The sequence below is a fragment of the Schistocerca serialis genome, chromosome 7 (assembly GCF_023864345.2).
Source record: "Schistocerca serialis cubense isolate TAMUIC-IGC-003099 chromosome 7, iqSchSeri2.2, whole genome shotgun sequence".
NCBI lineage: Eukaryota > Metazoa > Arthropoda > Insecta > Orthoptera > Acrididae > Schistocerca > Schistocerca serialis.
The window spans coordinates 3,076,262-3,220,440 of NC_064644.1; positions in this window are offsets into that span (position 1 = coordinate 3,076,262).

Sequence of the window (144,179 nt, forward strand, 5' to 3'; positions counted from 1 at the left end):
TATGAATTACTATGTGTTCTACGACTTCTCCTTCTAAATCAAGTAACGTTTCTATGGAAACGACAGGACTTTTTTTTGGGATACGACAATCACATTTCCGATCCACTAATCCTTCTTTACTGCATCCCTCACTCCCAAACATTGACGAATTCACACGGAAAATGCGTCGCTATGAAATACTAAGTGTTCTAAGACATTTCTTTCTAAATCGAGTAACGTTTCTATGGAAACGACCGGATTTTCTTTTGGGATACGACAATCTCATTTCCGATCCACTAATCCTTCTTTACTGCATCCCTCACTCCCACACATTGACGAATTCACACGGAAATTGCGTCGCTATGAAATACGAGTACTATGTGTTCTAAGACATTTCCTTCTAAATCGAGTAACGTTTCTATGGAAACGACAGGATTTTTTTTTTGAGATACGACAATCACATTTCCGATCCACTAATCCTTCTTTACTGCATCCGTCACTCCCTTACATTGACGAATTCACATGGAAATTCCGTCGCTTTGAAATACTATGTGTTCTAAGACATTTCCTTCTAAATCGAGTAACGTTTCTATGGAAACGACAAAATTATCTTTTGGGATACGACAATCTCATTTCCGATCCACTAATCCTTCTTTACTGCATCCCTCACTCCCAAACATTTACGAATTCACACGGTAATTCCGTCGCTATGAAATACGAGTACTATGTGTTCTAAGATATTTCATTCTAAATCGAGTAACGTTTCTATGGAAACGACAGAATTTTCATTTGGGATACGACAAACACATTTCCGATCCACTAATCTTTCTTTACTGCATCCCTCACTCCCACACACTGACGAATTCACACGGAAATTGCGTCGATATGAATTACTATGGGTTCTATGACTTCTCCTTCTAAATCAAGTAACGTTTCTATGGAAACGACAGGTTTTGTTTTTTTTGGGATATGACAATCTCATTTCCGATCCACTAATCTTTCTTTACTGCATCCCTCACTCCCAAACATTGACGAATTCACACGGATATTGCGTCGCTATGAAATACTATGTGTTCTAAGACATTTCCTTCTAAATCGAGTAACGTTTCTATGGAAACGACAGGATTTTCTTTTGGGATACGACAATCTCATTTCCGATCCACTAATCCTTCTTTACTGCATCCCTCACTCCCACACATTGACGAATTCACACGGAAATTGCGTCGCTATGAAATACGAGTACTATGTGTTCTAAGACATTTCCTTCCAAATCGAGTAACGTTTCTATGGAAACGACAGGATTTTCTTTTGGGATACGACAATCACATTTCCAATCCACTAATCCTTCTTTACTGCATCCCTCACTCCCACACATTGAGGAATTCACACGGAAATTGCGTCGCTATGAATTACTATGGGTTCTATGACTTCTCCTACTAAATCAAGTAATGTTTCTATGGAAACGAAAGGACTTTTTTTTGGGATACGACAATCTCATTTCCAATCCATTAATCCTTTATTACTGCATCCCTCACTCCCAAACATTGACGAATTCACACGGCAATTGCGTCGCTATGAAATACTATGTGTTCTAAGACATTTCCTTCTAAATCGAGTAACGTTTCTGTGGAAACGACAGGATTTTCTTTTGGGATACGACAATCTCATTTCAGATCCACTAATCCTTCTTTACTGTATCCCTCACTCCCACACATTGACGAATTCACACGGAAATTGCGTCGCTATGAAATACGAGTACTATGTGTTCTAAGACATTTCCTTCTAAATCGAGTAACGTTAGTATGGAAACGACAGGATTTTCTTTTGGGATACGACAATCACATTTCCGTTCCACTAATCCTTCTTTACTGCATCCCTCACTCCCACACATTGACGAATTCACACGGAAATTGCGTCGCTATGAATTACTATGGGTTCTATGACTTCTCCTTCTAAATCCAGTAATGTTTCTATGGAAACGAAAGGACTTTTTTTTGGAATACGACAATCTCATTTCCAATCCATTAATCCCTCTTTACTGCATCCCTCACTCCCAAACATTGACGAATTCACACGGAAAATGCGTCGCTATGAAATACTATGTGTTCTAAGACATTTCCTTCTAAATCGAGTAACGTTTCAATGGAAACGACAGGATTTTCTTTTGGGATACGACAATCTCATTTCCGATCCACTAATCCTTCTTTACTGCATCCCTCACTCCCACACATTGACGAATTCACACGGATATTGCGTCGCTACGAAATACGAGTACTATGTGTTCTAAGACATTTCCTTCTAAATCGAGTAACGTTCCTATGGAAACGACAGGATTTTCTTTTGGGATACGACAATCACATTTCCGATCCACTAATCCTTCTTTACTGCATCCCTCACTCCCACACTTTGACGAATTCACACGGAAATTGCGTCGCTATGAATTACTATGGGTTCTATGACTTCTCCTTCTAAATCAAGTAACGTTTCTATGGAAACGACAGGACTTTTTTTTGGGATACGACAATCTCATTTCCGATCCACTAATCCTTCTTTACTGCATCCCTCACTCCCAAACATTGACGAATTCACACGGAAATTGCGTCGCTATGAAATACTATGTGTTCTAAGACATTTCCTTCTAAATCGAGTAACGTTTCTATGGAAACGACAGGATTTTCTTTTGGGATACGACAATCTCATTTCCGATCCACTAATCCTTCTTTACTGCATCCCTCACTCCCACACATTGACGAATTCACACGGAAATTCCGTCGCTATGAAATACGAGTACTATGTGTTCTAAGACATTTCCTTCTAAATCGAGTAACGTTTCTATGGAAACGACAGGATTTTCTTTTGGGATACGACAATCACATTTCCGATCCACTAATCCTTCTTAACTGCATCCCCCACTCCCAAACATTGGCGAATTCACACGGAAATTGCGTCGCTATGAAATACTATGTGTTCTAAGACATTTCCTTCTAAATCGAGTAACGTTTCTACGGAAACGACAGGATTTTCTTTTGGGATACGACAATCACATTTCCGATCCACTAATCCTTCTTTACTGCATCCCTCACTCCCACACATTGACGAATTCACACGGAAATAGCGTCGCTATGAATTACTATGGGTTCTATGACTTCTCCCTCTAAATCAGGTAACGTTTCTTTGGAATCGACAGGATTTTCTTTTGGGATACGACAATCACATTTCCGATCCACTAATTCTTCTTTACTGCATCCCTCACTCCAAACATTGACGAATTCACACGGAAATTCCGTCGCTATGAAATACGAGTACTATGTGTTCTAAGACATTTCCTTCTAAATCGAGTAACGTGTCTATGGAAACGACAGGATTTTCTTTTGGGATACGACTATCACATTTCCGATCCACTAATCCTTCTTTACTGCATCCCTCACTCCCAAACATTGACGAATTCACACGGAAATTGCGTCGCTATGAAATACTTTGTGTTCTAAGACATTTCTTTCTAAATCGAGTAACGTTTCTATGGAAACGACTGGATTTTCTTTTGGGATACGACAATCTCATTTCCGATCCACTAATCCTTCTTTACTGCATCCCTCACTCCCACACATTGACGAATTCACACGGAAAATGCGTCGCTATGAAATACGAGTACTATGCGTTCTAAGACATTTCCTTCTGAAACGAGTAACGTTCCTATGGATACGACAGGATTTTCTTTTGGGATACGACAATCACATTTCCGATCCACTAATCCTTCTTTACTGCATCCCTCACTCCCACACATTGACGAATTCACACGGAAATTGCGTCGCTATGAATTACTATGGGTTCTATGACTTCTCCTTCTAAATCAAGTAACGTTTCTATGGAAACGACAGGACTTTTTTTTGGGATACGACAATCTCATTTCCGATCCACTAATCCTTCTTTACTGCATCTCCCACTCCCAAACATTGACGAATTCACACGGAAATTGCGTCGCTGTGAAATACGAGTACTATGTGTTCTAAGGCATTTCCTTCTAAATCGAGTAACGTTTCTATGGAAACGAAAGGTTTTTTACTTTGGGATACGACAATCACATGTCCGATCCACTAATCCTTCCTTACTGCATCCCTCACTCCCACACATTGACGAATTCACACGGAAATTGCGTCGCTATGAATTACTATGGGTTCTATGACTTCTCCTTCTAAATCAAGTAACGTTTCTATGGAAACGACAGGACTTTTTTTTGGGATACGACAATCTCATTTCCGATCCACTAATCCTTCTTTACTGCATCCCTCACTCCCACACATTGACGAATTCACACGGATATTGCGTCGCTACGAAATACGAGTACTATGTGTTCTAAGACATTTCCTTCTAAATCGAGTAACGTTCCTATGGAAACGACAGGATTTTCTTTTGGGATACGACAATCACATTTCCGATCCACTAATCCTTCTTTACTGCATCCCTCACTCCCACACTTTGACGAATTCACACGGAAATTGCGTCGCTATGAATTACTATGGGTTCTATGACTTCTCCTTCTAAATCAAGTAACGTTTCTATGGAAACGACAGGACTTTTTTTTGGGATACGACAATCTCATTTCCGATCCACTAATCCTTCTTTACTGCATCCCTCACTCCCAAACATTGACGAATTCACACGGAAATTGCGTCGCTATGAAATACTATGTGTTCTAAGACATTTCCTTCTAAATCGAGTAACGTTTCTATGGAAACGACAGGATTTTCTTTTGGGATACGACAATCTCATTTCCGATCCACTAATCCTTCTTTACTGCATCCCTCACTCCCACACATTGACGAATTCACACGGAAATTCCGTCGCTATGAAATACGAGTACTATGTGTTCTAAGACATTTCCTTCTAAATCGAGTAACGTTTCTATGGAAACGACAGGATTTTCTTTTGGGATACGACAATCACATTTCCGATCCACTAATCCTTCTTAACTGCATCCCCCACTCCCAAACATTGGCGAATTCACACGGAAATTGCGTCGCTATGAAATACTATGTGTTCTAAGACATTTCCTTCTAAATCGAGTAACGTTTCTACGGAAACGACAGGATTTTCTTTTGGGATACGACAATCACATTTCCGATCCACTAATCCTTCTTTACTGCATCCCTCACTCCCACACATTGACGAATTCACACGGAAATAGCGTCGCTATGAATTACTATGGGTTCTATGACTTCTCCCTCTAAATCAGGTAACGTTTCTTTGGAATCGACAGGATTTTCTTTTGGGATACGACAATCACATTTCCGATCCACTAATTCTTCTTTACTGCATCCCTCACTCCAAACATTGACGAATTCACACGGAAATTCCGTCGCTATGAAATACGAGTACTATGTGTTCTAAGACATTTCCTTCTAAATCGAGTAACGTGTCTATGGAAACGACAGGATTTTCTTTTGGGATACGACTATCACATTTCCGATCCACTAATCCTTCTTTACTGCATCCCTCACTCCCAAACATTGACGAATTCACACGGAAATTGCGTCGCTATGAAATACTTTGTGTTCTAAGACATTTCTTTCTAAATCGAGTAACGTTTCTATGGAAACGACTGGATTTTCTTTTGGGATACGACAATCTCATTTCCGATCCACTAATCCTTCTTTACTGCATCCCTCACTCCCACACATTGACGAATTCACACGGAAAATGCGTCGCTATGAAATACGAGTACTATGCGTTCTAAGACATTTCCTTCTGAAACGAGTAACGTTCCTATGGATACGACAGGATTTTCTTTTGGGATACGACAATCACATTTCCGATCCACTAATCCTTCTTTACTGCATCCCTCACTCCCACACATTGACGAATTCACACGGAAATTGCGTCGCTATGAATTACTATGGGTTCTATGACTTCTCCTTCTAAATCAAGTAACGTTTCTATGGAAACGACAGGACTTTTTTTTGGGATACGACAATCTCATTTCCGATCCACTAATCCTTCTTTACTGCATCTCCCACTCCCAAACATTGACGAATTCACACGGAAATTGCGTCGCTGTGAAATACGAGTACTATGTGTTCTAAGGCATTTCCTTCTAAATCGAGTAACGTTTCTATGGAAACGAAAGGTTTTTTACTTTGGGATACGACAATCACATGTCCGATCCACTAATCCTTCTTTACTGCATCCCTCACTCCCACACATTGACGAATTCACACGGAAATTCCGTCGCTATGAATTACTATGGGTTCTATGACTTCTCCTTCTAAATCAAGTTACGTTTCTATGGAAACGACAGGACTTTCTTTTGGGATACGACAATCACATTTCCGATCCACTAATCCTTCTTTACTGCATCCCTCACTCCCAAACATTGACGAATTAACACTGAAATTGCGTCGCTATGAAATACGAGTACTATGTGTTCTAAGACATTTCCTTCTAAATCGAGTAACGTTTCTATGGAAACGACAGGATTTTTTTTTGAGATACGACAATCACATTTCCGATCCACTAATCCTTCTTTACTGCATCCCTCACTCCCACACATTGACGAATTCACATGGAAATTCCGTCGCTATGAAATTCTATGTGTTCTAAGACATTTCCTTCTAAATCGAGTAACGTTTCTATGGAAACGACCAAATTATCTTTTGGGATACGACAATCTCATTTCCGATCCACCAATCCTTCTTTACTGCATCCCTCACTCCCATCCATTTACGAATTCACACGGAAATTGCGTCGCTATGAAATACGAGTACTATGTGTTCTAAGACATTTCCTTCTAAATCGAGTAACGTTACTATGGAAACGACAGGATTTTCTTTTGGGATACGACAATCACATCTCCGATCCACTAATCCTTCTTTACTGCATCCCTCACTCCCACACATTGACGAATTCACACGGAAATTGCGTCGCTATGAATTACTATGGGTTCTATGACTTCTCCTTCTAAATCCAGTAATGTTTCTATGGAAACGAAAGGACTTTTTTTTGGAATACGACAATCTCATTTCCAATCCATTAATCCCTCTTTACTGCATCCCTCACTCCCAAACATTGACGAATTCACACGGAAATTGCGTCGCTATGAAATACTATGTGTTCTAAGACATTTCCTTCTAAATCGAGTAACGTTTCAATGGAAACGACAGGATTTTCTTTTGGGATACGACAATCTCATTTCCGATCCACTAATCCTCTTTACTGCACCCCGCACTCCCACACATTGACGAATTCACACGGATATTGCGTCGCTACGAAATACGAGTACTATGTGTTCTAAGACATTTCCTTCTAAATCGAGTAACGTTCCTATGGAAACGACAGGATTTTCTTTTGGGATACGACAATCACATTTCCGATCCACTAATCCTTCTTTACTGCATCCCTCACTCCCACACGTTGACGAATTCACACGGAAATTGCGTCGCTATGAATTACTATGGGTTCTATGACTTCTCCTTCTAAATCAAGTAACGTTTCTATGGAAACGACAGGACTTTTTTTTGGGATACGACAATCTCATTTCCGATCCACTAATCCTTCTTTACTGCATCCCTCATTCCCAAACATTGACGAATTCACACGGAAATTGCGTCGCTATGAAATACTATGTGTTCTAAGACATTTCCTTCTAAATCGAGTAACGTTTCTATGGAAACGACAGGATTTTCTTTTGGGATACGACAATCTCATTTCCGATCCACTAATCCTTCTTTACTGCATCCCTCACTCCCACACATTGACGAATTCACACGGAAATTCCGTCGCTATGAAATACTAGTACTATGTGTTCTAAGACATTTCCTTCTAAATCGAGTAACGTTTCTATGGAAACGACAGGATTTTCTTTTGGGATACGACAATCACATTTCCGATCCACTAATTCTTCTTAACTGCATCCCCCACTCCCAAACATTGGCGAATTCACACGGAAATTGCATCGCTATGAAATACTATGTGTTCTAAGACATTTCCTTCTAAATCGAGTAACGTTTCTACGGAAACGACAGGATTTTCTTTTGGGATACGACAATCACATTTCCGATCCACTAATCCTTCTTTACTGCATCCCTCACTCCCACACATTGACGAATTCACACGGAAATAGCGTCGCTATGAATTACTATGGGTTCTATGACTTCTCCCTCTAAATCAAGTAACGTTTCTTTGGAATCGACAGGATTTTCTTTTGGGATACGACAATCTCATTTCCGATCCACTAATCCTTCTTTACTGCATCCCTCACTCCCACACATTGACGAATTCACACGGAAAATGCGTCGCTATGAAATACGAGTACTATGTGTTCTAAGACATTTCCTTCTGAAACGAGTAACGTTCCTATGGATACGACAGGATTTTCTTTTGGGATACGACAATCACATTTCCGATCCACTAATCCTTCTTTACTGCATCCCTCACTCCCACACATTGACGAATTCACACGGAAATTGCGTCGCTATGAATTACTATGGGTTCTATGACTTCTCCTTCTAAATCAAGTAACGTTTCTATGGAAACGACAGGACTTTTTTTTGGGATACGACAATCTCATTTCCGATCCACTAATCCTTCTTTACTGCATCTCCCACTCCCAAACATTGACGAATTCACACGGAAATTGCGTCGCTGTGAAATACGAGTACTATGTGTTCTAAGGCATTTCCTTCTAAATCGAGTAACGTTTCTATGGAAACGAAAGGATTTTACTTTGGGATACGACAATCACATGTCCGATCCACTAATCCTTCTTTACTGCATCCCTCACTCCCACACATTGACGAATTCACACGGAAATTCCGTAGCTATGAATTACTATGGGTTCTATGACTTCTCCTTCTAAATCAAGTTACGTTTCTATGGAAACGACAGGACTTTCTTTTGGGATACGACAATCACATTTCCGATCCACTAATCCTTCTTTACTGCATCCCTCACTCCCAAACATTGACGAATTAACACTGAAATTGCGTCGCTATGAAATACGAGTACTATGTGTTCTAAGACATTTCCTTCTAAATCGAGTAACGTTTCTATGGAAACGACAGGATTTTTTTTTTGAGATACGACAATCACATTTCCGATCCACTAATCCTTCTTTACTGCATCCCTCACTCCCACACATTGACGAATTCACATGGAAATTCCGTCGCTATGAAATACTATGTGTTCTAAGACATTTCCTTCTAAATCGAGTAACGTTTCTATGGAAACGACAAAATTATCTTTTGGGATACGACAATCTCATTTCCGATCCACCAATCCTTCTTTACTGCATCCTTCACTCCCATCCATTTACGAATTCACACGGTAATTCCGTCGCTATGAAATACGAGTACTATGTGTTCTAAGATATTTCCTTCCAAATCGAGTAACGTTTCTATGGAAACGACAGGATTTTCTTTTGTGATACGACAAACACATTTCCGATCCACTAATCCTTATTTACTGCATCCCTCACTCCCACACATTGACGAATTCACACGGAAATTGCGTCGATATGAATTACTATGGGTCCTATGACTTCTCCTTCTAAATCAAGTAACGTTTCTATGGAAACGACAGGACATTTTTTTTGGGATACGACAATCTCATTTCCGATCCACTATCTTTCTTTACTGCATCCCTCACTCCCAAACATTGACGAATTCACACGGATATTGCGTCGCTATGAAATACTATGTGTTCTAAGACATTTCCTTCTAAATCGAGTAACGTCTCTATGGCAACGACAGGATTTTCTTTTGGGATACGACAATCACATTTCCGATCCACTAATCCTTCTTTACTGCATTCCTCACTCCCAAACATTGACGAATTCACACGGAAATTGCGTCGCTATGAAATACTATGTGTTCTAAGACAATTCTTTCTAAATCGAGTAACGTTTCTATGGAAACGACAGGATTTTCTTTTGGGATACGACAATCTCATTTCCGATCCACTAAACCTTCTTTACTGCATCCCTCACTCCCACACATTGACGAATTCACACGGAAATAGCGTCGCTATGAAATACGTGTACTATGTGTTCTAAGACATTTCCTTCTAAATCGAGTAACGTTTCTATGGAAACGACAGGATTTTCTTTTGGGATACGACAATCACATTTCCGATCCACTAATCCTTCTTTACTGCATCTCTCACTCCCACACATTGACGAATTCACACGGAAATTGCGTCGCTCTGAAGAACTATGTGTTCTAAGACATTTCCTTCTAAATCGAGTAACGTTTCTATGGAAACGACAGGATTTTCTTTTGGGATACGACAATCACATTTCCGATCCACTAATCCTTCGATACTGCATCCCTCACTCCCACACATTGACGAATTCACACGGAAATTGCGTCGCTATGAATTACTATGGGTTCTATGACTTCTCCTTCTAAATCAAGTAACGTTTCTATGGAAACGACAGGATTTTCTTTTGGGATACGACAATCTCATTTCCGATCCACTAATTCTTCTTTACTGCATCCCTCACTCCCAAACATTGACGAATTCACACGGAAATTCCGTCGCTATGAAATACGAGTACTATGTGTTCTAAGACATTTCCTTCTAAATCGAGTAACGTTTCTATGGAAACGACAGGATTTTCTTTTGGGATACGACTATCACATTTCCGATCCACTAATCCTTCTTTACTGCATCCCTCACTCCCAAACATTGACGAATTCACACGGAAATTGCGTCGCTATGAATTACTATGGGTTCTATGACTTCTCCTTCTAAATCAAGTAATGTTTCTATGGAAACGACAGGACTTTTTTTTGGGATACGACAATCTCATTTCCGATCCACTAATCCTGCTTTACTGCATCCCCCACTCCCAAACATTGACGAATTCACACGGAAATTGCGTCGCTATGAAATACGAGTACTATGTGTTCTAAGGCATTTCCTTCTAAATCGAGTAACGTTTATATGGAAACGACAGGATTTTCTTTTGGGATACGACAATCACATGTCCGATCCACTAATCCTTCTTTACTGCATCCCTCACTCCCACACTTTGACGAATTCACACGGAAATTCCGTCGCTATGAATTACTATGGGTTCTATGACTTCTCCTTCTAAATCAAGTAACGTTTCTATGGAAACGACAGGACTTTCTTTTGGGATACGACAATCACATTTCCGATGCACTAATCCTTCTTTACTGCATCCCTCACTCCCAAACATTGACGAATTCACACGGAAATTGCGTCGCTATGAAATACTATGTGTTCTAAGACATTTCTTTCTAAATCGAGTAACGTTTCTATGGAAACGACAGGATTTTCTTTTGGGATACGACAATCTCATTTCCGATCCACTAAACCTTCTTTACTGCATCCCTCACTCCCACACATTGACGAATTCACACTGAAATTGCGTCGCTATGAAATACTAGTACTATGTGTTCTAAGACATTTCCTTCTAAATCGAGTAACGTTTCTATGGAAACGACAGGATTTTTTTTGAGATACGACAATCACATTTCCGATCCACTAATCCTTCTTTACTGCATCCCTCACTCCCACACATTGACGAATTCACATGGAAATTCCGTCGCTATGAAATACTATGTGTTCTAAGACATTTCCTTCTAAATCGAGTAACGTTTCTATGGAAACGACAAAATTATCTTTTGGGATACGACAATCTCATTTCCGATCCACTAATCCTTCTTTACTGCATCCCTCACTCCCATCCATTTACGAATTCACACGGTAATTCCGTCGCTATGAAATACGAGTACTATGTGTTCTAAGATATTTCATTCTAAATCGAGTAACGTTTCTATGGAAACGACAGGATTTTCTTTTGGGATACGACAAACACATTTCCGATCCACTAATCCTTCTTTACTGCATCCCTCACTCCCACACATTGACGAATTCACACGGAAATTGCGTCGCTATGAAATACGAGTACTATGTGTTCTAAGACATTTCCTTCTAAATCGAGTAACGTTTCTATGGAAACGACAGGATTTTCTTTTGGGATACGACAATCACATTTCCGATCCATAAATCCTTCTTTACTGCATCCCTCACTCCCACACATTGACGAATTCACACGGAAATTGCGTCGATATGAATTACTATGGGTTCTATGACTTCTCCTTCTAAATCAAGTAACGTTTCTATGGAAACGACAGGACTTTTTTTTTGGGATACGACAATCTCATTTCCGATCCACTAATCTTTCTTTACTGCATCCCTCACTCCCAAACATTGACGAATTCACACGGATATTGCGTCGCTATGAAATACTATGTGTTCTAAGACATTTCCTTCTAAATCGAGTAACGTTTCTATGGAAACGACAGGATTTTCTTTTGGGATACGACAATCACATTTCCGATCCACTAATCCTTCTTTACTGCATTCCTCACTCCCAAACATTGACGAATTCACACGGAAATTGCGTCGCTATGAAATACTATGTGTTCTAAGACATTTCCTTCTAAATCGAGTAACGTTTCTATGGAAACGACAGGATTTTCTTTTGGGATACGACAATCACATTTCCGATCCACTAATCCTTCTTTACGGCATTCCTCACTCCCAAACATTGACGAATTTACACGGAAATTGCGTCGCTATGAAATACTATGTGTTCTAAGACATTTCCTTCTAAATCGAGTAACGTTTCTATGGAAACGACAGGATTTTCTTTTGGGATACGACAATCTCATTTCCGATCCACTAATCCTTCTTTACTGCATCCCTCACTCCCACACATTGACGAATTCACACGGAAATTGCGTCGCTATGAATTAATATGGGTTTTATGACTTCTCCTTCTAAATCAAGTAATGTTTCTATGGAAACGAAAGGACTTTTTTTTGGGATACGACAATCTCATTTCCAATCCATTAATCCTTCTTTACTGCATCCCTCACTCCCAAACATTGACGAATTCACACGGAAATTGAGTCGCTATGAAATACTATGTGTTCTAAGACATTTCCTTCTAAATCGAGTAACGTTTCTATGGAAACGACACGATTTTCTTTTGGGATACGACAATCTCATTTCCGATCCACTAATCCTTCTTTACTGCATCCCTCACTCCCACACATTGACGAATTCACACGGAAATTGCGTCGCTATGAAATACGAGTACTATGTGTTCTAAGACATTTCCTTCTAACTCGAGTAACGTTTCTATGGAAACGACAGGATTTTCTTTTGGGATACGACAATCACATTTCCGATCCACTAATCCTTCTTTACTGCATCCCTCACTCCCACACATTGACGAATTCACACGGAAATTGCGTCGCTATGAATTACTATGGGTTCTATGACTTCTCCTTCTAAATCAAGTAATGTTTCTATGGAAACGAAAGGACTTTTTTTTGGGATATGACAATCTCATTTCCAATCCATTAATCCTTCTTTACTGCATCCCTCACTCCCAAACATTGACGAATTCACACGGAAATTGCGTCGCTATGAAATACTATGTGTTCTAAGACATTTCCTTCTAAATCGAGTAACGTTTCTATGGAAACGACAGGATTATCTTTTGGGTTACGACAATCTCATTTCCGATCCACTAATCCTTCTTTACTGCATCCCTCACTCCCACACATTGACGAATTCACACGGAAATTGCGTCGCTATGAAATACGAGTGGTATGTGTTCTAAGACATTTCCTTCTAAATCGAGTAACGTTCCTATGGAAACGACAGGATTTTCTTTTGGGATACGACAATCACATTTCCGATCCACTAATCCTTCTTTACTGCATCCCTAACTCCCACACATTGACGAATTCACACGGAAATTGCGTCGCTATGAATTACTATGGGTTCTATGACTTCTCCTTCTAAATCAAGTAACGTTTCTATGGAAACGACAGGACTTTTTTTTGGGATACGACAATCTCATTTCCGATCCATAATCCTTCTTTACTACATCCCTCACTCCCAAACATTGACGAATTCACACGGAAATTGCGTCGCTATGAAATAATATGTGTTCTAAGACATTTCCTTCTAAATCGAGTAACGCTTCTATGGAAACGACAGGATTTTCTTTTGGGATACGACAATCTCATTTCCGATCCACTAATCCTTCTTTACTGCATCCCTCACTCCCACACATTGACGAATTCACACGGAAATTCCGTCGCTATGAAATACGAGTGCTATGTGTTCTAAGACATTTCCATCTAAATCGAGTAACGTTCCAATGGAAACGACAGGATTTTCTTTTGGGATACGACAATCACATTTCCGATCCACTAATCCTTCTTTACTGCATCCCTCACTCCCACACATTGACGAATTCACACGGAAATTGCGTCGCTATGAATTACTATGGGTTCTATGACTTCTCCTTCTAAGTCAAGTAGCGTTTCTATGGAAACGACAGGACTTTTTTTTGGGATACGACAATCTCATTTCCGATCCACTAATCCTACTTTACTACATCCCTCACTCCCAAACATTGACGAATTCACACGGAAATTGCGTCGCTATGAAATACTATGTGTTCTAAGACATTTCCTTCTAAATCGAGTAACGTTTCTATGGAAACGACAGGATTTTCTTTTGGGATACGACAATCTCATTTCCGATCCACTAATCCTTCTTTACTGCATCCCTCACTCCCACACATTGACGAATTCACACGGAAATTCCGTCGCTATGAAATACGAGTACTATGTGTTCTAAGACATTTCCTTCTAAATCAAGTAACGTTTCTATGGAAACGATAGGATTTTCTTTTGGGATACGACAATCACATTTCCCATCCACTAATCCTTCTTTACTGCATCCCCCACTTCCAAACATTGACGAGTTCACACGGAAATTTGCGTCGCTATGAATTACTATGGGTTCTATGACTTCTCCTTCTAAATCGAGTAACGTTTCTATGGAAACGACAGGATTTTCTTTTGGGATACGGCAATCTCATTTCCGATCCACTAATCCTTCTTTACTGCATCCCTCACTCACACACATTGACGAATTCACAAGGAAATTGCGTCGCTATGAAATACGAGTACTATGTGTTCTAAGGCATTTCCTTCTAAATCGAGTAACGTTTCTATGGAAACGACAGGATTTTATTTTGGGATACGACAATCACATGTCCGATCCACTAATCCTTCCTTACTGCATCCCTCACTCCCACAAATTGACGAATTCACACGGAAATTCCATAGCTATGAATTACTATGGGTTCTATGACTTCTCCTTCTAAATCAAGTAACGTTTCTATGGAAACGACAGGACTTTCTTTTGGGATACGACAATCACATTTCCGATCCACTAATCTTACTTTACTGCATCCCTCACTCCCAAACATTGACGAATTCACACGGAAATTGCGTCGCTATGAAATACGAGTACTATGTGTTCTAAGACTTTTCCTTCTAAATCGAGTAACGTTTCTATGGAAACGACAGGATTTTTTTTTGAGATACGACAATCACATTTCCGATCCACTAATAATTCTTTACTGCATCCCTCACTCCCACACATTGACGAATTCACTTGGAAATTCCGTCGCTATGAAATACTATGTGTTCTAAGACATTTCCTTCTAAATCGAGTAACGTGTCTATGGAAACGACAAAATTATCTTTTGGGATACGACAATCTCATTTCCAATCCACTAATCCTTCTATACTGCATCCCTCACTCCCAAACATTTACGAATTCACACGGTAATTCCGTCGCTATGAAATACGAGTACTATGTCTTCTAAGATATTTCATTCTAAATCGAGTAACGTTTCTATGGAAACGACAGGATTTTCTTTTGGGATACGACAAACACATTTCCGATCCACTAATCCTTCTTTACTGCATCCCTCACTCCCACACATTGAGGAATTCACACGGAAATTGCGTCGCTATGAAATACGAGTACTATGTGTTCTAAGACATTTCCTTCTAAATCGAGTAACGTTTCTATGGAAACGACAGAATTTCTTTTGGAATACGACAATCACATTTCCGATCCACTAATCCTTCTTTACTGCATCCCTCACTCCCACACATTGACGAATTCACACGGAAATTGCGTCAATATGAATTACTATGGGTTCTGTGACTTCTCCTTCTAAATCAAGTAACGTTTCTATGGAAAAGACAGGGCTTTTTTTGGGATACGACAATCTCATTTCCGATCCACTAATCTTTCTTTACTGCATCCCTCACTCCCAAACATTGATGAATTCACACGGATATTGCGTCGCTATGAAATACTATGTGTTCTAAGACATTTCCTTCTAAATCTAGTAACGTTTCTAAGGAAACGACAGGATTTTCTTTTGGGATACGACAATCTCATTTCCGATCCACTAATCCTTCTTTACTGCATCCCTCACTCCCAAACATTGACGAATTCACGTGGAAATTCCGTCGCTATGAAATACGAGTACTATGTGTTCTAAGACATTTCCTTCTAAATCGAGTAACGTTTCTATGGAAACGACTGGATTTTCTTTTGGGATACGACAATCACATTTCCGATCCACTAATCCTTATTTACTGCATCCCTCACTCCCACACATTGACGAAATCACACGGAAATTGCGTCGCTATGAAATAGGAGTACTATGTGTTCTAAGACATTTCCTTCTAAATCGAGTAACGTTTCTATGGAAACGACAGGATTTTCTTTTGGGATACGACAATCACATTTCCGATCCATAAATCCTTCTTTACTACATCCCTCACTCCCACACATTGACGAATTCACACGGAAATTGCGTCGATATGAATTACTATGGGTTCTATGACTTCTTCTTCTAAATCAAGTAACGTTTCTATGGAAACGACAGGACTTTTTTTTTGGGATACGACAATCTCATTTCCGATCCACTAATCTTTCTTTACTGCATCCCTCACTCCCAAACATTGACGAATTCACACGGATATTGCGTCGCTATGAAATACTATGTGTTCTAAGACATTTCCTTCTAAATCGAGTAACGTTTCTATGGAAACGACAGGTTTTTGTTTTGGGATACGACAATCACATTTCCGATCCACTAATCCTTCTTTACTGCATTCCTCACTCCCAAACATTGACGAATTCACACGGAAATTGCGTCGCTAAGAAATACTGTGTGTCCTAAGACAATTCTTTCTAAATCGAGTAACGTTTCTATGGAAACGACAGGATTTTCTTTTGGGATACGACAATCTCATTTCCGATCCACTAATCCTTCTTTACTGCATCCCTCACTCCCACACATTGACGAATTCACACGGAAATTGCGTCGCTATGAAATACGAGTACTATGTGTTCTAAGACATTTCCTTCTAAATCGAGTAACGTTTCTATGGAAACGACAGGATTTTTTTTTGGGATACGACAATCACGTTTCCGATCCACTAATCCTTCTTTACTGCATCCCTCACTCCCACACATTGACGAATTCACACGGAAATTGCGTCGCTATGAATTACTATGGGTTCTATGACTTCTCCTTCTAAATCAAGTAATGTTTCTATGGAAACGAAAGGACTTTTTTTTGGGATACGACAATCTCATTTCCAATCCATTAATCCTTCTTTACTGCATCCCTCACTCCCAAACATTGACGAATTCACACGGAAATTGCGTCGCTATGAAATACTATGTGTTCTAAGACATTTCCTTGTAAATCGAGTAACGTTTCTATGGAAACGACAGGATTTTCTTTTGGGATACGACAATCTCATTTCCGATCCACTAATCCTTCTTTACTGCATCCCTCACTCCCACACATTGACGAATTCACACGGAAATTGCGTCGCTATGAAATACGAGTACTATGTGTTCTAAGACATTTCCTTCTAAATCGAGTAACGTTTCTATGGAAACGACAGGATTTTCTTTTGGGATACGACAATCACATTTCCGATCCACTAATCCTTCTTTACTGCATCCCTCACTCCCACACATTGACGAATTCACACGGAAATTGCGTCGCTATGAAATACGAGTACTATGTGTTCTAAGACATTTCCTTCTAAATCGAGTAACGTTTCTATGGAAACGACAGGATTTTCTTTTGGGATACGACAATCACATTTCCGATCCATAAATCCTTCTTTACTGCATCCCTCACTCCCACACATTGACGAATTCACACGGAAATTGCGTCGATATGAGTTACTATGGGTTCTATGACTTCTTCTTCTAAATCAAGTAACGTTTCTATGGAAACGACAGGACTTTTTTTTTGGGATACGACAATCTCATTTCCAATCCACTAATCTTTGTTTACTGCATCCCTCACTCCCAAACATTGACGAATTCACACGGATATTGCGTCGCTATGAAATACTATGTGTTCTAAGACATTTCCTTCTAAATCGAGTAACGTTTCTATGGAAACGACAGGATTTTCTTTTGGGATACGACAATCACATTTCCGATCCACTAATCCATCTTTACTGCATTCCTTACTCCCAAACATTGACGAATTCACACGGAAATTGCGTCGCTATGAAATACGAGTACTATGTGTTCTAAGACATTTCCTTCTAAATCGAGTAACGTTTCTATGGAAACGACAGGATTTTCTTTTGGGATACGACAATCACATTTCCGATCCATAAATCCTTCTTTACTGCATCCCTCACTCCCACACATTGACGAATTCACACGGAAATAGCGTCGATATGAGTTACTATGGGTTCTATGACTTCTTCTTCTAAATCAAGTAACGTTTCTATGGAAACGACAGGACTTTTTTTTTGGGATACGACAATCTCATTTCCAATCCACTAATCTTTGTTTACTGCATCCCTCACTCCCAAACATTGACGAATTCACACGGATATTGCGTCGCTATGAAATACTATGTGTTCTAAGACATTTCCTTCTAAATCGAGTAACGTTTCTATGGAAACGACAGGATTTTCTTTTGGGATACGACAATCACATTTCCGATCCACTAATCCATCTTTACTGCATTCCTCACTCCCAAACATTGACGAATTCACACGGAAATTGCGTCGCTATGAATTACTATGGGTTCTATGACTTCTCCTTCTAAATCAAGTAATGTTTCTATGGAAACGAAAGGACTTTTTTTTGGGATATGACAATCTCATTTCCAATCCATTAATCCTTCTTTACTGCATCCCTCACTCCCAAACATTGACGAATTCACACGGAAATCGCGTCGCTATGAAATACTATGTGTTCTAAGACATTTCCTTGTAAATCGAGTAACGTTTCTATGGAAACGACAGGATTTTCTTTTGGGATACGACAATCTCATTTCCGATCCACTAATCCTTCTTTACTGCATCCCTTACTCCCACCCATTGACGAATTCACACGGAAATTGCGTCGCTATGAAATACGAGTACTATGTGTTCTAAGACATTTCCTTCTAAATCGAGTAACGTTTCTATGGAAACGACAGGATTTTCTTTTGGGATACGACAATCACATTTCCGATCCACTAATCCTTCTTTACTGCATCCCTCACTCCCACACATTGACGAATTCACACGGAAATTGCGTCGATATGAATTACTATGGGATCTGTGACTTCTCCTTCTAAATCAAGTAACGTTTCCATGGAAAAGACAGGACTTTTTTTTGGGATACGACAATCTCATTTCCGATCCACTAATCTTTCTTTACTGCATCCCTCACTCCCAAACATTGATGAATTCACACGGATATTGCGTCGCTATGAAATACTATGTGTTCTAAGACATTTCCTTCTAAATCGAGTAACGTTTCTAAGGAAACGACAGGTTTTCTTTTGGGATACTACAATCTCATTTCCGATCCACTAATCCTTCTTTACTGCATCCCTCACTCCCAAACATTGACGAATTCACATGGAAATTCCGTCGCTATGAAATACGAGTACTATGTGTTCTAAGACATTTCCTTCTAAATCGAGTAACGTTTCTATGGAAACGACAGGATTTTCTTTTGGGATACGACAATCACATTTCCGATCCACTAATCCTTCTTTACTGCATCCCTCACTCCCACACATTGACGAATTCACACGGAAATTGCGTCGCTATGAAATACGAGTACTATGTGTTCTAAGACATTTCCTTCTAAGTCGAGTAACGTTTCTATGGAAACGACAGGATTTTCTTTTGGGATACGACAATCTCATTTCCGATCCATAAATCCTTCTTTACTGCATCCCTCACTCCCACACATTGACGAATTCACACGGAAATTGCGTCGATATGAATTACTATGGGTTCTATGACTTCTTCTTCTAAATCAAGTAACGTTTCTATGGAAACGACAGGACTTTTTTTTTGGGATACGACAATCTCATTTCCGATCCACTAATCTTTCTTTACTGCATCCCTCACTCCCAAACATTGACGAATTCACACGGATATTGCGTCGCTATGAAATACTATGTGTTCTAAGACATTTCCTTCTAAATCGAGTAACGTTTCTATGGAAACGACAGGATTTTCTTTTGGGATACGACAATCACATTTCCGATCCACTAATCCTTCTTTACTGCATTCCTCACTCCCAAACATTGACGAATTCACACGGTAATTGCGTCGCTAAGAAATACTATGTGTCCTAAGACAATTCTTTCTAAATCGAGTAACGTTTCTATGGAAACGACAGGATTTTCTTTTGGGATACGACAATCTCATTTCCGATCCACTAATCCTTCTTTACTGCATCCCTCACTCCCACACATTGACGAATTCACACGGAAATTGCGTCGCTATGAAATACGAGTACTATGTGTTCTAAGACATTTCCTTCTAAATCGAGTAACGTTTCTATGGAAACGACAGGATTTTCTTTTGGGATACGACAATCACATTTCCGATCCACTAATCCTTCTTTACTGCATCCCTCACTCCCACACATTGACGAATTCACACGGAAATTGCGTCGCTATGAATTACTATGGGTTCTATGACTTCTCCTTCTAAATCAGGTAATGTTTCTATGGAAACGAAAGGACTTTTTTTTGGGATACGACAATCTCATTTCCAATCCATTAATCCTTCTTTACTGCATCCCTCACTCCCAAACATTGACGAATTCACACGGAAATTGCGTCGCTATGAAATACTATGTGTTCTAAGACATTTCCTTGTAAATCGAGTAACGTTTCTATGGAAACGACAGGATTTTATTTTGGGATACGACAATGTCATTTCCGATCCACTAATCCTTCTTTACTGCATCCCTCACTCCCACACATTGACGAATTCACACGGAAATTGCGTCGCTATGAAATACGAGTACTATGTGTTCTAAGACATTTCCTTCTAAATCGAGTAACGTTTCTATGGAAACGACAGGATTTTCTTTTGGGATACGACAATCTCATTTCCGATCCACTAATCCTTCTTTACTGCATCCCTCACTCCCACACATTGACGAATTCACACGGAAATTGCGTCGCTATGAATTACTAGGGGTTCTAAGACTTCTCCTTCTAAATCAGGTAATGTTTCTATGGAAACGAAAGGACTTTTTTTTGGGATACGACAATCTCATTTCCAATCCATTAATCCTTCTTTACTGCATCCCTCACTCCCAAACATTGACGAATTCACACGGAAATTGCGTCGCTATGAAGTACTAAGTGTTCTAAGACATTTCCTTCTAAATCGCGTAACGTTTCTATGGAAACGACAGAATTTTCTTTTGGGATACGACAATCTCATTTCCGATCCACTAATCCTTCTTTACTGCATCCCTCACTCCCACACATTGACGAATTCACACGGAAATTGCGTCGCTATGAAATACGAGTACTATGTGTTCTAAGACATTTCCTTCTAAATCGAGTATCGTTTCTATGGAAACGACAGGATTTTCTTTTGGGATACGACAATCACATTTCCGATCTACTAATCCTTCTTTACTGCATCCCTCACTCCCACACATTGACGATATTCACGGAAATTGCGTCGCTATGAATTACTATGGGTTCTATGACTTCTCCTTCTAAATCAAGTAATGTTTCTATGGAAACGAAAGGACTTTTTTTTTTGATACAACAATCTAATTTCCAATCCATTAATCCTTCTTTACTGCATCCCTCACTCCCAAACATTGACGAATTCACACGGAAATTGCGTCGCTATGAAATACTATGAGTTCCAAGACATTTCCATCTAAATCGAGTAACGTTTCTATGGAAACGACAGGATTTTCTTTTGGGATACGACAATCTCATTTCCGATCCACTAATCCTTCTTTACTGCATCCCTCACTCCCATACATTGACGAATTCACACGGAAATTCCGTCGCTATGAAATACGAGTACTATGTGTTCTAAGACATTTCCTTCTAAATCGAGTAACGTTTCTATGGAAACGACAGGACTTTCTTTTGGGATACGACAATCACATTTCCCATCCACTAATCCTCCTTTACTGCATCCCCCACTCCCAAACATTGACGAGTTCACACGGAAATTTGCGTCGCTATGAATTACTATGGGTTCTATGACTTCACCTTCTAAATCGAGTAACGTTTCTATGGAAACGACAGGATTTTTTTTGGGATACGACAATCACATTTCCGATCCACTAATCCTTCTTTACTGCATCCCTCACTCCCAAACATTGACGAATTCACACGGAAATTGCGTCGCTATGAAATACGAGCACTATGTGTTCTAAGACATTTCCTTCTAAATCGAGTAACGTTTCTATGGAAACGACAGGATTTTTTTTTTGAGATACGACAATCACATTTCAGATCCACTAATAATTCTTTACTGCATCCCTCACTCCCGCACATTGACGAATTCACATGGAAATTCCGTCGCTATGAAATACTATGTGTTCTAAGACATTTCCTTCTAAATCGAGTAACGTTTCTATGGAAACGACAAAATTATCTTTTGGGATACGACAATCTCATTTCCGATCCACTAATCCTTCTTTACTGCATCCCTCACTCCCAAACATTTACGAATTCACACGGTAATTCCGTCGCTATGAAATACGAGTACTATGTCTTCTAAGATATTTCATTCTAAATCGAGTAACGTTTCTATGGAAACGACAGGATTTTCTTTTGGGATACGACAAACACATTTCCGATCCACTAATCCTTCTTTACTGCATCCCTCACTCCCACACATTGACGAATTCACACGGAAATTGCGTCGCTATGAAATACGAGTACTATGTGTTCTAAGACATTTCCTTCTAAATCGAGTAACGTTTCTATTTAAACGACAGGATTTTCTTTTGGAATACGACAATCACATTTCCGACCCACTAATCCTTCTTTTCTGCATCCCTCACTCCCACACATTGACGAATTCACACGGAAATTGCGTCGATATGAATTACTATGGGTTCTATGACTTCTCCTTCTAAATCAAGTAACGTTTCTATGGAAAAGACAGGACTTTTTTTTTGGGATACGACAATCTCATTTCCGATCCACTAATCTTTCTTTACTGCATCCCTCACTCCCAAACATTGATGAATTCACACGGATATTGCGTCGCTATGAATTACTATGTGTTCTAAGACATTTCCTTCTATATCGAGTAACGTTTCTATGGAAACGACAGGATTTTCTTTTGGGATACGACAATCTCATTTCCGATCCACTAATCCTTCTTTACTGCATCCCTCACTCCCAAGCATTGACGAATTCACTTGGAAATACCGTCTCTATGAAATACGAGTACTATGTGTTCTAAGACATTTCCTTCTAAATCGAGTAACGTTTCTATGGAAACGACAGGATTTTCTTTTGGGATACGACAATCACATTTCCGATCCACTAATCCTTCTTTACTGCATCCCTCACTCCCACACATTGACGAATTCACACGGAAATTGCGTCGCTATGAAATACGAGTACTATGTGTTCTAAGACATTTCCTTCTAAATCGAGTAACGTTTCTATGGAAACGACACGATTTTCTTTTGGGATACGACAATCACATTTCCGATCCATAAATCCTTCTTTACTGCATCCCTCACTCCCACACATTGACGAATTCACACGGAAATTGCGTCGATATGAATTACTATGGGTTCTATGACTTCTCCTTCTAAATCAAGTAACGTTTCTATGGAAACGACAGGACTTTTTTTTTGGGATACGACAATCTCATTTCCGATCCACTAATCTTTCTTTACTGCATCCCTCACTCCCAAACATTGACGAATTCACACGGATATTGCGTCGCTATGAAATACTATGTGTTCTAAGACATTTCCTTCTAAATCGAGTAACGTTTCTACGGAAACGACAGGATTTTCTTTTGGGATACGACAATCACATTTCCGATCCACTAATCCTTCTTTACTGCATCCCTCACTCCCACACATTGACGAATTCACACGGAAATTGCGTCGCTATGAATTACTATGGGTTCTATGACTTCTCCTTCAAAATCAAGTAATGTTTCTATGGAAACGAAAGGACTTTTTTTTGGGATACGACAATCTCATTTCCAATCCATTAATCCTTCTTTATTGCATCCCTCACTCCCAAACATGTGCGAATTCACACGGAAATTGCGTCGCTATGAAATACTATGTGTTCTAAGACATTTCCTTATAAATCGAGTAACGTTTCTATGGAAACGACAGGATTTTCTTTTGGGATACGACAATCTCATTTCCGATCCACTAATCCTTCTTTACTGCATCCCTCACTCCCACACATTGACGAATTCACACGGAAATTGCGTCGCTATGAAATACGATTACTATGTGTTCTAAGACATTTCCTTCTAAATCGAGTAACGTTTCTATGGAAACGACAGGATTTTCTTTTGGGATACGACAATCACATTTCCGATCCACTAATCCTTCTTTACTGCATCCCTCACTCCCACACATTGACGAATTCACACGGAAATTGCGTCGCTATGAATTACTATGGGTTCTATGACTTCTACATCTACATCTACATCTATACTCCGCGAGCCACCTTACGGTGTGTGGCGGAGGGTACTTATTGTACCACTATCTGATCCCCCCTTCCCTGTTCCATTCACGAATTGTGCGTGGAAAGAACGACTGCTTGTAAGTCTCCGTATTTGCTCTAATTTCTCGGATCTTTTCGTTGTGATCATTACGCGAGATATATGTGGGCGGTAGTAATATGTTGCCCATCTCTTCCCGGAATGTGCTCTCTCGTAATTTCGATAATAAACCTCTTAGTATTGCGTAACGCCTTTCTTGAAGTGTCCGCCACTGGAGCTTGTTCAGCATCTCCGTAACGCTCTCGCGCTGACTAAATGTCCCTATGACGAATCGCGCTGCTTTTCGCTGGATCATGTCTATCTCTTCTATTAATCCAACCTGGTAAGGGTCCCATACTGATGAGCAATACTCAAGAATCGGACGAACAAGCGTTTTGTAAGCTACTTCTTTCGTCGATGAGTCACATTTTCTTAGAATTCTTCCTATGAATCTCAACCTGGCGCCTGCTTTTCCCACTATTTGTTTTATGTGATCATTCCACTTCAGATCGCTCCGGATAGTAACTCCTAAGTATTTTACGGTCGTTACCGCTTCCAATGATTTACCACCTATGGCATAATCGTACTGGAATGGATTTCTGCCCCTATGTATGCGCATTATATTACATTTATCTACGTTTAGGGAAAGCTGCCAGCTGTCGCACCATGCATTAATCCTCTGCAGGTCCTCCTGGAGTACGTACGAGTCTTCTGATGTTGCTACTTTCTTGTAGACAACCGTGTCATCTGCAAATAGCCTCACGGAGCTACGATGTTGTCAACTAAGTCATTTATGTATATTGTAAACAATAAAGGTCCTATCACGCTTCCCTGCGGTACTCCCGAAATTACCTCTACATCTGCAGATTTTGAACCGTTAAGAATGACATGTTGTGTTCTTTCTTCTAGGAAATCCTGAATCCAGTCACAAACCTGGTCCGATATTCCGTAAGCTCGTATTTTTTTCACTAAACGTAAGTGCGGAACCGTATCAAATGCCTTCCTGAAGTCCAGGAATACGGCATCAATCTGCTCGCCAGTGTCTACGGCACTGTGAATTTCTTGGGCAAATAGGGCGAGCTGAGTTTCACATGATCTCTGTTTGCGAAATCCATGTTGGTTATGATGAAGGAGATTTGTATTATCTAAGAACGTCATAATACGAGAACACAAAACATGTTCCATTATTCTACAACAGATTGACGTAAGCGAAGTAGGCCTATAATTATTCGCATCTGATTTATGACCTTTCTTGAAAATGGGAACGACCTGCGCTTTCTTCCAGTCGCTAGGTACTTTACGTTCTTCCAGCGATCTACGATAAATTGCTGATAGAAAGGGGGCAAGTTCTTTAGCATAATCACTGTAGAATCTTAAGGGTATCTCGTCTGGTCCGGATGCTTTTCCGCTACTAAGTGATAGCAGTTGTTTTTCAATTCCGATATCGTTTATTTCAATATTTTCCATTTTGACGTCCGTGCGACGGCTGAAGTCAGGGACCGTGTTACGATTTTCCGCAGTGAAACAGTTTCGGAACACTGAATTCAGTATTTCTGCCTTTCTTCGGTCGTCCTCTGTTTCGGTGCCATCGTGGTCAACGAGTGACTGAATAGGGGATTTAGATCCGCTTACCGATTTTACATATGACCAAAACTTTTTAGGGTTCTTGTTTAGATTGTTTGCCAATGTTTTATGTTCGAATTCGTTGAATGCTTCTCTCATTGCTCTCTTTACGCTCTTTTTCGCTTCGTTCAGCTTTTCCTTATCAGCTATGATTCGACTACTCTTAAACCTATGATGAAGCTTTCTTTGTTTCCGTAGTACCTTTCGTACATGATTGTTATACCACGGTGGATCTTTCCCCTCGCTTTGGACCTTAGTCGGTACGAACTTATCTAAGGCGTACTGGACGATGTTTCTGAATTTTTTCCATTTATGTTCCACATCCTCTTCCTCAGAAATGAACGTTTGATGGTGGTCACTCAGATATTCTGCGATTTGTGCCCTATCACTCTTGTTAAGCAAATATATTTTCCTTCCTTTCTTGGCATTTCTTATTACACTTGTAGTCATTGATGCAACCACTGACTTATGATCACTGATACCCTCTTCTACATTCACGGAGTCGAAAAGTTCCGGTCTATTTGTTGCTATGAGGTCTAAAACGTTAGCTTCACGAGTTGGTTCTCTAACTATCTGCTCGAAGTAATTCTCGGACAAGGCAGTCAGGATAATGTCACAAGAGTCTCTGTCCCTGGCTCCAGTTCTGATTGTGTGACTATCCCATTCTATACCTGGTAGATTGAAGTCTCCCCCTATTACAATAGTATGATCACGAAACTTCTTCACGACGTTCTGCAGGTTCTCTCTGAGGCGCTCAACTACTACGGTTGCTGATGCAGGTGGTCTATAGAAGCATCCGACTATCATATCTGACCCACCTTTGATACTTAACTTAACCCAGATTATTTCACATTCGCATTCGCTAATAACTTCACTGGATATTATTGAATTCTTTACTGCTATAAATACTCCTCCACCATTGGCGTTTATCCTATCCTTGCGGTATATATTCCATTCTGTGTCTAGGATTTCGTTACTGTTCACTTCGGGTTTTAACCAACTTTCCGTTCCTAATACTATATGCGCACTATTTCCTTCAATAAGAGATACTAATTCAGGAACCTTGCCCTGGATACTCCTGCAGTTTACCAATATTACGTTAACTTTTCCTGTTTTTGGTCTCCGAGGACGGACATTCTTTATAAACGATGATAATGTCCTCTCTGGTAAGCCGTCAGGTATTTTATCGTTTCGCCCAAGGGGGGGTCCCTCTAACCTAAAAAACCCCCGTGTGCACGCCACACGTACTCTGCTACCCTAGTAGCTGCTTCCTTCTAAATCAAGTAATGTTTCTATGGAAACGAAAGGACTTTTTTTTGGGATACGACAATCTCATTTCCAATCCATTAATCCTTCTTTACTACATCCCTCACTCCCAAACATTGACGAATTCACACGGAAATTGCGTCGCTATGAAATACTATGTGTTCTAAGACATTTCCTTCTAAATCGAGTAACGTTTCTATGGAAACGACAGGATTTTCTTTTGGGATACTACAATCTCATTTCAGATCCACTAATCCTTCTTTACTGCATCCCTCACTCCCACACATTGAGGAATTCCCACGGAAAATGCGTCGCTATGAAATACGAGTACTATGTGTTCTAAGACATTTCCTTCTAAATCGAGTAACGTTTCTATGGAAACGACAGGATTTTCTTTTGGGATACGACAATCACATTTCCGATCCACTAATCCTTCTTTACTGCATCCCTCACTCCCAAACATTGACGAATTCACACGGAAATTGCTTCGCTATGAAATACTATGTGTTCTAAGACATTTCCTTCTAAATCGAGTAACGTTTCTATGGAAACCACAGGATTTTCTTTTGGGATACGACAATCACATTTCCGATCCACTAATCCTTCTTTACTGCATCCCTCACTCCCACACATTGACGAATTCACACGGAAATTGCGTCGCTATGAAATACGAGTACTATGTGTTCTAAGACATTTCCTTCTAAATCGAGTAACGTTTCTATGGAAACGACAGGATTTTCTTTTGGGATACGACAATCACATTTCCGATCCACTAATCCTTCTTTACTGCATCCCTAACTCCCAAACATTGACGAATTCACACGGAAATTGCGTCCCTATGAATTACTATGGGTTCTATGACTTCTCCTTCTAAATCGAGTAACGTTTCTATGGAAACGACAGGGTTTTCTTCTGGGATACGACAATCTCATATCCGATCCACTAATTCTTCTTTACTGCATCCCTCACTCCCACACATTGACGAATTCACACGGTAATTGCGTCGCTATGAAATACGAGTACTATGTGTTCTAAGACATTCCCTTCTAAATCGAATAACGTTTCTATGGAAACGACAAGACTTTCTTTTGGGATACGACAATCACATTTCCGATCCACTAATCCTTCTTTACTGCATCCCTCACTCCCAAACATTGACGAATTCACACGGAAATTGCGTCGCTATGAAATACAAGTACTATGTGTTCTAAGACATTTCCTTCTAAATCGAGTAACGTTTCTATGGAAACGACAGGATTTTATTTTGGGATACGACAATCACATTTCCGATCCACTAATCCTTCTTTACTGCATCCCTCACTCCCAAACATTGACGAATTCACACGGAAATTCCGTCGCTATGAAATAGGAGTACTATGTGTTCTAAGACATTTCCATCTAAATCGAGTAACGTTTCTATGGAAACGACAGGATTTTCTTTTGGGATACGACAATCTCATTTCCGATCCACTAATCCTTCTTTACTGCATCCCTTACTCCCTCACATTGACGAATTCACACGGATATTCCGTCGCTATGAAATACGAGTACTATGTGTTCTAAGACATCTCCTTCTAAATCGAGTAACGTTTCTATGGAAACGACAGGATTTTCTTTTGGGATACGGCAATCTTATTTCCGATCCACTAATCCTTCTTTACTGCATCCCTTACTCCCTCACATTGACGAATTCACACGGAAACTCCGTCGCTATGAAATACGAGTACTATGTGTTCTAGGACATCTCCTTCTAAATCGAGTAACGTTTCTATGGTAACGACAGGATTTTCTTTTGGGATACGACAATCTCATTTCCGATCCACTAATCCTTCTTTACTGCATCCCTCACTAACACACATTGACGAATTCACACGGAAATTGCGTCGCTATGAAATACGAGTACTATGTGTTCTAAGACATTTCCTTCTAAATCGAGTAACGTTTCTGTGGAAACGACAGGATTTTCTTTTGGGATACGACAATCTCATTTCCGATCCACTAATCCTTCTTTACTGCATCCCTCACTCCCAAACATTGACGAATTCAAACGGAAATTCCGTCGCTATGAAATACGAGTACTATGTGTTCTGAGACATTTCTTTCTAAATCGAGTAACGTTTCTATGGAAACGACAGGATTTTCTTTTGGGATACGACAATCTCATTTCCGATCCACTAATCCTTCGTTACTGCATCCCTCACTCCCAAACATTGACGAATTCAAACGGAAATTCCGTCGCTATGAAATACGAGTACTATGTGTTCTGAGACATTTCTTTCTAAATCGAGTAACGTTTCTATGGAAACGACAGGATTTTCTTTTGGGATACGACAATCTCATTTCCGATCCACTAATCCTTCTTTACTGCATCCCTTACTCCCTCACATTGACGAATTCACACGGAAATTCCGTCGCTATGAAATACGAGTACTATGTGTTCTAAGACATCTCCTTCTAAATCGAGTAACGTTTCTATGGAAACGACAGGATTTTCTTTTGGGATAGGACAATCTCATTTCCGATCCACTAATCCTTCTTTACTGCATCCCTCACTCCCAAACATTGACGAATTCACACGGAAATTGCTTCGCTATGAAATACTATGTGTTCTAAGACATTTCCTTCTAAATCGAGTAAAGTTTCTATGGAAACCACAGGATTTTCTTTTGGGATACGACAATCTCATTTCCGATCCACTAATCCTTCTTTACTGCATCCCTCACTCCCACACAATGACGAATTCACACGGAAATTGCGTCGCTATGAAATACGAGTACTATGTGTTCGAAGACATTTCCTTCTAAATCGAGTAACGTTTCTATGGAAACGACAGGATTTTCTTTTGGGATACGACAATCACATTTCCGATCCACTAATCCTTCTTTACTGCATCCCTAACTCACAAACATTGACGAATTCACACGGAAATTGCGTCCCTATGAATTACTATGGGTTCTATGATTTCTCCTTCTAAATCGAGTAACGTTTCTATGGAAACGACAGGGTTTTCTTTTGGGATACGACAATCTCATATCCGATCCACTAATTCTTCTTTACTGCATCCCTCACTCCCAAACATTGACGAATTCACACGGAAATTGCTTCGCTATGAAATACTATGTGTTCTAAGACATTTCCTTCTAAATCGAGTAAAGTTTCTATGGAAACCACAGGATTTTCTTTTGGGATACGACAATCTCATTTCCGATCCACTAATCCTTCGTTACTGCATCCCTCACTCCCAAACATTGACGAATTCACACGGAAATTGCTTCGCTATGAAATACTATGTGTTCTAAGACATTTCCTTCTAAATCGAGTAAAGTTTCTATGGAAACCACAGGATTTTCTTTTGGGATACGACAATCTCATTTCCGATCCACTAATCCTTCTTTACTGCATCCCTCACTCCCACACAATGACGAATTCACACGGAAATTGCGTCGCTATGAAATACGAGTACTATGTGTTCGAAGACATTTCCTTCTAAATCGAGTAACGTTTCTATGGAAACGACAGGATTTTCTTTTGGGATACGACAATCACATTTCCGATCCACTAATCCTTCTTTACTGCATCCCTAACTCCCAAACATTGACGAATTCACACGGAAATTGCGTCCCTATGAATTACTATGGGTTCTATGATTTCTCCTTCTAAATCGAGTATCGTTTCTATGGAAACGACAGGGTTTTCTTTTGGGATACGACAATCTCATATCCGATCCACTAATTCTTCTTTACTGCATCCCTCACTCCCACACATTGACGAATTCACACGGTAATTGCGTCGCTATGAAATACGAGTACTATGTGTTCTAAGACATTCCCTTCTAAATCGAATAACGTTTCTATGGAAACGACAAAATTTTCTTTTGGGATACGACAATCACATTTCCGATCCACTAATCCTTCTTTACTGCATCCCTCACTCCCAAACATTGACGAATTCACACGGAAATTGCGTCGCTATGAAATACAAGTACTATGTGTTCTAAGACATTTCCTTCTAAATCGAGTAACGTTTCTATGGAAACGACAGGATTTTATTTTGGGATACGACAATCACATTTCCGATCCACTAATCCTTCTTTACTGCATCCCTCACTCCCAAACATTGACGAATTCACACGGAAATTGCGTCGCTATGAAATACGAGTACTATGTGTTCTAAGACATTTCCTTCTAAATCGAGTAACGTTTCTGTGGAAACGACAGGATTTTCTCTTGGGATACGACAATCTCATTTCCGATCCACTAATCCTTCTTTACTGCATCCCTCACTCCCAAACATTGACGAATTCAAACGGAAATTCCGTCGCTATGAAATACGAGTACTATGTGTTCTGAGACATTCCGTTCTAAATCGAGTAACGTTTCTATGGAAACGACAGGATTTTCTTTTGGGATACGACAATCTCATTTCCGATCCACTAATCCTTCTTTACTGCATCCCTTACTCCCTCACATTGACGAATTCACACGGAAATTCCGTCGCTATGAAATACGAGTACTATGTGTTCTAAGACATCTCCTTCTAAATCGAGTAACGTTTCTATGGAAACGACAGGATATTCTTTTGGGATACGACAATCTCATTTCCGATCCACTAATCCTTCTTTACTGCATCCCTCACTCCCAAACATTGACGAATTCACACGGAAATTCCGTCGCTATGAAATACGAGTACTATGTGTTCTAAGACATCTCCTTCTAAATCGAGTAACGTTTCTATGGAAACGACAGGATTTTCTTTTGGGATAGGACAATCTCATTTCCGATCCACTAATCCTTCTTTACTGCATCCCTTACTCCCTCACAATGACGAATTCACACGGAAATTCCGCCGCTATGAAATACGAGTACTATGTGTTCTAAGACGTTTCCTTCTAAATCGAGTAACGTTTCTATGGAAACGACAGGATTTTCTTTTATGATACGACAATCTCATTTCCGATCCACTAATCCTTCTTTACAGCATTCCTTACTCCCTCACATTGACGAATTCACACGGAAATTCCGTCGCTATGAAATACGAGTGCTATGTGTTCTAAGACATCTCCGTCTAAATCGTGTAACGCTTCTACGGAAACGACAGGATTTTCTTTTGGGATACGACAATCTCATTTCCGATCCACTAATCCTTCTTTACTGCATCCCTCACTCCCAAACATTGACGAATTCACACGGAAATTCCGACGCTATGAAATACGAGTACTATGAGTTCTAAGACATTTCCTTCTAAATCGAGTAACGTTTCTATGGAAAAGACAGGATTTTCTTTTGGGATACGACAATCACATTTCCGATCCACTAATCCTTCTTTACTGCATCCCTTACTCCCTCACACTGACGAATTCACACGGAAGTTCCGTCGCTATGAAATACGAGTACTATGTGTTCTAAGACGTTTCCTTCTAAATCGAGTAACGTTTCTATGGAAACGACAGGATTTTCTTTTGGGATACGACAATCTCATTTCCGATCCACTAATCCTTCTTTACTGCATCCCTTATTCCCTCACATTGACGAATTCACACGGAAATTCCGTCGCTATGAAATACGAGTACTATGTGTTCTAAGACATTTCCTTCTAAATCGAGTAACGTTTCTATGGAAACGACAGGATTTTCTTTTGGGATACGACAATCACATTTCCGATCCACTAATCCTTCTTTACTGCATCCCTCACTCCCAAACATTGACGAATTCACACGGAAATTCCGTCGCTATGAATTACGAGTACTATGTGTTCTAAGACATTTCCTTCTAAATCGAGTAACGTTTCTATGGAAACGACAGGATTTTCTTTTTGGATACGACAATCTCATTTCCGATCCACTAATCCTTCTTTACTGCATCCCTTACTCCCACACATTGACGAATTCACACGGAAATTGCGTCGCTATGAAATACTATGTGTTCTAAGACATTTCCTTCTAAATCGAGTAACGTTTCTATGGAAACGACAGGATTTTCTTTTGGGATACGACAATCTCATTTCCGATCCACTAATCCTTCTTTACTGCATCCCTTACTCCCTCACAATGACGAATTCACACGGAAATTCCGCCGCTATGAAATACGAGTACTATGTGTTCTAAGACGTTTCCTTCTAAATCGAGTAACGTTTCTATGGAAACGACAGGATTTTCTTTTGGGATACGACAATCACATTTCCGATCCACTAATCCTTCTTTACTGCATCCCTAACTCCCAAACATTGACGAATTCACACGGAAATTGCGTCCCTATGAATTACTATGGGTTCTATGACTTCTCCTTCTAAATCGAGTAACGTTTCTATGGAAACGACAGGGTTTTCTTTTGGGATACGACAATCTCATATCCGATCCACTAATTCTTCTTTACTGCATCCCTCACTCCCACACATTGACGAATTCACACGGTAATTGCGTCGCTATGAAATACGAGTACTATGTGTTCTAAGACATTAACTTCTAAATCGAGTAACGTTTCTATGGAAACGACAAGGTTTTCTTTTGGGATACGACAATCACATTTCCGATCCACTAATCCTTCTTTACTGCATCCCTCACTCCCAAACATTGACGAATTCACACGGAAATTGCGTCGCTATGAAATACGAGTACTATGTGTTCTAAGACATTTCCTTCTAAATCGAGTAACGTTTCTATGGAAACGACAGGATTTTCTTTTGGGATACGACAATCACATTTCCGATCCACTAATCCTTCTTTACTGCATCCCTCACTCCCAAACATTGACGAATTCACACGGAAATACCGTCGCTATGAAATAGGAGTTCTATGTGTTCTAAGACATTTCCTTCTAAATCGAGTAACGTTTCTATGGAAACGACAGGATTTTCTTTTGGGATACGACAATCTCATTTCCGATCCACTAATCCTTCTTTACTGCATCCCTTACTCCCTCACATTGACGAATTCACACGGATATTCCGTCGCTATGAAATACGAGTACTATGTGTTCTAAGACATCTCCTTCTAAATCGAGTAACATTTCTATGGAAACGACAGGATTTTCTTTTGGGATACGACAATCTTATTTCCGATCCACTAATCCTTCTTTACTGCATCCCTTACTCCCTCACATTGACGAATTCACACGGAAATTCCGTCGCTATGAAATACGAGTACTATGTGTTCTAAGACATCTCCTTCTAAATCGAGTAACGTTTCTATGGAAACGACAGGATTTTCTTTTGGGATACGACAATCTCATTTCCGATCCACTAATCCTTCTTTACTGCATCCCTCACTCCCACACATTGACGAATTCACACGGAAATTGCGTCGCTATGAAATACGAGTACTATGTGTTCTAAGTCATTTCCTTCTAAATCGAGTAACGTTTCTATTTAAACGACAGGATTTTCTTTTGGGATACGACAATCTCATTTCCGATCCACTAATCATTCTTTACTGCATCCCTCACTCCCAAACATTGACGAATTCACACGGAAATTCCGTCGCTATGAAATACGAGTACTATGTGTTCTGAGACATTCCGTTCTAAATCGAGTAACGTTTCTATGGAAACGACAGGATTTTCTTTTGGGATACGACAATCTCATTTCCGATCCACTAATCCTTCTTTACTGCATCCCTTACTCCCTCACATTGACGAATTCACACGGAAATTCCGTCGCTATGAAATACGAGTACTATGTGTTCTAAGACATCTCCTTCTAAATCGAGTAACGTTTCTATGGAAACGACAGGATATTCTTTTGGGATACGACAATCTCATTTCCGATCCACTAATCCTTCTTTACTGCATCCCTCACTCCCAAACATTGACGAATTCACACGGAAATTCCGTCGCTATGAAATACGAGTACTATGTGTTCTAAGACATCTCCTTCTAAATCGAGTAACGTTTCTATGGAAACGACAGGATTTTCTTTTGGGATAGGACAATCTCATTTCCGATCCACTAATCCTTCTTTACTGCATCCCTTACTCCCTCACAATGACGAATTCACACGGAAATTCCGCCGCTATGAAATACGAGTACTATGTGTTCTAAGACGTTTCCTTCTAAATCGAGTAACGTTTCTATGGAAACGACAGGATTTTCTTTTATGATACGACAATCTCATTTCCGATCCACTAATCCTTCTTTACAGCATTCCTTACTCCCTCACATTGACGAATTCACACGGAAATTCCGTCGCTATGAAATACGAGTGCTATGTGTTCTAAGACATCTCCGTCTAAATCGTGTAACGCTTCTACGGAAACGACAGGATTTTCTTTTGGGATACGACAATCTCATTTCCGATCCACTAATCCTTCTTTACTGCATCCCTCACTCCCAAACATTGACGAATTCACACGGAAATTCCGACGCTATGAAATACGAGTACTATGAGTTCTAAGACATTTCCTTCTAAATCGAGTAACGTTTCTATGGAAAAGACAGGATTTTCTTTTGGGATACGACAATCACATTTCCGATCCACTAATCCTTCTTTACTGCATCCCTTACTCCCTCACACTGACGAATTCACACGGAAGTTCCGTCGCTATGAAATACGAGTACTATGTGTTCTAAGACGTTTCCTTCTAAATCGAGTAACGTTTCTATGGAAACGACAGGATTTTCTTTTGGGATACGACAATCTCATTTCCGATCCACTAATCCTTCTTTACTGCATCCCTTATTCCCTCACATTGACGAATTCACACGGAAATTCCGTCGCTATGAAATACGAGTACTATGTGTTCTAAGACATTTCCTTCTAAATCGAGTAACGTTTCTATGGAAACGACAGGATTTTCTTTTGGGATACGACAATCACATTTCCGATCCACTAATCCTTCTTTACTGCATCCCTCACTCCCAAACATTGACGAATTCACACGGAAATTCCGTCGCTATGAATTACGAGTACTATGTGTTCTAAGACATTTCCTTCTAAATCGAGTAACGTTTCTATGGAAACGACAGGATTTTCTTTTTGGATACGACAATCTCATTTCCGATCCACTAATCCTTCTTTACTGCATCCCTTACTCCCACACATTGACGAATTCACACGGAAATTGCGTCGCTATGAAATACTATGTGTTCTAAGACATTTCCTTCTAAATCGAGTAACGTTTCTATGGAAACGACAGGATTTTCTTTTGGGATACGACAATCTCATTTCCGATCCACTAATCCTTCTTTACTGCATCCCTTACTCCCTCACAATGACGAATTCACACGGAAATTCCGCCGCTATGAAATACGAGTACTATGTGTTCTAAGACGTTTCCTTCTAAATCGAGTAACGTTTCTATGGAAACGACAGGATTTTCTTTTGGGATACGACAATCACATTTCCGATCCACTAATCCTTCTTTACTGCATCCCTAACTCCCAAACATTGACGAATTCACACGGAAATTGCGTCCCTATGAATTACTATGGGTTCTATGACTTCTCCTTCTAAATCGAGTAACGTTTCTACGGAAACGACAGGGTTTTCTTTTGGGATACGACAATCTCATATCCGATCCACTAATTCTTCTTTACTGCATCCCTCACTCCCACACATTGACGAATTCACACGGTAATTGCGTCGCTATGAAATACGAGTACTATGTGTTCTAAGACATTAACTTCTAAATCGAGTAACGTTTCTATGGAAACGACAAGGTTTTCTTTTGGGATACGACAATCACATTTCCGATCCACTAATCCTTCTTTACTGCATCCCTCACTCCCAAACATTGACGAATTCACACGGAAATTGCGTCGCTATGAAATACGAGTACTATGTGTTCTAAGACATTTCCTTCTAAATCGAGTAACGTTTCTATGGAAACGACAGGATTTTCTTTTGGGATACGACAATCACATTTCCGATCCACTAATCCTTCTTTACTGCATCCCTCACTCCCAAACATTGACGAATTCACACGGAAATACCGTCGCTATGAAATAGGAGTTCTATGTGTTCTAAGACATTTCCTTCTAAATCGAGTAACGTTTCTATGGAAACGACAGGATTTTCTTTTGGGATACGACAATCTCATTTCCGATCCACTAATCCTTCTTTACTGCATCCCTTACTCCCTCACATTGACGAATTCACACGGATATTCCGTCGCTATGAAATACGAGTACTATGTGTTCTAAGACATCTCCTTCTAAATCGAGTAACATTTCTATGGAAACGACAGGATTTTCTTTTGGGATACGACAATCTTATTTCCGATCCACTAATCCTTCTTTACTGCATCCCTTACTCCCTCACATTGACGAATTCACACGGAAATTCCGTCGCTATGAAATACGAGTACTATGTGTTCTAAGACATCTCCTTCTAAATCGAGTAACGTTTCTATGGAAACGACAGGATTTTCTTTTGGGATACGACAATCTCATTTCCGATCCACTAATCCTTCTTTACTGCATCCCTCACTCCCACACATTGACGAATTCACACGGAAATTGCGTCGCTATGAAATACGAGTACTATGTGTTCTAAGTCATTTCCTTCTAAATCGAGTAACGTTTCTATTTAAACGACAGGATTTTCTTTTGGGATACGACAATCTCATTTCCGATCCACTAATCATTCTTTACTGCATCCCTCACTCCCAAACATTGACGAATTCACACGGAAATTCCGTCGCTATGAAATACGAGTACTATGTGTTCTGAGACATTCCGTTCTAAATCGAGTAACGTTTCTATGGAAACGACAGGATTTTCTTTTGGGATACGACAATCTCATTTCCGATCCACTAATCCTTCTTTACTGCATCCCTTACTCCCTCACATTGACGTATTCACACGGAAATTCCGTCGCTATGAAATACGAGTACTATGTGTTCTAAGACATCTCCTTCTAAATCGAGTAACGTTTCTATGGAAACGACAGGATTTTCTTTTGGGATACGACGATCTCATTTCCGATCCACTAATCCTTCTCTACTGCATCCCTCACTCCCAAACATTGACGAATTCACACGGAAATTCCGTCGCTGAGAAATACGAGTACTATGTGTTCTAAGACATCTCCTTCTAAATCGAGTAACGTTTCTATGGAAACGACAGGATTTTCTTTTGGGATACGACAATCTCATTTCCGATCCACTAATCCTTCTTTACTGCATCCCTTACTCCCTCACAATGACGAATTCACACGGAAATTCCGCCGCTATGAAATACGAGTACTATGTGTTCTAAGACGTTTCCTTCTAAATCGAGTAACGTTTCTATGGAAACGACAGGATTTTCTTTTGGGATACGACAATCTCATTTCCGATCCACTAATCCTTCTTTACAGCATCCCTTACTCCCTCACATTGACGAATTCACACGGAAATTCCGTCGCTATGAAATACGAGTGCTATGTGTTCTAAGACATCTCCGTCTAAATCGAGTAACGTTTCTATGGAAACGACAGGATTTTCTTTTGGGATACGACAATCTCATTTCCGATCCACTAATCCTTCTTTACTGCATCCCTCACTCCCAAACATTGACGAATTCACACGGAAATTCCGACGCTATGAAATACGAGTACTATGTGTTCTAAGACATTTCCTTCTAAATCGAGTAACGTTTCTATTTAAACGACAGGATTTTCTTTTGGGATACGACAATCTCATTTCCGATCCACTAATCATTCTTTACTGCATCCCTCACTCCCAAACATTGACGAATTCACACGGAAATTCCGTCGCTATGAAATACGAGTACTATGTGTTCTGAGACATTCCGTTCTAAATCGAGTAACGTTTCTATGGAAACGACAGGATTTTCTTTTGGGATACGACAATCTCATTTCCGATCCACTAATCCTTCTTTACTGCATCCCTTACTCCCTCACATTGACGTATTCACACGGAAATTCCGTCGCTATGAAATACGAGTACTATGTGTTCTAAGACATCTCCTTCTAAATCGAGTAACGTTTCTATGGAAACGACAGGATTTTCTTTTGGGATACGACGATCTCATTTCCGATCCACTAATCCTTCTTTACTGCATCCCTCACTCCCAAACATTGACGAATTCACACGGAAATTCCGTCGCTAAGAAATACGAGTACTATGTGTTTAAAGACATCTCCTTCTAAATCGAGTAACGTTTCTATGGAAACGACAGGATTTTCTTTTGGGATACGACAATCTCATTTCCGATCCACTAATCCTTCTTTACTGCATCCCTTACTCCCTCACAATGACGAATTCACACGGAAATTCCGCCGCTATGAAATACGAGTACTATGTGTTCTAAGACGTTTCCTTCTAAATCGAGTAACGTTTCTATGGAAACGACAGGATTTTCTTTTGGGATACGACAATCTCATTTCCGATCCACTAATCCTTCTTTACAGCATCCTTTACTCCCTCACATTGACGAATTCACACGGAAATTCCGTCGCTATGAAATACGAGTGCTATGTGTTCTAAGACATCTCCGTCTAAATCGAGTAACGTTTCTATGGAAACGACAGGATTTTCTTTTGGGATACGACAATCTCATTTCCGATCCACTAATCCTTCTTTACTGCATCCCTCACTCCCAAACATTGGCGAATTCACACGGAAATTCCGACGCTATGAAATACGAGTACTATGTGTTCTAAGACATTTCCTTCTAAATCGAGTAACGTTTCTATGGAAAAGACAGGATTTTCTTTTGGGATACGACAATCACATTTCCGATCCACTAATCCTTCTTTACTGCATCCCTTACTCCCTCACATTGACGAATTCACACGGAAATTCCGTCGCTATGAAATACGAGTACTATGTGTTCTAAGACGTTTCCTTCTAAATCGAGTAACGTTTCTATGGAAACGACAGGATTTTCTTTTGGGATACGACAATCTCATTTCCGATCCACTAATCCTTCTTTACTGCATCCCTTACACCCTCACATTGACGAATTCACACGGAAATTCCGTCGCTATGAAATACGAGTACTATGTGTTCTAAGACATCTCCTTCTAAATCGAGTAACGTTTCTATGGAAACGACAGGATTTTCTTTTGGGATACGACAATCTCATTTCCGATCCACTGATCCTTCTTTACTGCATCCCTTACTCCCTCACATTGACGAATTCACACGGAAATTCCGTCGCTATGAAATACGAGTACTATGTGTTCTAAGACATTTCCTTCTAAATCGAGTAACGTTTCTATGGAAACGACAGGATTTTCTTTTGGGATACGACAATCACATTTCCGATCCACTAATCCTTCTTTACTGCATCCCTCACTCCCAAACATTGACGAATTCACACGGAAATTCCGTCGCTATGAAATACGAGTACTATGTGTTCTAAGACATTTCCTTCTAAATCGAGTAACGTTTCTATGGAAACGACAGGATTTTCTTTTTGGATACGACAATCTAATTTCCGATCCACTAATCCTTCTTTACTGCATCCCTTACTCCCTCACATTGACGAATTCACACGGAAACTGCGTCGCTATGAAACACTATGTGTTCTAAGACATTTCCTTGTAAATCGAGTAACGTTTCTATGGAAACGACAGGATTTTCTTTTGGGATACGACAATCTCATTTCCGATCCACTAATCCTTCTTTACTACATCCCTTACTCCCTCACAATGACGAATTCACACGGAAATTCCGCCGCTATGAAATACGAGTACTATGTGTTCTAAGACGTTTCCTTCTAAATCGAGTAACGTTTCTATGGAAACGACAGGATTTTATTTTGGGATACGACAATCTCATTTCCGATCCACTAATCCTTCTTTACAGCATCCCTTACTCCCTCACATTGACGAATTCACACGGAAATTCCGTCGCTATGAAATACGAGTGCTCTGTGTTCTAAGACATCTCCGTCTAAATCGAGTAACGTTTCTATGGAAACGACAGGTTTTTCTTTTGGGATACGACAATCTCATTTCCGATCCACTAATCCTTCTTTACTGCATCCTTCACTCCCAAACATTGACGAATTCACACGGAAATTCCGACGCTATGAAATACGAGTACTATGTGTTCTAAGACATTTCCTTCTAAATCGAGTAACGTTTCTATGGAAAAGACAGGATTTTCTTTTGGGATACGACAATCACATTTCCGATCCACTAATCCTTCATTACTGCATCCCTTACTCCCTCACATTGACGAATTCACACGGAAATTCCGTCGCTATGAAATACGAGTACTACGTGTACTAAGACGTTTCCTTCTAAATCGAGTAACGTTTCTATGGAAACGACAGGATTTTCTTTTGGGATACGACAATCTCATTTCCGATCCACTAATCCTTCTTTACTGCATCCCTTACTCCCTCACATTGACGAATTCACACGGAAATTCCGTCGCTATGAAATACGAGTACTATGTGTTCTAAGACATCTCCTTCTAAATCGAGTAACGTTTCTATGGAAACGACAGGATTTTCTCTTGGGATACGACAATCTAATTTCCGATCGACTGATCCTTCTTTACTGCATCCCTTACTCCCTCACATTGACGAATTCACACGGAAATTCCGTCGCTATGAAATACGAGTACCATGGGTTCTAAGACATTTCCTTCTACATCGAGTAACGTTTCTATGGAAACGACAGGATTTTCTTTTGGGATACGACAATCACATTTCCGATCCACTAATCTTTCTTTACTGCATCCCTCACTCCCAAACATTGACGAATTCACACGGAAATTCCGTCGCTATGAAATACGAGTACTATGTGATCTAAGACATTTCCTTCTAATTCGAGTAACGTTTCTATGGAAACGACAGGATTTTCTTTTGGGATACGACAATCTCATTTCCGATCCACTAATCCTTCTTTACTGCATCCCTTACTCCCTCACATTGACGAATTCACACGGAAATTCCGTCGCTATGAATTACTATGGGTTCTATGACTTCTCCTTCTAAATCAAGTAATGTTTCTATGGAAACGAAAGGACTTTTTTTTGGGATACGACAATCTCATTTCCAATCCATTAATCCTTCTTTACTGCATCCTTCACTCCCAAACATTGACGAATTCACACGGAAATTGCGTCGCTATGAAATACTATGTGTTCTAAGACATTTCCTTCTAAATCGAGTAACGTTTCTATGGAAACGACAGGATTTTCTTTTGGGATACGACAATCTCAATTCCGATCCACTAATCTTTCTTTACTGCATACCTCACTCCCAAACATTGATGAATTCACACGGATATTGCGTCGCTATGAAATACTATGTGTTCTAAGACATTTCCGTCTAAATCGAGTAACGTTTCTATGGAAACGACAGGATTTTCTTTTGGGATACGACAATCTCATTTCCGATCAACTAATCCTTCTTTACTGCATCCCTCACTCCCAAACATTGACGAATTCACATGGAAATTCCGTCTCTATGAAATACGAGTACTATGTGTTCTAAGACATTTCCTTCTAAATCGAGTAACGTTTCTATGGAAACGACAGGATTTTCTTTTGGGATACGACAATCACATTTCCGATCCATAAATCCTCCTTTACTGCATCCCTCACTCCCACACATTGATGAATTCACACGGAAATTGCGTCGATATGAATTACTATGGGTTCTATGACTTCTCCTTCTAAATCAAGTAACGTTTCTATGGAAACGACAGGACTTTTTATTTTGGGATACGACAATCTCATTTCCGATCCACTAATCTTTCTTTACTGCATCCCTCACTCCCAAACATTGAAGAATTCACACGGATATTGCGTCGCTATGAAATACTATGTGTTCTAAGACATTTCCTTCTAAATCGAGTAACGTTTCTATGGAAACGACAGGATTTTCTTTTGGGATACGACAATCACATTTCCGATCCACTAATCCTTCTTTACTGCATCCCTCACTCCCACACATTGACGAATTCACATGGAAATTGCGGCGCTATGAATAACTATGGGTTCTATGACTTCTCCTTCTAAATCAAGTAATGTTTTTATGGAAACGAAAGTACTTTTTTTTGGGATACGACAATCTCATTTCCAATCCATTAATCCTTCTTTACTGCATCCCTCACTCCCAAACATTGACGATTTCACACGGAAATTGCGTCCCTATGAATTACTATGGGTTCTATGACTTCTCCTTCTAAATCGAGTAACGTTTCTATGGAAACGAAAGGATTTTCTTTTGGGATACGACAATCACATTTCCGATCCGTTAATCCTTCTTTACTGCATCGATCACTCCCAAACATTGACGAATTCACACGGAAATTGCGTCGCTATGAAATACTATGTGTTCTAAGACATTTCCTTCTAAATCGAGTAACGTTTCTATGGAAACGACAGGATTTTCTTTTGGGATACGACAATCTCAATTCCGATCCACTAATCTTTCTTTACTGCATACCTCACTCCCAAACATTGATGAATTCACACGGATATTGCGTCGCTATGAAATACTATGTGTTCTAAGACATTTCCTTCTAAATCGAGTAACGTTTCTATGGAAACGACAGGATTTTCTTTTGGGATACGACAATCTCATTTCCGATCCACTAATCCTTCTTTACTGCATCCCTCACTCCCAAACATTGACGAATTCACATGGAAATTCCGTCTCTATGAAATACGAGTACTATGTGTTCTAAGACATTTCCTTCTAAATCGAGTAACGCTTATATGGAAACGACAGGATTTTATTTTGGGATACGACAATCACATTTCCGATCCACTATTCCTTCTTTACTGCGTCCCTCACTCCCACACATTGACGAATGCACACGGAAATTGCGTCGCTATGAAATACGAGTACTATGTGTTCTAAGACATTTCCTTCTAAATCGAGTAACGTTTCTATGGAAACGACAGGATTTTCTTTTGGGATACGACAATCACATTTCCGATCCATAAATCCTCCTTTACTGCATCCCTCACTCCCACACATTGATGAATTCACACGGAAATTGCGTCGATATGAATTACTATGGGTTCTATGACTTCTCCTTCTAAATCATGTAACGTTTCTATGGAAACGACAGGACTTTTTTTTTTGGGATACGACAATCTCATTTCCGATCCACTAATCTTTCTTTACTGCATCCCTCACTCCCAAACATTGAAGAATTCACACGGATATTGCGTCGCTATGAAATACTATGTGTTCTAAGACATTTCCTTCTAAATCGAGTAACGTTTCTATGGAAACGACAGGATTTTCTTTTGGGATACGACAATCACATTTCCGATCCACTAATCCTTCTTTACTGCATCCCTCACTCCCACACATTGACGAATTCACATGGAAATTGCGGCGCTATGAATAACTATGGGTTCTATGACTTCTCCTTCTAAATCAAGTAACGTTTCTATGGAAACGACAGGACTTTTTTTTTTGGGATACGACAATCACATTTCCGATCCGTTAATCCTTCTTTACTGCATCCCTCACTCCCAAACATTGACGAATTCACACGGAAATTCCTTGGCTATGAAATACGAGTACTATGTGTTCTAGGACATTTCCTTCTAAATCGAGTAACGTTTCTATGGAAACGACAGGATTTTCTTTTGGGATACGACAATCACATTTCCGATCCACTAATCCTCCTTTACTGCATCCCTTACTCCCTCACATTGACGAATTCACACGGAAATTGCGCCGATATGAATTACTATGGGTTCTATGACTTCTCCTTCTAAATCAAGTAACGTTTCTATGGAAACGACAGGACTTTTTTTTTGGGATACGACAATCTCATTTCCGATCCACTAATCTTTCTTTACTGCATCCCTCACTCCCAAACATTGACGAATTCACACGGATATTGCGTCGCTATGAAATACTATGTGTTCTAAGACATTTCCTTCTAAATCGAGTAACGTTTCTATGGAAACGACTGGATTTTCTTTTGGGATACGACAATCACATTTCCGATCCACTAATCCTTCTTTACTGCATTCCTCACTCCCAAACATTGACGAATTCACACGGAAATTGCGTCGCTATGAAATACTATGTGTTCTAAGACATTTCCTTCTAAATCGAGTAACGTTTCTATGGAAACGACAGGATTTTCTTTTGGGATACGACAATCTCATTTCAGATCCACTAATCCTTCTTTACTGCATCCCTCACTCCCACACATTGACGAATTCACACGGAAATTGCGTCGCTATGAAATACGAGTACTATGTGTTCTAAGACATTTCCTTCTAAATCGAGTAACGTTTCTATGGAAACGACAGGATTTTCTTTTGGGATATGACAATCACATTTCCGATCCACTAATCCTTCTTTACTGCATCCCTCACTTCCACACACTGACGAATTCACACGGAAATTGCGTCCCTATGAATTACTATGGGTTCTATGACTTCTCCTTCTAAATCAAGTAATGTTTCTATGGAAACGAAAGGACTTTTTTTTGGGATACGATAATCTCATTTCCAATCCATTAATCCTTCTTTACTGCATCCTTCACTCCCAAACATTGACGAATTCACACGGAAATTGCGTCGCTATGAAATACTATGTGTTCTAAGACATTTCCTTCTAAATCGAGTAACGTTTCTATGGAAACGACAGGATTTTCTTTTGGGATATGACAATCTCATTTCAGATCCACTAATCCTTCTTTACTGCATCCCTCACTCCCACACATTGACGAATTCACACGGAAATTGCGTCGCTATGAAATACGAGTACTATGTGTTCTAAGACATTTCCTTCTAAATCGAGTAACGTTTCTATGGAAACGACAGGATTTTCTTTTGGGATATGACAATCACATTTCCGATCCACTAATCCTTCTTTACTGCATCCCTCACTCCCACACATTGACGAATTCACACGAAAATTGCGGCGCTATGAATAACTATGGGTTCTATGACTTCTCCTTCTAAATCAAGTAATGTTTCTATGGAAACTAAAGGACTTTTTTTTGGGATACGACAATCTCATTTCCAATCCACTAATCCTTCTTTACTGCATCCCTCACTCCCACACATTGACGAATTCACACGGAAATTCCGTCGCTATGAAATACGAGTACTATGTGTTCTAAGACATTTCCTTCTAAATCGAGTAACGTTTCTATGGAAACGACAGGATTTTCTTTTGGGATACGACAATCACATTTCCGATCCATTAATCCTTCTTTACTGCATCCCTCACTCCCAAACATTGACGAATTCACACGGAAATTCCGTGGCTATGAAATACGAGTACTATGTGTTCTAAGACATTTCCTTCTAAATCGAGTAACGTTTCTATGGAAACGACAGGATATTCTTTTGGGATACGACAATCACATTTCCGATCCACTAATCCTCCTTTACTGCATCCCTTACTCCCTCACATTGACGAATTCACACGGAAATTCCGTCGCTATGAAATACGAGTACTATGTGTTCTAAGACGTTTCCTTCTAAATCGAGTAACGTTTCTATGGAAACGACAGGATTTTCTTTTGGGATACGACAATCTCATTTCCGATCCACTAATCCTTCTTTACTGCATCCCTTACTCCCTCACATTGACGAATTCACACGGAAATTCCGTCGCTATGAAATACGAGTACTATGTGTTCTAAGACATCTCCTTCTAAATCGAGTAACGTTTCTGTGGAAACGACGGGATTTTCTTTTGGGATAAGACAATCTCATTTCCCATCCACTAATCCTTCTTTAACGCATCCCTTACTCCCTCACATTGACGAATTCACACGGAAATTCCGTCGCTATGAAATACGAGTACTATGTGTTCTAAGACATTTCCTTCTAAATCGAGTAACGTTTCTATGGAAACGACAGGATTTTCTTTTGGGATACGACAATCACATTTCCGATCCACTAATCCTTCTTTACTGCATCCCTCACTCCCAAACATTTCGAATTCACACGGAAATTCCGTCGCTATGAAATACGAGTACTATGTGTTCTAAGACATTTCCTTCTAAATCGAGTAACGTTTCTATGGAAACGACAGGAATTTCTTTTGGGATATGACAATCTCATTTCCGATCCACTAATCCTTCTTTACTGCATCCCTCAATCCCACACATTGACGAATTCACACGGAAATTGCGTCGCTATGAAATACGAGTACTATGTGTTCTAAGACATTTCCTTCTAAATCGAGTAACGTTTCTATGGAAACGAAAGGATTTTCTTTTGGGATACGACAATCTCATTTCCGATCCACTAATCCTTCTTTACTGCATCCCTCACTCCCACACATTGACGAATTCACACGGAAATTGCGTCGCTATGAATTACTATGGGTTCTATGACTTCTCCTTCTAAATCAAGTAATGTTTCTATGGAAACGAAAGGACTTTTTTTTGGGATACGACAATCTCATTTCCAATCCATTAATCCTTCTTTACTGCATCCCTCACTCCCAAACATTGACGAATTCACACGGAAATTGCGTCGCTATGAAATACTATGTGTTCTAAGACATTTCCTTCTAAATCGAGTAACGTTTCTATGGAAACGACAGGATTTTCTTTTGGGATACGTCAATCTCATTTCCGATCCACTAATCCTTCTTTACTGCATCCCTTACTCCCTCACATTGACGTATTCACACGGAAATTCCGTCGCTATGAAATACGAGTACTATGTGTTCTAAGACATCTCCTTCTAAATCGAGTAACGTTTCTATGGAAACGACAGGATTTTCTTTTGGGATACGACGATCTCATTTCCGATCCACTAATCCTTCTTTACTGCATCCCTCACTCCCAAACATTGACGAATTCACACGGAAATTCCGTCGCTAAGAAATACGAGTACTATGTGTTTAAAGACATCTCCTTCTAAATCGAGTAACGTTTCTATGGAAACGACAGGATTTTCTTTTGGGATACGACAATTTCATTTCCGATCCACTAATCCTTCTTTACTGCATCCCTTACTCCCTCACAATGACGAATTCACACGGAAATTCCGCCGCTATGAAATACGAGTACTATGTGTTCTAAGACGTTTCCTTCTAAATCGAGTAACGTTTCTATGGAAACGACAGGATTTTCTTTTGGGATACGACAATCTCATTTCCGATCCACTAATCCTTCTTTACAGCATCCCTTACTCCCTCACATTGACGAATTCACACGGAAATTCCGTCGCTATGAAATACGAGTGCTATGTGTTCTAAGACATCTCCGTCTAAATCGAGTAACGTTTCTATGGAAACGACAGGATTTTCTTTTGGGATACGACAATCTCATTTCCGATCCACTAATCCTTCTTTACTGCATCCCTCACTCCCAAACATTGACGAATTCACACGGAAATTCCGACGCTATGAAATACGAGTACTATGTGTTCTAAGACATTTCCTTCTAAATCGAGTAACGTTTCTATGGAAAAGACAGGATTTTCTTTTGGGATACGACAATCACATTTCCGATCCACTAATCCTTCTTTACTGCATCCCTTACTCCCTCACATTGACGAATTCACACGGAAATTCCGTCGCTATGAAATACGAGTACTATGTGTTCTAAGACGTTTCCTTCTAAATCGAGTAACGTTTCTATGGAAACGACAGGATTTTCTTTTGGGATACGACAATCTCATTTCCGATCCACTAATCCTTCTTTACTGCATCCCTTACACCCTCACATTGACGAATTCACACGGAAATTCCGTCGCTATGAAATACGAGTACTATGTGTTCTAAGACATCTCCTTCTAAATCGAGTAACGTTTCTATGGAAACGACAGGATTTTCTTTTGGGATACGACAATCTCATTTCCGATCCACTGATCCTTCTTTACTGCATCCCTTACTCCCTCACATTGACGAATTCACACGGAAATTCCGTCGCTATGAAATACGAGTACTATGTGTTCTAAGACATTTCCTTCTAAATCGAGTAACGTTTCTATGGAAACGACAGGATTTTCTTTTGGGATACGACAATCACATTTCCGATCCACTAATCCTCCTTTACTGCATCCCTCACTCCCAAACATTGACGAATTCACACGGAAATTCCGTCGCTATGAAATACGAGTACTATGTGTTCTAAGACATTTCCTTCTAAATCGAGTAACGTTTCTATGGAAACGACAGGATTTTCTTTTTGGATACGACAATCTAATTTCCGATCCACTAATCCTTCTTTACTGCATCCCTTACTCCCTCACATTGACGAATTCACACGGAAACTGCGTCGCTATGAAACACTATGTGTTCTAAGACATTTCCTTGTAAATCGAGTAACGTTTCTATGGAAACGACAGGATTTTCTTTTGGGATACGACAATCTCATTTCCGATCCACTAATCCTTCTTTACTACATCCCTTACTCCCTCACAATGACGAATTCACACGGAAATTCCGCCGCTATGAATTACGAGTACTATGTGTTCTAAGACGTTTCCTTCTAAATCGAGTAACGTTTCTATGGAAACGACAGGATTTTATTTTGGGATACGACAATCTCATTTCCGATCCACTAATCCTTCTTTACAGCATCCCTTACTCCCTCACATTGACGAATTCACACGGAAATTCCGTCGCTATGAAATACGAGTGCTATGTGTTCTAAGACATCTCCGTCTAAATCGAGTAACGTTTCTATGGAAACGACAGGATTTTCTTTTGGGATACGACAATCTCATTTCCGATCCACTAATCCTTCTTTACTGCATCCTTCACTCCCAAACATTGACGAATTCACACGGAAATTCCGACGCTATGAAATACGAGTACTATGTGTTCTAAGACATTTCCTTATAAATCGAGTAACGTTTCTATGGAAAAGACAGGATTTTCTTTTGGGATACGACAATCACATTTCCGATCCACTAATCCTTCTTTACTGCATCCCTTACTCCCTCACATTGACGAATTCACACGGAAATTCCGTCGCTATGAAATACGAGTACTACGTGTACTAAAACGTTTCCTTCTAAATCGAGTAACGTTTCTATGGAAACGACAGGATTTTCTTTTGGGATACGACAATCTCATTTCCGATCCACTAATCCTTCTTTACTGCATCCCTTACTCCCTCACATTGACGAATTCACACGGAAATTCCGTCGCTATGAAATACGAGTACTATGTGTTCTAAGACATCTCCTTCTAAATCGAGTAACGTTTCTATGGAAACGACAGGATTTTCTCTTGGGATACGACAATCTCATTTCCGATCCACTGATCCTTCTTTACTGCATCCCTTACTCCCTCACATTGACGAATTCACACGGAAATTCCGTCGCTATGAAATACGAGTACCATGGGTTCTAAGACATTTCCTTCTACATCGAGTAACGTTTCTATGGAAACGACAGGATTTTCTTTTGGGATACGACAATCACATTTCCGATCCACTAATCCTTCTTTACTGCATCCCTCACTCCCAAACATTGACGAATTCACACGGAAATTCCGTCGCTATGAAATACGAGTACTATGTGATCTAAGACATTTCCTTCTAATTCGAGTAACGTTTCTATGGAAACGACAGGATTTTCTTTTTGGATACGACAATCTCATTTCCGATCCACTAATCCTTCTTTACTGCATCCCTTACTCCCTCACATTGACGAATTCACACGGAAATTGCGTCGCTATGAAATACTATGTGTTCTAAGACATTTCCTTCTAAATCGAGTAACGTTTCTATGGAAACGACAGGATTTTCTTTTGGGATACGACAATCTCATTTCCGATCCACTAATCCTTCTTTACTGCATCCCTTACTCCCTCACATTGACGAATTCACACGGAAATTCCGTCGCTATGAAATACGAGTACTATGTGTTCTAAGACATCTCCTTCTAAATCGAGTAACGTTTCTATGGAAAAGACAGGATTTTCTTTTGGGATACGACAATCACATTTCCGATCCACTAATCCTTCTTTACTGCATCCCTTACTCCCTCACATTGACGAATTCACACGGAAATTCCGTCGCTATGAAATACGAGTACTATGTGTTCTAAGACGTTTCCTTCTAAATCGAGTAACGTTTCTATGGAAACGACAGGATTTTCTTTTGGGATACGACAATCTCATTTCCGATCCACTAATCCTTCTTTACTGCATCCCTTACTCCCTCACATTGACGAATTCACACGGAAATTCCGTCGCTATGAATTACTATGGGTTCTATGACTTCTCCTTCTAAATCAAGTAATGTTTCTATGGAAACGAAAGGACTTTTTTTTGGGATACGACAATCTCATTTCCAATCCATTAATCCTTCTTTACTGCATCCCTGACTCCCAAACATTGACGAATTCACACGGAAATTGCGTCGCTATGAAATACTATGTGTTCTAAGACATTTCCTTCTAAATCGAGTAACGTTTCTATGGAAACGACAGGATTTTCTTTTGGGATATGACAATCTCATTTCCGATCCACCAATCCTTCTTTACTGCATCCCTCACTCCCACACATTGACGAATTCACACGGAAATTGCGTCGCTATGAATTACTATGGGTTCTATGACTTCTCCTTCTAAATCAAGTAATGTTTCTATGGAAACGAAAGGACTTTTTTTTGGGATACGACAATCTCATTTCCAATCCATTAATCCTTCTTTACTGCATCCTTCACTCCCAAACATTGACGAATTCACACGGAAATTGCGTCGCTATGAAATACTATGTGTTCTAAGACATTTCCTTCTAAATCGAGTAACGTTTCTATGGAAACGACAGGATTTTCTTTTGGGATACGACAATCTCAATTCCGATCCACTAATCTTTCTTTACTGCATACCTCACTCCCAAACATTGATGAATTCACACGGATATTGCGTCGCTATGAAATACTATGTGTTCTAAGACATTTCCTTCTAAATCGAGTAACGTTTCTATGGAAACGACAGGATTTTCTTTTGGGATACGACAATCTCATTTCCGATCCACTAATCCTTCTTTACTGCATCCCTCACTCCCAAACATTGACGAATTCACATGGAAATTCCGTCTCTATGAAATACGAGTACTATGTGTTCTAAGATATTTCCTTCTAAATCGAGTAACGCTTATATGGAAACGACAGGATTTTATTTTGGGATACGACAATCACATTTCCGATCCACTAATCCTTCTTTACTGCGTCCCTCACTCCCACACATTGACGAATGCACACGGAAATTGCGTCGCTATGAAATACGAGTACTATGTGTTCTAAGACATTTCCTTCTAAATCGAGTAACGTTTCTATGGAAACGACAGGATTTTCTTTTGGGATACGACAATCACATTTCCGATCCATAAATCCTCCTTTACTGCATCCCTCACTCCCACACATTGATGAATTCACACGGAAATTGCGTCGATATGAATTACTATGGGTTCTATGACTTCTCCTTCTAAATCAAGTAACGTTTCTATGGAAACGACAGGACTTTTTTTTTTGGGATACGACAATCTCATTTCCGATCCACTAATCTTTCTTTACTGCATCCCTCACTCCCAAACATTGAAGAATTCACACGGATATTGCGTCGCTATGAAATACTATGTGTTCTAAGACATTTCCTTCTAAATCGAGTAACGTTTCTATGGAAACGACAGGATTTTCTTTTGGGATACGACAATCACATTTCCGATCCACTAATCCTTCTTTACTGCATCCCTCACTCCCACACATTGACGAATTCACATGGAAATTGCGGCGCTATGAATAACTATGGGTTCTATGACTTCTCCTTCTAAATCAAGTAATGTTTTTATGGAAACGAAAGGACTTTTTTTTGGGATACGACAATCTCATTTCCAATCCATTAATCCTTCTTTACTGCATCCCTCATTCCCAAACATTGACGATTTCACACGGAAATTGCGTCCCTATGAATTACTATGGGTTCTATGACTTCTCCTTCTAAATCGAGTAACGTTTCTATGGAAACGAAAGGATTTTCTTTTGGGATACGACAATCACATTTCCGATCCGTTAATCCTTCTTTACTGCATCCCTCACTCCCAAACATTGACGAATTCACACGGAAATTCCTTGGCTATGAAATACGAGTACTATGTGTTCTAAGACATTTCCTTCTAAATCGAGTAACGTTTCTATGGAAACGACAGGATTTTCTTTTGGGATACGACAATCACATTTCCGATCCACTAATCCTCCTTTACTGCATCCCTTACTCCCTCACATTGACGAATTCACACGGAAATTGCGTCGATATGAATTACTATGGGTTCTATGACTTCTCCTTCTAAATCAAGTAACGTTTCTATGGAAACGACAGGACTTTTTTTTTGGGATACGACAATCTCATTTCCGATCCACTAATCTTTCTTTACTGCATCCCTCACTCCCAAACATTGACGAATTCACACGGATATTGCGTCGCTATGAAATACTATGTGTTCTAAGACATTTCCTTCTAAATCGAGTAACGTTTCTATGGAAACGACAGGATTTTCTTTTGGGATACGACAATCACATTTCCGATCCACTAATCCTTCTTTACTGAATTCCTCACTCCCAAACATTGACGAATTCACACGGAAATTGCGTCGCTATGAAATACTATGTGTTCTAAGACAATTCTTTCTAAATCGAGTAACGTTTCTATGGAAACGACAGGATTTTCTTTTGGGTTTACGACAATCTCATTTCCGATCCACTAATCCTTCTTTACTGCATCCCTCAATCCCAAACATTGACGAATTCACACGGAAATTGCGTCGCTATGAAATACGAGTACTATGCGTTCTAAGACATTTCCTTCTAAATCGAGTAACGTTTCTGTGGAAACGAAAGGATTTTCTTTTGGGATACGACAATCACATTTCCGATCCACTAATCCTTCTTTACTGCATCCCTCACTCCCACACATTGACGAATTCACACGGAAATTGCGTCGCTATGAATTACTATAGGTTCTATGACTTCTCCTTCTAAATCAAGTAATGTTTCTATGGAAACGAAAGGACTTTTTTTTGGGATACGACAATCTCATTTCCAATCCATTAATCCTTCTATACTGCATCCCTCACTCCCAAACATTGACGAATGCACACGGAAATTGCGTCGCTATGAAATGCTATGTGTTCTAAGACATTTCCTTCTAAATCGAGTAACGTTTCTAAGGAAACGACAGGATTTTCTTTTGGGATACGACAATCTCATTTCCGATCCACTAATCCTTCTTTACTGCATCCCTCACTCCCACACATTGACGAATTCACACGGAAATTGCGTCGCTATGAAATACGAGTACTATGTGTTCTAAGACATTTCCTTCTAAATCGAGTAACGTTTCTATGGAAACGACAGGATTTTCTTTTGGGATATGACAATCACATTTCCGATCCACTAATCCTTCTTTACTGCATCCCTCACTTCCACACACTGACGAATTCACACGGAAATTGCGTCGCTATGAATTACTATGGGTTCTATGACTTCTCCTTCTAAATCAAGTAATGTTTCTATGGAAACGAAAGGACTTTTTTTTGGGATACGACAATCTCATTTCCAATCCATTAACCCTTCTTTACTGCATCCTTCACTCCCAAACATTGACGAATTCACACGGAAATTGCGTCGCTATGAAATACTATGTGTTCTAAGACATTTCCTTCTAAATCGAGTAACGTTTCTATGGAAACGACAGGATTTTCTTTTGGGATATGACAATCTCATTTCAGATCCACTAATCCTTCTTTACTGCATCCCTCACTCCCACACATTGACGAATTCACACGGAAATTGCGTCGCTATGAAATACGAGTACTATGTGTTCTAAGACATTTCCTTCTAAATCGAGTAACGTTTCTATGGAAACGACAGGATTTTCTTTTGGGATATGACAATCACATTTCCGATCCACTAATCCTTCTTTACTGCATCCCTCACTCCCACACATTGACGAATTCACACGGAAATTGCGGCGCTATGAATAACTATGGGTTCTATGACTTCTCCTTCTAAATCAAGTAATGTTTCTATGGAAACTAAAGGACTTTTTTTTGGGATACGACAATCTCATTTCCAATCCACTAATCCTTCTTTACTGCATCCCTCACTCCCACACATTGACGAATTCACACGGAAATTCCGTCGCTATGAAATACGAGTACTATGTGTTCTAAGACATTTCCTTCTAAATCGAGTAACGTTTCTATGGAAACGACAGGATTTTCTTTTGGGATACGACAATCACATTTCCGATCCATTAATCCTTCTTTACTGCATCCCTCACTCCCAAACATTGACGAATTCACACGGAAATTCCGTGGCTATGAAATACGAGTACTATGTGTTCTAAGACATTTCCTTCTAAATCGAGTAACGTTTCTATGGAAACGACAGGATATTCTTTTGGGATACGACAATCACATTTCCGATCCACTAATCCTCCTTTACTGCATCCCTTACTCCCTCACATTGACGAATTCACACGGAAATTCCGTCGCTATGAAATACGAGTACTATGTGTTCTAAGACGTTTCCTTCTAAATCGAGTAACGTTTCTATGGAAACGACAGGATTTTCTTTTGGGATACGACAATCTCATTTCCGATCCACTAATCCTTCTTTACTGCATCCCTTACTCCCTCACATTGACGAATTCACACGGAAATTCCGTCGCTATGAAATACGAGTACTATGTGTTCTAAGACATCTCCTTCTAAATCGAGTAACGTTTCTGTGGAAACGACGGGATTTTCTTTTGGGATACGACAATCTCATTTCCCATCCACTAATCCTTCTTTACTGCATCCCTTACTCCCTCACATTGACGAATTCACACGGAAATTCCGTCGCTATGAAATACGAGTACTATGTGTTCTAAGACATTTCCTTCTAAATCGAGTAACGTTTCTATGGAAACGACAGGATTTTCTTTTGGGATACGACAATCACATTTCCGATCCACTAATCCTTCTTTACTGCATCCCTCACTCCCAAACATTTCGAATTCACACGGAAATTCCGTCGCTATGAAATACGAGTACTATGTGTTCTAAGACATTTCCTTCTAAATCGAGTAACGTTTCTATGGAAACGACAGGAATTTCTTTTGGGATATGACAATCTCATTTCCGATCCACTAATCCTTCTTTACTGCATCCCTCAATCCCACACATTGACGAATTCACACGGAAATTGCGTCGCTATGAAATACGAGTACTATGTGTTCTAAGACATTTCCTTCTAAATCGAGTAACGTTTCTATGGAAACGAAAGGATTTTCTTTTGGGATACGACAATCACATTTCCGATCCACTAATCCTTCTTTACTGCATCCCTCACTCCCACACATTGACGAATTCACACGGAAATTGCGTCGCTATGAATTACTATGGGTTCTATGACTTCTCCTTCTAAATCAAGTAATGTTTCTATGGAAACGAAAGGACTTTTTTTTGGGATACGACAATCTCATTTCCAATCCATTAATCCTTCTTTACTGCATCCCTCACTCCCAAACATTGACGAATTCACACGGAAATTGCGTCGCTATGAAATACTATGTGTTCTAAGACATTTCCTTCTAAATCGAGTAACGTTTCTATGGAAACGACAGGATTTTCTTTTGGGATACGACAATCTCATTTCCGATCCACTAATCCTTCTTTACTGCATCCCTCACTCCCACACATTGACGAATTCACACGGAAATTGCGTCGCTATGAAATACGAGTACTATGTGTTCTAAGACATTTCCTTCTAAATCGAGTAACGTTTCTATGGAAACGACAGGATTTTCTTTTGGGATATGACAATCACATTTCCGATCCTTTAATCCTTCTTTACTGCATCCCTCACTCCCACACATTGACGAATTCACACGGAAATTGCGTCGCTATGAATTACTATGGGTTCTATGACTTCTCCTTCTAAATCAAGTAATGTTTCTATGGAAACGAAAGGACTTTTTTTTGGGATACGACAATCTCATTTCCAATCCATTAATCCTTCTTTACTGCATCCTTCACTCCCAAACATTAACGAATTCACACGGAAATTGCGTCGCTATGAAATACTATGTGTTCTAAGACATTTCCTTGTAATTCGAGTAACGTTTCTATGGAAACGACAGGATTTTCTTTTGGGATACGACAATCTCATTTCAGATCCACTAAACCTTCTTTACTGCATCCCTCACTCCCACACATTGACGAATTCACAAGGAAATTGCGTCGCTATGAAATACGAGTACTATGTGTTCTAAGACATTTCCTTCTAAATCGAGTAACGTTTCTATGGAAACGACAGGATTTTCTTTTGGGATACGACAATCACATTTCCGATCCACTAATCCTTCTTTACTGCATCCCTCACTCCCACACATTGACGAATTCACACGGAAATTGCGGCGCTATGAATAACTATGGGTTCTATGACTTCTCCTTCTAAATCAAGTAATGTTTCTATGGAAACGAAAGGACTTTTTTTTGGGATACGACAATCTCATTTCCAATCCATTAATCCCTCTTTACTGCATCCCTCACTGCCAAACATTGACGATTTCACACGGAAATTGCGTCCCTATGAATTACTATGGGTTCTATGACTTCTCCTTCTAAATCGAGTAACGTTTCTATGGAAACGGAAGGATTTTCTTTTGGGATACGACAATCACATTTCCGATCCGTTAATCCTTCTTTACTGCATCCCTCACTCCCAAACATTGACGAAATCACACGGAAATTCCTTGGCTATGAAATACGAGTACTATGTGTTCTAAGACATTTCCTTCTAAATCGAGTAACGTTTCTATGGAAACGACAGGATTTTCTTTTGGGATACGACAATCACATTTCCGATCCACTAATCCTCCTTTACTGCATCCCTTACTCCCTCACATTGACGAATTCACACGGAAATTGCGTCGATATGAATTACTATGGGTTCTATGACTTCTCCTTCTAAATCAAGTAACGTTTCTATGGAAACGACAGGACTTTTTTTTTGGGATACGACAATCTCATTTCCGATCCACTAATCTTTCTTTACTGCATCCCTCACTCCCAAACATTGACGAATTCACACGGATATTGCGTCGCTATGAAATACTATGTGTTCTAAGACATTTCCTTCTAAATCGAGTAACGTTTCTATGGAAACGACAGGATTTTCTTTTGGGATACGACAATCACATTTCCGATCCACTAATCCTTCTTTACTGCATTCCTCACTCCCAAACATTGACGAATTCACACGGAAATTGCGTCGCTATGAAATACTATGTGTTCTAAGACAATTCTTTCTAAATCGAGTAACGTTTCTATGGAAACGACAGGATTTTCTTTTGGGATACGACAATCTCATTTCCGATCCACTAATCCTTCTTTACTGCATCCCTCAATCCCAAACATTGACGAATTCACACGGAAATTGCGTCGCTATGAAATACGAGTACTATGTGTTCTAAGACATTTCCTTCTAAATCGAGTTACGTTTCTATGGAAACGAAAGGATTTTCTTTTGGAATACGACAATCACATTTCCGATCCACTAATCCTTCTTTACTGCATCCCTCACTCCCACACATTGACGAATTCACACGGAAATTGCGTCGCTATGAATTCCTATGGGTTCTATGACTTCTCCTTCTAAATCAAGTAATGTTTCTATGGAAACGAAAGGACTTTTTTTTGGGATACGACAATCTCATTTCCAATCCATTAATCCTTCTTTACTGCATCCCTCACTCCCAAACATTGACGAATGCACACGGAAATTGCGTCGCTATGAAATACTATGTGTTCTAAGACATTTCCTTCTAAATCGAGTAACGTTTCTATGGAAACGACAGGATTTTCTTTTGGGATACGACAATCTCATTTCCGATCCACTAATCCTTCTTTACTGCACCCCTCACTCCCACACATTGACGAATTCACACGGAAATTGCGTCGCTATGAAATACGAGTACTATGTGTTCTAAGACATTTTCTTCTAAATCGAGTAATGTTTCTATGGAAACGACAGGATTTTCTTTTGGGATATGACAATCACATTTCCGATCCACTAATCCTTCTTTACTGCATCCCTCACTCCCACACATTGACGAATTCACACGGAAATTGCGTCGCTATGAATTACTATGGGTTCTATGACTTCTCCTTCTAAATCAAGTAATGTTTCTATGGAAACGAAAGGACTTTTTTTTGGGATACGACAATCTCATTTCCAATCCATTAATCCTTCTTTACTGCATCCTTCACTCCCAAACATTGACGAATTCACACGGAAATTGCATCGCTATGAAATACTATGTGTTCTAAGACATTTCCTTCTAAATCGAGTAACGTTTCTATGGAAACGACAGGATTTTCTTTTGGGATATGACAATCTCATTTCAGATCCACTAATCCTTCTTTACTGCATCCCTTACTCCCTCACATTGACGAATTCACACGGAAATTCCGTCGCTATGAAATACGAGTACTATGTGTTCTAAGACATTTCCTTCTAAATCGAGTAACGTTTCTATGGAAACGACAGGATATTCTTTTGGGATACGACAATCACATTTCCGATCCACTAATCCTCCTTTACTGCATCCCTTACTCCCTCACATTGACGAATTCACACGGAAATTCCGTCGCTATGAAATACGAGTACTATGTGTTCTAAGACGTTTCCTTCTAAATCGAGTAACGATTCTATGGAAACGACAGGATTTTCTTTTGGGATACGACAATCTCATTTCCGATCCACTAATCCTTCTTTACTGCATCCCTTACTCCCTCACATTGACGAATTCACACGGAAATTCCGTCGCTATGAAATACGAGTACTATGTGTTCTAAGACATCTCCTTCTAAATCGAGTAACGTTTCTGTGGAAACGACGGGATTTTCTTTTGGGATACGACAATCTCATTTCCGATCCACTAATCCTTCTTTACTGCATCCCTTACTCCCTCACATTGACGAATTCACACGGAAATTCCGTCGCTATGAAATACGAGTACTATGTGTTCTAAGACATTTCCTTCTAAATCGAGTAACGTTTCTATGGAAACGACAGGATTTTCTTTTGGGATACGACAATCACATTTCCGATCCACTAATCCTTCTTTACTGCATCCCTCACTCCCAAACATTTCGAATTCACACGGAAATTCCGTCGCTATGAAATACGAGTACTATGTGTTCTAAGACATTTCCTTCTAAATCGAGTAACGTTTCTATGGAAACGACAGGATTTTCTTTTGGGATACGACAATCTCATTTCCGATCCACTAATCCTTCTTTACTGCATCCCTTACTCCCACACATTGACGAATTCACACGGAAATTGCGTCGCTATGAAATACTATGTGTTCTAAGACATTTCCTTCTAAATAGAGTAACGTTTCTATGGAAACGACAGGATTTTCTTTTGGGATACGACAATCACATTTCCGATCCACTAATCCTTCTTTACTGCATCCCTCACTCCCAAACATTGACGAATTCACACGGAAATTCCGTCGCTATGAAATACGAGTACTATGTGTTCTAAGACATTTCCTTCTAAATCGAGTAACGTTTCTATGGAAACGACAGGATTTTCTTTTGGGATACGACAATCTCATTTCCGATCCACTAATCCTTCTTTACTGCATCCCTTACTCCCTCACATTGACGAATTCACACGGAAATTCCGTCGCTATGAAATACGAGTATTTGTGTTCTAAGACATCTCCTTCTAAATCGAGTAACGTTTCTATGGAAACGACAGGATTTTCTTTTGGGATACGACTATCTCATTTCCGATCCACTAATCCTTCTTTACTGCATCCCTCACTCCCACACATTGACGAATTCACACGGAAATTGCGTCGCTATGAAATCCGAGTACTATGTGTTCTAAGACATTGCCTTCTACATCGAGTAACGTTTCTATGGAAACGACAGGATTTTCTTTTGGGATACGACAATCACATTTCCGATCCACTAATCCTTCTTTACTGCATCCCTCACTCCCAAACATTGACGAATTCACACGGAAATTCCGTCGCTATGAAATACGAGTACTATGTGTTCTAAACATTTCCTTCTAAATCGAGTAACGTTTCTATGGAAACGACAGGATTTTATTTTGGGATACGTCAATCACATTTCCGATCCACTAATCCTTCTTTACTGCATCCCTCACTCCCAAACATTGACGAATTCACACGGAAATTCCGTCGCTATGAAATACGAGTACTATGTGTTCTAAGACATCTCCTTCTAAATCGAGTAACGTTTCTATGGAAACGACAGGATTTTCTTTTGGGATACGACAATCACATTTCCGATCCACTAATCCATCTTTACCCGGATCCCTCACTCCCAAACATTGACGAATTCACACGGAAATTGCGTCGCTATGAAATACTATGTCTTCTAAGACATTTCTTTCTAAATCGAGTAACGTTTCTATGGAAACGACGGGATTTTCTGTTGTGATATGACAATCTCATTTCCGATCCACTAATCCTTCTTTACTGCATCCCTCACTCCCACACATTGACGAATTCACACGGAAATTGCGTCGCAATGAAATACGAGTACTATGTGTTCTAAGACATTTCTTTCTAAATCGAGTAACGTTTCTATGGAAACGACACGATTTTCTTTTGGGATACGACAATCACATTTCCGATCCACTAATCCTTCTTTACCCGCATCCCTCACTCCCAAACATTGACGAATTCACACGGAAATTGCGTCGCTATGAATTACTATGGGTTCTATTACTTCTCCTTCTATATCAAGTAACGTTTCTATGGAATCGACACGACTTTTTTTTGGGATACGACAATCTCGTTTCCGATCCACTAATCCTTCTATACTGCATCTCTCACTCCCAAACATTGACGAATTCACACGGAAATTGCGTCGCTATGTAATACTATGTGTTCTAAGACATTTCCTTCTAAATCGAGTAATGTTTCTATGGAAACGACAGGATTTTCTCTTGGGATACGACAATCTCATTTCCGATCCACTAATCCTTCTTTACTACATCCCTCACTCCCACACATTTACAAATTCACACGGAAATTTCGTCGCTATGAAATACGAGTACTATGTGTTCTATGACATTTCCTTCTAAATCGAGTAACGTTTCTATGGAAACGACAGGATTTTCTTTTGGGATACGACAATCACATTTCCGATCCACTAATCCTTCTTTACTGCATCCCTCACTCCCAAACATTGACGAATTCACACGGAAATTGCGTCGCTATGAAATATTATGTGTTCTAGGACATTTCCTTCTAAATCGAGTAACGTTTCTATGGAAACGAAAGGATTTTCTTTTGGGATACGACAATCTCATTTCCGATCCACTAATCCTTCTTTACTGCATCCCTCACTCCCACACATTGACGAATTCACACGGAAATTGCGTCGCTATGAAATACGAGTACTATGTGTTCTAAAACATTTCCTTCTAAATCGAGTAACGTTTCTATGGAATCGACAGGATTTTCTTTTGGGATACGACAATCACATTTCCGATCCACTAATCCTTCTTTACTGCATCCCTCACTCCCAAACATTGACGAATTCACACGGAAATTCCGTCGCTATGAAATACGAGTACTATGTGTTCTAAGACGTTTCCTTCTAAATCGAGTAACGTTTCTATGGAAACGACAGGATTTTCTTTTGGGATACGACAATCTCATTTCCGATCCACTAATCCTTCTTTACTGCATCCCTTACTCCCTCACATTGACGAATTCACACGGAAATTCCGTCGCTATGAAATACGAGTACTATGTGTTCTAAGACATCTCCTTCTAAATCGAGTAACGTTTCTGTGGAAACGACGGGATTTTCTTTTGGGATACGACAATCTCATTTCCCATCCACTAATCCTTCTTTACTGCATCCCTTACTCCCTCACATTGACGAATTCACACGGAAATTCCGTCGCTATGAAATACGAGTACTATGTGTTCTAAGACATTTCCTTCTAAATCGAGTAACGTTTCTATGGAAACGACAGGATTTTCTTTTGGGATACGACAATCACATTTCCGATCCACTAATCCTTCTTTACTGCATCCCTCACTCCCAAACATTTCGAATTCACACGGAAATTCCGTTGCTATGAAATACGAGTACTATGTGTTCTAAGACATTTCCTTCTAAATCGAGTAACGTTTCTATGGAAACGACAGGAATTTCTTTTGGGATATGACAATCTCATTTCCGATCCACTAATCCTTCTTTACTGCATCCCTCAATCCCACACATTGACGAATTCACACGGAAATTGCGTCGCTATGAAATACGAGTACTATGTGTTCTAAGACATTTCCTTCTAAATCGAGTAACGTTTCTATGGAAACGAAAGGATTTTCTTTTGGGATACGACAATCACATTTCCGATCCACTAATCCTTCTTTACTGCATCCCTCACTCCCACACATTGACGAATTCACACGGAAATTGCGTCGCTATGAATTACTATGGGTTCTATGACTTCTCCTTCTAAATCAAGTAATGTTTCTATGGAAACGAAAGGACTTTTTTTTGGGATACGACAATCTCATTTCCAATCCATTAATCCTTCTTTACTGCATCCCTCACTCCCAAACATTGACGAATTCACACGGAAATTGCGTCGCTATGAAATACTATGTGTTCTAAGACATTTCCTTCTAAATCGAGTAACGTTTCTATGGAAACGACAGGATTTTCTTTTGGGATACGACAATCTCATTTCCGATCCACTAATCCTTCTTTACTGCATCCCTTACTCCCTCACATTGACGTATTCACACGGAAATTCCGTCGCTATGAAATACGAGTACTATGTGTTCTAAGACATCTCCTTCTAAATCGAGTAACGTTTCTATGGAAACGACAGGATTTTCTTTTGGGATACGACGATCTCATTTCCGATCCACTAATCCTTCTTTACTGCATCCCTCACTCCCAAACATTGACGAATTCACACGGAAATTCCGTCGCTAAGAAATACGAGTACTATGTGTTTAAAGACATCTCCTTCTAAATCGAGTAACGTTTCTATGGAAACGACAGGATTTTCTTTTGGGATACGACAATCTCATTTCCGATCCACTAATCCTTCTTTACTGCATCCCTTACTCCCTCACAATGACGAATTCACACGGAAATTCCGCCGCTATGAAATACGAGTACTATGTGTTCTAAGACGTTTCCTTCTAAATCGAGTAACGTTTCTATGGAAACGACAGGATTTTCTTTTGGGATACGACAATCTCATTTCCGATCCACTAATCCTTCTTTACAGCATCCCTTACTCCCTCACATTGACGAATTCACACGGAAATTCCGTCGCTATGAAATACGAGTGCTATGTGTTCTAAGACATCTCCGTCTAAATCGAGTAACGTTTCTATGGAAACGACAGGATTTTCTTTTGGGATACGACAATCTCATTTCCGATCCACTAATCCTTCTTTACTGCATCCCTCACTCCCAAACATTGACGAATTCACACGGAAATTCCGACGCTATGAAATACGAGTACTATGTGTTCTAAGACATTTCCTTCTAAATCGAGTAACGTTTCTATGGAAAAGACAGGATTTTCTTTTGGGATACGACAATCACATTTCCGATCCACTAATCCTTCTTTACTGCATCCCTTACTCCCTCACATTGACGAATTCACACGGAAATTCCGTCGCTATGAAATACGAGTACTATGTGTTCTAAGACGTTTCCTTCTAAATCGAGTAACGTTTCTATGGAAACGACAGGATTTTCTTTTGGGATACGACAATCTCATTTCCGATCCACTAATCCTTCTTTACTGCATCCCTTACACCCTCACATTGACGAATACACACGGAAATTCCGTCGCTATGAAATACGAGTACTATGTGTTCTAAGACATCTCCTTCTAAATCGAGTAACGTTTCTATGGAAACGACAGGATTTTCTTTTGGGATACGACAATCTCATTTACGATCCACTGATCCTTCTTTACTGCATCCCTTACTCCCTCACATTGACGAATTCACACGGAAATTCCGTCGCTATGAAATACGAGTACTATGTGTTCTAAGACATTTCCTTCTAAATCGAGTAACGTTTCTATGGAAACGACAGGATTTTCTTTTGGGATACGACAATCACATTTCCGATCCACTAATCCTTCTTTACTGCATCCCTCACTCCCAAACATTGACGAATTCACACGGAAATTCCGTCGCTATGAAATACGAGTACTATGTGTTCTAAGACATTTCCTTCTAAATCGAGTAACGTTTCTATGGAAACGACAGGATTTTCTTTTTGGATACGACAATCTAATTTCCGATCCACTAATCCTTCTTTACTGCATCCCTTACTCCCTCACATTGACGAATTCACACGGAAACTGCGTCGCTATGAAACACTATGTGTTCTAAGACATTTCCTTGTAAATCGAGTAACGTTTCTATGGAAACGACAGGATTTTCTTTTGGGATACGAAAATCTCATTTCCGATCCACTAATCCTTCTTTACTACATCCCTCACTCCCACACATTTACAAATTCACACGGAAATTTCGTCGCTATGAAATACGAGTACTATGTGTTCTATGACATTTCCTTCTAAATCGAGTAACGTTTCTATGGAAACGACAGGATTTTCTTTTGGGATACGACAATCACATTTCCGATCCACTAATCCTTCTTTACTGCATCCCTCACTCCCAAACATTGACGAATTCACACGGAAATTGCGTCGCTATGAAATATTATGTGTTCTAGGACATTTCCTTCTAAATCGAGTAACGTTTCTATGGAAACGAAAGGATTTTCTTTTGGGATACGACAATCTCATTTCCGATCCACTAATCCTTCTTTACTGCATCCCTCACTCCCACACATTGACGAATTCACACGGAAATTGCGTCGCTATGAAATACGAGTACTATGTGTTCTAAGACATTTCCTTCTAAATCGAGTAACGTTTCTATGGAATCGACAGGATTTTCTTTTGGGATACGACAATCACATTTCCGATCCACTAATCCTTCTTTACTGCATCCCTCACTCCCAAACATTGACGAATTCACACGGAAATTCCGTCGCTATGAAATACGAGTACTATGTGTTCTAAGACGTTTCCTTCTAAATCGAGTAACGTTTCTATGGAAACGACAGGATTTTCTTTTGGGATACGACAATCTCATTTCCGATCCACTAATCCTTCTTTACTGCATCCCTTACTCCCTCACATTGACGAATTCACACGGAAATTCCGTCGCTATGAAATACGAGTACTATGTGTTCTAAGACATCTCCTTCTAAATCGAGTAACGTTTCTGTGGAAACGACGGGATTTTCTTTTGGGATACGACAATCTCATTTCCCATCCACTAATCCTTCTTTACTGCATCCCTTACTCCCTCACATTGACGAATTCACACGGAAATTCCGTCGCTATGAAATACGAGTACTATGTGTTCTAAGACATTTCCTTCTAAATCGAGTAACGTTTCTATGGAAACGACAGGATTTTCTTTTGGGATACGACAATCACATTTCCGATCCACTAATCCTTCTTTACTGCATCCCTCACTCCCAAACATTTCGAATTCACACGGAAATTCCGTTGCTATGAAATACGAGTACTATGTGTTCTAAGACATTTCCTTCTAAATCGAGTAACGTTTCTATGGAAACGACAGGAATTTCTTTTGGGATATGACAATCTCATTTCCGATCCACTAATCCTTCTTTACTGCATCCCTCAATCCCACACATTGACGAATTCACACGGAAATTGCGTCGCTATGAAATACGAGTACTATGTGTTCTAAGACATTTCCTTCTAAATCGAGTAACGTTTCTATGGAAACGAAAGGATTTTCTTTTGGGATACGACAATCACATTTCCGATCCACTAATCCTTCTTTACTGCATCCCTCACTCCCACACATTGACGAATTCACACGGAAATTGCGTCGCTATGAATTACTATGGGTTCTATGACTTCTCCTTCTAAATCAAGTAATGTTTCTATGGAAACGAAAGGACTTTTTTTTGGGATACGACAATCTCATTTCCAATCCATTAATCCTTCTTTACTGCATCCCTCACTCCCAAACATTGACGAATTCACACGGAAATTGCGTCGCTATGAAATACTATGTGTTCTAAGACATTTCCTTCTAAATCGAGTAACGTTTCTATGGAAACGACAGGATTTTCTTTTGGGATACGACAATCTCATTTCCGATCCACTAATCCTTCTTTACTGCATCCCTTACTCCCTCACATTGACGTATTCACACGGAAATTCCGTCGCTATGAAATACGAGTACTATGTGTTCTAAGACATCTCCTTCTAAATCGAGTAACGTTTCTATGGAAACGACAGGATTTTCTTTTGGGATACGACGATCTCATTTCCGATCCACTAATCCTTCTTTACTGCATCCCTCACTCCCAAACATTGACGAATTCACACGGAAATTCCGTCGCTAAGAAATACGAGTACTATGTGTTTAAAGACATCTCCTTCTAAATCGAGTAACGTTTCTATGGAAACGACAGGATTTTCTTTTGGGATACGACAATCTCATTTCCGATCCACTAATCCTTCTTTACTGCATCCCTTACTCCCTCACAATGACGAATTCACACGGAAATTCCGCCGCTATGAAATACGAGTACTATGTGTTCTAAGACGTTTCCTTCTAAATCGAGTAACGTTTCTATGGAAACGACAGGATTTTCTTTTGGGATACGACAATCTCATTTCCGATCCACTAATCCTTCTTTACAGCATCCCTTACTCCCTCACATTGACGAATTCACACGGAAATTCCGTCGCTATGAAATACGAGTGCTATGTGTTCTAAGACATCTCCGTCTAAATCGAGTAACGTTTCTATGGAAACGACAGGATTTTCTTTTGGGATACGACAATCTCATTTCCGATCCACTAATCCTTCTTTACTGCATCCCTCACTCCCAAACATTGACGAATTCACACGGAAATTCCGACGCTATGAAATACGAGTACTATGTGTTCTAAGACATTTCCTTCTAAATCGAGTAACGTTTCTATGGAAAAGACAGGATTTTCTTTTGGGATACGACAATCACATTTCCGATCCACTAATCCTTCTTTACTGCATCCCTTACTCCCTCACATTGACGAATTCACACGGAAATTCCGTCGCTATGAAATACGAGTACTATGTGTTCTAAGACGTTTCCTTCTAAATCGAGTAACGTTTCTATGGAAACAACAGGATTTTCTTTTGGGATACGACAATCTCATTTCCGATCCACTAATCCTTCTTTACTGCATCCCTTACACCCTCACATTGACGAATACACACGGAAATTCCGTCGCTATGAAATACGAGTACTATGTGTTCTAAGACATCTCCTTCTAAATCGAGTAACGTTTCTATGGAAACGACAGGATTTTCTTTTGGGATACGACAATCTCATTTACGATCCACTGATCCTTCTTTACTGCATCCCTTACTCCCTCACATTGACGAATTCACACGGAAATTCCGTCGCTATGAAATACGAGTACTATGTGTTCTAAGACATTTCCTTCTAAATCGAGTAACGTTTCTATGGAAACGACAGGATTTTCTTTTGGGATACGACAATCACATTTCCGATCCACTAATCCTTCTTTACTGCATCCCTCACTCCCAAACATTGACGAATTCACACGGAAATTCCGTCGCTATGAAATACGAGTACTATGTGTTCTAAGACATTTCCTTCTAAATCGAGTAACGTTTCTATGGAAACGACAGGATTTTCTTTTTGGATACGACAATCTAATTTCCGATCCACTAATCCTTCTTTACTGCATCCCTTACTCCCTCACATTGACGAATTCACACGGAAACTGCGTCGCTATGAAACACTATGTGTTCTAAGACATTTCCTTGTAAATCGAGTAACGTTTCTATGGAAACGACAGGATTTTCTTTTGGGATACGAAAATCTCATTTCCGATCCACTAATCCTTCTTTACTACATCCCTTACTCCCTCACAATGTCGAATTCACACGGAAATTCCGCCGCTATGAAATACGAGTACTATGTGTTCTAAGACGTTTCCTTCTAAATCGAGTAACGTTTCTATGGAAACGACAGGATTTTATTTTGGGATACGACAATCTCATTTCCGATCCACTAATCCTTCTTTACAGCATCCCTTACTCCCTCACATTGACGAATTCACACGGAAATTGCGTCGCTATGAATTACTATGGGTTCTATGACTTCTCCTTCTATATCAAGTAACGTTTCTATGGAATCGACACGACTTTTTTTTGGGATACGACAATCTCGTTTCCGATCCACTAATCCTTCTATACTGCATCTCTCACTCCCAAACATTGACGAATTCACACGGAAATTGCGTCGCTATGTAATACTATGTGTTCTAAGACATTTCCTTCTAAATCGAGTAATGTTTCTATGGAAACGACAGGATTTTCTCTTGGGATACGACAATCTCATTTCCGATCCACTAATCCTTCTTTACTACATCCCTCACTCCCACACATTTACAAATTCACACGGAAATTTCGTCGCTATGAAATACGAGTACTATGTGTTCTAAGACATTTCCTTCTAAATCGAGTAACGTTTCTATGGAAACGACAGGATTTTCTTTTGGGATACGACAATCACACTTCCGATCCACTAATCCTTCTTTACTGCATCCCTCACTCCCAAACATTGACGAATTCACACGGAAATTGCGTCGCTATGAAATATTATGTGTTCTAGGACATTTCCTTCTAAATCGAGTAACGTTTCTATGGAAACGAAAGGATTTTCTTTTGGGATACGACAATCTCATTTCCGATCCACTAATCCTTCTTTACTGCATCCCTCACTCCCACACATTGACGAATTCACACGGAAATTGCGTCGCTATGAAATACGAGTACTATGTGTTCTAAGACATTTCCTTCTAAATCGAGTAACGTTTCTATGGAATCGACAGGATTTTCTTTTGGGATACGACAATCACATTTCCGATCCACTAATCCTTCTTTACTGCATCCCTCACTCCCAAACATTGACGAATTCACACGGAAATTCCGTCGCTATGAAATACGAGTACTATGTGTTCTAAGACGTTTCCTTCTAAATCGAGTAACGTTTCTATGGAAACGACAGGATTTTCTTTTGGGATACGACAATCTCATTTCCGATCCACTAATCCTTCTTTACTGCATCCCTTACTCCCTCACATTGACGAATTCACACGGAAATTCCGTCGCTATGAAATACGAGTACTATGTGTTCTAAGACATCTCCTTCTAAATCGAGTAACGTTTCTGTGGAAACGACGGGATTTTCTTTTGGGATACGACAATCTCATTTCCCATCCACTAATCCTTCTTTACTGCATCCCTTACTCCCTCACATTGACGAATTCACACGGAAATTCCGTCGCTATGAAATACGAGTACTATGTGTTCTAAGACATTTCCTTCTAAATCGAGTAACGTTTCTATGGAAACGACAGGATTTTCTTTTGGGATACGACAATCACATTTCCGATCCACTAATCCTTCTTTACTGCATCCCTCACTCCCAAACATTTCGAATTCACACGGAAATTCCGTCGCTATGAAATACGAGTACTATGTGTTCTAAGACATTTCCTTCTAAATCGAGTAACGTTTCTATGGAAACGACAGGAATTTCTTTTGGGATATGACAATCTCATTTCCGATCCACTAATCCTTCTTTACTGCATCCCTCAATCCCACACATTGACGAATTCACACGGAAATTGCGTCGCTATGAAATACGAGTACTATGTGTTCTAAGACATTTCCTTCTAAATCGAGTAACGTTTCTATGGAAACGAAAGGATTTTCTTTTGGGATACGACAATCACATTTCCGATCCACTAATCCTTCTTTACTGCATCCCTCACTCCCACACATTGACGAATTCACACGGAAATTGCGTCGCTATGAATTACTATGGGTTCTATGACTTCTCCTTCTAAATCAAGTAATGTTTCTATGGAAACGAAAGGACTTTTTTTTGGGATACGACAATCTCATTTCCAATCCATTAATCCTTCTTTACTGCATCCCTCACTCCCAAACATTGACGAATTCACACGGAAATTGCGTCGCTATGAAATACTATGTGTTCTAAGACATTTCCTTCTAAATCGAGTAACGTTTCTATGGAAACGACAGGATTTTCTTTTGGGATACGACAATCTCATTTCCGATCCACTAATCCTTCTTTACTGCATCCCTTACTCCCTCACATTGACGTATTCACACGGAAATTCCGTCGCTATGAAATACGAGTACTATGTGTTCTAAGACATCTCCTTCTAAATCGAGTAACGTTTCTATGGAAACGACAGGATTTTCTTTTGGGATACGACGATCTCATTTCCGATCCACTAATCCTTCTTTACTGCATCCCTCACTCCCAAACATTGACGAATTCACACGGAAATTCCGTCGCTAAGAAATACGAGTACTATGTGTTTAAAGACATCTCCTTCTAAATCGAGTAACGTTTCTATGGAAACGACAGGATTTTCTTTTGGGATACGACAATCTCATTTCCGATCCACTAATCCTTCTTTACTGCATCCCTTACTCCCTCACAATGACGAATTCACACGGAAATTCCGCCGCTATGAAATACGAGTACTATGTGTTCTAAGACGTTTCCTTCTAAATCGAGTAACGTTTCTATGGAAACGACAGGATTTTCTTTTGGGATACGACAATCTCATTTCCGATCCACTAATCCTTCTTTACAGCATCCCTTACTCCCTCACATTGACGAATTCACACGGAAATTCCGTCGCTATGAAATACGAGTGCTATGTGTTCTAAGACATCTCCGTCTAAATCGAGTAACGTTTCTATGGAAACGACAGGATTTTCTTTTGGGATACGACAATCTCATTTCCGATCCACTAATCCTTCTTTACTGCTTCCCTCACTCCCAAACATTGACGAATTCACACGGAAATTCCGACGCTATGAAATACGAGTACTATGTGTTCTAAGACATTTCCTTCAAAATCGAGTAACGTTTCTATGGAAAAGACAGGATTTTCTTTTGGGATACGACAATCACATTTCCGATCCACTAATCCTTCTTTACTGCATCCCTTACTCCCTCACATTGACGAATTCACACGGAAATTCCGTCGCTATGAAATACGAGTACTATGTGTTCTAAGACGTTTCCTTCTAAATCGAGTAACGTTTCTATGGAAACGACAGGATTTTCTTTTGGGATACGACAATCTCATTTCCGATCCACTAATCCTTCTTTACTGCATCCCTTACACCCTCACATTGACGAATACACACGGAAATTCCGTCGCTATGAAATACGAGTACTATGTGTTCTAAGACATCTCCTTCTAAATCGAGTAACGTTTCTATGGAAACGACAGGATTTTCTTTTGGGATACGACAATCTCATTTCCGATCCACTGATCCTTCTTTACTGCATCCCTTACTCCCTCACATTGACGAATTCACACGGAAATTCCGTCGCTATGAAATACGAGTACTATGTGTTCTAAGACATTTCCTTCTAAATCGAGTAACGTTTCTATGGAAACGACAGGATTTTCTTTTGGGATACGACAATCACATTTCCGATCCACTAATCCTTCTTTACTGCATCCCTCACTCCCAAACATTGACGAATTCACACGGAAATTCCGTCGCTATGAAATACGAGTACTATGTGTTCTAAGACATTTCCTTCTAAATCGAGTAACGTTTCTATGGAAACGACAGGATTTTCTTTTTGGATACGACAATCTAATTTCCGATCCACTAATCCTTCTTTACTGCATCCCTTACTCCCTCACATTGACGAATTCACACGGAAACTGCGTCGCTATGAAACACTATGTGTTCTAAGACATTTCCTTGTAAATCGAGTAACGTTTCTATGGAAACGACAGGATTTTCTTTTGGGATACGACAATCTCATTTCCGATCCACTAATCCTTCTTTACTACATCCCTTACTCCCTCACAATGACGAATTCACACGGAAATTCCGCCGCTATGAAATACGAGTACTATGTGTTCTAAGACGTTTCCTTCTAAATCGAGTAACGTTTCTATGGAAACGACAGGATTTTATTTTGGGATACGACAATCTCATTTCCGATCCACTAATCCTTCTTTACAGCATCCCTTACTCCCTCACATCGACGAATTCACACGGAAATTCCGTCGCTATGAAATACGAGTGCTATGTGTTCTAAGACATCTCCGTCTAAATCGAGTAACGTTTCTATGGAAACGACAGGATTTTCTTTTGGGATACGACAATCTCATTTCCGATCCACTAATCCTTCTTTACTGCATCCATCACTCCCAAACATTGACGAATTCACACGGAAATTCCGACGCTATGAAATACGAGTACTATGTGTTCTAAGACATTTCCTTCTAAATCGAGTAACGTTTCTATGGAAAAGACAGGATTTTCTCTTGGGATACGACAATCACATTTCCGATCCACTAATCCTTCTTTACTGCATCCCTTACTCCCTCACATTGACGAATTCACACGGAAATTCCGTCGCTATGAAATACGAGTACTACGTGTACTAAGACGTTTCCTTCTAAATCGAGTAACGTTTCTATGGAAACGACAGGATTTTCTTTTGGGATACGACAATCTCATTTCCGATCCACTAATCCTTCTTTACTGCATCCCTTACTCCCTCACATTGACGAATTCACACGGAAATTCCGTCGCTATGAAATACGAGTACTATGTGTTCTAAGACATCTCCTTCTAAATCGAGTAACGTTTCTATGGAAACGACAGGATTTTCTCTTGGGATACGACAATCTCATTTCCGATCCACTGATCCTTCTTTACTGCATCCCTTACTCCCTCACATTGACGAATTCACACGGAAATTCCGTCGCTATGAAATACGAGTACCATGGGTTCTAAGACATTTCCTTCTACATCGAGTAACGTTTCTATGGAAACGACAGGATTTTCTTTTGGGATACGACAATCACATTTCCGATCCACTAATCCTTCTTTACTGCATCCCTCACTCCCAAACATTGACGAATTCACACGGAAATTCCGTCGCTATGAAATACGAGTACTATGTGATCTAAGACATTTCCTTCTAATTCGAGTAACGTTTCTATGGAAACGACAGGCTTTTCTTTTTGGATACGACAATCTCATTTCCGATCCACTAATCCTTCTTTACTGCATCCCTTACTCCCTCACATTGACGAATTCACACGGAAATTGCGTCGCTATGAAATACTATGTGTTCTAAGACATTTCCTTCTAAATCGAGTAACGTTTCTATGGAAACGACAGGATTTTCTTTTGGGATACGACAATCTCATTTCCGATCCACTAATCCTTCTTTACTGCATCCCTTACTCCCTCACATTGACGAATTCACACGGAAATTCCGTCGCTATGAAATACGAGTACTATGTGTTCTAAGACATCTCCTTCTAAATCGAGTAACGTTTCTATGGAAAAGACAGGATTTTCTTTTGGGATACGACAATCACATTTCCGATCCACTAATCCTTCTTTACTGCATCCCTTACTCCCTCACATTGACGAATTCACACGGAAATTCCGTCGCTATGAAATACGAGTACTATGTGTTCTAAGACGTTTCCTTCTAAATCGAGTAACGTTTCTATGGAAACGACAGGATTTTCTTTTGGGATACGACAATCTCATTTCCGATCCACTAATCCTTCTTTACTGCATCCCTTACTCCCTCACATTGACGAATTCACACGGAAATTCCGTCGCTATGAATTACTATGGGTTCTATGACTTCACCTTCTAAATCAAGTAATGTTTCTATGGAAACGAAAGGACTTTTTTTTGGGATACGACAATCTCATTTCCAATCCATTAATCCTTCTTTACTGCATCCCTCACTCCCAAACATTGACGAATTCACACGGAAATTGCGTCGCTATGAAATACTATGTGTTCTAAGACATTTCCTTCTAAATCGAGTAACGTTTCTATGGAAACGACAGGATTTTCTTTTGGGATATGACAATCTCATTTCCGATCCACCAATCCTTCTTTACTGCATACCTCACACCCAAACATTGATGAATTCACACGGATATTGCTTCGCTATGAAATACTATGTGTTCTAAGACATTTCCTTCTAAATCGAGTAACGTTTCTATGGAAACGACAGGATTTTCTTTTGGGATACGACAATCTCATTTCCGATCCACTAATCCTTCTTTACTGCATCCCTCACTCCCAAACATTGACGAATTCACATGGAAATTCCGTCTCTATGAAATACGAGTACTATGTGTTCTAAGACATTTCCTTCTAAATCGAGTAACGCTTATATGGAAACGACAGGATTTTATTTTGGGATACGACAATCACATTTCCGATCCACTAATCCTTCTTTACTGCGTCCCTCACTCCCACACATTGACGAATGCACACGGAAATTGCGTCGCTATGAAATACGAGTACTATGTGTTCTAAGACATTTCCTTCTAAATCGAGTAACGTTTCTATGGAAACGACAGGATTTTCTTTTGGGATACGACAATCACATTTCCGATCCATAAATCCTCCTTTACTGCATCCCTCACTCCCACACATTGATGAATTCACACGGAAATTGCGTCGATATGAATTACTATGGGTTCTATGACTTCTCCTTCTAAATCAAGTAACGTTTCTATGGAAACGACAGGACTTTTTTTTTTTGGGATACGACAATCTCATTTCCGATCCACTAATCTTTCTTTACTGCATCCCTCACTCCCAAACATTGAAGAATTCACACAGATATTGCGTCGCTATGAAATACTATGTGTTCTAAGACATTTCCTTCTAAATCGAGTAACGTTTCTATGGAAACGACAGGATTTTCTTTTGGGATACGACAATCACATTTCCGATCCACTAATCCTTCTTTACTGCATCCCTCACTCCCACACATTGACGAATTCACATGGAAATTGCGGCGCTATGAATAACTATGGGTTCTATGACTTCTCCTTCTAAATCAAGTAATGTTTTTATGGAAACGAAAGGACTTTTTTTTGGGATACGACAATCTCATTTCCAATCCATTAATCCTTCTTTACTGCATCCCTCACTCCCAAACATTGACGATTTCACACGGAAATTGCGTCCCTATGAATTACTATGGGTTCTATGACTTCTCCTTCTAAATCGAGTAACGTTTCTATGGAAACGAAAGGATTTTCTTTTGGGATACGACAATCACATTTCCGATCCGTTAATCCTTCTTTACTGCATCCCTCACTCCCACACATTGACGAATTCACACGGAAATTCCTTGGCTATGAAATACGAGTACTATGTGTTCTAAGACATTTCCTTCTAAATCGAGTAACGTTTCTATGGAAACGACAGGATTTTCTTTTGGGATACGACAATCACATTTCCGATCCACTAATCCTCCTTTACTGCATCCCTTACTCCCTCACATTGACGAATTCACACGGAAATTGCGTCGATATGAATTACTATGGGTTCTATGACTTCTCCTTCTAAATCAAGTAACGTTTCTATGGAAACGACAGGACTTTTCTTTTGGGATACGACAATCTCATTTCCGATCCACTAATCTTTCTTTACTGCATCCCTCACTCCCAAACATTGACGAATTCACACGGATATTGCGTCGCTATGAAATACTATGTGTTCTAAGACATTTCCTTCTAAATCGAGTAACGTTTCTATGGAAACGACAGGATTTTCTTTTGGGATACGACAATCACATTTCCGATCCACTAATCCTTCTTTACTGCATTCCTCACTCCCAAACATTGACGAATTCACACGGAAATTGCGTCGCTATGAAATACTATGTGTTCTAAGACAATTCTTTCTAAATCGAGTATCGTTTCTATGGAAACGACAGGATTTTCTTTTGGGATACGACAATCTCATTTCCGATCCACTAATCCTTCTTTACTGCATCCCTCAATCCCAAACATTGACGAATTCACACGGAAATTGCGTCGCTATGAAATACGAGTACTATGTGTTCTAAGACATTTCCTTCTAAATCGAGTAACGTTTCTGTGGAAACGAAAGGATTTTCTTTTGGGATACGACAATCACATTTCCGATCCACTAATCCTTCTTTACTGCATCCCTCACTCCCACACATTGACGAATTCACACGGAAATTGCGTCGCTATGAATTACTATAGGTTCTATGACTTCTCCTTCTAAATCAAGTAATGTTTCTATGGAAACGAAAGGACTTTTTTTTGGGATACGACAATCTCATTTCCAATCCATTAATCCTTCTATACTGCATCCCTCACTCCCAAACATTGACGAATGCACACGGTAATTGCGTCGCTATGAAATACTATGTGTTCTAAGACATTTCCTTCTAAATCGAGTAACGTTTCTATGGAAACGACAGGATTTTCTTTTGGGATACGACAATCTCATTTCCGATCCACTAATCCTTCTTTACTGCATCCCTCACTCCCACACATTGACGAATTCACACGGAAATTGCGTCGCTATGAAATACGAGTACTATGTGTTCTAAGACATTTCCTTCTAAATCGAGTAACGTTTCTATGGAAACGACAGGATTTTCTTTTGGGATATGACAATCACATTTCCGATCCACTAATCCTTCTTTACTGCATCCCTCACTTCCACACACTGACGAATTCACACGGAAATTGCGTCGCTATGAATTACTATGGGTTCTATGACTTCTCCTTCTAAATCAAGTAATGTTTCTATGGAAACGAAAGGACTTTTTTTTGGGATACGACAATCTCATTTCCAATCCATTAATCCTTCTTTACTGCATCCTTCACTCCCAAACATTGACGAATTCACACTTAAATTGCGTCGCTATGAAATACTATGTGTTCTAAGACATTTCCTTCTAAATCGAGTAACGTTTCTATGGAAACGACAGGATTTTCTTTTGGGATATGACAATCTCATTTCAGATCCACTAATCCTTCTTTACTGCATCCCTCACTCCCACACATTGACGAATTCACACGGAAATTGCGTCGCTATGAAATACGAGTACTATGTGTTCTAAGACATTTCCTTCTAAATCGAGTAACGTTTCTATGGAAACGACAGGATTTTCTTTTGGGATATGACAATCACATTTCCGATCCACTAATCCTTCTTTACTGCATCCCTCACTCCCACACATTGACGAATTCACACGGAAATTGCGGCGCTATGAATAACTATGGGTTCTATGACTTCTCCTTCTAAATCAAGTAATGTTTCTATGGAAACTAAAGGACTTTTTTTTGGGATACGACAATCTCATTTCCAATCCACTAATCCTTCTTTACTGCATCCCTCACTCCCACACATTGACGAATTCACACGGAAATTCCGTCGCTATGAAATACGAGTACTATGTGTTCTAAGACATTTCCTTCTAAATCGAGTAACGTTTCTATGGAAACGACAGGATTTTCTTTTGGGATACGACAATCACATTTCCGATCCATTAATCCTTCTTTACTGCATCCCTCACTCCCAAACATTGACGAATTCACACGGAAATTCCGTGGCTATGAAATACGAGTACTATGTGTTCTAAGACATTTCCTTCTAAATCGAGTAACGTTTCTATGGAAACGACAGGATATTCTTTTGGGATACGACAATCACATTTCCGATCCACTAATCCTCCTTTACTGCATCCCTTACTCCCTCACATTGACGAATTCACACGGAAATTCCGTCGCTATGAAATACGAGTACTATGTGTTCTAAGACGTTTCCTTCTAAATCGAGTAACGTTTCTATGGAAACGACAGGATTTTCTTTTGGGATACGACAATCTCATTTCCGATCCACTAATCCTTCTTTACTGCATCCCTTACTCCCTCACATTGACGAATTCACACGGAAATTCCGTCGCTATGAAATACGAGTACTATGTGTTCTAAGACATCTCCTTCTAAATCGAGTAACGTTTCTGTGGAAACGACGGGATTTTCTTTTGGGATACGACAATCTCATTTCCCATCCACTAATCCTTCTTGACTGCATCCCTTACTCCCTCACATTGACGAATTCACACGGAAATTCCGTCGCTATGAAATACGAGTACTATGTGTTCTAAGACATTTCCTTCTAAATCGAGTAACGTTTCTATGGAAACGACAGGATTTTCTTTTGGGATACGACAATCACATTTCCGATCCACTAATCCTTCTTTACTGCATCCCTCACTCCCAAACATTTCGAATTCACACGGAAATTCCGTCGCTATGAAATACGAGTACTATGTGTTCTAAGACATTTCCTTCTAAATCGAGTAACGTTTCTATGGAAACGACAGGAATTTCTTTTGGGATATGACAATCTCATTTCCGATCCACTAATCCTTCTTTACTGCATCCCTCAATCCCACACATTGACGAACTCACACGGAAATTGCGTCGCTATGAAATACGAGTACTATGTGTTCTAAGACATTTCCTTCTAAATCGAGTAACGTTTCTATGGAAACGAAAGGATTTTCTTTTGGGATACGACAATCACATTTCCGATCCACTAATCCTTCTTTACTGCATCCCTCACTCCCACACATTGACGAATTCACACGGAAATTGCGTCGCTATGAATTACTATGGGTTCTATGACTTCTCCTTCTAAATCAAGTAATGTTTCTATGGAAACGAAAGGACTTTTTTTTGGGATACGACAATCTCATTTCCAATCCATTAATCCTTCTTTACTGCATCCCTCACTCCCAAACATTGACGAATTCACACGGAAATTGCATCGCTATGAAATACTATGTGTTCTAAGACATTTCCTTCTAAATCGAGTAACGTTTCTATGGAAACGACAGGATTTTCTTTTGGGATACGACAATCTCATTTCCGATCCACTAATCCTTCTTTACTGCATCCCTCACTCCCACACATTGACGAATTCACACGGAAATTGCGTCGCTATGAAATACGAGTACTATGTGTTCTAAGACATTTCCTTCTAAATCGAGTAACGTTTCTATGGAAACGACAGGATTTTCTTTTGGGATATGACAATCACATTTCCGATCCTTTAATCCTTCTTTACTGCATCCCTCACTCCCACACATTGACGAATTCACACGGAAATTGCGTCGCTATGAATTACTATGGGTTCTATGACTTCTCCTTCTAAATCAAGTAATGTTTCTATGGAAACGAAAGGACTTTTTTTTGGGATACGACAATCTCATTTCCAATCCATTAATCCTTCTTTACTGCATCCTTCACTCCCAAACATTAACGAATTCACACGGAAATTGCGTCGCTATGAAATACTATGTGTTCTAAGACATTTCCTTGTAATTCGAGTAACGTTTCTATGGAAACGACAGGATTTTCTTTTGGGATACGACAATCTCATTTCAGATCCACTAATCCTTCTTTACTGCATCCCTCACTCCCACACATTGACGAATTCACAAGGAAATTGCGTCGCTATGAAATACGAGTACTATGTGTTCTAAGACATTTCCTTCTAAATCGAGTAACGTTTCTATGGAAACGACAGGATTTTCTTTTGGGATACGACAATCACATTTCCGATCCACTAATCCTTCTTTACTGCATCCCTCACTCCCACACATTGACGAATTCACACGGAAATTGCGGCGCTATGAATAACTATGGGTTCTATGACTTCTCCTTCTAAATCAAGTAATGTTTCTATGGAAACGAAAGGACTTTTTTTTGGGATACGACAATCTCATTTCCAATCCATTAATCCCTCTTTACTGCATCCCTCACTGCCAAACATTGACGATTTCACACGGAAATTGCGTCCCTATGAATTACTATGGTTTCTATGACTTCTCCTTCTAAATCGAGTAACGTTTCTACGGAAACGGAAGGATTTTCTTTTGGGATACGACAATCACATTTCCGATCCGTTAATCCTTCTTTACTGCATCCCTCACTCCCGAACATTGACGAATTCACACGGAAATTCCTTGGCTATGAAATACGAGTACTATGTGTTCTAAGACATTTCCTTCTAAATCGAGTAACGTTTCTATGGAAACGACAGGATTTTCTTTTGGGATACGACAATCACATTTCCGATCCACTAATCCTCCTTTACTGCATCCCTTACTCCCTCACATTGACGAATTCACACGGAAATTGCGTCGATATGAATTACTATGGGTTCTATGACTTCTCCTTCTAAATCAAGTAACGTTTCTATGGAAACGACAGGACTTTTTTTTTGGGATACGACAATCTCATTTCCGATCCACTAATCTTTCTTTACTGCATCCCTCACTCCCAAACATTGACGAATTCACACGGATATTGCGTCGCTATGAAATACTATGTGTTCTAAGACATTTCCTTCTAAATCGAGTAACGTTTCTATGGAAACGACAGGATTTTCTTTTGGGATACGACAATCACATTTCCGATCCACTAATCCTTCTTTACTGCATTCCTCACTCCCAAACATTGACGAATTCACACGGAAATTGCGTCGCTATGAAATACTATGTGTTCTAAGACAATTCTTTCTAAATCAAGTAACGTTTCTATGGAAACGACAGGATTTTCTTTTGGGATACGACAATCTCATTTCCGATCCACTAATCCTTCTTTACTGCATCCCTCAATCCCAAACATTGACGAATTCACACGGAAATTGCGTCGCTATGAAATACGAGTACTATGTGTTCTAAGACATTTCCTTCTAAATCGAGTTACGTTTCTATGGAAACGAAAGGATTTTCTTTTGGGATACGACAATCACATTTCCGATCCACTAATCCTTCTTTACTGCATCCCTCACTCCCACACATTGACGAATTCACACGGAAATTGCGTCGCTATAAATTCCTATGGGTTCTATGACTTCTCCTTCTAAATCAAGTAATGTTTCTATGGAAACGAAAGGACTTTTTTTTGGGATACGACAATCTCATTTCCAATCCATTAATCCTTCTTTACTGCATCCCTCACTCCCAAACATTGACGAATGCACACGGAAATTGCGTCGCTATGAAATACAATGTGTTCTAAGACATTTCCTTCTAAATCGAGTAACGTTTCTATGGAAACGACAGGATTTTCTTTTGGGATACGACAATCTCATTTCCGATCCACTAATCCTTCTTTACTGCACCCCTCACTCCCACACATTGACGAATTCACACGGAAATTGCGTCGCTATGAAATACGAGTACTATGTGTTCTAAGACATTTTCTTCTAAATCGAGTAACGTTTCTATGGAAACGACAGGATTTTCTTTTGGGATATGACAATCACATTTCCGATCCACTAATCCTTCTTTACTGCATCCCTCACTCCCACACATTGACGAATTCACACGGAAATTGCGTCGCTATGAATTACTATGGGTTCTATGACTTCTCCTTCTAAATCAAGTAATGTTTCTATGGAAACGAAAGGACTTTTTTTTGGGATACGACAATCTCATTTCCAATCCATTAATCCTTCTTTACTGCATCCTTCACTCCCAAACATTGACGAATTCACACGGAAATTGCATCGCTATGAAATACTATGTGTTCTAAGACATTTCCTTCTAAATCGGGTAACGTTTCTATGGAAACGACAGGATTTTCTTTTGGGATATGACAATCTCATTTCAGATCCACTAATCCTCCTTTACTGCATCCCTTACTCCCTCACATTGACGAATTCACACGGAAATTCCGTCGCTATGAAATACGAGTACTATGTGTTCTAAGACATTTCCTTCTAAATCGAGTAACGTTTCTATGGAAACGACAGGATATTCTTTTGGGATACGACAATCACATTTCCGATCCACTAATCCTCCTTTACTGCATCCCTTACTCCCTCACATTGACGAATTCACACGGAAATTCCGTCGCTATGAAATACGAGTACTATGTGTTCTAAGACGTTTCCTTCTAAATCGAGTAACGTTTCTATGGAAACGACAGGATTTTCTTTTGGGATACGACAATCTCATTTCCGATCCACTAATCCTTCTTTACTGCATCCCTTACTCCCTCACATTGACGAATTCACACGGAAATTCCGTCGCTATGAAATACGAGTACTATGTGTTCTAAGACATCTCCTTCTAAATCGAGTAACGTTTCTGTGGAAACGACGGGATTTTCTTTTGGGATACGACAATCTCATTTCCGATCCACTAATCCTTCTTTACTGCATCCCTTACTCCCTCACATTGACGAATTCACACGGAAATTCCGTCGCTATGAAATACGAGTACTATGTGTTCTAAGACATTTCCTTCTAAATCGAGTAACGTTTCTATGGTAACGACAGGATTTTCTTTTGGGATACGACAATCACATTTCCGATCCACTAATCCTTCTTTACTGCATCCCTCACTCCCAAACATTTCGAATTCACACGGAAATTCCGTCGCTATGAAATACGAGTACTATGTGTTCTAAGACATTTCCTTCTAAATCGAGTAACGTTTCTATGGAAACGACAGGATTTTCTTTTGGGATACGACAATCTCATTTCCGATCCACTAATCCTTCTTTACTGCATCCCTTACTCCCACACATTGACGAATTCACACGGAAATTGCGTCGCTATGAAATACTATGTGTTCTAAGACATTTCCTTCAAAATAGAGTAACGTTTCTATGGAAACGACAGGATTTTCTTTTGGGATACGACAATCACATTTCCGATCCACTAATCCTTCTTTACTGCATCCCTCACTCCCAAACATTGACGAATTCACACGGAAATTCCGTCGCTATGAAATACGAGTATTTGTGTTCTAAGACATCTCCTTCTAAATCGAGTAACGTTTCTATGGAAACGACAGGATTTTCTTTTGGGATACGACTATCTCATTTCCGATCCACTAATCCTTCTTTACTGCATCCCTCACTCCCACACATTGACGAATTCACACGGAAATTGCGTCGCTATGAAATCCGAGTACTATGTGTTCTAAGACATTGCCTTCTACATCGAGTAACGTTTCTATGGAAACGACAGGATTTTCTTTTGGGATACGACAATCACATTTCCGATCCACTAATCCTTCTTTACTGCATCCCTCACTCCCAAACATTGACGAATTCACACGGAAATTCCGTCGCTATGAAATACGAGTACTATGTGTTCTAAACATTTCCTTCTAAATCGAGTAACGTTTCTATGGAAACGACAGGATTTTCTTTTGGGATACGACAATCACATTTCCGATCCACTAATCCTTCTTTACTGCATCCCTCACTCCCAAACATTGACGAATTCACACGGAAATTCCGTCGCTATGAAGTACGAGTACTATGTGTTCTAAGACATCTCCTTCTAAATCGAGTAACGTTTCTATGGAAACGACAGGATTTTCTTTTGGGATACGACAATCACATTTCCGATCCACTAATCCATCTTTACCCGGATCCCTCACTCCCAAACATTGACGAATTCACACGGAAATTGCGTCGCTATGTAATACTATGTGTACTAAGACATTTCTTTCTAAATCGAGTAACGTTTCTATGGAAACGACGGGATTTTCTGTTGTGATATGACAATCTCATTTCCGATCCACTAATCCTTCTTTACTGCATCCCTCACTCCCACACATTGACGAATTCACACGGAAATTGCGTCGCTATGAAATACGTGCACTATGTGTTCTAAGACATTTCTTTCTAAATCGAGTAACGTTTCTATGGAAACGACAGGATTTTCTTTTGGGATACGACAATCACATTTCCGATCCACTAATCCTTCTTTACCCGCATCCCTCACTCCCAAACATTGACGAATTCACACGGAAATTGCGTCGCTATGAATTACTATGGGTTCTATGACTTCTCCTTCTATATCAAGTAACGTTTCTATGGAATCGACACGACTTTTTTTTGGGATACGACAATCTCGTTTCCGATCCACTAATCCTTCTATACTGCATCTCTCACTCCCAAACATTGACGAATTCACACGGAAATTGCGTCGCTATGTAATACTATGTGTTCTAAGACATTTCCTTCTAAATCGAGTAATGTTTCTATGGAAACGACAGGATTTTCTCTTGGGATACGACAATCTCATTTCCGATCCACTAATCCTTCTTTAGTGCATCCCTCACTCCCACACATTTACAAATTCACACGGAAATTTCGTCGCTATGAAATACGAGTACTATGTGTTCTAAGACATTTCCTTCTAAATCGAGTAACGTTTCTATGGAAACGACAGGATTTTCTTTTGGGATACGACAATCACATTTCCGATCCACTAATCCTTCTTTACTGCATCCCTCACTCCCAAACATTGACGAATTCACACGGAAATTGCGTCGCTATGAAATATTATGTGTTCTAGGACATTTCCTTCTAAATCGAGTAACGTTTCTATGGAAACGAAAGGATTTTCTTTTGGGATACGACAATCTCATTTCCGATCCACTAATCCTTCTTTACTGCATCCCTCACTCCCACACATTGACGAATTCACACGGAAATTGCGTCGCTATGAAATACGAGTACTATGTGTTCTAAGACATTTCCTTCTAAATCGAGTAACGTTTCTATGGAATCGACAGGATTTTCTTTTGGGATACGACAATCACATTTCCGATCCACTAATCCTTCTTTACTGCATCCCTCACTCCCAAACATTGACGAATTCACACGGAAATTGCGTCGCTATGAAATACTATGTGTTCTAAGACATTTCCTTCTAAATCGAGTAACGTTTCTATGGAATCGACAGGAGTTTCTTTTGGGATACGACAATCACATTTCCAATCCACTAATCCTTCTTTACTGCAACCCTCACTCCCACACATTGACGAATTCACACGGATATTACGTCGCTATGAAATACGAGTACTATGTGTTCTAAGACATTTCCTTCTAAATCGAGTAACGTTTCTATGGAAACGACAGGATTTTCTTTTGGGATACGACAATCACATTTCCGATCCACTAATCTTTCTTTACTGCATCCCTCACTCCCAAACATTGACGAATTTACACGGAAATTGCGTCGCTATGAAATACTATGTGTTCTAAGACATTTCCTTCTAAATCGAGTAACGTTTCTATGGAAACGACAGGATTTTCTTTTGGGATACGACAATCTTATTTCCGATCCACTAATAATTCTTTACTGCATCCCTCACTCCCACACATTGACGAATTCACACGGAAATTGCGTAGCTATGAAATACGAGTACTATGTGTTCTAAGACAATTCCTTCTAAATCGAGTAACGTTTCAATGGAAACGACAGGATTTTCTTTTGGGATACAACAATCACATTTCCAATCCACTAATCCTCCTTTACTGCAACCCTCACTCCCAAACATTGACGAATTCACACAGAAATTGCGTCGCTATGAAATACTATGTGTTCTAAGACATTTCCTTCTAAATCGAGTAACGTTTCTATGGAAACGACAGGATTTTCTTTTGGGATACGACAATCACATTTCCGATCCACTAATCCTTCTTTACTGCATCCCTCACTCCCACACATTGACGAATTCACACGGAAATTCCGTCGCTATGAAATACGAGTACTATGTGTTCTAAGACATTTCCTTCTAAATCGAGTAACGTTTCTATGGAAACGACAGGATTTACTTTTGGGATACGACAATCACATTTCCGATCCACTAATCCTTCTTTACTGCATCCCTCACTCCCACACATTGACCAATTCATACGGAAATTGCGTCGCTATGAATTACTGTGGGTTCTATGACTTCTCCTTCTAAATCAAGTAACGTTTCTATGGAAACGACAGAACTTTTTTTTGGGATACGACAATCTCATTTCCGATCCACTAAACCTTCTTTACTGCATCCCTCACTCCCAAACATTGACGAATTCACACAGAAATTGCGTCGCTATGAAATACTATGTGTTCTAAGACATTTCCTTCTAAATCGAGTAACGTTTCTATGGAAACGACAGGATTTTCTTTTGGGATACGACAATCTCATTTCCGATCCACTAATCCTTCTTTACTGCATCCCTCACTCCCACACATTGACGAATTCACACGGAAATTGCGTCGCTATGAAATACGAGTACTATGTGTTCTAAGACATTTCTTTCTAAATCGAGTAACGTTTCTATGGAAACGACAGGATTTTATTTTAGGGGTACGACAATCACATTTCCGATCCACTAATTCTTCTTTACTGCATCCCTCACTCCCAAACATTGACGAATACACACGGAAATTGCGTTGCTATGAATTACTATGGGTTCTATGACTTCTCCTTCTAAATCGAGTAACGTTTCTATGGAAACGACAGGATTTTCTTTTGGGATACGACAATCTCATTTCCGATCCACTAATCCCTCTTTACTGCATCCCTCACTCCCACACATTGACGAATTCACACGGAAATTGCATCGCTATGAAATACTATGTGTTCTAAGACATTTCCTTCTAAATCGAGTAACGTTTCTATGGAAACGACAGGATTTTCTTTTGGGATACGACAATCACATTTCCGATCCACTAATCCTTCTTTACTGCATCCCTCACTCCCAAACATTTCGAATTCACACGGAAATTCCGTCGCTATGAAATACGAGTACTATGTGTTCTAAGACATTTCCTTCTAAATCGAGTAACGTTTCTATGGAAACGACAGGATTTTCTTTTGGGATACGACAATCTCATTTCCGATCCACTAATCCTTCTTTACTGCATCCCTTACTCCCACACATTGACGAATTCACACGGAAATTGCGTCGCTATGAAATACTATGTGTTCTAAGACATTTCCTTCTAAATAGAGTAACGTTTCTATGGAAACGACAGGATTTTCTTTTGGGATACGACAATCACATTTCCGATCCACTAATCCTTCTTTACTGCATCCCTCACTCCCAAACATTGACGAATTCACACGGAAATTCCGTCGCTATGAAATACGAGTACTATGTGTTCTAAGACATTTCCTTCTAAATCGAGTAACGTTTCTATGGAAACGACAGGATTTTCTTTTGGGATACGACAATCTCATTTCCGATCCACTAATCCTTCTTTACTGCATCCCTTACTCCCTCACATTGTCGAATTCACACGGAAATTCCGTCGCTATGAAATACGAGTATTTGTGTTCTAAGACATCTCCTTCTAAATCGAGTAACGTTTCTATGGAAACGACAGGATTTTCTTTTGGGATACGACTATCTCATTTCCGATCCACTAATCCTTCTTTACTGCATCCCTCGCTCCCACACATTGACGAATTCACACGGAAATTGCGTCGCTATGAAATCCGAGTACTATGTGTTCTAAGACATTGCCTTCTACATCGAGTAACGTTTCTATGGAAACGACAGGATTTTCTTTTGGGATACGACAATCACATTTCCGATCCACTAATCTTTCTTTACTGCATCCCTCACTCCCAAACATTGACGAATTCACACGGAAATTCCGTCGCTATGAAATACGAGTACTATGTGTTCTAAACATTTCCTTCTAAATCGAGTAACGTTACTATGGAAACGACAGGATTTTCTTTTGGGATACGACAATCACATTTCCGATCCACTAATCCTTCTTTACTGCATCACTCACTCCCAAACAATTACGAATTCACACGGAAATTCCGTCGCTATGAAATACGAGTACTATGTGTTCTAAGACATCTCCTTCTAAATCGAGTAACGTTTCTATGGAAACGACAGGATTTTCTTTTGGGATACGACAATCACATTTCCGATCCACTAATCCATCTTTACCCGGATCCCTCACTCCCAAACATTGACGAATTCACACGGAAATTGCGTCGCTATGAAATACTATGTCTTCTAAGACATTTCTTTCTAAATCGAGTAACGTTTCTATGGAAACGACGAGATTTTCTGTTGTGATATGACAATCTCATTTCCGATCCACTAATCCTTCTTTACTGCATCCCTCACTCCCACACATTGACGAATTCACACGGAAATTGCGTCGCTATGAAATACGAGTACTATGTGTTCTAAGACATTTCTTTCTAAATCGAGTAACGTTTCTATGGAAACGACAGGATTTTCTTTTGGGATACGACAATCACATTTCCGATACACTAATCCTTCTTTACCCGCATCCCTCACTCCCAAACATTGACGAATTCACACGGAAATGGCGTCGCTATGAATTACTATGGGTTCTATGACTTCTCCTTCTATATCAAGTAACGTTTCTATGGAATCGACACGACTTTTTTTTGGGATACGACAATCTCGTTTCCGATCCACTAATCCTTCTATACTGCATCTCTCACTCCCAAACATTGACGAATTCACACGGAAATTGCGTCGCTATGTAATACTATGTGTTCTAGGACATTTCCTTCTAAATCGAGTAACGTTTCTATGGAAACGACAGGAGTTTCTTTTGGGATACGACAATCACATTTCCAGTCCACTAATCCTTCTTTACTGCAACCCTCACTCCTACACATTGACGAATTCACACGGATATTACGTCGCTATGAAATACGAGTACTATGTGTTCTAAGACATTTCCTTCTAAATCGAGTAACGTCTCTATGGAAACGACAGGATTTTCTTTTGGGATACGACAATCACATTTCCGATCCACTAATCCTTCTTTACTGCATCCCTCACTCCCAAACATTGACGAATTCACACGGAAAATGCGTCGCTATGAAATACTATGTGTTCTAAGACATTTCCTTCTAAATCGAGTAACGTTTCTATGGAAACGACAGGATTTTCTTTTGGGATACGACAATCTTATTTCCGATCCACTAATCCTTCTTTACTGCATCCCTCACTCCCACACATTGACGAATTCACACGGAAATTGCGTAGCTATGAAATACGAGTACTATGTGTTCTAAGACAATTCCTTCTAAATCGAGTAACGTTTCAATGGAAACGACAGGATTTTCATTTGGGATACAACAATCACATTTCCGATCCACTAATCCTCCTTTACTGCAACCCTCACTCCCAAACATTGACGAATTCACACAGAAATTGCGTCGCTATGAAATACTATGTGTTCTAAGACATTTCCTTCTAAATCGAGTAACGTTTCTATGGAAATGACAGGATTTTCTTTTGGGATACGACAATCACATTTCCGATCCACTAATCCTTCTTTACTGCATCCCTCACTCCCACACATTGACGAATTCACACGGAAATTCCGTCGCTATGAAAAACGAGTACAATGTGTTCTAAGACATTTCCTTCTAAATCGAGTAACGTTTCTATGGAAACGACAGGATTTACTTTTGGGATACGACAATCACATTTCCGATCCACTAATCCTTCTTTACTGCATCCCTCACTCCCACACATTGACCAATTCATACGGAAATTGCGTCGCTATGAACTACTGTGGGTTCTATGACTTCTCCTTCTAAATCAAGTAACGTTTCTATGGAAACGACAGAACTTTTTTTTGGGATACGACAATCTCATTTCCGATTCACTAAACCTTCTTTACTGCATCCCTCACTCCCAAACATTGACGAATTCACACAGAAATTGCGTCGCTATGAAATACTATGTGTTCTAAGACATTTCCTTCTAAATCGAGTAACGTTTCTATGGAAACGACAGGATTTTCTTTTGGGATACGACAATCTCATTTCCGATCCACTAATCCTTCTTTACTGCATCCCTCACTCCCACACATTGACGAATTCACACGGAAATTGCGTCGCTATGAAATACGAGTACTATGTGTTCTAAGACATTTCTTTCTAAATCGAGTAACGTTTCTATGGAAACGACAGGATTTTATTTTAGGGGTACGACAATCACATTTCCGATCCACTAATTCTTCTTTACTGCATCCCTCACTCCCAAACATTGACGAATACACACGGAAATTGCGTTGCTATGAATTACTATGGGTTCTATGACTTCTCCTTCTAAATCGAGTAACGTTTCTATGGAAACGACAGGATTTTCTTTTGGGATACGACAATCTCATTTCCGATCCACTAATCCCTCTTTACTGCATCCCTCACTCCCACACATTGACGAATTCACACGGAAATTGCATCGCTATGAAATACTATGTTTTCTAAGACATTTCCTTCTAAATCGAGTAACGTTTCTATGGAAACGACAGGATTTTCTTTTGGGATACGACAATCACATTTCCGATCCACTAATCCTTCTTTACTGCAGCCCTCACTCCCAAACATTGACGAATTCACACGGAAATTGCGTCGCTATGAAATATTATGTGTTCTAGGACATTTCCTTCTAAATCGAGTAACGTTTCTATGGAAACGACAGGAGTTTCTTTTGGGATACGACAATCACATTTCCAATCCACTAATCCTTCTTTACTGCAACCCTCACTCCCACACATTGACGAATTCACACGGATATTACGTCGCTATGAAATACGAGTACTATGTGTTCTAAGACATTTCCTTCTAAATCGAGTAACGTCTCTATGGAAACGACAGGATTTTCTTTTGGGATACGACAATCACATTTCCGATCCACTAATCCTTCTTTACTGCATCCCTCACTCCCAAACATTGACGAATTCACACGGAAATTGCGTCGCTATGAAATACTATGTGTTCTAAGACATTTCCTTCTAAATCGAGTAACGTTTCTATGGAAACGACAGGATTTTCTTTTGGGATACGACAATCTTATTTCCGATCCACTAATCCTTCTTTACTGCATCCCTCACTCCCACACATTGACAAATTCACACGGAAATTGCGTAGCTATGAAATACGAGTACTATGTGTTCTAAGACAATTCCTTCTAAATCGAGTAACGTTTCAATGGAAACGACAGGATTTTCATTTGGGATACAACAATCACATTTCCGATCCACTAATCCTCCTTTACTGCAACCCTCACTCCCAAACATTGACGAATTCACACAGAAATTGCGTCGCTATGAAATACTATGTGTTCTAAGACATTTCCTTCTAAATCGAGTAACGTTTCTATGGAAATGACAGGATTTTCTTTTGGGATACGACAATCACATTTCCGATCCACTAATCCTTCTTTACTGCATCCCTCACTCCCACACATTGACGAATTCACACGGAAATTCCGTCGCTATGAAATACGAGTACTATGTGTTCTAAGACATTTCCTTCTAAATCGAGTAACGTTTCTATGGAAACGACAGGATTTACTTTTGGGATACGACAATCACATTTCCGATCCACTAATCCTTCTTTACTGCATCCCTCACTCCCACACATTGACCAATTCATACGGAAATTGCGTCGCTATGAATTACTGTGGGTTCTATGACTTCTCCTTCTAAATCAAGTAACGTTTCTATGGAAACGACAGAACTTTTTTTTGGGATACGACAATCTCATTTCCGATTCACTAAACCTTCTTTACTGCATCCCTCACTCCCACACATTGACGAATTCACACGGAAATTGCGTCGCTATGAAATACGAGTACTATGTGTTCTAAGACATTTCTTTCTAAATCGAGTAACGTTTCTATGGAAACGACAGGATTTTATTTTAGGGGTACGACAATCACATTTCCGATCCACTAATTCTTCTTTACTGCATCCCTCACTCCCAAACATTGACGAATTCACACGGAAATTGCGTCGCTATGAAATACGAGTACTATGTGTTCTAAGACAATTCCTTCTAAATCGAGTAACGTTTCTACGGAAACGACAGGATTTTCTTTTGGGATACGACAATCACATTTCCGATCCACTAATCCTTCTTTACTGCATTTCTCACTCCCAAACATTGACGAATTCACATGGAACTTGCGTCGCTATAAAATACTATGTGTTCTAAGAGATTTCCTTCTAAATCGAGTAACGTTTCTATGGAAACGACAGGATTATCTTTTGGGATACGACAATCTCATTTCCCATCCACTAATCCTTCTTTACTGCAACCCTCACTCCCAAACATTGACGAATTCACACGGAAATTGCGTCGATATGAAATACTATGTGTTGTAAGACATTTCCTTCTAAATCGAGTAACGTTTCTATGGAAACGACAGGATTTTCTTTTAGGATACGACAATCTAATTTCCGATCCACTTATCCTTCTTTACTGCATCCCTCACTCCCACACATTGACGAATTCACACGGAAATTGCGTCGCTATGAAATACTATGCGTTCTAAGACATTTCCTTCTAAATCGAGTAACGTTTCTATGGAAACGACAGGATTTACTTTTGGGATACGACAATCACATTTCCGATCCACTAACCCATCCTTACTGCATCCCTCACTCCCACACATTGACGAATTCACACGGAAATTGCGTCGCTATGTATTACTGTGGGTTCTATGACTTCTCCTTCTACATCAAGTAACGTTTCTATGGAAACGACAGGACCTTTTTTTGGGATACGACAATCTCATTTCCGATCCACTAATCCTTTTTTACTGCATCCCTCACTCCCACACATTGACGAATTCACACGGAAATTGCGTCGCTATGAAATACTATGTGTTCTAAGACATTTCCTTCTAAATCGAGTAACGTTTCTATGGAAACGACAGGATCTACTTTTGGGATACGACAATCACATTTCCGATCCACTAATCCTTCTTTACTGCATCCCTCACTCCCACACATTGACGAATTCACACGGAAATTCCGTCGCTATGAAATACGAGTACTATGTGTTCTAAGACATTTCCTTCTAAATCGAGTAACGTTTCTATGGAAACGACAGGATTTTCTTTTGGGATACGACAATCACATTTCCGATCCACTAATCCTTCTTTACTGCATCCCTCACTCCCAAACATTGACGAATTCACACGGAAATTGCGTCGCTATGTAATACTATGTGTTCTAAGACATTTCCTTCTAAATCGAGTAACGTTTCTATGGAAACGACAGGATTTTTTTTGGGATACGACAATCTTATTTCCGATCCACTAACCCTTCTTTACTGCGTCCCTCACTCCCACACATTGACGAATTCACACGGAAATTGCGTAGCTATGAAATACGAGTACTATGTGTTCTAAGACAATTCCTTCTAAATCGAGTAACGTTTCTATGGAAACGACAGGATTTTCTTTTGGGATACGACAATCACATTTCCGATCCACTAATCCTCCTTTACTGCAACCCTCACTCCCAAACATTGATGAATTCACACAGAAATTGCGTCGCTATGATATACTATGTGTTCTAAGACATTTCCTTCTAAATCGAGTAACGTTTCTATGGAAACGACAGGATTTTCTTTTGGGATACGACAATCACATTTCCGATCCACTAATCCTTCTTTACTGCATCCCTCACTTCCACACATTGACGAATTCACACGGAAATTCCGTCGCTATGAAATACGAGTACCATGTGTTCTAAGACATTTCCTTATAAATCGAGTAACGTTTCTATGGAAACGACAGGATTTACTTTTGGGATTCGACAATCACATTTGCGATCCACTAATCCTTTACTGCATCCCTCACTCCCACACAATGACCAATTCATACGGAAATTGCGTCGCTATGAATTACTGTGGGTTCTATGACTTCTCCTTCTAAATCAAGTAACGTTTCTATGGAAAAGACAGGACTTTTTTTTGGGATACGACAATCTCTTTTCCGATCCCCTAAACCTTCTTTACTGCATCCCTCACTCCCAAACATTGACGAATTCACACAGAAATTGCGTCGCTATGAAATACTATGTGTTGTAAGACATTTCCTTCTAAATCGAGTAACGTCTCTATGGAAACGACAGGATTTTCTTTTGGGATACGACAATCTCATTTCCGATCCACTAATCCTTCTTTACTGCATCCCTCACTCCCACACATTGACGAATTCACACGGAAATTGCGTTGCTATGTAATACGAGTTCTATGTGTTCTAAGACATTTCTTTCTAAATCGAGTAACGTGTCTATGGAAACGACAGGATTTTCTTTTGGGGGTACGACAATCACATTTCCGATCCACTAATTCTTCTTTACTGCATCCCTCACTCCCAAACATTGACGAATTCACACGGAAATTGCGTCGCTATGAAATACTATGTGTTCTAAGACATTTCCTTCTAAATCGAGTAACGTTTCTATGGAAACGACAGGATTTTCTTTTGGGATACGACAATAACATTTCCGATCCACTAAGCCTTCTTTACTGCATCCCTCACTCCCACACATTGACGAATTCACACGCAAATTCCGTCGCTATGAAATACGAGTACTATGTGTTCTAAGACATTTCCTTCTAAATCGAGTAACGTTTCTATGGAAAAGACTGGATTTTCTTTTGGGATACGACAATCACTTTTCCGATCCACTAATCCTTCTTTACTGCATCCCTCACTCCCAAACATTGACGAATTCACACGGAAATTGCGTCGCTATGAAATACTATGTGTTCTAAGACATTTCCTTTTAATCGAGTAACGTTTCTATGGAAACGAAAGGATTTTCTTTTGGGATACGACAATCACATTTCCGATCCACTAATCCTTCTTTACTGCATCCCTCACTCCCACACATTGACGAATTCACACGGAAATTCCGTCGCTATGAAATACGAGTACTATGTGTTCTAAGACATTTCTTTCTAAATCGAGTAACGTTTCTATGGAAACGACAGGATTTTCTTTTGGGGGTACGACAATCACATTTCCGATCCACTAATTCTTCTTTACTGCATCCCTCACTCCCAAACATTGACGAATTCACACGGAAATTGCGTCGCTATGAATTACTATGGGTTCTATGACTTCTCCTTCTAAATCGAGTAATTTTTCTATGGAAACGACAGGATTTTCTTTTGGGATACGACAATCTCATTTCCGATCCACTAATCCCTCTTTACTGCATCCCTCACTCCCACACATTGACGAATTCACACAGAAATTGCATCGCTATGAAATACTATGTGTTCTAAGACATTTCCTTCTAAGTCGAGTAACGTTTCTATGGAAACGACAGGATTTTCTTTTGGGATACGACAATCACATTTCCGATCCACTAATCCTTCTTTACTGCATTTCTCACTCCCAAACATTGACGAATTCACATGGAAATTGCGTCGCTATGAAATACTATGTGTTCTAAGACATTTCCTTCTAAATCGAGTAACCTTCCTATGGAAACGACAGGATTATCTTTTGGGATACGACAATCTCAATTCCGATCCACTAATCCTTCTTTACTGCATCCCTCACTCCCACACATTGACGAATTCACACGGAAATTGCGTCGCTATGAAATACGAGTACTATGTGTTCTAAGACAATTCCTTCTAAATCGAGTAACGTTTCTACGGAAACGACAGGATTTTCTTTTGGGATACGACAATCACATTTTCCGTCCACTAATCCTTCTTTACTGCAACCCTCACTCCCAAACATTGACGATTTCACACGGAAATTGCGTCGCTATGAAATACTATGTGTTCTAAGACATTTCCTTCTAAATCGAGTAACGTTTCTATGGAAACGACAGGATTTTCTTTTGGGATACGACAATCTCATTTCCGATCCACTAATCCTTCTTTACTGCATCCCTCACTCCCACACATTGACGAATTCACACGGAAATTGCGTCGCTATGAAATACTATGTGTTCTAAGACATTTCCTTCTAAATCGAGTAACGTTTCTATGGAAACGACAGGATTTACTTTTGGGATACGACAATCACATTTCCGATCCACTAATCCTTCTTTACTGCATCCCTCACTCCCACACATTTACGAATTCACACGGAAATTGCGTCGCTGTGAAATACTATGTGTTCTAAGACATTTCCTTCTAAATCGAGTAACGTTTCTATGGAAACGACAGGATTTTCTTTTGGGATACGACAATCACATTTCCGATCCACTAATCCTTCTTTACTGCATCCCTCACTCCCACACATTGACGAATTCACACGGAAATTCCGTCGCTATGAAATACGAGTACTATGTGTTCTAAGACATTTCCTTCTAAATCGAGTAACGTTTCTATGGAAACGACAGGATTTTCTTTTGGGATACGACAATCACATTTCCGATCCACTAATCCTTCTTTACTGCATCCCTCACTCCCAAACATTGACGAATTCACACGGAAATTGCGTCGCTATGAAATACTATGTGTTCTAAGACATTTCCTTCTAAATCGAGTAACGTTTCTATGGAAACGACAGGATTTTTTTTGGGATACGACAATCTTATTTCCGATCCACTAACCCTTCTTTACTGCGTCCCTCACTCCCACACATTGACGAATTCACACGGAAATTGCGTAGCTATGAAATACGAGTACTATGTGTTCTAAGACAATTCCTTCTAAATCGAGTAACGTTTCTATGGAAACGACAGGATTTTCTTTTGGGATACGACAATCACATTTCCGATCCACTAATCCTCCTTTACTGCAACCCTCACTCCCAAACATTGACGAATTCACACAGAAATTGCGTCGCTATGATATACTATGTGTTCTAAGACATTTCCTTCTAAATCGAGTAACGTTTCTATGGAAACGACAGGATTTTCTTTTGGGATACGACAATCACATTTCCGATCCACTAATCCTTCTTTACTGCATCCCTCACTCCCACACATTGACGAATTCACACGGAAATTCCGTCGCTATGAAATACGAGTACTATGTGTTCTAAGACATTTCCTTATAAATCGAGTAACGTTTCTATGGAAACGACAGGATTTACTTTTGGGATACGACAATCACATTTCCGATCCACTAATCCTTTACTGCATCCCTCACTCCCACACATTGACCAATTCATACGGAAATTGCGTCGCTATGAATTACTGTGGGTTCTATGACTTCTCCTTCTAAATCAAGTAACGTTTCTATGGAAACGACAGGACTTTTTTTGGGATACGACAATCTCTTTTCCGATCCCCTAAACCTTCTTTACTGCATCCCTCACTCCCAAACATTGACGAATTCACACAGAAATTGCGTCGCTATGAAATACTATGTGTTGTAAGACATTTCCTTCTAAATCGAGTAACGTTTCTATGGAAACGACAGGATTTTCTTTTGGGATACGACAATCACATTTCCGATCCACTAATCCTTCTTTACTGCATCCCTCACTCCCACACATTGACGAATTCACACGGAAATTCCGTCGCTATGAAATACGAGTACTATGTGTTCTAAGACATTTCCTTATAAATCGAGTAACGTTTCTATGGAAACGACAGGATTTTCTTTTGGGATACGACAATCTCATTTCCGATCCACTAATCCTTCTTTACTGCATCCCTCACTCCCACACATTGACGAATTCACACGGAAATTGCGTTGCTATGTAATACGAGTTCTATGTGTTCTAAGACATTTCTTTCTAAATCGAGTAACGTGTCTATGGAAACGACAGGATTTTCTTTTGGGGGTACGACAATCACATTTCCGATCCACTAATTCTTCTTTACTGCATCCCTCACTCCCAAACATTGACGAATTCACACGGAAATTGCGTCGCTATGAAATACTATGTGTTCTAAGACAATTCCTTCCAAATCGAGTAACGTTTCTATGGAAACGACAGGATTTTCTTTTGGGATACGACAATCACATTTCCGATCCACTAATCCTCCTTTACTGCAACCCTCACTCCCAAACATTGACGAATTCACACAGAAATTGCGTCGCTATGATATACTATGTGTTCTAAGACATTTCCTTCTAAATCGAGTAACGTTTCTATGGAAACGACAGGATTTTCTTTTGGGATACGACAATCACATTTCCGATCCACTAATCCTTCTTTACTGCATCCCTCACTCCCACACATTGACGAATTCACACGGAAATTCCGTCGCTATGAAATACGAGTACTATGTGTTCTAAGACATTTCCTTATAAATCGAGTAACGTTTCTATGGAAACGACAGGATTTTCTTTTGGGATACGACAATCTCATTTCCGATCCACTAATCCTTCTTTACTGCATCCCTCACTCCCACACATTGACGAATTCCCACGGAAATTGCGTTGCTATGTAATACGAGTTCTATGTGTTCTAAGACATTTCTTTCTAAATCGAGTAACGTGTCTATGGAAACGACAGGATTTTCTTTTGGGGGTACGACAATCACATTTCCGATCCACTAATTCTTCTTTACTGCATCCCTCACTCCCAAACATTGACGAATTCACACGGAAATTGCGTCGCTATGAGATACTATGTGTTCTAAGACATTTCCTTCTAAATCGAGTAACGTTTCTATGGAAACGACAGGATTTTCTTTTGGGATACGACAATCACATTTCCGATCCACTAAGCCTTCTTTACTGCATCCCTCACTCCCACACATTGACGAATTCACACGCAAATTCCGTCGCTATGAAATACGAGTACTATGTGTTCTAAGACATTTCCTTCTAAATCGAGTAACGTTTCTATGGAAACGACAGGATTTTCTTTTGGGATACGACAATCACTTTTCCGATCCACTAATCCTTCTTTACTGCATCCCTCACTCCCAAACATTGACGAATTCACACGGAAATTGCGTCGCTATGAAAAACTATGTGTTCTAAGACATTTCCTTCTAAATCGAGTAACGTTTCTATGGAAACGAAAGGATTTTCTTTTGGGATACGACAATCACATTTCCGATCCACTAATCCTTCTTTACTGCATCCCTCGCTCCCACACATTGACGAATTCACACGGAAATTCCGTCGCTATGAAATACGAGTACTATGTGTTCTAAGACATTTCTTTCTAAATCGAGTGACGTTTCTATGGAAACGACAGGATTTTCTTTTGGGGGTACGACAATCACATTTCCGATCCACTAATTCTTCTTTATTGCATCCCTCACTCCCAAACATTGACGAATTCACACGGAAATTGCGTCGCTATGAATTACTATGGGTTCTATGACTTCTCCTTCTAAATCGAGTAATTTTTCTATGGAAACGACAGGATTTTCTTTTGGGATACGACAATCTCATTTCCGATCCACTAATCCCTCTTTACTGCATCCCTCACTCCCACACATTGACGAATTCACACGGAAATTGCATCGCTATGAAATACTATGTGTTCTAAGACATTTCCTTCCAAATCGAGTAACGTTTTTATGGAAACGACAGGATTTTCTTTTGGGATACGACAATCACATTTCCGATCCACTAATCCTTCTTTACTGCATTTCTCACTCCCAAACATTGACGAATTCACATGGAAATTGCGTCGCTATGAAATACTATGTATTCTAAGACATTTCCTTCTAAATCGAGTAACCTTTCTATGGAAACGACAGGATTATCTTTTGGGATACGACAATCTCAATTCCGATCCACTAATCCTTCTTTACTGCATCCCTCACTCCCACACATTGACGAATTCACACGGAAATTGCGTCGCTATGAAATACGAGTACTATGTGTTCTAAGACAATTCCTTCTAAATCGAGTAACGTTTCTACGGAAACGACAGGATTTTCTTTTGGGATACCACAATCACATTTTCCGTCCACTAATCCTTCTTTACTGCAACCCTCACTCCCAAACATTGACGATTTCACACGGAAATTGCGTCGCTATGAAATACTATGTGTTCTAAGACATTTCCTTCTAAATCGAGTAACGTTTCTATGGAAACGACAGGATTTTCTTTTGGGATACGACAATCTCATTTCCGATCCACTAATCCTTCTTTACTGCATCCCTCACTCCCACACATTGACGAATTCACACGGAAATTGCGTCGCTATGAAATACTATGTGTTCTAAGACATTTCCTTCTAAATCGAGTAACGTTTCTATGGAAACGACAGGATTTACTTTTGGGATACGACAATCACATTTCCGATCCACTAATCCTTCTTTACTGCATCCCTCACTCCCACACATTTACGAATTCACACGGAAATTGCGTCGCTATGAATTACTGTGGGTTCTATGACTTCTCCTACTAAATCAAGTAACGTTTCTATGGAAACGACAGGACCTTTTTTTGGGATACGACAATCTCATTTCCGATCCACTAATCCTTCTTTACTGCATCCCTCACTCCCAAACATTGACGAATTCACACGGAAATTGCGTCGCTATGAAATACTATGTGTTCTAAGACATTTCCTTCTAAATCGAGTAACGTTTCTATGGTAACGACAGGATTTTCTTTTGGGATACGACAATCTCATTTCCGTTCCACTAATCCTTCTTTACTGCATCCCTCACTCCCACACATTGACGAATTCACACGGAAATTCCTTCGCTATGAAATACGAGTACTATGTGTTCTAAGACATTTCCTTCTAAATCGAGTAACGTTTCTATGGAAACGACAGGATTTACTTTTGGGATGCGACAATCACATTTCCGATCCACTAATCCTTCTTTACTGCATCCCTCACTCCCACACATTGACCAATTCATACGGAAATTGCGTCGCTATGAATTACTGTGGGTTCTATGACTTCTCCTTCTAAATCAAGTAACGTTTCTATGGAAACGACAGGACTTTTTTTTGGGATACGACAATCTCATTTCCGATCCACTAATCCTTCTTTACTGCATCCCTCACTCCCACACATTGACGAATTCACACGGAAATTCCTTCGCTGTGAAATACGAGTACTATGTGTTCTAAGACATTTCCTTCTAAATCGAGTAACGTTTCTATGGAAACGACAGGATTTACTTTTGGGATGCGACAATCACATTTCCGATCCACTAATCCTTCTTTACTGCATCCCTCACTCCCACACATTTACGAATTCACACGGAAATTGCGTCGCTATGAAGTACTGTGGGTTCTATGACTTCTCCTTCTAAATCAAGTAACGTTTCTATGGAAACGACAGGACCTTTTTTTGGGATACGACAATCTCATTCCCGATCCACTAATCCTTCTTTACTGCATCCCTCACTCCCAAACATTGACGAATTCACACGGAAATTGCGTCGCTATGAAATACTATGTGTTCTACGACATTTCCTTCTAAATCGAGTAACGTTTCTATGGAAACGACAGGATTTTCTTTTGGGATACGACAATCTCAATTCCGATCCACTAATCCTTCTTTACTGCATCCCTCACTCCCACACATTGACGAATTCACACGGAAATTGCATCGCTATGTAATACTATGTGTTCTAAGACATTTCCTTCTAAATCGAGTAACGTTTCTATGGAAACGACAGGATTTTCTTTTGGGATACGACAATAACATTTCCGATCCACTAATCCTTCTTTACTGCATTTCTCACTTCCAAACATTGACGAATTCACATAGAAATTGCGTCGCTATGAAATACTATGTGTTCTACCACATTTCCTTCTAAATCGAGTAACGTTTCTATGGAAACGACAGGATTTTCTTTTGGGATACGACAATCTCAATTCCGATCCACTAATCCTTCTTTACTGCATCCCTCACTCCCACACATTGACGAATTCACACGGAAATTGCGTCGCTATGAAATACGAGTACTATGTGTTCTAAGACAATTCCTTCAAAATCGAGTAACGTTTCTACGGAAACGACAGGATTTTCTTTTGGGATACGACAATCACATTTTCCATCCACTAATCCTTCTTTACTGCAACCCTCACTCCCAAACATTGACGATTTTACACGGAAATTGCGTCGCTATGAAATACTATGTGTTCTAAGACATTTCCTTCTAAATCGAGTAACGTTTCTATGGAAACGACAGGATTTTCTTTTGGGATACGACAATCTCATTTCCGATCCACTAATCCTTCTTTACTGCATCCCTCACTCCCACACATTGACGAATTCACACGGAAATTGCGTCGCTATGAAATACTATGTGTTCTAAGACATTTCCTTCTAAATCGAGTAACGTTTCTATGGAAACGACAGGATTTACTTTTGGGATACGACAATCACATTTCCGATCCACTAATCCTTCTTTACTGCATCCCTCACTCCCACACATTTACGAATTCACACGGAAATTGCGTCGCTATGAATTACTGTGGGTTCTATGACTTCTCCTTCTAAATCAAGTAACGTTTCTATGGAAACGACAGGACCTTTTTTTGGGATAAGACAATCTCATTTCCGATCCACTAATCCTTCTTTACTGCATCCCTCACTCCCAAACATTGACGAATTCACACGGAAATTGCGTCGCTATGAAATACTATGTGTTCTAAGACATTTCCTTCTAAATCGAGTAACGTTTCTATGGAAACGACGGGATTTTCTTTTGGGATACGACAATCTCATTTCCGATCCACTAATCCTTCTTTACTGCATCCCTCACTCCCACACATTGACGAATTCACACGGAAATTCCTTCGCTATGAAATACGAGTACTATGTGTTCTAAGACATTTCCTTCTAAATCGAGTAACGTTTCTATGGAAACGACAGGATTTACTTTTGGGATGCGACAATCACATTTCCGATCCACTAATCCTTCTTTACTGCATCCCTCACTCCCACACATTGACCAATTCATACGGAAATTGCGTCGCTATGAATTACTGTGGGTACTATGACTTCTCCTTCTAAATCAAGTAACGTTTCTATGGAAACGACAGGACTTTTTTTTGGGATACGACAATCTCATTTCCGATCCACTAATCCTTCTTTACTACATCCCTCACTCCCAAACATTGACGAATTCACACGGAAATTGCGTCGCTATGAAATACTATGTGTTCTAAGACATTTCCTTCTAAATCGAGTAACGTTTCTATGGAAACGACAGGATTTTCTTTTGGGATACGACAATCTCAATTCCGATCCACTAATCCTTCTTTACTGCATCCCTCACTCCCACACATTGACGAATTCACACGGAAATTGCGTCGCTATGAAATACGAGTACTATGTGTTCTAAGACAATTCCTTCTAAATCGAGTAACGTTTCTACGGAAACGACAGGTTTTTCTTTTGGGATAAGACAATCACATTTCCCATCCACTAATCCTTCATTACTGCAACCCTCACTCCCAAACATTGACGAATTCACACGGAAATTGCGTCGCTATGAAATACTATGTGTTCTAAGACGTTTCCTTCTAAATCGAGTAACGTTTCTATGGAAACGACAGGATTTTCTTTTGGGATACGACAATCACATTTCCGATCCACTAATCCTTCTTTACTGCATCCCTCACTATCAAACATTGACGAATTCACACGGAAATTGCGTCGCTATGAAATACTATGTGTTCTAAGACATTTCCTTCTAAATCGAGTAACGTTTCTATGGAAACGACAGGATTTTCTTTTGGGATACGACAATCACATTTCCGATCCACTAATCCTTCTTTACTGCAACCCTCACTCCCACACATTGACGAATTCACACGGATATTCCCTCGCTAAGAAATACGAGTACTATGTGTTCTAAGACATTTCCTTCTAAATCGAGTAACGTTTCTATGGAAACGACAGGATTTTCTTTTGGGATACGACAATCACATTTCCGATCCACTAATCCTTCTTTACTGCATCCCTCACTCCCAAACATTGACGAATTCACACGGAAATTGCGTCGCTATGATATACTGTGTGTTCTAAGACATTTCCTTCTAAATCGAGTAACGTTTCTATGGAAACGACAAGATTTTCTTTTGGGATACGACAATCTTATTTCCGATCCACTAATCCTTCTTTACTGCATCCCTCACTCCCACACATTGACTAATTCACACGGAAATTGCGTAGCTATGAAATACGAGTACTATGTGTTCTAAGACTTATTCCTTCTAAATCGAGTAACGTTTCAATGGCAACGACAGGATTTTCTTTTGGGATACGACAATCACATTTCCGATCCACTAATCCTCCTTTACTGCAACCCTCACTCCCAAACATTGACGAATTCACACAGAAATTGCGTCGCTATGATATACTATGTGTTCTAAGACATTTCCTTCTAAATCGAGTAACGTTTCTATGGAAACGACAGGATTTTCTTTTAGGATACGGCAATCTCATTTCCGATCCACTAATCCTTCTTTACTGCATCCCTCACTCCCACACCTTGACGAATTCACACGGAAATTGCGTCGCTATGAAATACTATGTGTTCTAAGACATTTCCTTCTAAATCGAGTAACGTTTCTATGGAAACGACAGGATTTTCTTTTGGGATACGACAATCTCATTTCCGATCCACTAATCCCTCTTTACTGCATCCCTCACTCCCACACGTTGACGAATTCACACGGAAATTGCATCGCTATGAAATACTATGTGTTCTAAGACATTTCCTTCTAAATCGAGTAACGTTTCTATGGAAACGACAGGATTTTCTTTTGGGATACGACAATCACCTTTCCGATCCACTAATCCTTCTTTACTGCATTTCTCACTCCCAAACATTGACGAATTCACATGGAAATTGCGTCGCTATGAAATACTATGTGTTCTACGACATTTCCTTCTAAATCGAGTAACGTTTCTATGGAAACGACAGGATTTTCTTTTGAGATGCGACAATCTCAATTCCGATCCACTAATCCTTCTTTACTGCATCCCTCACTCCCACACATTGACGAATTCACACGGAAATTGCGTCGCTATGAAATACGAGTACTATGTGTTCTAAGACAATTCCTTCTAAATCGAGTAACGTTTCTACGGAAACGACAGGATTTTCTATTGGGATACGACAATCACATTTCCCATCCTCTAATCCTTCTTTACTGCAACCCTCACTCCCAAACATTGACGAATTAACACGGAAATTTCGTCGCTATGAAATACTATGTGTTCTAAGACATTTCCTTCTAAATCGAGTAACGCTTCTATGGAAACGACAGGATTTTCTTTTGGGATACGACAATCTCATTTCCGATCCACTAATCCTTCTTTACTGCATCCCTCACTCCCACACATTGACGAATTCACACGGAAATTGCGTCGCTATGAAATACTATGTGTTCTAAGACATTTCCTTCTAAATCGAGTAACGTTTCTATGGAAACGACAGGATTTACTTTTGGGATACGACAAACACATTTCCGATCCACTAATCCTTCTTTACTGCATCCCTCACTCCCACACATTTACGAATTCACACGGAAATTGCGTTGCTATGAATTACTGTGGGTTCTATGACTTCTCTTACTAAATCAAGTAACGTTTCTATGGAAACGACAGGACCTTCTTTTGGGATACGACAATCTTATTTCCGATCAACTAATCCTTCTTTACTGCATCCCTCACTCCCACACATTGACGAATTCACACGGAAATTGCGTCGCTATGAAATACGAGTACTATGTGTTCTAAGACAATTCCTTCTAAATTTAGTAACGTTTCTACGGAAACGACAGGATTTTCTTTTGGGATACGACAATCACATTTCCGATCCACTAATCCTTCTTTACTGCATCTCTCACTCCCAAACATTGACGAATTCACATGGAAATTGCGTCGCTATGAAATACGAGTACTATGTGTTCTAAGACAATTCCTTCTAAATCGAGTAACGTTTCTACGGAAACGACAGGATTTTCTTTTGGGATACGACAATCACATTTCCCATCCACTAATCCTTCTTTACTGCAACCCTCACTCCCAAACATTGACGAATTAACACGGAAATTTCGTCGCTATGAAATACTATGTGTTCTAAGACATTTCCTTCTAAATCGAGTAACGTTTCTATGGAAACGACAGGATTTTCTTTTGGGATACGACAATCTCATTTCCGATCCACTAATCCTTCTTTGCTGCATCCCTCACTCCCACACATTGACGAATTCACACGGAAATTGCGTCGCTATGAAATACGAGTACTATGTGTTCTAAGACAATTCCTTCTAAATTGAGTAACGTTTCTACGGAAACGACAGGATTTTCTTTTGGGATACGACAATCACATTTCCGATCCACTAATCCTTCTTTACTGCATCTCTCACTCCCAAACATTGACGAATTCACATGGAAATTGCGTCGCTATGAAATACTATGTGTTCTAAGACATTTCCTTCTAAATCGAGTAACGTTTGTATGGAAACGACAGGATTATCTTTTGGGATACGACAATCTAATTTCCCATCCACTAATCCTTCTTTACTGCAACCCTCACTCCCAAACATTGACGAATTCACACGGAAATTGCGTCGCTATGAAATACTATGTGTTGTAAGACATTTCCTTCTAAATCGAGTAACGTTTCTATGGAAACGACAGGATTTTCTTTTAGGATACGACAATCTCATTTCCGATCCACTAATCCTTCTTTACTGCATCCCTCACTCCCACACATTGACGAATTCACACGGAAATTGCGTCGCTATGAAATACTATGTGTTCTAAGACATTTCCTTCTACATCGAGTAACGTTTCTATGGAAACGACAGGATTTACTTTTGGGATACGACAATCACATTTCCGATCCACTAATCCTTCTTTACTGCATCCCTCACTCCCACACATTGACGAATTCACACGGAAATTGCGTCGCTATGAATTACTGTGGGTTCTATGACTTCTCCTTCTACATCAAGTAACGTTTCTATGGAAACGACAGGACCTTTTTTTGGGATACGACAATCCCATTTCCGATCCACTAATCCTTCTTTACTGCATCCCACACTCCCAAACATTGACGAATTCACACGGAAATTGCGTCGCTATGAATTACTATGTGTTCTAAGACATTTCCTTCTAACTCGAGTAACGTTTCTATGGAAACGACAGGATTTTCTTTTGGGATACGACAATCTCATTTCCGATCCACTAATCCTTCTTTACTGCATCCCTCACTCCCACACATTGACGAATTCACACGGAAATTCCTTCGCTATGAAATACGAGTACTATGTGTTCTAAGACATTTCCTTCTAAATCGAGTAACGTTTCTATGGAAACGACAGGATTTACTTTTGGGATGCGACAATCACATTTCCGATCCACTAATCCTTCTTTACTGCATCCCTCACTCCCACACATTGACCAATTCATACGGAAATTGCGTCGCTATGAAATATTATGTGTTCTAAGACATTTCCTTCTAAATCGAGTAACGTTTCTATGGAAACGACAGGATTTTCTTTTGGGATACGACAATCTCAACTCCGATCCACTAATCCTTCTTTACTGCATCCCTCACTCCCTCACATTGACGAATTCACACGGAAATTGCGTCGCTATGAAATACGAGTACTATGTGTTCTAAGACAATTCCTTCTAAATCGAGTAACGTTTCTACGGAAACGACTGGATTTTCTTTTGGGATACGACAATCACATTTCCGATCCACTAATCCTTCTTTACTGCATTTCTCACTCCCAAACATTGACGAATTCACATGGAAATTGCGTCGCTATGAAATACTATGTGTTCTAAGACATTTCCTTCTAAATCGAGTAACGTTTCTATGGAAACGACAGGATTATCTTTTGGGATACGACAATCTCATTTCCCATCCACTAATCCTTCTTTACTGCAACCCTCACTCCCAAACATTGACGAATTCACACGGAAATTGCGTCGCTATGAAATACTATGTGTTGTAAGACATTTCCTTCTAAATCGAGTTACGTTTCTATGGAAACGACAGGATTTTCTTTTAGGATACGACAATCTCATTTCCGATCCACTAATCCTTCTTTACTGCATCCCTCACTCCCACACATTGACGAATTCACACGGAAATTGCGTCGCTATGAAATACTATGTGTTCTAAGACATTTCCTTCTAAATCGAGTAACGTTTCTATGGAAACGACAGGATTTTCTTTTGGGATACGACAATCTCATTTCCGATCCACTAATCCTACTTTACTGCATTCCTCACTCCCACACATTGACGAATTCACACGGAAATTGCGTCGCTATGAAATACTATGTGTTCTAAGACATTTCCTTCTAAATCGAGTAACGTTTCTATGGAAACGACAGGATTTACTTTTGGGATACGACAAACACATTTCCGATCCACTAATCCTTCTTTACTGCATCCCTCACTCCCACACATTTACGAATTCACACGGAAATTGCGTTGCTATGAATTACTGTGGGTTCTATGACTTCTCCTTCTACATCAAGTAACGTTTCTATGGAAACGACAGGACCTTTTTTTGGGATACGACAATCTCATTTCCGATCCACTAATCCTTCTTTACTGTATTTCTCACTCCCAAACATTGACGAATTCACATGGAAATTGCGTCGCTGTGAAATACTGTGTGTTCTAAGACATTTCCTTCTAAATCGAGTAACGTTTCTGTGGAAACGACAGGATTTTCTTTTGGGATACGACAATCTCATTTCCGAACCACTAATCCTTCTTTACTGCATCCCTCACTCCCACACATTGACGAATTCACACGGAAATTGCGTCGCTATGAAATACGAGTACTATGTGTTCTAAGACATTTCCTTCTAAATCGAGTAACGTTTCTATGCAAACGACTGGATTTTCTTTTGGGATACGACAATCTCATTTCCGATCCACTAATCCTTCTTTACTGCATCCCTCACTCCCAAACATTGACGAATTCACACGGAAATTGCGTCGCTATGAACTACTATGTGTTCTAAGACATTTCCTTCTAAATCGAATAACGTTTCTATGCAAACGACTGGATTTTCTTTTGGGATACGACAATCTCATTTCCGATCCACTAATCATTCTTTACTGCATCCCTCACTCCCAAACGTTGACGAATTCACACGGAAATTCCGTCGCTATGAAATACGAGTACTATGTGTTCTAAGACATTTCCTTCTAAATCGAGTAACGTTTCTATGGAAACGACAGGATTTTCTTTTGGGGTACGACAATCACATTTCCGATCCATTAATCCTTCTTTACTGCATCCCTCACTCCATTTGACGAATTCACACGGAAATTGCGTCGCGATGAAATACTATGTGTTCTAAGACATTTCCTTCTAAATCGAGTAACGTTTCTATGGAAACGACAGGATTTACTTTTGGGATACGACAATCACATTTCCGATCCACTAATCCTTCTTTACTGCATCCCTCACTCCCACACATTGACGAATTCACACGGAAATTGCGTCGCTATGAACTACTATGTGTTCCAAGACATTTCCTTCTAAATCGAGTAACGTTTCTATGCAAACGACTGGATTTTCTTTTGGGATACGACAATCTCATTTCCGATCCACTAATCATTCTTTACTGCATCCCTCACTCCCACACATTGACGAATTCACACGAAAATTGCGTCGCTATGAATTACTATGGGTTCTATGACTTCTCCTTCTAAATCAAGTAACGTTTCTATGGAAACGACAGGACTTTTTTTTTGGGATACGACAATCTCATTTCCGATTCACTAATCCTTCTTTACTGCATCCCTCACTCCTAAACATTGACGAATTCACACGGAAATTGCGTCGCTATGAAATACTATGTGTTCTAAGACATTTCCTTCTAAATCGAGTAACGTTTCTATTGAAACGACAGGATTTTCTTTTGGGATACGACAATCTCATTTCCGATCCACTAATCCTTCTTTACTGCATCCCTCACTCCCACACATTGACGAATTCACACGGAAATTGCGTCGCTATGAAATACGAGTACTATGTGTTCTAAGACATTTCCTTCTAAATGGAGTAACGTTTCTATGGACACGACAGGATTTTCTTTTGGGATACGACAATCACATTTCCGATTCACTAATCCTTCTTTACTGCATCCCTCACTCCTAAACATTGACGAATTCACACGGAAATTACGTCGCTATGAAATACTATGTGTTCTAAGACATTTCCTTCTAAATCGAGTAACGTTTCTATGGAAACGACACGATTTTCTTTTGGGATACGACAATCTCATTTCCGATCCACTAATCCTTCTTTACTGCATCCCTCACTCCCACACATTGACGAATTCACACGGAAATTGCGTCGCTATGAAATACGAGTACTATGTGTTCTAAGACATTTACTTCTAAATGGAGTAACGTTTCTATGGACACGACAGGATTTTCTTTTGGGATACGACAATCACATTTCCGATCCACTAATCCTTCTTTACTCCATCCCTCACTCCCAAACATTGACGAATTCAAACGGAAATTGCGTCGCTATGAATTACTATGGGTTCTATGACTTCTCCTTCTAAATCGAGTAACGTTTCTTTGGAAACCACAGGGTTTTCTTTTGGGATACGACAATCACATTTCCGATCCACTAATCCTTCATTACTGCATTCCTCACTCCCAGACATTGACGAATTCACACGGAAATTCCATCGCTATGAAAGACGAGTACTATGTGTTCTAAGACATTTCCTTCTAAATCGAGTAACGTTTCTATGGAAACGACAGGATTTTCTTTTGAGATACGACAACCTCATTTCCGATCCACTAATCCTTCTTAACTGTATCCCTCACTCCCACACATTGACGAATTCACACGGAAATTGCGTCGCTATGAAATACGAGTACTATGTGTTCTAAGACATTTGCTTCTAAATCGAGTAACGTTTCTATGGAAACGACCGGACTTTTTTTTGGGAAACGACAATCTCATTTCCGATACACTAATCCTTCTTTACTGCATCCCTCACTCCCAAACATTCACGAATTCACACGGAAATTGCGTCGCTATGAAATACTATGTGTTCTAAGGCATTTCCTTCTAAATCGAGTAACGTTTCTATGGAAACGACAAGTTTTTCTTTTGGGATACGACAATCTCATTTCCGATCCACTAATCCTTCTTTACTGCATCCCTCACTCCCACACATTGACGAATTCACACGGAAATTGCGTCGCTATGATATACGAGTACTATGTGTTCTAAAACATTTCCTACTAAATCGAGTAATGTTTCTATGGAAACGTCACGATTTTCTTTTGGGATACGACAATCTCATTTCCGATCCACTAATCCTTCTTTACTGCATTTCTCACTCCCAAACATTGACGAATTCACATGGAAATTGCGTCGCTATGAAATACTATGTGTTCTAAGACATTTCCTTCTAAATCGAGTAACGTTTCTGTGGAAACGACAGGATTTTCTTTTGGGACACGACAATCTCATTTCCGAACCACTAATCCTTCTTTACTGCATCCCTCACTCCCAAACATTGACGAATTCACACGGAAATTCCGTCGCTATGAAATACGAGTACTATGAGTTCTAAGACATTTCCTTCTAAATCGAGTAACGTTTCTATGGAAACGACAGGATTTTCTTTTGGGATACGACAATCACATTTCCGATCCATTAATCCTTCTTTACTGCATCCCTCACTCCATTTGACGAATTCACACGGAAATTGCGTCGCTATGAAATACTATGTGTTCTAAGACATTTCTTTCTAAATCGAGTAACGATTCTATGGAAACGACAGGATTTTCTTTTGGGATACGACAATCTCATTTCCGATCCACTAATCCTTCTTTACTGCATCCCTCACTCCCACACATTGACGAAGTGACACGGAAATTGCGTCGCTATGAAATACGAGTACTATGTGTTCTAAGACATTTCCTTCTAAATAGAGTAACGTTTCTATGGAAACGACAGGATTTTCCTTTGGTATACAACAATCACATTTCCGATCCACTAATCCTTCTTTACTGCATCCCTCACTCCCACACATTGACGAATTCACACGAAAATTGCGTCGCTATGAATTACTATGGGTTCTATGACTTCTCCTTCTAAATCAAGTAACGTTTCTATGGAAACGACAGGACTTTTTTTTGGGATACGACAATCTCATTTCCGATTCACTAATCCTTCTTTACTGCATCCCTCACTCCCAAACATTGACGAATTCACACGGAAATTGCGTCTCTATGAACTACTATGTGTTCTAAGACATTTCCTTCTAAATCGATAACGTTTCTATGCAAACGACTGGATTTTCTTTTGGGATACGACAATCTCATTTCCGATCCACTAATCCTTCTTTACTGCATCCCTCACTCCTAAACATTGACGAATTCACACGGAAATTGCGTCGCTATGAACTACTATGTGTTCTAAGACATTTCCTTCTAAATCGAGTAACGTTTCTATGCAAACGACTGGATTTTCTTTTGGGAAACGACAATCTCATTTCCGATCCACTAATCATTCTTTACTGCATCCCTCACTCCCAAACATTGACGAATTCACACGGAAATTCCGTCGCTATGAAATACGAGTACTATGTGTTCTAAGACATTTCCTTCTAAATCGAGTAACGTTTCTATGGAAACGACAGGATTTTCTTTTGGGATACGACAATCACATTTCCGATCCATTAATCCTTCTTTACTGCATCCCTCACTCCATTTGACGAATTCACACGGAAATTGCGTCGCTATGAAATACTATGTGTTCTAAGACATTTCTTTCTAAATCGAGTAACGATTCTATGGAAACGACAGGATTTTCTTTTGGGATACGACAATCTCATTTCCGATCCACTAATCCTTCTTTACTGCATCCCTCACTCCCACACATTGACGAAGTCACACGGAAATTGCGTCGCTATGAAATACGAGTACTATGTGTTCTAAGACATTTCCTTCTAAATCGAGTAACGTTTCTATGGAAACGACAGGATTTTCCTTTGGTATACAACAATCACATTTCCGATCCACTAGTCCTTCTTTACTGCATCCCTCACTCCCACACATTGACGAATTCACACGAAAATTGCGTCGCTATGAATTACTATGGGTTCTATGACTTCTCCTTCTAAATCAAGTAACGTTTCTATGGAAACGACAGGACTTTTTTTTGGGATACGACAATCTCATTTCCGATTCACTAATCCTTCTTTACTGCATCCCTCACTCCCAAACATTGACGAATTCACACGGAAATTGCGTCGCTATGAAATACTATGTGTTCTAAGACATTTCCTTCTAAATCGAGTAACGTTTCTATGGAAACGACAGGATTTTCTTTTGGGATACGACAATCTCATTTCCGATCCACTAATCCTTCTTTACTGCATCCCTCACTCCCACACATTGACGAATTCACACGGAAATTGCGTCGCTATGAAATACGAGTACTATGTGTTCTAAGACATTTCCTTCTAAATGGAGTAACGTTTCTATGGAAACGACAGGATTTTCTTTTGGGATACGACAATCACATTTCCGATCCACTAATCCTTCTTTACTGCATCCCTCACTGCCAAACATTGACGAATTCAAACGGAAATTGCGTCGCTATGAATTACTATGGGTTCTATGACTTCTCCTTCTAAATCGGGTAACGTTTCTATGGAAACCACAGGGTTTTCTTTTGGGATACGACAATCACATTTCCGATCCACTAATCCTTCATTACTGCATTCCTCACTCCCACACATTGACGAATTCACACGGAAATTCCATCGCTATTAAAGACGAGTACTATGTGTTCTAAGACATTTCCTTCAAAATCGAGTAACGTTTCTATGGAAACGACAGGATTTTCTTTTGAGATACGACAATCTCATTTCCGATCCACTAATCCTTCTTAACTGCATCCCTCACTCCCACACATTGACGAATTCACACGGAAATTGCGTCGCTATGAAATACGAGTACTATGTGTTCTAAGACATTTGCTTCTAAATCGAGTAACGTTTCTATGGAAACGACAGGACTTTTTTTTGGGATACGACAATCTCATTTCCGATACACTAATCCTTCTTTACTGCATCCCACACTCCCAAACATTCACGAATTCACACGGAAATTGCGTCGCTATGAAATACTATGTGTTCTAAGACATTTCCTTCTAAATCGAGTAACGTTTCTATGGAAACGACAGGTTTTTCTTTTGGGATACGACAATCTCATTTCCGATCCACTAATCCTTCTTTACTGCATCCCTCACTCCCACACATTGACGAATTCACACGGAAATTGCGTCGCTATGATATACGAGTACTATGTGTTCTAAAACATTTCCTACTAAATCGAGTAACGTATCTATGGAAACGACACGATTTTCTTTTGGGATACGACAATCTCATTTCCGATCCACTAATCCTTCTTTACTGCATTTCTCACTCCCAAACATTGACGAATTCACATGGAAATTGCGTCGCTATGAAATACTATGTGTTCTAAGACATTTCCTTCTAAATCGAGTAACGTTTCTGTGGAAACGACAGGATTTTCTTTTGGGATACGACAATCTCATTTCCGAACCACTAATCCTTCTTTACTGCATCCCTCACTCCCACACATTGACGAATTCACACGGAAATTGCGTCCTATTAAATACTATGTGTTCTAAGACATTTCTTTCTAAATCGAGTCACGTTTCTATGGAAACGACAGGATTATCTTTTGGGATACGACAATCTCATTTCCGATCCACTAATCATTCTTTACTGCATCCCTCACTCCCAAACATTGACGAATTCACACGGAAATTCCGTCGCTATGAAATACGAGTACTATGTGTTCTAAGACATTTCCTTCTAAATCGAGTAACGTTTCTATGGAAACGACAGGATTTTCTTTTGGGATACGACAATCACATTTCCGATCCATTAATCCTTCTTTACTGCATCCCTCACTCCATTTGACGAATTCACACGGAAATTGCGTCGCTATGAAATACTATGTGTTCTAAGACATTTCTTTCTAAATCGAGTAACGATTCTATGGAAACGACAGGATTTTCTTTTGGGATACGACAATCTCATTTCCGATCCACTAATCCTTCTTTACTGCATCCCTCACTCCCACACATTGACGAAGTCACACGGAAATTGCGTCGCTATGAAATACGAGTACTATGTGTTCTAAGACATTTCCTTCTAAATAGAGTAACGTTTCTATGGAAACGACAGGATTTTCCTTTGGTATACAACAATCACATTTCCGATCCACTAATCCTTCTTTACTGCATCCCTCACTCCCACACATTGACGAATTCACACGAAAATTGCGTCGCTATGAATTACTATGGGTTCTATGACTTCTCCTTCTAAATCAAGTAACGTTTCTATGGAAACGACAGGACTTTTTTTTGGGATACGACAATATCATTTCCGATTCACTAATCCTTCTTTACTGCATCCCTCACTCCCAAACATTGACGAATTCACACGGAAATTGCGTCGCTATGAACTACTATGTGTTCTAAGACATTTCCTTCTAAATCGATAACGTTTCTATGCAAACGACTGGATTTTCTTTTGGGTTACGACAATCTCATTTCCGATCCACTAATCCTTCTTTACTGCATCCCTCACTCCCAAACATTGACGAGTTCACACGGAAATTGCGTCGCTATGAACTACTATGTGTTCTAAGACATTTCCTTCTAAATCGAGTAACGTTTCTATGCAAACGACTGGATTTTCTTTTGGGATACGACAATCTCATTTCCGATCCACTAATCATTCTTTACTGCATCCCTCACTCCCAAACATTGACGAATTCACACGGCAATTCCGTCGCTATGAAATACGAGTACTATGTGTTCTAAGACATTTCCTTCTAAATCGAGTAACGTTTCTATGGAAACGACAGGATTTTCTTTTGGGGTACGACAATCACATTTCCGATCCATTAAACCTTCTTTACTGCATCCCTCACTCCATTTGACGAATTCACACGGAAATTGCGTCGCTATGAAATACTATGTGTTCTAAGACATTTCTTTCTAAATCGAGTAACGATTCTATGGAAACGACTGGATTTTCTTTTGGGATACGACAATCTCATTTCCGATCCACTAATGCTTCTATACTGCATCCCTCACTCCCACAACATGACGAAGTCACACGGAAATTGCGTCGCTATGAAATACGAGTACTATGTGTTCTAAGACATTTCCTTCTAAATCGAGTAACGTTTCTATGGAAACGACAGGATTTTCCTTTGGTATACAACAATCACATTTCCGATCCACTAATCCTTCTTTACTGCATCCCTCACTCCCACACATTGACGAATTCACACGAAAATTGCGTCGCTATGAATTACTATGGGTTCTATGACTTCTCCTTCTAAATCAAGTAACGTTTCTATGGAAACGACAGGACTTTTTTTTGGGATACGACAATCTCATTTCCGATTCACTAATCCTTCTTTACTGCATCCCTCACTCCCAAACATTGACGAATTCACACGGAAATTGCGTCGCTATGAAATACTATGTGTTCTAAGACATTTCCTTCTAAATCGAGTAACGTTTCTATGGAAACGACAGGATTTTCTTTTGGGATACGACAATCTCATTTCCGATCCACTAATCCCTCTTTACTGCATCCCTCACTCCCACACATTGACGAATTCACACGGAAATTGCGTCGCTATGAAATACGAGTACTATGTGTTCTAAGACATTTCCTTCTAAATGGAGTAACGTTTCTATGGAAACGACAGGATTTTCTTTTGGGATACGACAATCACATTTCCGATCCACTAATCCTTCTTTACTGCATCCCTCACTCCCAAACATTGACGAATTCAAACGGAAATTGCGTCGCTATGAATTATTATGGGTTCTATGACTTCTCCTTCTAAATCGAGTAACGTTTCTATGGAAACCACAGGGTTTTCTTTTGGGATACGACAATCACATTTCCGATCCACTAATCCTTCATTACCTCATTCCTCACTCCCACACATTGACGAATTCACACGGAAATTCCATCGCTATGAAAGACGAGTACTATGTGTTCTAAGACATTTCCTTCTAAATCGAGTAACGTTTCTATGGAAACGACAGGATTTTCCTTTGAGATACGACAATCTCATTTCCGATCCACTAATCCTTCTTAACTGCATCCCTCACTCCCACACATTGACGAATTCACACGGAAATTGCGTCGCTATGAAATACGAGTACTATGTGTTCTAAGACATTTGCTTCTAAATCGAGTAACGTTTCTATGGAAACGACAGGACTTTTTTTTGGGATACGACAATCTCATTTCCGATACACTAATCCTTCTTTACTGCATCCCTCACTCCCAAACATTCACGAATTCACACGGAAATTGCGTCGCTATGAAATACTATGTGTTCTAAGACATTTCCTTTTAAATCGAGTAACGTTTCTATGGAAACGACAGGTTTTTCTTTTGGGATACGACAATCTCATTTCCGATCCACTAATCCTTCTTTACTGCATCCCTCACTCCCACACATTGACGAATTCACACGGAAATTGCGTCGCTATGATATACGAGTACTATGTGTTCTAAAACATTACCTACTAAATCGAGTAACGTTTCTATGGAAACGACACGATTTTCTTTTGGGATACGACAATCTCATTTCCGATCCACTAATCCTTCTTTACTGCATTTCTCACTCCCAAACATTGACGAATTCACATGGAACTTGCGTCGCTATGAAATACTATGTGTTCTAAGACATTTCCTTGTAAATCGAGTAACGTTTCTGTGGAAACGACAGGATTTTCTTTTGGGATACGACAATCTCATTTCCGAACCACTAATCCTTCTTTACTGCATCCCTCACTCCCACACATTGACGAATTCACACGGAAATTGCGTCGCTATGAAATACTATGTGTTCTAATACATTTCTTTCTAAATCGAGTCACGTTTCTATGGAAACGACAGGATTATCTTTTGGGATACGACAATCTCATTTCCGATCCACTAATCATTCTTTACTGCATCCCTCACTCCCAAACATTGACGAATTCACACGGAAATTCCGTCGCTATGAAATACGAGTACTATGTGTTCTAAGACATTTCCTTCTAAATCGAGTAACGTTTCTATGGAAACGACAGGATTTTCTTTTGGGGTACGACAATCACATTTCCGATCCATTAGTCCTTCTTTACTGCATCCCTCACTCCATTTGACGAATTCACACGGAAATTGCGTCGCTATGAAATACTATGTGTTCTAAGACATTTCATTCTAAATCGAGTAACGATTCTATGGAAACGACAGGATTTTCTTTTGGGATACGACAATCTCATTTCCGATCCACTAATCCTTCTTTACTGCATCCCTCACTCCCACACATTGACGAATTCACACGGAAATTGCGTCGCTATGAAATACGAGTACTATGTGTTCTAAGACATTTCCTTCTAAATCGAGTAACGTTTCTATGGAAACGACAGGATTTTCCTTTGGTATACAACAATCACATTTCCGATCCACTAATCCTTCTTTACTGCATCCCTCACTCCCACACATTGACGAATTCACACGAAAATTGCGTCGCTATGAATTACTATGGGTTCTATGACTTCTCCTTCTAAATCAAGTAACGTTTCTATGGAAACGACAGGACTTTTTTTTGGGATACGACAATCTCATTTCCGATTCACTAATCCTTCTTTACTGCATCCCTCACTCCCAAACATTGACGAATTCACACGGAAATTGCGTCGCTATGAAATACTATGTGTTCTAAGACATTTCCTTCTAAATCGAGTAACGATTCTATGGAAACGACAGGATTTTCTTTTGGGATACGACAATCTCATTTCCGATCCACTAATCCTTCTTTACTGCATCCCTCACTCCCACACATTGACGAATTCACACGGAAATTGCGTCGCTATGAAATACGAGTACTATGTGTTCTAAGACATTTCCTTCTAAATGGAGTAACGTGTCTATGGAAACGACAGGATTTTCTTTTGGGATACGACAATCACATTTCCGATCCACTAATCCTTCTTTACTGCATCCCCCACTCCCAAACATTGACGAATTCAAACGGAAATTGCGTCGCTATGAATTACTATGGGTTCTATGACTTCTCCTTCTAAATCGAGTAACGTTTCTGTGGAAACCACAGGGTTTTCTTTTGGGATACGACAATCACATTTCCGATCCACTAATCCTTCATTACTGCATTCCTCACTCCCACACATTGACGAATTCACACGGAAATTCCATCGCTATGAAAGACGAGTACTATGTGTTCTAAGACATTTCCTTCTAAATCGAGTAACGTTTCTATGGAAACAACAGGATTTTCTTTTGAGATACGACAATCTCATTTCCGATCCACTAATCCTTCTTAACTGCATCCCTCACTCCCACACATTGACGAATTCACACGGAAATTGCGTCGCTATGAAATACGAGTACTATGTGTTCTAAGACATTTGCTTCTAAATCGAGTAACGTTTCTATGGAAACGACAGGACTTTTTTTTGGGATACGACAATCTCATTTCCGATACACTAATCCTTCTTTACTGCATCCCTCACTCCCAAACATTCACGAATTCACACGGAAATTGCGTCGCTATGAAATACTATGTGTTCTAAGACATTTCCTTCCAAATCGAGTAACGTTTCTATGGAAACGACAGGTTTCTCTTTTGGGATACGACAATCTCATTTCCGATCCACTAATCCTTCTTTACTGCATCCCTCACTCCCACACATTGACGAATTCACACGGAAATTGCGTCGCTATGATATACGAGTACTATGTGTTCTAAAACATTTCCTACTAAATCGAGTAACGTTTCTATGGAAACGACACGATTTTCTTTTGGGATACGACAATCTCATTTCCGATCCACTAATCCTTCTTTACTGCATTTCTCACTCCCAAACATTGACGAATTCACATGGAAATTGCGTCGCTATGAAATACTATGTGTTCTAAGACATTTCCTTCTAAATCGAGTAACGTTTCTGTGGAAACGACAGGATTTTCTTTTGGGATACGACAATCTCATTTCCGAACCACTAATCCTTCTTTACTGCATCCCTCACTCCCACACATTGACGAATTCACACGGAAATTGCGTCGCTATGAAATACTATGTGTTCTAAGACATTTCTTTCTAAATCGAGTCACGTTTCTATGGAAACGACAGGATTATCTTTTGGGATACGACAATCTCATTTCCGATCCACTAATCCTTCTTTACTGCATCCCTCACTCCCAAACATTGACGAATTCACACGGAAATTCCGTCGCTATGAAATACGAGTACTATGTGTTCTAAGACATTTCCTTCTAAATCGAGTAACGTTTCTATGGAAACGACAGGATTTTCTTTTGGGATACGACAATCACATTTCCGATCCATTAATCCTTCTTTACTGCATCCCTCACTCCATTTGACGAATTCACACGGAAATTGCGTCGCCATGAAATACTATGTGTTCTAAGACATTTCTTTCTAAATCGAGTAACGATTCTATGGAAACGACAGGATTTTCTTTTGGGATACGACAATCTCATTTCCGATCCACTAATCCTTCTTTACTGCATCCCTCACTCCCACACATTGACGAAGTCACACGGAAATTGCGTCGCTATGAAATACGAGTACTATGTGTTCTAAGACATTTCCTTCTTAATCGAGTAACGTTTCTATGGAAAAGACAGGATTTTCCTTTGGTATACAACAATCACATTTCCGATTCACTAATCCTTCTTTACTGCATCCCTCACTCCCACACATTGACGAATTCACACGAAAATTGCGTCGCTATGAATTACTATGGGTTCTATGACTTCTCCTTCTAAATCAAGTAACGTTTCTATGGAAACGACGGGACTTTTTTTTGGGATACGACAATCTCATTTCCGATCCACTAATCCTTCTTTACTGCATCCCTCACTCCCAAACATTGACGGATTCACACGGAAATTGCGTCGCTATGAAATACTATGTGTTCTAAGACATTTCCTTTTAAATCGAGTAACGTTTCTATGGAAACGACAGGACTTTTTTTTGGGATACGACAATCTCATTTCCGAATACACTAATCCTACTTTACTGCATCCCTCACTCCCAAACATTCACGAATTCACACGGAAATTGCGTCGCTATGAAATACTATGTGTTCTAAGACATTTCCTTCTAAATCGAGTAACGTTTCTATGGAAACGACAGGATTTTCTTTTGGGATACGACAATCTCATTTCCGATCCACTAATCCTTCTTTACTGCATCCCTCACTCCCACACATTGACGAATTCACACGGAAATTACGTCGCTATGATATACGAGTACTATGTGTTCTAAAACATTTCCTACTAAATCGAGTAACGTTTCTATGGAAACGACACGATTTTCTTTTGGGATACGACCATCTCATTTCCGACCCACTAATCCTTCTTTACTGCATTTCTCACTCCCAAACATTGACGAATTCACACGGAAATTGCGTCGCTATGAAATACTATGTGTTCTAAGACGTTTCCTTCTAAATCGAGTAACGTTTCTGTGGAAACGACAGGATTTTCTTTTGGGATACGACAATATCATTTCCGAACCACTAATCCTTCTTTACTGCATCCCTCACTCCCACACATTGACGAATTCACACGGAAATTGCGTCGCTATGAAATACTATGTGTTCTAAGACATTTCTTTCTAAATCGAGTCACGTTTCAATGGAAACGACAGGATTATCTTTTGGGATACGACAATCTCATTTCCGATCCACTAATCCTTCTTTACTGCATCCCTCACTCCCACACATTGACGAATTCACACGGAAATAGCGTCGCTATGAAATACGAGTACTATGTGTTCTAAGACATTTCCTTCTAAATCGAGTAACGTTTCTATGGAAACGACAGGATTTCCTTTTGGGATACGACAATCTCATTTCCGATACACTAATCCTTCTTTACTGCATCCCTCACTCCCACACATTGACGAATTCACGCGGAAATTGCGTCGCTATGAAATACGAGTACTATGTGTTCTAAGACAATTCCTTCTAAATCGAGTAACGTTTCTACGGAAACGGCAGAATTTTCTTTTGGGATACGACAATCACATTTCCTATCCACTAATCCTCCTTTACTGCAACCCTCACTCCCAAACATTGACGAATTCACACGGAAATTGCGTCGCTATGAAATACTATGTGTTCTAAGACATTTCCTTCTAAATCGAGTAACGTTTCTATGGAAACGACAGGATTTTCTTTTAGGATACGACAATCTCATTTCCGATCCACTAATCCTTCTTTACTGCATCCCTCACTCCCACACATTGACGAATTCACACGGAAATTGCGTCGCTATGAAATACTCTGTGTTCTAAGACATTTCCTTCTAAATCGAGTAACGTTTCAATGGAAACGACAGGATTTACTTTTGGGATACGACAATCACATTTCCGATCCACTAATCCTTCTTTACTGCATCCCTCACTCCCACACAGTGACGAATTCACACGGAAATTGCGTCGCTATGAATTACTGTGGGTTCTATGACTTCTCCCTCTACATCAAATAACGTTTCTATGGAAACGACAGTACTTTTTTTTGGGATACGACAATCTCATTTTCGATCCACTAATCCTTCTTTACTGCATCCCTCACTCCCAAACATTGACGAATTCACACGGATATTGCGTCGCTATGAACTACTATGTGTTCTAAGACATTTCCTTCTAAATCGAGTAACGTTTCTATGCAAACGACTGGATTTTCTTTTGGGATACGACAATCTCATTTCCGATCCACTAATCATTCTTTACTGCATCCCTCACTCCCAAACATTGACGAATTCACACGGAAATTCCGTCGCTATGAAATACGAGTACTATGTGTTCTAAGACATTTCCTTCTAAATCGAGTAACGTTTCTATGGAAACGACAGGATTTTCTTTTGGGATACGACAATCACATTTCCGATCCATTAATCCTTCTTTACTGCATCCCTCACTCCATTTGACGAATTCACACGGAAATTGCGTCGCTATGAAATACTATGTGTTCTAAGACATTTCTTTCTAAATCGAGTAACGATTCTATGGAAACGACAGGATTTTCTTTTGGGATACCACAATCTCATTTCCGATCCACTAATCCTTCTTTACTGCATCCCTCACTCCCACACATTGACGAAATCACACGGAAATTGCGTCGCTATGAAATACGAGTACTATGTGTTCTAAGACATTTCCTTCTAAATCGAGTAACGTTTCTATGGAAACGACAGGATTTTCCTTTGGTATACGACAATCACATTTCCGATCCACTAATCCTTCTTTACTGCATACCTCACTCCCACACATTGACGAATTCACACGAAAATTGCGTCGCTATCAATTACTATTGGTTCTATGACTTCTCCTTCTAAATCAAGTAACGTTTCTATGGAAACCACAGGGTTTTCTTTTGGGATACGACAATCACATTTCCGATCCACTAATCCTTCATTACTGCATTCCTCACTCCCACACATTGACGAATTCACACGGAAATTCCATCGCTATGAAAAACGAGTACTATGTGTTCTAAGACATTTCCTTCTAAATCGAGTAACGTTTCTATGGAAACGACAGGATTTTCTTTTGAGATACGACAATCTCATTTCCGATCCACTAATCCTTCTTTACTGCATCCCTCACTCCCACACATTAACGAATTCACACGGAAATTGCGTCGCTATGAAATACGAGTACTATGTGTTCTAAGACATTTCCTTCTAAATCGAGTAACGTTTCTATGGAAACGACAGGATTTTCTTTTGGGATACGACAATCTCATTTCGGATCCACTAATCCTTCTTTACTGCATCCATCACTCCCACACATTGACGAATTCACACGGAAATTGCGTCGCTATGATATACGAGTACTATGTGTTCTAAAACATTTCCTTCTAAATCGAGTAACGTTCCTATGGAAACGACAGGATTTTCATTTGGGATACGACAATCACATTTCCGATCCACTAATCCTTCTTTACTCCATCCCTCACTCCCAAACATTGACGAATTCACACGGAAATTGCGTCGCTATGAATTACTATGGGTTCTATGACTTCTCCTTCTAAATCGAGTAACGTTTCTATGGAAACGACAGGATTTTCTTTTGGGATACTACAAACTTATTTCCGATCCACTAATCCTTCTTTACTGCACCCCTCACTCCCACACATTGACGAATTCACACGGAAATTGCGTCGCTATGAAATACGAGTATTATGTGTTCTAAGACATTTCCTTCTAAATCGAGTAACGTTTCTATGGAAACGACAGGATTTTCTTTTGGGATACGACAATCTCATTTCGGATCCACTAATCCTTTTTTACTGCATCCCTCACTCCCACACATTGACGAATTCACACGGAAATTCCATCGCTATGAAAAACGAGTACTATGTGTTCTAAGACATTTCCTTCTAAATCGAGTAACGTTTCTATGGAAACGACAGGATTTTCTTTTGAGATACGACAATCTCATTTCCGATCCACTAATCCTTCTTTACTGCATCCCTCACTCCCACACATTGACGAATTCACACGGAAATTGCGTCGCTATGAAATACGAGTACTATGTGTTCTAAGACATTTCCTTCTAAATCGGGTAACGTTTCTATGGAAACGACAGGACTTTTTTTTGGGATACGACAATCTCATTTCCGATACACTAATCCTTCTTTACTGCATCCCTTACTCCCAAACATTCACGAATTCACACGGATATTGCGTCGCTATGAAATACTATGTGTTCTAAGACATTTCCTTCTAAATCGAGTAACGTTTCTATGGTAACGACAGGATTTTCTTTTGGGATACGACAATCACATTTCCGATCCACTAATCCTTCTTTACTGCATCCTTCACTCCCAAACATTGACGAATTCACACGGAAATTGCGTCGCTATGAAATACTATGTGTTCTGAGACATTTCCTTCTAAATCGAGTCACGTTTCTATAAAAACGACAGGATTTTCTTTTGGGATACGACAATCTCATTTCCGATCCACTAATCCTTCTTTACTGCATCCCTCACTCCCACACATTGACGAATTCACACGGAAATTGCGTCGCTATGAAATACGAGTATTATGTGTTCTAAGACATTTCCTTCTAAATCGAGTAACGTTTCTATGGAAACGACAGGATTTTCTTTTGGGATACGACAATCACATTTCCGATCCACTAATCCTTCTTTACTGCATCCCTCACTCCCACACATTGACGAATTCACACGGAAATTGCGTCGCTATGAAATACGAGTACTATGTGTTCTAAGACATTTCCTTCTAAATCGAGTAACGTTTCTATGGAAACGACAGGATTTTCTTTTGGGATACGACAATCACTTTTCCTATCCACTAATCCTTCTTTACTGCATCCTTCACTCCCACACATTGACGAATTCACACGGAAATTGCGTCGCTATGAATTACTATGGGTTCTATGACTTCTCCTTCTAAATCAAGTAACGTTTCTACGGAAACGACAGGACTTTTTTTTGGGATACGACAATCTCATTTCCGATCCACTAATCCTTCTTTACTGCATCCCTCACTCCCAAACATTGACGAATTCACACGGAAATTGCGTCGCTATTAAATACTATGTGTTCTAAGACATTTCCTTCTAAATCGAGTAACGTTTCTATGCAAACGACTGGATTTTCTTTTGGGATACGACAATCTCATTTCCGATCCACTAGTCCTTCTTTACTGCATCCCTCACTCCCAAACATTGACGAATTCACACGGAAATGCCGTCGCTATGAAATACGAGTACTATGTGTTCTAAGACATTTCCTTCTAAATCGAGTAACGTTTCTATGGAAACGACAGGATTTTCTTTTGGGATACGACAATCACATTTCCGATCCATTAATCCTTCTTTACTGCATCCCTCACTCCATTTGACGAATTCACACGGAAATTGCGTCTCTATGAAATACTATGTGTTCTAAGACATTTCTTTCTAAATCGAGTAACGATTCTATGGAAACGACAGGATTTTCTTTTGGGATACCACAATCTCATTTCCGATCCACTAATCCTTCTTTACTGCATCCCTCACTCCCACACATTGACGAAGTCACACGGATATTGCGTCGCTATGAAATACGAGTACTATGTGTTCTAAGACATTTCCTTCTAAATCGAGTAACGTTTCTATGGAAACGACAGGATTTTCCTTTGGTATACGACAATCACATTTCCGATCCACTAATCCTTCTTTACTGCATCCCTCACTCCCACACATTGACGAATTCACACGAATATTGCGTCGCTATGAATTACTATGGGTTCTATGACTTCTCCTTCTAAATCAAGTAACGTTTCTATGGAAACAACAGGACTTTTTTTTGGGATACGACAATCTCATTTCCGATCCACTAATCCTTCTTTACTGCATCCCTCACTGCCAAACATTGACGAATTCACACGGAAATTGCGTCGCTATGAAATACTATGTGTTCTAAGACATTTCCTTCTAAATCGAGTAACGTTTCTATGGAAACGACAGGATTTTCTTTTGGGATACGACAATCTCACTTCCGATCCACTAATCCTTCCTTACTGCACCCCTCACTCCCAAACATTGACGAATTCACACGGAAATTCCGTCGCTATGAAATACGAATACTATGTGTTCTAAGACATTTCCTTCTAAATCGAGTAACGTTTCTATGGAAACGACAGGATTTTCTTTTGGGATACGACAATCACATTTCCGATCCACTAACCCTTCTTTACTGAATCCCTCACTCCCACACATTGACGAATTCACACGGACATTGCGTCGCTATGAAATACGAGTACTATGTGTTCTAAGACATTTCTTTCTAAATCGAGTAACGTTCCTATGGAAACGACAGGCTTTTCTTTTGGGATACGACAATCACTTTCCCGATCCACTAATCCTTCTTTACTGCATCCCTCACTCCCACACATTGATGAATTCACACGGAAATTGCGTCGCTATGAATTACAATGGGTTCTATGACTTCTCCTTCTAAATCAAGTAACGTTTCTATGGAAACGACAGGACTTTTTTTTGGGATACGACAATCTCATTTCCGATCCTCTAATCCTTCTTTACTGCATCCCTCACTCTTAAACATTGACGAATTCACACGGAAATTGCGTCGCTATGAAATACTATGTGTTCTAAGACATTAGTTTCTAAATCGAGTAACGTTTCTATGGAAACGACAGGATTTTCTTTTGGGATACGACAATCACACTTCCGATCCACTAATCCCTCTTTACTGCATCCCTCACTCTCACACATTGACGAATTCACACGGATATTGCGTCGCTATGAAAGTCGAGTGCTATGTGTTCTAAGACATTTCCTTCTAAATCGAGTAACGTTTCTATGGAAATGACAGGATTTTCTTTTGGGATGCGACAATCTCATTTCCGATCCACTAATCCTTCTTTACTGCATCCCTCACTACCACACATTGACGAATTCACACGGAAATTGCGTCGCTATGAATTACTATGGGTTCTATGACTTCTCTTTCTAAATCAAGTAACGTTTCTATGGAAACGACAGGACTTTTTTTTGGGATACGACAATCACATTTCCGATCCACTAATCCTTCTTTACTGCATCCCTCACTCCTACACATTGACGAATTCACACGGAAATTGCGTCGCTATGAAATACTATGTGTTCTAAGACATTTCCTTCTAAATCGAGTAACGTTTCTATGGAGACGACAGGATTTTCTTTTGGGATACGACAATCACATTTCCGATCCACTAATCCTTCTTTACTCCATCCCTCACTCCCAAACATTGACGACTTCACACGGAAATTGCGTCGCTATGAATTACTATGGGTTCTATGACTTCTCCTTCTAAATCGAGTAACGTTTCTATGGAAACGACAGGATTTTCTTTTGATATATGACAATCTCATTTCCGATTTACTAATCCTTCTTTACTGCATCCCTCACTCCCACACATTGACGAACTCACACGGAAATTGCGTCGCCATGAAATACGAGTACTATGTGTTCTAAGACATTTCCTTCTAAATCGAGTAACGTTTCTATGGAAACGACAGGATTTTCTTTTGGGATACGACAATCTCACTTCCGATACACTAATCCTTCTTTACTGCACCCCTCACTCCCAAACATTGACGAATTCACACGGAAATTCCGTCGCTATGAAATACGAGTACTATGTGTTCTAAGACATTTCCTTCTAAGTCGAGTAACGTTTCTATGGAAACGACAGGATTTTCTTTTGGGATACGACAATCACATTTCCGATCCACTAACCCTTCTTTACTGCATCCCTCACTCCCACACATTGACGAATTCACACGGAAATTGCGTCGCCATGAAATACGAGTACTATGTGTTCTAAGACATTTCCTTCTAAATCGAGTAACGTTTCTATGGAAACGACCGGAATTTCTTTTGGGATACGACAATCTCATTTCCGATCCACTAATCCTTCTTTACTGCATCCCTCACTCCCACACATTGACGAATTCACACGGAAATTGCGTCGCTATGAAATACGAGTACTATGTGTTCTAAGACATTTCCTTCTAAATCGAGTAACGTTTCTATGGAAACGACAGGATTTTCTTTTGGGATACGACAATCTCATTTCCGATCCACTAATCCTTCTTTACTGCATCCCTCACTCCCACACATTGACGAATTCACACGGAAATTGCGTCAATATGAAATACGAGTACTATGTGTTCTAAGTCATTTCCTTCTAAATCGAGTAACGTTTCTATGGAAACGACAGGATTTTCTTATGGGATACGACAATCACATTTCCGATCCACTAATCCTTCTTTACTCCATCCCTCACTCCCAAACATTGACGAATTCACACGGAAATTGCGTCGCTATGAATTACTATGGGTTCTATGACTTCTCCTTCTAAATCGAGTAACGTTTCTATGGAAACGACAGGATTTTCTTTTGGGATACTTCAATCTCATTTCCGATCCACTAATCCTTCTTTACTGCATCCCTCACTCCCACACATTGACGAATTCACACGGAAATTGCGTCGCTATGAAATACGAGTACTATGTGTTCTAAGACATTTCCTTCTAAATCGAGTAACGTTTCTATGGAGACGAGAGGATTTTCTTTTGGGATACTTCAATCTCATTTCCGATCCACTAATCCTTCTTTACTGCACCCCTCACTCCCAAACATTGACGAATTCACACGGAAATTCCGTCGCTATGAAATACTATGTGTTCTAAGACATTTCTTTCTAAATCGAGTAACGTTTCTATGGAAACGACAAGATTTTCTTTTGGGATACGACAATCACATTTCCGATCCACTAATCCTTCTTTACTGCATCCCTCACTCTCACACATTGACGAATTCACACGGAAATTGCGTCGCTATGAAATACGAGTGCTATGTGTTCTAAGACATTTCCCTCTAAATCGAGTAACGTTTCTATGGACACGACAGGATTTTCTTTTGGGATGCGACAATCTCATTTCCGATCCACTAATCCTTCTTTACTGCATCCCTCACTCCCACACATAGACGAATTCACACGGAAATTGCGTCGCTATGAATTACTATGGGTTCTATGACTTCTCCCTCTAAATCAAGTAACGTTTATATGGAAACGACAGGACTTTTTTTTGGGATACGACAATCACATTTCCGATCCACTAATCCTTCTTTACTGCATCCCTCACTCCCACACATTGACGAATTCACACGGAAATTGCGTCGCTATGAAATACTATGTGTTCTAAGACATTTCTTTCTAAATCGAGTAACGTTTCTATGGAAACGACAGGATTTTCTTTTGGGATACGACAATCTCATTTCCGATCCACTAATCCTTCTTTACTGCATCCCTCACTCCCACACATTGACGGATTCACACGGAATTTGCGTCGCTATGAAATACGAGTACTATGTGTTCTAACACATTTCCTTCTAAATCGAGTAACGTTTCTATGGAAACGACAGGATTTTCTTTTGGGATACGACAATCATATTTCCGATCGACTAATCCTTCTTTACTGCATCCCTCACTCCCACACATTGACGAATTCACACGGAAATTGCGTCGCTATGAATTACTATGGGTTCTATGACTTCTCCTTCTAAATCAAGTAACGTTTCTATGGAAACGACAGCACTTTTTTTTGGGATACGACAATCTCATTTCCGATCCACTAATCCTTCTTTACTGCATCCCTCACTCCCAAACATTGACGAATTTACACGGAAATTGCGTCGCTATGACATTCTATGTGTTCTAAGACATTTCATTCTAAATCGAGTAACGTTTCTATGGAAACGACAGGATTTTCTTTTGGGATACGACAATCACATTTCCGATCCACTAATCCTTCTTTACTGCATCCCTCACTCCCAAACATTGACGAATTCACACGGAAATTGCGTCGCTATGAATTACTATGGGTTCTATGACTTCTCCTTCTAAATCGAGTAACGTTTCTATGGAATCGACAGGGTTTTCTTTTGGGATACGACAATCTCATTTCCGATCCACTAATCCTCCTTTACTGCATCCCTCACTCCCACACATTGACGAATTCACACGGAAATTGCGTCGCTATGAAATACGAGTACTATGTGTTCTAAGACATTTCCTTCTAAATCGAGTAACGTTTCTATGAAAACGACAGGATTTTCTTTTGGGATACGACAATCTCATTTCCGATCCACTAATCCTACTTTACTGCATCCCTCACTTCCACACATTGACGAATTCACACGGAAATTGCGTCGCTATGAAATACGAGTACTATGTGTTCTAAGACATTTCCTTCTAAATCGAGTAACGTTTCTATGGAAACGACAGGATTTTCTTTTGGGATACGACAACAACATTTCCGATCCACTAATCCTTCTTTACTGCATCCCTCACTCCCAAGCATTTACGAATTCACACGGAAATTGCGTCGCTATGAATTACTATGGGTTCTATGACTTCTCCTTCTAAATCGAGTAACGTTTCTATTGAATCGACAGGGTTTTCTTTTGGGATACGTCAATCTCATTTCCGATCCACTAATCCTCCTTTACTGCATCCCTCACTCCCACACACTGACGAATTCACACGGAAATTGCGTCGCTATGAAATACGAGTACTATGTGTTCTAAGACATTTCCTTCTAAATCGAGTAACGTTTCTATGGAAACGACAGGATTTTCTTTTGGCATACGACAATCACATTTCCGATCCACTAATCCTTCTTTACTGCATCCCTCACTCCCAAACATTGACGAATTCACACGGAAATTCCGTCGCTATGAAATACGAGTACTGTGTGTTCTAAGACATTTCCTTCTAAATCGAGTAACGTTTCTATGGAAACGACAGGATTTTCTTTTGGGATACTACAATCTCATTTCCGATCCACTAATCCTTCTTTACTGCATCCCTCACTCCCAAACATTGACGAATTCACACGGAAATTGCGTCGCTATGAAATACGAGTACTATGTGTTCTAAGACATTTCCTTCTAAATCGAGTAACGTTTCTATGGAAACGACAGGATTTTCTTTTGGGATACGACAATCTCATTTCCGATCCACTAATCCTTCTTTACTGCATCCCTCACTCCCACACATTGACGAATTCACACGGAAATTCCGTCGCTATGAAATACGAGTACTATGTGTTCTAAAACATTTCCTTCAAATTCGAGTAACGTTTCTATGGAAACGACAGGATTTTCTTTTGGGATATGTCAATCACATTTCCGATCCACTAATCCTTCTTTACTCCATCCCTCACTCCCACACATTGACGAATTCACACGGAAATTCCGTCGCTATGAAATACGAGTACTATGTGTTCTAAGACATTTCCTTCTAAATCGAGTAACGTTTCTATGGAAACGACAGGATTTTCTTTTGGGATACGTCAATCACATTTCCGATCCACTAATCCTTCTTTACTTCATCCCTCACTCCCACACATTGACGAATTCACACGGAAATTCCGTCGCTATGAAATACGAGTACTATGTGTTCTAAGACATTTCCTTCTAAATCGAGTAACGTTTCTATGGAAACGACAGGATTTTCTTTTGGTATACGTCAATCACATTTCCGATCCACTAATCCTTCTTTACTGCATCCCTCACTCCCACACATTGATGAATTCACACGGAAATTCCGTCGCTATGAAATATGAGTACTATGTGTTCTAAGACATTTCCTTCTAAATCGAGTAACGTTTCTATGGAAACGACAGGATTTTCTTTTGGATACGACAATCACATTTCCGATCCACTAATCCTTCTTTACTGCATCCCTCACTCCCACAAATTGACGAATTCACACGGAAATTCCGTCGCTATGAAATACGAGTACTATGTGTTCTAAGACATTTCCTTCTAAATCGAGTAACGTTTCTATGGAAATGACAGGATTTTCTTTTGGGATACGACAATCACATTTCCGATCCACTAATCCTTCTTTGCTGCATCCCTCACTCCCACACATTGACGAATTCACACGGAAATTCCGTCGCTATGAAATACGAGTACTATGTGTTCTAAGACATTTCCTTCAAATTCGAGTAACGTTTCTATGGAAACGACAGGATTTTCTTTTGGGATATGTCAATCACATTTCCGATCCACTAATCCTTCTTTACTCCATCCCTCACTCCCACACATTGACGAATTCACACGGAAATTCCGTCGCTATGAAATACGAGTACTATGTGTTCTAAGACATTTCCTTCTAAATCGAGTAACGTTTCTATGGAGACGACAGGATTTTCTTTTGGGATACGTCAATCACATTTCCGATCCACTAATCCTTCTTTACTGCATCCCTCACTCCCACACATTGATGAATTCACACGGAAATTCCGTCGCTATGAAATATGAGTACTATGTGTTCTAAGACATTTCCTTCTAAATCGATTAACGTTTCTATGGAAACGACAGGATTTTCTTTTGGGATACGACAATCTCATTTCCGATCCACTAATCCTTCTTTACTGCATCCCTCACTCCCACACATTGACGAATTCACACGGAAATTGCGTCGCTATGAAATACGAGTACTATGTGTTCTAAGACATTTCCTTCTAAATCGAGTAACGTTTCTATGGAAACGACAGGATTTTCTTTTGGGATACGTCAATCACATTTCCGATCCACTAATCCTTCTTTACTTCATCCCTCACTCCCACACATTGACGAATTCACACGGAAATTCCGTCGCTATGAAATACGAGTACTATGTGTTCTAAGACATTTCCTTCTAAATCGAGTAACGTTTCTATGGAAACGACAGGATTTTCTTTTGGTATACGACAATCACATTTCCGATCCACTAATCCTTCTTTACTGCATCCCTCACTCCCAAACATTGACGAATTCAGACGGAAATTGCGTCGCTATGAATTACTATGGGTTGTATGACTTCTCCTTCTAAATCGAGTAACGTTTCTATGGAATCGACAGGGTTTTCTTTTGGGATACGACAATCTCATTTCCGATCCACTAATCCTCCTTTACTGCATCCCTCACTCCCACACATTGACGAATTCACACGGAAATTGCGTCGCTATGAAATACGAGTACTATGTGTTCTAAGACATTTCCTTCTAAATCGAGTAACGTTTCTATGGAAACGACAGGATTTTCTTTTGGGATACGACAATCTCATTTCCGATCCACTAATCCTCCTTTACTGCATCCCTCACTCCCACACATTGACGAATTCACACGGAAATTGCGTCGCTTATGAAATACGAGTACTATGTGTTCTAAGACATTTCCTTCTATATCGAGTAACGTTTCTATGGAAACGACAGGATTTTCTTTTGGGATACGACAATCACATTTCCGATCCACTAATCCTTCTTTACTGCATCCCTCACCCCCAAGCATTTACGAATTCACACGGAAATTGCGTCGCTATGAATTACTATGGGTTCTATGACTTCTCCTTCTAAATCGAGTAACGATTCTATTGAATCGACAGGGTTTTCTTTTGGGATACGTCAATCTCATTTCCGATCCACTAATCCTCCTTTACTGCATCCCTCACTCCCACACATTGACGAATTCACACGGAAATTGCGTCGCTATGAAATACGAGTACTATGTGTTCTAAGACATTTCCTTCTAAATCGAGTAACGTTTCTATGGAAACGACAGGATTTTCTTTTGGCATACGACAATCATATTTCCGATCCACTAATCCTTCTTTACTGCATCCCTCACTCCCAAACATTGACGAATTCACACGGAAATTCCGTCGCTATGAAATACGAGTACTGTGTGTTCTAAGACATTTCCTTCTAAATCGAGTAACGTTTCTATGGAAACGAGAGGATTTTCTTTTGGGATACTACTATCTCATTTCCGATCCACTAATCCTTCTTTACTGCATCCCTCACTCCCAAACATTGACGAATTCACACGGAAATTGCGTCGCTATGAAATACGAGTACTATGTGTTCTAAGACATTTCCTTCTAAATCGAGTAACGTTTCTATGGAAACGACAGGATTTTCTTTTGGGATACGACAATCACATTTCCGATCCACTAATCCTTCTTTACTGCATCCCTCACTCCCACACATTGACGAATTCACACGGAAATTCCGTCGCTATGAAATACGAGTACTATGTGTTCTAAGACATTTCCTTCAAATTCGAGTAACGTTTCTATGGAAACGACAGGATTTTCATTTGGGATATGTCAATCACATTTCCGATCCACTAATCCTTCTTTACTCCATCCCTCACTCCCACACATTGACGAATTCACACGGAAATTCCGTCGCTATGAAATACGAGTACTATGTGTTCTAAGACTTTTCCTTCTAAATCGAGTAACGTTTCTATGGAAACGACAGGATTTTCTTTTGGGATACGTCAATCACATTTCCGATCCACTAATCCTTCTTTACTTCATCCCTCACTCCCACACATTGACGAATTCACACGGACATTCCGTCGCTATGAAATACGAGTACTATGTGTTCTAAGACATTTCCTTTTAAATCGAGTAACGTTTCTATGGAAACGACAGGATTTTCTTTTGGTATACGTCAATCACATTTCCGATCCACTAATCCTTCTTTACTGCATCCCTCACTCCCACACATTGATGAATTCACACGGAAATTCCGTCGCTGTGAAATATGAGTACTATGTGTTCTAAGACATTTCCTTCTAAATCGATTAACGTTTCTATGGAAACGACAGGTTTTTCTTTTGGGATACGTCAATCACATTTCCGATCCACTAATCCTTCTTTACTGCATCCCTCACTCCCACACATTGATGAATTCACACGGAAATTCCGTCGCTGTGAAATATGAGTACTATGTGTTCTAAGACATTTCCTTTTAAATCGAGTAACGTTTCTATGGAAACGACAGGATTTTCTTTTGGTATACGTCAATCACATTTCTGATCCACTAATCCTTCTTTACTGCATCACTTACTCCCACACATTGACGAATTCACATGGAAATTGCGTCGCTATGAAATACGAGTACTATGTGTTCTAAGACATTTCCTACTAAATCGAGTAACGTTTCTATGGAAACGACAGGATTTTCTTTTGGGATACGACAATCACATTTCCGATCCACTAATCCTTCTTTACTGCATCCCTCACTCCCAAACATTGACGAATTCACACGGAAATTGCGTCGCTATGAATTACTATGGGTTCTATGACTTCTCCTTCTACATCGAGTAACGTTTCTATGGAATCGACAGGGTTTTCTTTTGGGATACGACAATCTCATTTCCGATCCACTAATCCTCCTTTACTGCATCCCTCACTCCCACACATTGACGAATTCACACGGAAATTGCGTCGGTATGAAATACGAGTACTATGTGTTCTAAGACATTTCCTTTTAAATCGAGTAACGTTTCTATGGAAACGACAGGATTTTCTTTTGGTATACGTCAATCACATTTCTGATCCACTAATCCTTCTTTACTGCATCACTTACTCCCACACATTGACGAATTCACATGGAAATTGCGTCGCTATGAAATACGAGTACTATGTGTTCTAAGACATTTCCTACTAAATCGAGTAACGTTTCTATGGAAACGACAGGATTTTCTTTTGGGATACGTCAATCACATTTCCGATCCACTAATCCTTCTTTACTGCATCCCTCACTCCCACACATTGATGAATTCACACGGAAATTCCGTCGCTGTGAAATATGAGTACTATGTGTTCTAAGACATTTCCTTTTAAATCGAGTAACGTTTCTATGGAAACGACAGGATTTTCTTTTGGTATACGTCAATCACATTTCTGATCCACTAATCTTTCTTTACTGCATCACTTACTCCCACACATTGACGAATTCACATGGAAATTGCGTCGCTATGAAATACGAGTACTATGTGTTCTAAGACATTTCCTACTAAATCGAGTAACGTTTCTATGGAAACGACAGGATTTTCTTTTGGGATACGACAATCACACTTCCGATCCACTAATCCTTCCTTACTGCATCCCTCACTCCCAAACACTGACGAATTCACACGGAAATTCCGTCGCTATGAAATACGAGTACTGTGTGTTCCAAGACATTTCCTTCTAAATCGAGTTACGTTCCTATGGAAACGATAGGATTTTCTTTTGGGATACTACAATCTCATTTCCGATCCACTAATCCTTCTTTACTGCATCCCTCACTCCCAAACATTGACGAATTCACACAGAAATTGCATCGCTATGAAATACGAGTACTATGTGTTCTAAGACATTTCCTTCTAAATCGAGTAACGTTTCTATGGAAACGACAGGATTTTCTTTTGGGATACGACAATCACATTTCCGATCCACTAATCCTTCTTTACTGCATCCCTCACTCCCAAACATTGACGAATTCACACGGAAATTGCGTCGCTACGAATTACTATGGGTTCTATGACTTCTCCTTCTAAATCGAGTAACGTTTCTATGGAATCGACAGGGTTTTCTTTTGGGATACGACAATCTCATTTCCGATCCACTAATCCTCCTTTACTGCATCCCTCACTCCCACACATTGACGAATTCACACGGAAATTGCGTCGCTATGAAATACGAGTACTATGTGTTCTAAGATATTTCCTTCTAAATCGAGTTACGTTTCTATGGAAACGACAGGTATTTCTTTTGGGATACGACAATCTCATTTCCGATCCACTAATCCTCCTTTACTGCATCCCTCACTCCCACACATTGACGAATTCACACGGAAATTGCGTGGCTATGAAATACGAGTACTATGTGTTCTAAGACATTTCCTTCTAAATCGAGTAACGTTTCTATGGAAACGACAGGATTTTCTTTTGGGATACGACAATCACATTTCCGATCCACTAATCCTTCTTTACTGCATCCCTCACTCCCAAGCATTTACGAATTCACACGGAAATTGCGTCGCTATGAATTACTATGGGTTCTATGACTTCTCCTTCTAAATCGAGTAACGTTTCTATTGAATCGACAGGGTTTTCTTTTGGGATACGTCAATCTCATTTCCGATCCACTAATCCTTCTTTACTGCATCCCTCACTCCCACACATTGACGAATTCACACGGAAATTGCGTCGCTATGAAATACGAGTACTATGTGTTCTAAGACATTTCCTTCTAAATCGAGTAACGTTTCTATGGAAACGACAGGATTTTCTTTTGGCATACGACAATCACATTTCCGATCCACTAATCCTTCTTTACTGCATCCCTCACTCCCAAACATTGACGAATTCACACGGAAATTCCGTCGCTATGAAATACGAGTACTATGTGTTCTAAGACATTTCCTTTTAAATCGAGTAACGTTTCTATGGAAACGACAGGATTTTCTTTTGGTATACGTCAATCACATTTCCGATCCACTAATCCTTCTTTACTGCATCCCTCACTCCCACACATTGATGAATTCACACGGAAATTCCGTCGCTGTGAAATATGAGTACTATGTGTTCTAAGACATTTCCTTCTAAATCGATTAACGTTTCTATGGAAACGACAGGTTTTTCTTTTGGGATACGGCAATCTCATTTCTGATCCACTAATCCTTCTTTACTGCATCCCTCACTCCCACACATTGACGAATTCACATGGAAATTGCGTCGCTATGAAATACGAGTACTATGTGTTCTAAGACATTTCCTTCTAAATCGAGTAACGTTTCTATGGAAACGACAGGATTTTCTTTTGGGATACGTCAATCACATTTCCGATCCACTAATCCTTCTTTACTTCATCCCTCACTCCCACACATTGACGAATTCACACGGACATTCCGTCGCTATGAAATACGAGTACTATGTGTTCTAAGACATTTCCTTTTACATCGAGTAACGTTTCTATGGAAACGACAGGATTTTCTTTTGGTATACGTCAATCACATTTCCGATCCACTAATCCTTCTTTACTGCATCCCTCACTCCCACACATTGATGAATTCACACGGAAATTCCGTCGCTGTGAAATATGAGTACTATGTGTTCTAAGACATTTCCTTCTAAATCGATTAACGTTTCTATGGAAACGACAGGTTTTTCTTTTGGGATACGGCAATCTCATTTCTGATCCACTAATCCTTCTTTACTGCATCCCTCACTCCCAAACATTGACGAATTCACACGGAAATTGCGTCGCTATGAATTACTATGGGTTCTATGACTTCTCCTTCTACATCGAGTAACGTTTCTATGGAATCGACAGGGTTTTCTTTTGGGATACGACAATCTCATTTCCGATCCACTAATCCTCCTTTACTGCATCCCTCACTCCCACACATTGACGAATTCACACGGAAATTGCGTCGGTATGAAATACGAGTACTATGTGTTCTAAGACATTTCCTTCTAAATCGAGTAACGTTTCTATGGAAACGACAGGATTTTCTTTTGGGATACGACAATCAGATTTCCGATCCACTAATCCTTCTTTACTGCATCCCTCACTCCCAAGCATTTACGAATTCACACGGAAATTGCGTCGCTATGAATTACTATGGGTTCTATGACTTCTCCTTCTAAATCGAGTAACGTTTCTATTGAATCGACAGGGTTTTCTTTTGGGATACGTCAATCTCATTTCCGATCCACTAATCCTTCTTTACTGCATCCCTCACTCCCACACATTGACGAATTCACACGGAAATTGCGTCGCTATGAAATACGAGTACTATGTGTTCTAAGACATTTCCTTCTAAATCGAGTAACGTTTCTATGGAAACGACAGGATTTTCTTTTGGCATACGACAATCACATTTCCGATCCACCAATCCTTCTTTACTGCATCCCTCACTCCCAAACATTGACGAATTCACACGGAAATTCCGTCGCTATGAAATACGAGTACTATGTGTTCTAAGACATTTCCTTTAAAATCGAGTAACGTTTCTATGGAAACGACAGGATTTTCTTTTGGTATACGTCAATCACATTTCCGATCCACTAATCCTTCTTTACTGCATCCCTCACTCCCACACATTGATGAATTCACACGGAAATTCCGTCGCTGTGAAATATGAGTACTATGTGTTCTAAGACATTTCCTTCTAAATCGATTAACGTTTCAATGGAAACGACAGGTTTTTCTTTTGGGATACGGCAATCTCATTTCTGATCCACTAATCCTTCTTTACTGCATCCCTCACTCCCACACATTGACGAATTCACATGGAAATTGCGTCGCTATGAAATACGAGTACTATGTGTTCTAAGACATTTCCTTCTAAATCGAGTAACGTTTCTATGGAAACGACAGGATTTTCTTTTGGGATACGACAATCACATTTCCGATCCACTAATCCTTCTTTACTGCATACCTCACTCCCAAACATTGACGAATTCACACGGAAATTGCGTCGCTATGAATTACTATGGGTTCTATGACTTCTCCTTCTAAATCGAGTAACGTTTCTATGGAATCGACAGGGTTTTCTTTTGGGATACGACAATCTCATTTCCGATCCACTAATCCTCCTTTACTGCATCCCTCACTCCCACACATTGACGAATTCACACGGAAATTGCGTCGGTATGAAATACGAGTACTATGTGTTCTAAGACATTTCCTTCTAAATCGAGTAACGTTTCTATGGAAACGACAGGATTTTCTTTTGGGATACGACAATCACACTTCCGATCCACTAATCCTTCTTTACTGCATCCCTCACTCCCAAACACTGACGAATTCACACGGAAATTCCGTCGCTATGAAATACGAGTACTGTGTGTTCCAAGACATTTCCTTCTAAATCGAGTTACGTTCCTATGGAAACGATAGGATTTTCTTTTGGGGTACTACAATCTCATTTCCGATCCACTAATCCTTCTTTACTGCATCCCTCACTCCCAAACATTGACGAATTCACACAGAAATTGCATCGCTATGAAATATGAGTACTATGTGTTCTAAGACATTTCCTTCTAAATCGAGTAACGTTTCTATGGAAACGACAGGATTTTCTTTTGGGATACGACAATCACATTTCCGATCCACTAATCCTTCTTTACTGCATCCCTCACTCCCAAACATTGACGAATTCACACGGAAATTGCGTCGCTACGAATTACTATGGGTTCTATGACTTCTCCTTCTAAATCGAGTAACATTTCTATGGAATCGACAGGGTTTTCTTTTGGGATACGACAATCTCATTTCCGATCCACTAATCCTCCTTTACTGCATCCCTCACTCCCACACATTGACGAATTCACACGGAAATTGCGTCGCTATGAAATACGAGTACTATGTGTTCCAAGATATTTCCTTCTAAATCGAGTTACGTTTCTATGGAAACGACAGGTATTTCTTTTGGGATACGACAATCTCATTTCCGATCCACTAATCCTCCTTTACTGCATCCCTCACTCCCACACATTGACGAATTCACACGGAAATTGCGTCGCTATGAAATACGAGTACTATGTGTTCTAAGACATTTCCTTCTAAATCGAGTAACGTTTCTATGGAAACGACAGGATTTTCTTTTGGGATACGACAATCACATTTCCGATCCACTAATCCTTCTTTACTGCATCCCTCACTCCCAAGCATTTACGAATTCACACGGAAATTGCGTCGCTATGAATTACTATGGGTTCTATGACTTCTTCTAAATCGAGTAACGTTTCTATTGAATCGACAGGGTTTTCTTTTGGGATACGTCAATCTCATTTCCGATCTACTAATCCTTCTTTACTGCATCCCTCACTCCCACACATTGACGAATTCACACGGAAATTGCGTCGCTATGAAATACGAGTACTATGTGTTCTAAGACATTTCCTTCTAAATCGAGTAACGTTTCTATGGAAACGACAGGATTTTCTTTTGGCATACGACAATCACATTTCCCATCCACTAATCCTTCTTTACTGCATCCCTCACTCCCAAACATTGACGAATTCACACGGAAATTCCGTCGCTATGAAATACGAGTACTGTGTGTTCTAAGACATTTCCTTCTAAATCGAGTAACGTTTCTATGGAAACGACAGGATTTTCTTTTGGGATACTACAATCTCATTTCCGATCCACTAATCCTTCTTTACTGCATCCCTCACTCCCAAACATTGACGAATTCACACGGAAATTGCGTCGCTATGAAATACGAGTACTATGTGTTCTAAGACATTTCCTTCTAAATCGAGTAACGTTTCTATGGAAACGACAGGATTTTCTTTTGGGATACGACAATCGCATTTCCGATCCACTAATCCTTCTTTACTGCATCCCTCACTCCCACACATTGACGAATTCACACGGAAATGCCGTCGCTATGAAATACGAGTACTATGTGTTCTAAGACATTTCCTTCAAATTCGAGTAACGTTTCTATGGAAACGACAGGATTTTCTTTTGGGATATGCCAAACACATTTCCGATCCACTAATCCTTCTTTACTCCGTCCCTCACTCCCACACATTGACGAATTCACACGGAAATTCCGTCGCTATGAAATACGAGTACTATGTGTTCTAAGACATTTCCTTCTAAATCGAGTAACGTTTCTATGGAAACGACAGGATTTTCTTTTGGGATATGTCAATCACATTTCCGATCCACTAATCCTTCTTTACTTCATCCCTCACTCCCACACATTGTCGAATTCACACGGAAATTCCGTCGCTATGAAATGCGAGTACTATGTGTTCTAAGATATATCCTTCTAAATCGAGTAACGTTTCTATGGAAACGACAGGATTTTCTTTTGGGATACGTCAATCACATTTCCGATCCACTAATCCTTCTTTACTGCATCCCTCACTCCCACACATTGATGAATTCACACGGAAATTCCGTCGCTATGAAATATGAGTACTATGTGTTCTAAGACATTTCCTTCTTAATCGATTAACGTTTCTATGGAAGCGACAGGATTTTCTTTTGGGATACGACAATCTCATTTCCGATCCACTAATCCTTCTTTACTGCATCCCTCACTCCCACACATTGACGATTTCACACGGAAATTGCGTCGCTATTAAATACGAGTAATATGTGTTCTAAGACATTTCCTTCTAAATCGAGTAACGTTTCTATGGAAACGACAGGATTTTCTTTTGGGATACGACAATCACATTTCCGATCCACTAATCCTTCTTTACTGCATCCCTCACTCCCAAACATTGACGAATTCACACAGAAATTGCGTCGCTATGAATTACTATGGGTTCTATGATTTCTCCTTCTACATCGAGTAACGTTTCTATGGAATCGACAGGGTTTTCTTTTGGGATACGACAATCTCATTTCCGATCCACTAATCCTCCTTTACTGCATCCCTCACTCCCACACATTGACGAATTCACACGGAAATTGCGTCGCTATGAAATACGAGTACTATGTGTTCTAAGACATTTCCTTCTAAATCGAGTAACGTTTCTA